At 49.3% G+C, this 140,948-nt stretch overlaps 5 protein-coding genes and 1 pseudogene across 7 annotated transcripts in view; 3 read left to right on the top strand and 3 right to left on the bottom strand.

The window, feature by feature from the left end:
- Window positions 1–5,676: 5,676 nt before the first annotated feature.
- Window positions 5,677–27,393, bottom strand: SLC22A8 (solute carrier family 22 member 8). Its single transcript, XM_036258576.1, has 11 exons — window positions 27,368–27,393; window positions 26,335–26,691; window positions 12,460–12,563; window positions 11,752–11,906; window positions 11,091–11,259; window positions 8,960–9,083; window positions 8,647–8,762; window positions 7,588–7,802; window positions 6,565–6,673; window positions 6,239–6,442; window positions 5,677–6,150 (listed from the first exon to the last, which is right to left on the bottom strand). The coding sequence occupies exons 2-11, from the start codon at window positions 26,665–26,667 to the stop codon at window positions 6,051–6,053; spliced, it is 1,629 nt and encodes a 542-aa protein (XP_036114469.1). The 5' UTR covers window positions 26,668–26,691; window positions 27,368–27,393; the 3' UTR covers window positions 5,677–6,050.
- Window positions 27,394–31,680: 4,287 nt separating this feature from the next.
- On the top strand, window positions 31,681–50,748 carry LOC118628740 (annotated as a pseudogene).
- An 8,470-nt stretch (window positions 50,749–59,218) lies between these two features.
- Window positions 59,219–77,717, top strand: LOC118628945 (solute carrier family 22 member 9-like). Its single transcript, XM_036260016.1, has 10 exons — window positions 59,219–59,620; window positions 60,148–60,251; window positions 65,270–65,424; window positions 65,527–65,695; window positions 66,436–66,559; window positions 73,006–73,121; window positions 73,776–73,990; window positions 76,055–76,163; window positions 76,610–76,813; window positions 77,657–77,717. Exons 1-10 carry the CDS (start codon window positions 59,219–59,221, stop codon window positions 77,715–77,717), a joined length of 1,659 nt encoding a protein of 552 aa, XP_036115909.1.
- An 11,345-nt stretch (window positions 77,718–89,062) lies between these two features.
- Window positions 89,063–102,929, bottom strand: PLAAT5 (phospholipase A and acyltransferase 5). Its single transcript, XM_036259671.1, has 7 exons — window positions 102,908–102,929; window positions 102,204–102,503; window positions 101,436–101,526; window positions 99,848–99,956; window positions 93,533–93,641; window positions 91,265–91,527; window positions 89,063–89,164 (listed from the first exon to the last, which is right to left on the bottom strand). The coding sequence occupies exons 1-7, from the start codon at window positions 102,927–102,929 to the stop codon at window positions 89,063–89,065; spliced, it is 996 nt and encodes a 331-aa protein (XP_036115564.1).
- A 7,432-nt stretch (window positions 102,930–110,361) lies between these two features.
- On the top strand, window positions 110,362–120,185 carry LGALS12 (galectin 12). Of its 3 annotated transcripts, none has more exons than XM_036258925.1 (9): window positions 110,362–110,631; window positions 112,272–112,360; window positions 112,457–112,670; window positions 113,453–113,572; window positions 114,129–114,167; window positions 114,785–114,811; window positions 115,385–115,473; window positions 118,996–119,146; window positions 119,568–120,185. In XM_036258925.1, the coding sequence occupies exons 1-9, from the start codon at window positions 110,563–110,565 to the stop codon at window positions 119,712–119,714; spliced, it is 945 nt and encodes a 314-aa protein (XP_036114818.1). In that variant the 5' UTR covers window positions 110,362–110,562; the 3' UTR covers window positions 119,715–120,185. The 3 variants fall into 3 exon arrangements, with proteins under 3 accessions (XP_036114818.1, XP_036114821.1, XP_036114819.1); XM_036258928.1 differs by having other exon boundaries at window positions 110,362–110,492; XM_036258926.1 differs by lacking the exon at window positions 114,785–114,811.
- Window positions 120,186–131,390: 11,205 nt separating this feature from the next.
- The window catches only part of LOC118628153, a 12,687-nt gene continuing 3,129 nt past the window's right edge, over window positions 131,391–140,948 (bottom strand). The window contains exons 3-8 of the mRNA XM_036258924.1: window positions 139,306–139,556; window positions 138,586–138,694; window positions 136,602–136,852; window positions 134,405–134,513; window positions 133,312–133,568; window positions 131,391–131,869 (exon numbers count right to left, since the gene is read on the bottom strand). Coding sequence (XP_036114817.1) covers window positions 131,633–131,869; window positions 133,312–133,568; window positions 134,405–134,513; window positions 136,602–136,852; window positions 138,586–138,694; window positions 139,306–139,556 — 1,214 coding nt within the window. The 3' untranslated portion in view covers window positions 131,391–131,632. The remainder of the gene's footprint in view (window positions 131,870–133,311; window positions 133,569–134,404; window positions 134,514–136,601; window positions 136,853–138,585; window positions 138,695–139,305; window positions 139,557–140,948) is intronic.

Here is a 140,948-nt window from a genome sequence, read left to right on the forward strand (position 1 = left end):
ATTTGCATGGGATATAAAACATGGACTCTGGAGTCAGCCTAATTGGATCCAAGTCCGCATTTTGCATTCACTGGCTGCGTAGCTGGGCCCGTTGCTGAGCCCCTCTGCACGCCAGTGTTCTCATTTGCAAGGTGGAGAGAAGAGTCGCGCTGGTCTCTTGTGTTGCTGGAGGGTTAAATGAGCTAATGCAGGGAAAGATCTTAAAGAAGCCCTGCTCTGTAGCTCAGGGATTCTGAGCTGTACTTATTAGTTATTTCTGGTAAAAAAGTAAAAGACTTTCATATTGGTTTTAGAGAGAAAATATGCCCATGCCCCATCTTATCGTAAGAACAGTGATTCTCCACTGAGGGTGATTTTGCCCCCCACCCCCCGGGGCATGTGGCAGTGTCTGGAGACATTTTTGGTTGTCACTGGCTTCTAGTGGGTAGAGTCCAGGGATGCTGCTGAACGTCCTACGATGAAAGGGACGGCCCCACACAACCAAGAATTGTCTGGGCCCAAAATGTCAATAGTAAGATTGAGAAATGCGGACTTAAAAGATGTCTTGGACTTATTTCACATAGTGATCAATCTCCTACCTGCTTGGCCAAGGGTATTCCAGTGATACTAACTCCTACCATAACAGATCTAAGCTTGCCCAGGCTCTCGTTCGAGTGGGAAGACTGTTTGCGAGGTGAAGACAAGGAGTCCTCCGCGTTTTGCTGAAGTGAAGTAGAACAGTCCGGGCTCCGAAGAGCCGTCGCTCTCTCCCTGCCCAGGCCTACCCTGGAGGGGCCAGATAGGGACCCCGCCTTCCTGTGTCCAGTCCAACATTCTTCTCCAGCATGTTCTGTCTCCATTGTTGGGCTGGGGGCTCCCATTTGTCCTGTAGGGCGTATTTCCACTTCCGGCCTCTGGCTGTCTCTTTCTGCGATCTGGTTCCTATTGACTGGCTCTCCACCCCTCTTCTTCAGATGTGTTGGCAAATGTCTGAACGTGACGGATGCTTAGGTTCCATAGTTTTACAGGAGGTACCCCAGACCCTGTACAAGTTAGTGGATGCAGAGGGCCATGAAGGGAAGAAGAGCTTCTCAGTTCTTCTGGGCACACCTCTCTGTCTTGTTGTTGAGAAGCAGCAGTTTGATCTCCAACTTCTCTCGTGAGGAGTCGAGACGCCCTGACATCGCTGTGCAGCTTCCACAAACTACGCTTCTGTGCATTAAGTGGGGAGGTGTTTATTGTCTATCAGGGCCCTGGGATACATGAGGTCTTAGACCTATTCTGTCTAACTTCAAAACCAGTCTCTGAACTGCTGTTCTAGAGGTATGGACTGGCCTGCGAAAGCGGTCTTAGAGGTCATCCAGTCTCCTATGTCCAGAAGAGAAGAGGGGGGCCCAGGGAGAGACGCGACTCGGTGCAGCCTCCCTCCTTCCGCCAGTGTTGGTTCTGGGCTGGGACCCAGTGGGTGTTCAGATGCCTGACAACTTCTCCAGGCCAAGGTATATAAATAAGAGCCTTGTGGCCTGGGGATGTGAGAACAGCTGGACAAACAGATTGGGGGTTCTGGGGCCAGTCTCCTGCCAGAACTTGGTGCCCTCGCAGGGGACTGGGCAGTGGGGAAGATGGGTCCCTCCAGGAACCTCCCTCTCTGAGCCTGTGCCCAGCCCTGCCTTGGAGAAGAGCTCCCCTAACTAGTTCCTGACCCACTTCCAGCCAACTTGAGTCTGGAAAAAGCTCAATTGGAGACTCAAGGGACTGCATTGTGTTAGGCTCCTGGGATCAGTTGGTTAGCAAGGGGAGTCCCCATGAGCCTTCCAGCTCATGGAGGGCTTCTAGATGGAAATGGTCACATGGCAAATGATTTGCAGAGCCAGGGACTATCCTCTAGGGACAAAGGGATCACATCTGGGGACTTCCAGTTGGCCAACAGCCACAGAACCACATGCCATCAGAGATGAATGCCACCACACAGGTGAAGAGTTCTCATTGGGCAGGTGAGGAGATGGAGGCTCAGAGCAGACAAGGCGTTTGTCCATGATCACACAGCAAGCAATTCTAGAACTCAATTCCATTGCTCTCTCCATCACACGAACAGCTATCACCTGTCCCAGATATTCTGAGACATCTGGATTTGGTATAATGTATTCTATGAAATAAATGGGATTTAAGGAATGTGGCTACGTGTGATTTTAATTTTTATTATTTTGTGACACCATTCAAATAAATAATTTACAGCTCAAAGAAAACGCTCCTACCCCATGCCCTGAGTGACTCTGAGCGCCTGCCAGGCCCAAAGCAACACTCTGAGCAAGGAGCCAGAGTGTGAGCTTTATGCCTATGGCCTGGCTACCCTGGCTGATGGATGGCCCCGAGGCTAAAAGTTCATCCAATGACTGCCGTTGGCCACTGCGGCCAGGAACCAATGAGGTGGCTCAGTATGAGGGCTCTGCCCGAGAGGTGCTGCGTATTAAAAGGTAATTCACAGAGCCATCTGGAGGCCCAGCTCAGGGCCAGAGAGGAAGGAGTAGGGGAGGCAGGAGGAAGCTGAGCTGGAGAGAGGGTGGAATCCGAAACGGGGCTTTGGGGGCAGTGAGAGGAATGGGTCCCGGGAAGGGTCGGTACATCCTGACGAGCACTCGGTTCACCAGGCGTCCTGATCGTGCGACTGGGAAGTATTTTGTTGGGCGTCTTTCTTTCCCTTCGTGGGTGTCTGCAAGAAACACCCCGAGACAGCACAGGGATGCTCGTGGCCAGGCATCCTGGGAGCCACCTTGAATTCTGGACGGCTGAAAGGTGGAGGCAGAATGAGGTGGCCAGTGTTCCTTACGAGCCCATTCTTCTCCCGCAGGTGGAGACCGGGGCAAGCCAAGGGGAGGCCTTGGTGGCCCCACTGTCAGCTGACCCTAAGCCAAGGGCATGGGGGTGGGCTGGGGAGAAGTCAGTGCTGGGCGTGGGTGAAGGGCGGGGCTAGGAGAAGGCTGGCGCAGTCCAGGGACTGAGAGGAGTGGAATGGAGCTGGGTTCAGGGTGCAAGGTCGGCGTGTTAAAGCAGCTGGGGGCCTGGTCGCGACAGGCCTTGTCACAGACCTTAAACTTGATCCCATTGGGAAGCCACAGCAAGGTTGAAGCAAGGGTGTAGTATGATCCCTTTCATGATCGGTAAGCTCTCTCTCAAATATTTAAATATAGATTTGAGAATAATTAGCTCTGTGGCCCATAATCCATGCCCTGGAGTATGTCTGAGTTGTACAATACGGCAGCCACTGGCCACTACTGAATGCTTGAGTTGAGCTAGTTGGAAAGAGATACGCCACAATGGTAAAAACACAGCGGAGTTTGAAGATTTAGTATGAATTAAAGGCTACAAAACATCTCACTGATAACTTTTATATTGATTACATATAAAAAGGTAATATATGGCCTTGGAAGGAGTGGCCCAGTGGTTAGAGATCGGCCCACACACTGAAGTGTCATGCGTTTGATTCCCAGTCAAAGGCTCGTATCTGGGTTGCAGGTTCCATCCCTGGCCCTGGTTGGGGTGCATGTGGGAGGCAACCAACTGAGGTGTCTCTCTCTCCCCACCTCCCACTCTCTCTCAAAAGAAAGAAATAAGAAATGGTAACATATGGATCTACTGGGTTAAATACAATGTATTGTTATTACTCTATCTAATATACTATTATTAAAATTAATTTCACTTTTAAAGAAGTAGCTACTAGGAATTTCTAACGGACATAGACGGCTTGTGTTACATCTCCACCGGACGTGCTGGGAGGCCGTGAGAGGAAAAGCGGCTTCAGGGGACCAGGAGGAAGAGCACCTGCTTTAGGAATTGTTTGGTTATGGGAACGGAAATCCTCGAGTCTAACTTAAACAGAAAGGGAACCCTATTTGGAGAACTCAGGGCTATTTACTAGAACCTAGGGTCAGAAAGTGTATTCAGGGCTGATCCGGATCTGGGACCTGGAACCATCAAGAATCAGTGCAAGGGGAAAACATTTTTTTGTTTCTTTGTTTTTTTTTTGGTACGTGCCCTAGCAGGAACCGAACCCGGGACTCTCTGGTCCTCAGGCTGACGCTCCAACCGCTGAGCCAAACCGGCCAGGGCAGTGTAGACGGTCTTACCACGTCGCCCCCTGCTCTCCTTCCCCTGTGCACCTGCTCCATCCTCTGCTCGGCTTGCGTCTGGACCAGCCCACGCTCGTGCTAGCACGCCTGCCCAGGACCAGACCAGCACATGGACTAGACCTTCACACTCAAATCCCAGCCCAGGACCGAGCGTGTGATTGTCGAGATTTGGATCAGCAGTGGCCTCTGGGCCTGTCGGTCATGACCCGAGGGGTAGGGTCCTGTAACTGTTTAGTTAGTAGGTTCTGGGGTGGTAGACCCTTGAGGAAACCCCAAGGGAGATGGAGAAGGAGCAGTCAGATTGCAAGCACGCGACCTCTCAGAAGCCCAGGAAGGAGGGCGAGGCCAACAGAACCCCATCTGCTGAGAGTCCGAGTAGGACAAGGGACATAAAATGAACTGTGGGCGAGAGGGGCAAGGCGTGTCCCTGGTGTTTCAGGGAGGCGTGGGAGCCAGAGTGCAGCACCGAGATGTTCGAGGTTAGAAAGTGCAGGCAGACCCCTCCTCTCCAGAGCTTGTCAGTGAACAAGGGAAAGACAGTGTAGGCTCTGGACGGAGAGACGGCATCCAGGGAGGGCTTGTTTGCTGCTTTGGTTTTTGCTGAGATAGGAGAGGCTTGAGCTTAACTGGTGATAGGAGGAACCCGGAGGGCGGGGTGGGCGGACCCGAGGGGGAAAGCGGATAGCTGCTGGTGGGAGAGGCTGGGTGCAGGGTCCCCATGCGAGGACTGGACGTACAAGGGCACTAGGGAAACATGGCAGCAGACATCAAAGGCAGTCAGCTTTGGCTGACATTTTCTCAGTTAAACAGAAGACAAAGCTGTCTGGTGGGCATGGGGCTGGGACGTGGCTCAGAGACTTGGGGCAAGCAGGGCAGGAGGTTGGGATTGGAGGAGCCGTTCTGTCTGCAGCCACTCCGGGTTTGTCCCATCGTCTGCTCACCCGCACTCTGGGGCATGCAGACGCACACGTGACATTCCCTAGCCCAGGACTCGCTACCAACTGCACTGTGTCCCGGCCAAATTCGTATGTGGAAGCCCTAACTTCCAATGCTATGGTAATAGGAGATGGGGCCTTTGGGAGAGAATTAGGGTTACATGAGGTCATGAGGGTGGGGCCATCAGGATGAGGTGCCCTTATGGAAGAGACACCAGAAAACTTGTCTCCTCTCTCCCTCCTCCTTGTGAGGATACACTTAGAAGGGGGCTAACTGCAAGCCAGGAAGAGAGCCCTAACCAGGACCTGACTGCCAGCACCTTGGTTTTGGACTTCCCCGCTTCCAGAACTGTGAGCAAGAAGTGTTTGTGGTTTGTGTGACCCAGTCTGTGGCATGTTGTTATAACAGATCGAGCAGACTAATATGTAAGGTTTGGTGTGTACATACCTCATGCAGGTGTAAATCCACATCAGCCCAGCTTGCATGTACCTGCGTGCCCACACTTTCTTGTACGTCAAGTACAGATAATGGATGCACAGCTCACATGTCCATGCAGTGGCCAGCCCACCTCCTTCCCCCTTCCTGAGCAGCATGAATTTTCCATTGGTGTTTATTGAAACCTCCTATTAAAGGAAGGGGTGGAGGGCAAAACAGGGAGGGAGGCTGTCTTCGTTAGGATTGAGCCGAGGGTCCAGGACTTCAGGGGAAGGGAGCTGGAACAACAGGGACAGTACTGTGGGGAAGGCTGGACCGAAGACTGGCAGGGCCTGGGTTGCAGAGAGAACGAGGCAAGGGGTATGGGAAGGCTGGTGGTGGAATCTTTGAACTGGTCAGGGCTGGGCTGGGAGATGTGATGGTGGTGGAGATACTTTCACCGAGATCTCAGAAGACTTGTTCTAAGAGCATGGACTTGCCCTGGCTCCCCCAAGATGCCCGTGGAGCCCAGAGGCAGGCAGAGACCTGGCTGGGATTCGTCTCTGGAGGCAGGGAAAGGGAGGTCTGCTGCCTTCAGCTGGGGCCGGGGTCTGGTCCACAAGTCTGCAGAGGGATCCTCTGGGAGTCTTTTTCTGCTTCTGGCTCCTGCTTCGGCTCCTTTGCCCTTGGAGACCTAGGGGAAGAAAGCTCAGAAAGAGCCCGGGGCCGAGACCTGCTTCCCCAAGGAGGAAAAGCGATGAGGCCAGAGGCAGAGGACTGACCATTTTTCCAAGTCTTCGATAGTCTCTGGCAACGGTTGATTGAGGGTCTCAGGCAGGAAGAAGGAAGCACTGCTTCCCAGGAGGGCGATGGTTCCGAAAATGAGATTGGGGATGAAGGGACGCACGTCCCCCGTGATCTTCACCAGTGGGGCCATCATGCTTCCCGCTCGAGTCAACACGTTAGCCATGCCCATGCCTGTTTGCCTGGGAGAGTTCAGAGCAGGGATTGGCAACCTGTGTGCGGGGTTCTTAAAGGACAGCTCAGGGACCCCTGTGCATGGGGCAGGAGGATGCACAATCCCACCTGACCCAGGCCCAGCACCTACCGGATGACTGTGGGGTATAGCTCACTCGTGTAGAGGTAGAGGCAGCTGAAGGAGCCGGACAGGCATCCCTTCCCAAACACAGCCAGTACTATCCTCAGGGTCTGCGAGTCTGCAGAGGGAAGAACACACGGTGAGCTTAGGAGGACCTGAGTGTTCTACCTCCTCAGCAGAACTTGTCTGTCTTTTCACTTTGGCTGCCAGGAAGCTCAGATCCAAACTTAAAACCAAGGCCGGCTGGTGTGGCTCAGTGGTTGAGCATCGACCCATGCACCAAGAGGTCTCCGGTTTGATTCCCAGTCAGGGCACATGTCCAGGTTGTGGGCCAAATCCCCAGTTGGGGGGATGCAGGAGGTGGCCAATTGATGTTCTCTCTCTCTCTCCCTCCGCCTTCTTCTCTCTCTAAAATCAATAAAGAAATTAAAAACCAAACCAAACCAAGCAATAGTTACTCTGCTATTCCTAGGGCTTTGCAGGTTTGGGTCCTGCTGTATGTGTGTTGTTCCCTGCCTCTGACTCCCTGTTCTCATTTATATTTTGTTGTATATGTTCTTGTCCTAAAATATCTCCAGTTCCTTTGGAAGAATCTAGGTGCATCCACACAGAAACATCCATACACAATGAAAGTGGCTTTTCCAAGGTCACGGTGGAGTAGGTGGCGGGTCTCCCATGAGCCCTGGGCTCCAGTGTGCCTCCCTCCCTGCTTGTTTTCTCCAGCAATGCCACCCAGGCCATGCCCAACCCTTGAGAAATTCGGCACTGTCCAGACAGCCACACTTTCCAGAGTCAAATCTAGACAGGACCTTTGATGTTATCTAGTCCAATTGGGTTATTTTCTGCATGAGAGATGTGAGCCCCCGAGAGCACAGAGACCTACTCAAGGTAACAGTGAATTCGAGACAGTCAGCAGAACCGGAGTCCCCGGCGCGGCGCTCCCCAGCCCGTGGCCACCTGTGAAGTCCAGACACACCGGCCTGCACGGCTCAGCCCGCTGCAGAGTGCTCTGGGGCAGTTCCGGCTTCTCACCTGAGGGCACTAAGATGAGAGCCAGGATGGACCCCCCTGCCAGGAGTAGGATGGTGACCTCGGTCGTGTGCCGGCCCAGATAGCTCATGGAGAGGAAGGTGATGAACTTGGCTGGGATGTCAATCCCGCCAAAGATGATCTGGAGGAGGTAGAGGTTGACTCCAAACTCTTCCACACCCATAGCCAAACTGTAGTAGGAGAAACCGGTGGCAAACCTGAAGGGCAGGGAGGGATCGATGAGCACCTGCTGCAGGCTGGGGCCGTTCCCCACACGGGCCATCGGGTCACCAGGATGACGAATAGTTTCATTTTTGTCCCAACTGCAACGGATTGGTAGGGGCTGCTTGAATGCCATTTTGAGGTCTCTGCAACCGTGCGTGAGCTCAGTGAGAAAGTGCCTGGATCGATTGCTTATGTCTAACACGGGCACGGTCCAGGATGTGGTGGCAAAGATGCCGCAGAATTGACTCCAGAGAATTATCAGGGCTGGAGGACTTTCGGAGACCGAGGGAGGCACTACGTGGTCTCTCTTGGTTGGGACATAGTTTACCATCCAGAGTGGGGGAGGCGCCCCCTCCCTTCCAGAAGTGTGGGGTCGCCTTTGAAGAGCTCCTGGACAAATTGAGTCTTGTTTAGGGGTGGCCAGGATGAGAAGACCTCGGAGCCAGGTCGCAGGGAGGGCTCTGAAGGAGCCGTGGGGTGTCAGACGAAAGAGAAGACTCGGGAAACAGTTCTGTCCTCAAGCCTGCAGCCCTGAGGCTGGCCTCACTGGTGGGTGTCCGAGGGCAGGGGCAGACAGGGGGCAGGGAGGTACAGCATGGGCTGGCGAAGGGGTTTGGAGCATTTGCCCTGTGGGTGGAGGCTGTGACCCCCGAGGAAAGCAGAGGCTGATGCCCGGACCTGGCTGGGGCTGGGCTGGGCTGGGCAGCCCAGGGGAGGGGTCTCCTGACCTAGGAGCCCTAGGCTTTGCTCACCTGAAAGGTGAACCTGCTGGAGGCCTTGCTCGGCACCCTGCCTGGCAGGGGTCTAGGGCATGGGCAGGGAAGGGTGGTGGGTTACCAGGCCAGGGAAACGCAGAAGGTCACACGGCGCAGGAAGGGGGTCCGGAACAGGTCGGCTGCGCTGTACTTGGCCTTGGCCAAGGAGGTCTCCTTCTGCAGGTTGAGTTGAAGCTCCTTGGGGCAGAAGGAGGGGAGGGGTGCCATTAGCGAGCAGCTGGCAGGCAGCAGGGGAGGAGGAACAGTGCAGGCCTGGGGTCTCGACAGGAGCTTGCTTGGAGCGTCAGACGGGAGGTGGGCTTGCGAGCAGGGGAAGAGAGGCAAGAGCAGGGCCCCGTGTGCTGCCCCAGACTACAGTCCTCCTCGGCCCCTACCTCCAGGCTGAGTTTTTCTCCCTCCTCCTTCTTGCCGTTGAAGGCAGCCACCCACTGGAGGATCTTCAGGGCTTTCAGAGACTTTCCAGACAGGGCCATCCAGCGTATGGACTCTGGTATCCACCTGTGGGCTAGGATCAAATCACAGGGGCTCCCCCATGCCAGAGCCCCCCAAGAGGCTGGAGGACGATGCAGAGCAAGGGTCAAGGGGTAGGAGGAGGCCGTACTGCAGATTTCATGGAATTTAAACTTGGTCAAGCTTTGCCCCTGGGCTGCCTGCAGCCAGCAAATCCCAGCGTTCCCTTCTTCCCCTTCCAGAAGAGCTTTCCTCTGCCCCTACGCGAGCTGCTTGTTGTCGTTGGGTGTGTTCCTCAGCTAGGAGCCTCGGGCCCCAGGCCAGGCCAGCTGGAAGGTTCTGGTGTCCACCTCCCCAGCTTTCCCTGGGCTGCATTCCAGGTCCTGGGTGAAGGGGCAGCTTGGAAAGGCGGCTAAGCTTAGGGCTGTGGTCTCGGAAGTGGGTTTGAGGACCCTTAGATTCTCCCTGCAAAGACCAGCTCTGCTGGGGGGAGTGTGAGTGTAGGGGGTGCAAGGACAGCATGGGGTCTTGGGATGAGCAAGTGGGCAGTCAGCCCCACCCTCCCGCCCTCTGGGCTGTACTTTTGGGGTTGGTTCCCCCTGAGCAGTCCCTGAGGGCCACTAGGCATGGGGAGAGAGGAATGATGTTTGGGAAAGTCTGATCTGAGTTGAAATCCACTCCAGCTGCAGCCCCCTAAGGCGCCCAGGACCTGTCTCCAGCAAGGCCCTTGGGGGCGTGGACACTCGTCACCTGGCCTCAGACCCCTGGGCTCTGCTGATAGTGGTGGCTTCCAGGCCCGTTGCTACCCCTCTCCTGGCCTGAGAGTTTTCTCAGCCCGCTCTCCAGGAACCTCAGTGACTTCCTCCCAGTCACCGCAGCCCGGGGCTGAACTCCACCCTCCTCTCCCGGAGAATAATGCCAACCACAGCTCCCAAGGAGTGAGCCTTCCTGTGGCCAGGCACGTGTGGCTCTGGGTGAGGCTTAGCTCACGTCACACAGCAAAGGGGGCCCGGCTCTCGACTGTACCCTGTTGATCCCGCCATTGTTTCAACTCTTTGCTCATCCTCTGCTTCCGTTCCAGGCTGTGGACATTTCCTGGCTCCGCCCTGCACCCTGACAACCTCCCTCACCCCAAGACTGCCCATCCACCCCCTCTAGAGGCTTCCATTTCTCATTTCCAAATGGAGGTCCCATCCCCGTTCTGTATCGTTTTGTCACCTTCGGGATGGCTTCACTGCTCCGAGCCTCGGTTTCCTCATCTGTGACCCAGGAACAACCATGCCCCTTCGTGCAGAGGTGCCGTGCGATCGGAGGCCGCGCAGGGCGATGCCCAGAGCAGGCTCTTCACATGCTAAGTGCTCAGCGAAGCGCTGCTCCGAGATGTGTTTCTTTTCCCCAGTTCGTTTATTATTTCCTGTTCATCGGCTCCAACTGCCTTCTGGAGACTTGTTTCCCGTGTTCAATGTGTCCCCAGATTTGACTTGTTAAGAATGAGCCCTTGACCTGTTTGGGGTCCCTGACCCGGGCGCCTCGTTCTCCCAGGTTCTCGGGCTCTGAGCTTTCCTCTCCGTCCCACCTCAGCCCCAGAGGTCCCCAAGCTCTGTGGGTTTCTCCTTCAAAATCCCTCTCAGACTTGTCCCCTGGATCCATCTACCTACACAGTTGTCTCCCCCTGTCTCTTGCCCTTGCTCCTCGAGCCTGGGTTTCTGTGTTGTTACTTCCCAGACGGAAGCTTGGCCGGGCCCCTCGGCACCATGGACGCTTTCAGAGGCCGGTCTCTGGTGCTCCCCGTGGGGCTGAGGCCTCCTGGCTTTCTGTGTCCTCCACGACCTGGCCCCGTCCTGTCCTTCTCAACTCACCCCTTCTGCTGCAGGTAGAGACACCTGCTCCCTCCTGCACCGCGCCTCAGTGCAGGTAACTCCTCTTCCCTGGAGCACCCTTCCTCACTGGGACAGGGAAGGCCTGGGACAGAGGTGGCCAGCCTGACAGGCATGGGCTTCCCCTGTTTGGCCCTGGTGGGCCTACAGAGGGGCGTGAGGGGAGAGGGCTACATACCAGGACAACAGGAAGAAGGCGAAGAAGGGAACAGACACGGTAAACTGTAGCCAGCGCCACTGGGGGATGGCGTAGGCCAGACCGGTCAGAATGAACTGGCCAAAGGTGTAGAAGTAGCCGATCCAGATCGTCATGATGGCCCGCAGCCGGGTGGACACCCACTCGACAACTGCAGGAGGAGCCCAAGGACGAGATTAGAGTCTTTCTGGGCCCTGGGCACCTCCCTGTGAAGGGGCACCAGCTCCTGTCCCCCACTGGCTACTTGATCTGACTCTGATCCTAAGAGTTCATTGACCCCATTTTACAGATGCTGTGACTGAGGTTCGAGAAGGTAGGACTCAGACGGACTCCCAAGCCCATGCTCTTGACTGCCTCTCCAGTGGTAAGTGACTGCCCTTGTTTTGCCTCAATTTCCTCATCTGTATAATGGGAATAATAGCATCACCTACTTCTGTGGGTGGACTGAATGAGGTCAGGTGCCTGGCAGAGTGTCAGGGTAAATGCTCAGTATTGACAGCTGCTGCTATTATACGTGTTGTCATGTTCAGAGGGGGCTTCTGAGGGCCTTGGAGGGGCAGCACCTGGCTTTACCGAGCCAGGCCCAGGCCCCCTTCTCTCCGCTCAGGCCGAGGCTCCCCTGCCCCCTTCCCCTGCGGCTCACTCAGGATCATGGTGCTCAGGGTAACACCTGCCAAGCTGATGCCACACAGGAAGCGCGAGACCATGTAGACGGGTAACGTGGGGCTGAAGGCCGCGCCAGAGCCGCTGGCCGCCAGCAGCAGGTAGCTGCAGGACAGGATGGGCTTTCGGCCAAACCTGCAGCTCAAAGGAGAGGAGGGGCCGGGTTAGCCACTGCGAGCCAGCTGAGGGGAGTGACTGAGCAGGCCTGGAGCAAAGGGTTGCACCTCCTGCGTCCCAGAGTGCTGGGCGGGCACGTAACTTCCTCCCCAGACAGAGCCCTGCTTGTAATTGCTTTTATAAAAACAAGTTTGCAGTGAGAGGTGTTAGTTAATGAGTGATCTTCTCCACCTCCAGCTTTGCTGCCTGAGCAGGGGTCAAAGAGTCAACCCATCTCGAAGCAGTCCACCTACCCCACCCTGACTGCCACGCAGCCTCTGCGTGATGTCCTCAAACCTGGCAGCTTCCCCACTGGGTCTGGGGAGGCTGGAAGACTCAAGTCACAAGGACTTTGGGTCCAAGAGAAGGCTGTGGCCCAGAGAAGGATTGGGACTTGCCCAAGGCTGCACAGCAAGGACCACCCCTCCTACCTCCCCCTGCTCTTTGCCTCTTTGGGGGTTCATGGATGGAGCGGAGAGGCAGAGTCATTGTCATGGGTTGTGCCCCCGCTGAGGAGGCCCCAGTGTCTCACCTGTCAGACAGGCTTCCCAGGACGATGCCCCCGACCAGTGTGCCCGCCATGAACACAGACTGGGCCATCTCCTTCAGCTTCTTAGAGTCGCACACCATGTCCCACTGTGCAAGAGAAAGGGAGCACAGCGGGGCTCAGTGCAGCCCCAGCCATGCTCAGCCTGCACCCCCAACTGCGCGTTCACTCTCCAGCGCCCCCACCTGACTGCTCTGAGCCTGGCCCCCCGCCTCTCAGCATTTTCCCTTTCAGCCTGGACCCCGGCTCCTTAGGTTCGCCTGTGGCTCTTTGGGTCCCTGACCTATTGTAATGACAACATCCCTCCAGCATGTGTGGCCTGTCATAGGACTTACAAAGTCTGCTCAGCTGTCACACCCAGGTGTGCCCTCAGCCCCTCCGAGCCTGCCTGCGTCCCTGTGGCTCCCCGCTTGTCACCTCATAGGTCCAAGGTCAGTTCCTTGGTTGTACCCTCGAACTCACACCCTCTTTCAATACTGAGCACATGGGGACCTTCCTCCATTGATGCCACCTCGTTCCATCCCACATCCTCACTCTCTCACTGGCTCCTGACCCCTCCTCACCAGCCTGTGCTCGAACCTCTCTGTCTTAAACCTCTCTTCCCTCCACGTTCGCTCCATTCCTCCCTCCCCTTTAAGGCCAAAGCTCGTGCATGGGGCGCTACCCTGCCAGCACCCCATCCTCACCTCCCGCTTCTTCCTCAGTTCTGCCTCTGCCGCTCCCCCGGAACTGTGTGGCCCAAAGCCACCGACGGTGTCTTTCCCACCAAATCAGGGGGACCATCTGTGTCCTGACCTGACATGGCCTCTGCCGACCTCTCCCTCCACGGCTTCCTTTGTTTCTACCCCGTAAGTTTCCCCAGGCCCCTCTCGCATCTTCCTCTCTTGTTATCCACTTCCCCCGGGAAATGCCATCGGCTCCTGTGGTTTCAATGACTACTTCCTCTGGTCCGCAGGCCGAGGCTCCAACCGCTGAGCCAAACCGGCCAGGGCCCAATGACTACTTTCTGATGAAGACTCCAAATCCGTATCTTCAGCCCAAGCTTTCTTCTGGCCTGGAGACCAGGAGATTCGGCTGCCTGCCTGAGATCTCCGCGCGGGTGCTGGGTGCCCGCGGGTGTCTCGCGGTCAGCTCGCCACCCTCCTGCCCGCGGGTGTCGGTCTCAGTGCCTGGTGACCCTCTTTCGGGCCTTCCTCACCCACGTCACTATCACTCAGCCCTCGTTTCTGACGTTTTCATAGTTCTGGAATCTGGATTCTTCCATTTCCACGTCTCCTACCTCAGTGCCGGTCTCCCGATCTCGCACTTGGATGAAGAGCGACAGCTGATACTTATCGGGGGTTCAGGTGCGCCAGGCACCTTGCAGGCCTATGTGCTTTCAATCTGCACCACGGCCTTATGCTGTTGCTCTGTCACCCCCAATCCCCAGACGAGGAAGCAGACCGTCTCCCCACAGGTCTCCCAGCCTTCGAGCTCAGTGTCTCCTGTCCGTCCTTTCCCTGATCATCTCAGGGATGTCCTAAAACACCTCTCAGCTCAGGCTCCTGTCTTGCCTCAAGTGCTCACTGGCTTCCTTCTGGCCCTTTGGGTAAAGAGACAGTGCTATTTACACAGATGTATCAAGGCCTCATGCCCTGGCCCCTGCCCACCTATCTGGTCTAATCTCCTGCTAATCCCCGTCGTGCACCCTTTGTCCATTACGTGTGCAATGAAGTGGAGAGTCTGTTTCACTAGAAATGCCTCACAAGAATGTTTGGAAGTGAAACAGCGTGGGGGAAGAGCCACACTTTCCTCTGCTGGCAGTAAGGAGAACGGAGACATGTGGATGAGACTCCGGTCCTCCAGCTGTCCCAGAATGGCCCAGCACGGCCAGCGACCCACTGGGCTCTCCTGGCTGGAAAGGGAGCCTACATGCTGTGCACATGGGATGGGGCAGGGAGCAGGGCGAAGGAGGCAGGGAGGGGTGTGTCTGGAGAGACTTCTGGTACTTGGTGGCACGCTGCTGTGTAAGGCATGCTTTGTCCCTTCCTGCTGGTGGAATGGTGACAACGAGAGCAGCTCTGGAAGCTCTGTGTTGAAGATGACAGCTGCCATCACTCGGGGTCCTTGAATGACCTTATGGAGCAGAGTTGCCCATCGGCCTGAATAGCTCACCTTAGAACTACTGCATGAGAAAGAGAAACACTTCTAGTTCCCTTAAGCCACTGAATCATTGCTTTGTCATAGCAGTCTCACCTCTCCTGATACATGCCACGAGATGGAAATTTGCAAATGGGAATTTGATTCCCGTCCCCGCAGCCTCCATGCTATTTAGTGCTTTAGGAAATGAGTCTGTTTGGATGGTGGGAGGGTCAATGTTTGGAGTAGTTTAAGGCGGCTGCCCTGCCCCACTGTCAGAGACTGGATCTGCTGGGCCCTGGTTTCTGTCATGGCGCTGGTGATGAGTGGACTTGAGAGCACCTGTCGCAAGCCAATTTCTTCCACAACATTGGAAAGTCATGGTTGGACGTTGAGTCCCTTTAAAACATGCCACAATCCTTACAAGTCTCTGCAGAGTCTGCTCCCAACTTTATCCTCAATACCTCTGCTCTCACTTCTCCTGTCTCCCCACATATTCCACTCCAGGTACAGCTTGCTCCTTCAGTGCCTTTAAACCTTTGCTCGGACGTTCTCTGTCCAGTGAGAACTTCCTCGACCACCGTATTTAAAATGATAGCCCCCCAGGTATACCTCTCTACCCGACTTTATTTTCTCTCTCGTGCTTACACCATGCATTACATTTTACATAGTTTTCTATTTGTGTGTGTGTCTCTGCCAAGAATGCTATCTCGATGAGGTGAGACTTTCAGTCTGTCTTGTTCACTATGTTACTTCTATTGCCCAGAACCTAGCAGCCCCTCAGTGAATACTTGTGGAATCGAATGAGTGAACATTCCTCAGCAAGAACGGCGGGATGGAGAGCCTTAGAGATGTAGGGGTGTGCTGATGTCTAAATGAGAGGTCATAGGGTGCCCTCCAAGTGTTCTGTGGAGGGCTGTGTCCCTTCACCAGGAAGCGCGTGTCAGGGTGGAGAGGGTCTAGGCTGTGCGTATCAAATCATCCACATGTTAGCAAGAAGAACGAAAACGCTCTCAACCAGACTGAAAAAAATCCTCTGGAAAATTTCTACTGGGAATGGTAAATGGCGTTTTAAAGCTCAGAAAGAGGAGTACTTTGTGGTTAAATATTAAAACAGTCTTGGCCTTAATTGCACGCTGAGTTGCTTTGAGAGATTTCACGGTGAGTGGAACCCATCAGAACTGATGGTAACAACACGGCTACGGCCGCCCTGCAGGTCAACACACGTCCCCGGGGCTCCTGGGATGTGCAGTTGGGTTGGAGTGTGTCTCCCCAAAAGATGGGCTGAAGTCCTAACTCCCAGTACCTCAGAATGTGACCTTATTTGAAAATAGGGCTGTTGCAGATGAAATTAGTTAAGACGAGGTCATACTGGGGTCAGTACGGACCCTTCGTCTAATCTGACTGGTGTTCTTGTAAGAAGAGAAGAGGTAGACGCAGGGATAACACCACATGACAATGGAGGCAGAGGCCGGAGTGATGTAGCTGTAAGCCAAGGATGCCAAGGACCACAACAACTGCCAGAGATGGGAGAGGGAAGAAAGGATTCTTCCCAGAGCCTTGTGAGAGCGCGTGCCTACACCTTGGGTTTGGACTTCTGGTCCGCAGAACTGTGAGACAAGCTGTTTCTTCTTTGTTATGGGAACCCGAGGAGATGAATATACTGTGTGATTCCTGTCTGTGTGAAGTACCTGCTGGCGTGGTAGGTGGTGATGGGAAGGGATGGAGAACAGAAGCGCATGGCTACAAAGTAACTCGATTCAGAGAGAACTGGAGAGATCTTAAGGGCCTCCTTGAATGTTGGGGGTAGGGAAAGACACTTAGAGAGATTTGGGCCATGCTTTCTGTGTGGTTAGCTGTGCAAAACTCTTAAGAAGGCCCTGGTAACAAAATGTATAGCTGAAGGCTCAATAGTCTTCAAGGGGCTGATGGTGTGATGTATGTTTCCTTCGACTCCATGCGTAGGTGGGGTCACACGGGGTCTGTGGTTTTCATCAGGTTACACTAGTGATTCTAGGAAAGCATCACATGATTATGTGTCTCTCTGCTGTTGCGCTTGTCATCACTTCCTTATTCTAGTAATGTTGCCTAAACTCATGTCAAGACTATCTCTTCTGAGTGCCAGGAATACCTTTTCTGAGTGCCGGGCACAAGCAGCCGGTCAGTAAATGTTTGTGAGATGGATATGTGGCTGGGAAACACGCCCGGGAGCTCGCCGTGGTTCCTCATTCCTCCTTCCATGGTCAGCATCTTCGTCTTACGTCCAAAAGGACACATATTCCTGAGCATTCCAGCTGCTTATTTACTTGTGTCTCCGTCTGGTATTAGGTAACCTCACTGCAGGCAGAGACGGCTCCTTGACTCTCTCACTAAGAGCTAACAGAATAGTTGGTACATGGTCAACGTTAATGTTTGTTCAATGAATAATTAATAGGTAAACAGGGCTGGGGTTACTATTCATATTTTACAAAGGAGGCCCCGAGAGGGAAAAATAACTTGCTGGTTGGAGACAACTTCTGGCATTGCCTGGGCTGACTCCTTCCTCTTCAACTTTTGGCAACTCTGCAAAGAATTCTTGGCCTTCTTTTTTTCTTTTCTGGAGTGTCTACTGAGCCCCTAGGAAGCTGGTTCTGGAAGGGAAGGAGAGGAAGCCCCTGCCATACCTCCGTGAGTGAGCTGCTACGCCAGGAAGGCGGTGGGGGAGAAAGGCTTTACGATGCTCAGGAGCGAGCTTTGCCAATGATGCTGTAATACCTGAATAAAGTAGGTATGATTATTATCTGCATTTTACAGACAAAGAAACTGAGGCTCAGAGAGCAAATGACTTGCCTGAGTGTAGCTCGGTTCATTTCAAGGCAGACTCAAAGTCAGGTCTGCTGGACCCCCAACACATGCTCTGGACCATCGCTTCCCAGTGCCTCCCTTGTGCATAGCTCTGAGCTCCGGGCTGCAGGAGGGAGGGCTCAGGACATGAGAGCTGCCACTCTGAGCCACTGTAAGGCATGTAGCCCAGGAAGGGCCGGAATCGTGGTTGAGGAGGCAGCCAGGTGGGCTGGACTGATACCAGGTCCAGAGGGTGAGGAACAGGCTCAGGAGCTGGAGCAGCAGCAAGATCAGAGGCCAGGAGGCCCTTCAGAGGGAAAGCAGAAGGCAGGCCATCAAAGGCCAGGGTGAGCCACTTGTGATCAAGACCGTGATGAGCGGGACGGGGCCTTGCCGTGCGTGTGTGTGCGTGTGTGTGTGTGTGTGTGTCGGGGGGCTCTGCCAGGGGACTCACATACGGTCATACTGCCCAGGTGAAGGACAAAAGAAACAACCTTCTCTGACCTTTTAGAGCCAGGTCAGACCTTGGGGAATATTGCTGTAGTTCCTGCCGACTCTCAGACCCCTGATGGCGCCTGTGCTGGGGCACAAGGGCCAGAGGGTACGCCTGGTACCTGGGGAGAGTCAAAGGCGTGGATCTCCAGCTATGCCACTTGGGAGCGGTGTGTGCCTGGGCTAGTTACTTAACCTCTCTGTGACTCAGTCTCCTTGTCTGTGCTCTGGGGGCAATACTAGCATTTGCTTCCCAGGATTGTCAGTTACATAAGGAACCCAAAGCACCCGGCACTGAACCGGGCGAACAAGCGGCACCACACAGCAGTGGTTTTGTGATTATTGCCACGTGCCCTGTAAGGCCGGAGCCCTCAGGGACCTGTGATGCGGGAGAAAGGGCATGGCGTCGGGAGTCAGGGTTCCCGTCCCTCCGCCTATGAAAGTTTGACTTCACCATCACAGCTGAGAGATCACCTCCTGGATCTGAGCCTGGCGTGAAGTGGGGACTGTGTTCTCAGAGCCGACTCGGGGCCCAGGAGAGAGGCGCAGAGCAGCGGCCGAGGGCTCTGCACCCAGTAGGTGCTCACTGAGCAAGTGCCTGACCTTGGAGGGCCCAGAGGACAGGCCAGGCGCCTCCTGCCTACATGACTGGGGCTAAGTGACGGCAATGACTGAGGGTCAGGTTGGGCCAGAAACACGGCTGAGGGGGGCTCCTCCGTCCTTACCTAGGAATCAGGTGGGAGACGACGGTGGGAGGTGATGGGAGGAGGACCCGGGGCAGGGTTGAGGGGAGCAGGAGGGGCGTGCAGCTGGGGCAGAGCTGGACACAAGAGATGGACAGATGGTCTGGGAGTCGGGCAGCCTGGGGATGTAGAGGTGGGATAGAGAGAGGCCAGATACTCAGCAGGGGAGCCTCCCCAGGGTGCAGACCTGCTCCCCGGAGGGTCCACTGGGCAGGCTCTCTGCTTATCCAGCAGCTGACTTGGAGCCTCCAGGGACCTGTGCGGGAGGACAGGATTCCTGTGTCCCGGGAGAGAGGACAGGAAGGCTCCAGGCCCAGAGAGGAATTGCAGGGAATTCAGAGGGATGGGCTGGCTCACACAAGGTCAGACCCAGGCCTCCGAAGGCCACAAGGTTGGGTTTCAGGATGCCCAGACCCGACTGGGTTCAGTAGCTGGGAGCTGTGGGCCATGGCTCCTCTCCAGGGAGTCCAGAGCCCACAGGCAATCCAGCTAAGACTGGGCAGTTGGCTGGCAAAGGCGTAAAGTGACGCATGATAGGGTACAAGACCTGCAGCCTCTGCTCTTGGCCGTGCTCCTGTGCCCGGGAGGGTAAGCTGCTTTGGAACAGTCAGCACTGGTCACATGTCCCCTGCCGGGCTGAGGGGGCATGGCCTTCATTCACAATCCATGTTCCCCACACTCTCCAGACTTAAAAGAAAGTCTTTTGTTTCCTCTTAATGTCTCAGTAAAGCTCTTTCTGAAAAATTCCAACTTCGTCTCTGCTGACCCCAGAGAAAGGAATGCGTGGTCACCTTTGCCAGGAAAGCTCGGGGAACCAGGACCGCCGGGCACTGCTCACTCAAACCACCAGCACAGCCTCACCCCCTCGCCCTCACTGTCCCCTTCGACAGATGCGGGGACTGAGCGGGGAGGGGAGGTGATCACCAGGTGGCCGGCTCTGGGGCTGGAGCAGGGACCTGCGCCCAGGCCTGTGGTTTCCAGGAAAGGGCAGAGGGCCGCAGAGCGAGGCAGAGCCCTGGGGCCTGGGAACAGCTGTGACAGCTCCTAAGTAGGGCCCCCCTCTCTTCTGGTGTGGACTACTGCACCCCCAGTTCTAGGCCACCCCTATAAACAGCAGCAGCAGCAGCAGCAGTGCCCACGCACACCGCTGAATGCCCGGTGTGCCCAGCCCCGCGCCACCGCTGTCCTTGCGTGTTTTCCTTTAACACATGCTGGCTCCCTACTCAATTCAACCAATGAGAACACTGAGACTTCTGGGGCTGTGACACAGTTGTGGCTCACAACTCCACCCTGTCCACTGGAGGACAGCCCTTGTCCCTACTACCGAGGGCGCCAGGACGGAGGGGTTGGCAGACGCCGTCTTCCTCCTTACCGCCTTCCGCACCTGGGCCGGCACATCTGGCCGGGCCCTGCCTCCTCCCTAGAGACCCACCCCCAGGTGAGGCCAGCCACTGCTCGGCCTCTGCCACATTGGGGACCGGAACCCCACACCATCCCAGTCCAGGCAGATGGAGCACGGATTTGCCACAGACTGAGCCACAGACGAAAACATCAGAGGGGTGTGTCCTTGCTGGGCTGGTACCAGCGCCTGGCTGGGTCCTGCCACTGCCACTTCCCTGGCTGGGCAGGGACCCCTCCTATGGGCTTTCCCAGCTGAGAGTCCTCCGGGAGCCAGGCCTGACCCAGACCCAACCTGAGCATGGCACAGGACCCTGAGACCTGGTGAACCCCTGCGTTTCCTGGGATGCAGATTCATGTGGCCCCAGCTGCTGGCATGGATGGGAACTGAACCCTGATCTGCAACCTCTGCTCTTGGCCAGACTCTCTGGAGCCCAAGGTGCATCCTGGAGGGAAGCTGCTTCTCAGCATCTTTCCTGCTGGGCTCTGAGGCGGGTATGGCCTCAGTGTTAAATGAGCACTTACTGTGCACCTAGCCCAGGGATGATAAAGATGGGTGGAGGAGACACTTTCTCTGTCCTGCAGGAGTCCATGCTAGTGGGAGAGGCATATTCAAGAGCAACAACCTCCTTGGGCTAAAGGTGCACAGCCAGTGTCAGGGTGCACAGCCAGTGTCAGGGTGCCAGGCAGTGTCAGGGTGCACAGGCAGTGTCAGGGTACACAGCCAGTGTCAGGGTGCACAGCCAGTGTCAGGGTGCCAGGCAGTGTCAGGGTGCCAGGCAGTGTCAGGGTGCACAGGCAGTGTCAGGGTGCCAGGCTGTGTCAGGGTGCCTAGGCAGTGTCAGGGTGCCAGGCAGTGTCAGGGTGCCTAGGCAGTGTCAGGGTGCCTAGGCTGTGTCAGGGTACATAGGCAGTGTCAGGGTGCACCGGCAGTGTCGGGGTGCACCGGCAGTGTCGGGGTGCCAGGCAGTGTCGGGGTGCACAGGGTTAGGGTTAGGGTGCCAGGCAGTGTCAGGGTGCCAGGCAGTGTCAGGGTGCACGGGCAGTGTCAGGGTGCCAGGCAGTGTCAGGGTGCCTAGGCTGTGTCAGGGTACATAGGCAGTGTCAGGGTGCACCGGCAGTGTCGGGGTGCACCGGCAGTGTCGGGGTGCCAGGCAGTGTTGGGGTGCCAGGCAGTGTCGGGGTGCACAGGGTTAGGGTTAGGGTGCCAGGCAGTGTCAGGGTGCCAGGCAGTGTCAGGGTGCACGGGCAGTGTCAGGGTGCACAGGCAGTCTCAGGTAACACAGCCAGTCTCAGGGTGCACGGGCAGTCTCAGGGTGCACGGGCAGTGTCAGGGTGCCAGGCAGTGTCAGGGTGCCTAGGCTGTGTCAGGGTACATAGGCAGTGTCAGGGTGCACCGGCAGTGTCGGGGTGCACCGGCAGTGTCGGGGTGCCAGGCAGTGTTGGGGTGCCAGGCAGTGTCGGGGTGCACAGGGTTAGGGTTAGGGTGCCAGGCAGTGTCAGGGTGCACGGGCAGTGTCAGGGTGCACAGGCAGTCTCAGGTAACACAGCCAGTCTCAGGGTGCACGGGCAGTCTCAGGGTGCCAGGCAGTGTCAGGGTGCCAGGCAGTGTCAGGGTGCACCGGCAGTGTCGGGGTGCACCGGCAGTGTCGGGGTGCCCCGGCAGTGTCGGGGTGCCAGGCAGTGTCGGGGTGCCAGGCAGTGTCGGGGTGCACAGGGTTAGGGTTAGGGTGCCAGGCAGTGTCAGGGTGCCAGGCAGTGTCAGGGTACACAGCCAGTCTCAGGGTGCCAGGCAGTCTCAGGGTTCCAGGCAGTGTCAGGGTGCCAGGCAGTGTCAGGGTGCACTGGCAGTGTCGGGGTGCCAGGCAGTGTCGGGGTGCACAGGCAGTGTCGGGGTGCCCAGGCAGTGTCAGGGTGCACAAGCAGCGTCAGGGTGCACAGCCTGTCTCAGGGTACACAGGCAGTCTCAGGGTGCCAGGCAGTCTCAGGGTGCACAGGCAGTCTCAGGGTGCCAGGCAGTCTCAGGGTGCACGGGCAGTCTCAGGGTGCCAGCCAGTCTCAGGGTGCCAGCCAGTCTCAGGGTGCACAGGCAGTCTCAGGGTGCACAGGCAGTCTCAGGGTACACAGCCAGTCTCAGGGTGCACAGGCAGTCTCAGGGTGCACAGGCAGTCTCAGGGTACACAGCCAGTCTCAGGGTGCCAGGCAGTGTCAGGGTGCCAGGCAGTGTCAGGGTGCCAGGCAGTGTCGGGGTGCACAGGCAGTCTCAGGGTATACAGGCAGTCTCAGGGTACACAGCCAGTCTCAGGGTGCACGGGCAGTCTCAGGGTACACAGGCAGTCTCAGGGTGCACAGCCAGTCTCAGGGTGCACGGGCAGTCTCAGGGTACACAGCCAGTCTCAGGGTACACAGCCAGTCTCAGGGTGCACAGGCAGTCTCAGGGTGCACAGCCAGTCTCAGGGTGCACGGGCAGTCTCAGGGTACACGGGCAGTCTCAGGGTACACAGCCAGTCTCAGGGTGCACGGGCAGTCTCAGGGTACACAGGCAGTCTCAGGGTACACAGCCAGTCTCAGGGTGCCAGGCAGTCTCAGGGTGCCAGGCAGTGTCAGGGTGCACAGGCAGTGTCAGGGTGCCAGGCAGTGTCAGGGTGCACAGGCAGTCTCAGGGTACACAGGCAGTCTCAGGGTACACAGCCAGTCTCAGGGTGCACGGGCAGTCTCAGGGTACACAGGCAGTCTCAGGGTACACAGCCAGTCTCAGGGTGCCAGGCAGTCTCAGGGTGCCAGGCAGTGTCAGGGTGCACAGGCAGGCTCAGGGTACACAGCCAGTCTCAGGGTGCACAGCCAGTCTCAAGGTGCACAGCCAGTCTCAGGGTGCACGGGCAGTCTCAGGGTGCCAGGCAGTGTCAGGGTGCCAGGCAGTGTCAGGGTGCACGGGCAGTGTCAGGGTGCACGGGCAGTCTCAGGGTGCAGGGGCAATCTCAGGGTGCACAGCCAGTCTCAGGGTGCACAGGCAGTGTCAGGGTGCACAGGCAGTCTCAGGGTGCCAGGCAGTCTCAGGGTGCACAGGCAGTCTCAGGGTGCCAGGCAGTCTCAGGGTGCACAGGCAGTGTCAGGGTGCACAGGCAGTCTCAGGGTGCACAGGCAGTCTCAGGGTGCCAGCCAGTCTCACGATTGAGGGAGGGTCTGGGTTATGCAGGAGGAGGGGTGGGGGTGGGGCACCTCTGGAACCTCACTGCCTGGGTTTCACTCCCATCTCCACAGTGTAGGAAACGTGGTGCCTTGGCCAGTGACCTGTCCCTCAGTTTCCTCATAACGCCAGGGCCACGCAGGCGCCGGCCTTAGAAGTTGCTGTGAGGATTCAATGAATTAATGTGTGCCAAGTTCTTAGGTCAATCAGCCTGGGGCGAGCACAGGGGGGATTGATTGGTGGCAAAGATTATTGTTTGTTGTTTTTTAAGCAATTAAGCAATTGCTTACATTTTTGTTCCTTTAGTTAGGTTCTGTGTTTTTGGGGGACATGGATGGTGGCCTTTATTCCTCTCTGTCTTCCCAGGGACCCAATGTACAACTGATCACCCAAACATTTGGAAACTCATTTAAAGGTAGTGAGGCATCTTTGACTCCTCCCCTGCTCCTCGCCCCCCGAAATCCATTCAGTTCCCAAGTCCCACAGATTCTACCTCCCTAACCTCTCCGGTCCCTATTCCCGCTGCTTTGTCCACCTGTCATCTTTGTCCCGGAGCCCCGTGGCACCCTGCTAATGTCTCCCTGCTGCTGGACTGAAACTCTCCACCCTGAAGTCAGAGAGACCGTCCTTCTGCGGTGATCTGACAGCGCCACTCTCCCGCTTAACACCCTTCAGTGATCCCTGTCACCTTGGGACAGAGGCCACAACTTCCCCTTAGCACATAAGCCAGGCCCTCCCGCTGTCCTCTCCAGCCCCCTGTCCAGAGGCCTCCGTACCCCACCGCAGCTCCGCCAGCCTCCCTCGGCCTCTTGCAGTCCTGCCTCTGTGGCCATGCACTGGGCTCCACACCCATTGCCTCCTTTGCCGCCTCCGCCTGCGGCCCCCCCAGCCCCCCCCAGCGCAGGTGGTGCTGACCCTCCGCCTGCGGCCCCCCCCCAGCGCAGGTGGTGCTGACCCTCCGCCTGCGGGCCCCCCCCCCCCCCAGCGCAGGTGGTGCTGACGCCAGTAGGCCCTCCTGGTCCCCCTCCAGGTTTCCAAGATGCCCCTCCTCTGGGCTGCAGAGCACTTCGAGTTTATAAAGCTCATATCCATTCACTCCACAAATATTAACTTCTGAGGGCTTTGCTGCGGGGGATACAGCAAAGCAACGGAGAGTCCCTGCCCCAGGAAGCCTGCCTGTCCTGCTCTACTGGCGGGATGCTGGAGGGCGGGCCTGCCTCCGGTGGAGGTGAGCTCCTGGGTTCTCTGACTCCGCCTTCAGCACCACGCACGGAGCCCTCAGTAAACGTGTGTTGGATACCGGGTGCCTTTCAGGCACTATCTTGGTGCTGGGAAGCACCAGTGCAGACGACAGGGAGGAAATACAATCTGGGGGAAGTGAGAGTGAGTGGATTTATGGTTAGGGGCACAGGCCAGCTGGTGTGACCTTGCACAGCTCCTTACCCTCTCTGTGCTTCAGCTTCCCCATCTGAAAAATGGGCTGATGATACTAAGTACCTCACAGTGCTGTCAGGAAGGCTGAAGTGTTACTATTTGTCCAACACTTAGAACAATGCCTGAGTGCTTTTAAAAAAAATTCTTACCCGAGGATATTTTTCCATTTATCTTCGGATAGAGTGGAGGGAGAGAGAAAGAGAAACATGGATGTGAGAGAGACATATCGATTGGTTGCCTCCTGCACGACCCCAACCAGGGCTGGGGATGAACCGCAACTGAGGTATGTGCCCTTGACCAGAATCAAACCCGAGACTCTTTGGTTGGCAGGTCGACGCTCTAACTACTGAGCCAAACTGGTCAGGGCAGTAAGTGCTTTACATATTAATATTCATTAAACAAATGAAAAGCAATGATAGACTCTGAGCCCAGGGAATCCTGGATTCAGATCCTGCCTCTGCCAGGTCCTAACCATGTGTAATCCTGGGAAAGTCGTGGAACCAGACTGAGCCTGAGTTTCCTTGTTTGTGAGCTGGAGATACTAATAATACTTCTTTTGCTGAGATGCCATCTTCTGAGATTCTAGGAGCCCACACACATAACATGCCCAGCACAGGACTGGCACTGGGTAAAGACTTTGAAACACAGCTCTTCAAATGAAGCAAACGCAAGATCCTGCCCTTGAGGAATTCATGGTCCCCTAGGGAGATCGAAAACATCCACCTGTGTTCACTGCTCAGGTGCTGCCTCCTCCAGGAAGTCGCCTAGCATGCCATGGCTCCTCCCTCTTTGAACTGCCAGAGACACTTGTGCCCTGTGCCTCTAGCAGGCTTTAATTTAAATTCCAACTCCTGAAACCGACTGACTGTGTGGCATTGGACCGTCCCTTCCCTTCTCTGAGTCTTAGTTTTTTTGATCTGTGAGAGGAGATAAATCACCTTCAGTAGAATATCACCGTGGGAATCAAATTGAGAGACCATGTCTGCAAAGCCCCAAAATGTGCCTGACAGTTTGTAGACCCTCCCTAAATGCCAACCCCCGGCCAGTTCACTGAGCCTGATCCCACTCCCCAGAGGGCTGGCGAAGGGTCAGTGACGAACGAAGGCAGGGATGAGTCCGGGTGAAGCCAGGAGTGCCTGCTCAGACACTCCTGGGTCTGCTCAGACATGTGTTCGCCCTTTACTCTGTCCACTCCCTCCTCCGCTCACCTCCCACTTTGGGGTCGTTGCACAAACAAGACCGAAGTTCCCTTCTTTCCCTCCCTCCTCCTTTCAGGGCTGCTCCTCCTGCCCCCACACCGGCCCAGGGGTGGACCAGAGTCTGAGGCTACCGCCCAAGGACATTTCTTCGTGGGGTACTTTCAGAAGTCGGCGTGACCCCCACTGGGCTGTGGATCCCGTGGGAGCAAGGACCGCGCAGTTTTGCGGCCCCAGGGCTTAGCCCTGTGCCTGTCATAGAACCACAGATCGGGCTGCTTGCTGGAGAATGCTTGCACTCGGAGTCGGGGAAACCGAGCCCCTTGGTTGGTATGCATCCACACCAGCCCCTTCCTGTCTGCCGCCCAGCTCCTGTCCCCTGTCCCCGTGCCCTCTCCCCAGGGCCCGCTCCCCTGTCCCTGAGCACTGCAGGGTGAGGCCTGCTCTAAGTGGCGGCAGAGGGGCATACCTCAGTCACAATGGAGTCGCTGGTGCTGATGTAGACCCAGCCATCCAGGCATGGCTCGGTGGCCCCCCGGGTGGCGTTGGGCAGGCTGGTGTTGGGTGGATGTACAAAACGCAGGCACGTCTCAGGCTTCCCATTGGAGCCGGTGGGGAGCATCCAGGGCCCTGCGGAGGCGTTGGGGGGTGGGCGGCAGTGGTGGGCGGGGGTGGCGGCTGTGAAGATCTGCAGCAGGTTGTGGCTGGCCATGCTGAGGATCGGGAGGCCTAGCAGGACCACGATGAGCCACTGGAAGGGGCCCTTGCTGTTCACGCTGTCCACGAGCTTGGAGAAGGTCATGGCGCCGAGCAAGGAAAGCCAGAGCTGCGGGCAAGGCACCAGGCAGGGAGAGGGGTGTGTGTGAGGTGTGGGCACGTGGACGGGTGTGGGAGTGCAAGTGGGAGGGCGTGCCCAGAAGGGCGTGAGTGCAGGTGTGTGCCTGGATGTGACAGTGGGAAGGACGGGCCCTCAGCTCTGTGTATCCACAGACTCACGAGTGGCTGCATGAGGATGTGCCCAGTTGCATGTAGAGACGTGGAGTCACAGGTGTGTGTCCACAGGGGGTCTACAGGGATGTGTATATTTAGGCTGGAGCTTCAGGGTACAGCTGTGTGAGCTTGGGCGTGTGGTTGTGTGTGTACGTGTGTGGATTTGGGGGTGCGGCTGTGTGTGTGCTCAGCCAGGCCAGTCACATGTGCTGTATGCATGGGGAGTGCAGGTCACACAGCTGGGACCAGAGGGTGGGTGGGGGTGGGTTAGGTCCCTGGTTGCTCCCAGCAGACATACAGGGTTACCTTAGCTTGCCTATTGGGAGAGGCCTCCCCAAGCCCAGAGCCTCCTAGCTGTTGGCTGTCCCCTGGGGTTAGCTCACTGTACTGAGGTAGCAGAAAGGGCCCAGGCAGGTCCCAGAGGACAGGCGCAGTGAGGAAGCAGGGCCTAGCCTTGGGAGTTTCCCAGGGATTCCTGGGGGCCAGGCCTGGAGGCCTCTGTCCCTCCTCACCTGGTGGCTGGGCCTGGCTCCCTCCGGTGGGCTGGTGGTCAGAGTGGCTGGAGCCCTTGCTCTGTCCTAGGGTCCAGCGGCTGTTCGAGTTGGACGGCTCAGCTCCAATAGCTGAGCTGGAGCCTGCCCCAGGGGGCTTATATAAGGCATAAGCTGTTTCCTGAGCTAATGTTTGACTTTCTTTTGAGGATTAAGGCCCCCAGTGGGGAGAGTCATGGACCTGTCAAGCCTCGCTTTCCTCAAACGGCTGCCTCAGCAAAGGCTGGGCTGAGGTGTGGATGGGCCTCGCTGGGATGCTGGCTGCTCCCTGGTCCAGGTGGGCTCACCTAGGAAGGGGGAGCCTGGGAGGGGGACTGACTAGGTCCTGTGGGCAGGGCCCAGCGTCATCTCTGAGCTGATGTTCTAAGGACTCAGAGCTGAGCCCTGGCCGGTTTGGCTCAGTGGTTACAGCGTCGGCCTGCAGACCAAAGAGTTGTGGGTTCAATTCCAGTCAAGGGCACGCACCTCGGTTGAGGTTTGGTCCTCAGCCCTGGTCAGGGTCGTGAGGGAGGCGCCAACTGATGTGTCTCTCTGACACATTGATGTTTTTTCTCTCTCTGTGTCCCTCACACTATCTGAAAATGAATGGAAAAATATCCTCGGGTGAGGATTTAAAAAAAATATATATATGTAAGAACTTAGAGCTGAGACTAGCCAGAGAAAGGTGCTGCTGCCGGTGAGCGGACCACAGTCTCAGGGCACTGACTTCCCCTGCCTGGGGCTCTGGACAAGGTGTCTGGTGACTGGTCGGGCATGTCCAGGAAAGAATTGTCACTTGCACCTGTCCCCAAGGGCTCAGGGCTGTCATCCCCTGGGCCCCTGGGGCAGTCAGGGTTCCCCTGTCTGAGTCTCAGACCCAACAGACTCAGACCAACACCTGCCCTCCGGCCCACTGTCAATGGCCCCTCCTCTGACCGACTGCTTCCCTTTGGGAATAAATCTCAGACTCTGTTGTTTTGCTTTCCCCCCTCTGAATGTTATTTTAATTATATAATAACATGCTTCATGCATAAACTATGGGAAACACAAACAAGCTAAACCAAAAAACAGGAAACAAAACTCCAGTCTCACTCAGAGCTAGCTCGGGGAGTGTTCCGATGTATGTTCTTCCAGCCCTTCCCATGTCACAGACTGCGGTCTGAGCCCCGTGCTCCAGCAACAAACATGAGGCTCGTTGGACCTCACGGCAGCCCCGTTACTAGTCTACCATGATAAATTAGGAATGAGGCACAGAGAGGTTCAGTGAGTGGCCCGCAGTCCCCCAGCCAGGGAGGGACAGAGTGGCTGCAGGGCAGCCCTCCGCTCACTCCTGTGCGGTGAACTCAACATTCTCTACACAGTCTGGGGGCCCTGCCCTGTCTCCCCCTCAGCGGTCACCCGGCCTGGCCTTCAACAGCCCTGCCTGACACTGGCTCACCTCTGGCTTCTACCCCCAGCAACCCCTGGGAGCTGCCCCACGCACCTGCTCTGGGGTGAGGGAGGGCCCACCTACGGACTCCCTTCTTGGTTAGGGAGGGGCTTCTCCTTCTCCTGGTCCTTGGTCCTCTTCTCCACCCAGACAGCATTCAGCTCTTGGGGTTCCAGCTGGGTTCCTCCCCGCCAAAGCCTCCTCCCACTTCCCCTCACCCCATCCCTGGGCAGGGTCAGCTGGTCACCCAGGTCCAGCCCCTTCTCTGGCTCCCTACCTGCACCCAGCAGTGATTGATGTTCTCAGAATGGCCCTAGGCAGGGTGAGATCCGGAATCATCACAGGAAGATTAAATTATACTTGAGGCAGCCACGGGGTTGTTTTAGGAAGGTTTTCGACTGTGAGGCTGGCAGGAAGCTGGGCCATTGCCCTGAGCCCCCCGTCCGGGCGTTCACCCTCTGTGAGGTTTTCTGCTTCCTAACTGGGCCTAGGTCGTCCGTCTGTCCCTGTGCTAGAGGAATGTGGTTTGAAAGAACCTGGTCGCTTCCCACTGAGGCTGCGGACGTGAGCCAGACAGATGTCCAAACCCCCAACTTAGGGGCAGCCCCCCACCCCCATGGAGGTGCTTGGACTCATGATGTCTGAACTGAGTCATTCTGTCAACCTGGCCCATGGGGACAGTGTCCATGCACCTGTTGTATGACCTTGGGCAAATCACCTCCTCTGGGTCTCTTGTTTCTCTTCATTAGTTAAGGAACTTAAAGAAAAAACCCACCAGAAATCTTATATTCAAACAATATATTGGGTTCATAAGATCAACATATAAAACAGTTATCAGAGGAGGTGGTCTGGCTAAAGTGGGGGAGGGGTGCAGAGAACGTGGCCCCGAAGACCCCCAGCTCCTCTTCCCTTTGTTGTGTTCCTCCCCAGGCCCTCCCTGCTGCGGCATCTCCATGATATTAGAGGATCCATCACCTCCTCCATGCTGCGAGCTCAAACTCAGTATGGTGAAATTAACTTTCTCAAGAAATGATGCATTTGGGAAATCTTATGTGCTAAATGCATTTTTTAGATTTATCTTTATCATTGAAAGTATTACATATATCCCTCCCCCTTCCCCCCCACCGACCCTCTCCTCGGGCTCCTGCCGCGCCCCCTGCCTTCACCACACGATTTCTGTGTCCACTGATTAAGCATGTATTCATATAAGTTCTTTGGCAATGGATTTTTTCTCTCTCCCTCCCTCCTTTTCTTCTGCCACCTTCCTTTCTTTCTTCCTTTCCCTTTTGTCTAAACTCTTCCAGAGTTTTCTTTAAGCTGAACTGGGTTCAGTCATTTCTCGTCTAGGTCCCAGCACAGATATGTGTTTTGAGCTGAAGGGCCCAAGGAGTCATTCAGTCCAATATCCCCATTTTACATACAAAGAGACTGGAGTCCAGTGAGGGAAGGAACACAGATCTGACCCCCGGCTTCCTTTGCACCTGCACACGGTGCCATCTTTCTAAACCTTAAATTCACCGAGGGGCTGTGACAAATGAAGCCGGGACATCTTATTCCCTAGGAGCAGTGGGGGGTCTGAATGTTCTGGCCAATTACAGGGACCACACTGAACTTTCTGTGGGCCATTCACCCTCCTACCCACTCATCTGTCCGTCCGTCCATCCATCCATCCATCCATCCATCCATCCATTCATCCAATGAATCTCACGCCTCGTATGTACGAGGACCCACGCTCAGAGCTATGGTGCCCGCCCTACCTTTGGTCTCATCAGAGTAGACAGCAGCCCACAGACAGTTACAGCACAAAGGAGACTGACCTCAGTGCCGCAGGAGAGACCCACGCGGTTCTGGACAAGACTCCAACAACAGAGCCCCCGAGCCAGGGCAGGGTGCTGAAATTCTGAATACAGTATATAAAGCTTTGAACACAGTGTCAAGCACAAAGTACGTAATTTGAGGGTCAACCCTGAGGGAACAGGCCTCAGGAAGGCTGAGCTGTCCCAGAAGAAAAGGAAGAGACGGCTGCTGGGAGGAGGGAGGACAGGAGGGGTCCGTCCGGCTCCTGGGTCAGAGGCTAGAAAAGCTTTGAGGAGGATGGGTGGGCTCTTGAGGCTGCCCTTGGGCGCGGGGAGTATGTCCAGGCCCAGCCAATCACCGCCGAACCCATCATGTTGCCGGATAGGTTGACCTCAGGTGTCAGACCAAGTGGAAAAGGAACACAAGGACCGTTCTGGGACCCAGGACGACTGAGGGACTGCGCTCTAGCAACTGGGGCCCCGCAGCCCCCGGAATGACGCTCCCACGCAGCTCTGAAGGGCTGGTAGGGAGAGTCGCCCCCTGCTGGTGCACATCAGGAACTGGATCTCTTTGTTGGTGTCCACCCACCACCTGAGTCAGCGCAGCCAACGCATTTCCGTGATGGGGACCCCGCACACTGGACAACCGTCAGCAGTGCAGTCTGACTCTCCTCGCTGCAGGCTGATGGGACAGATGCCACTGTCCTCATGTCCCCGGCATGGCTTTCTGCTCATCAAATGTCTTAGACCAGGGTTCGCCGACTCAAATGTTCACGGGGCAGGTGATGTGAAAGAGTGGGGTGCGCTAGGTGTGGGCAACAGAGAGTGGTCCGGTCGGCGGAGCAACGCGGGGCGCATGTCCAGTCTGCAGGGGGCAGCGGCAGCTCAGCACCAGCTGGTGTTGCCATGGGGATATGCAGGCTCGGGGTTGCCAGATCTTCAGATATTTTAAAAATAGCGTGAAATCTGGACTCTGTAAAATTTCCTAGTTGTGTAGGCGACCCCTCCTCCCACCTTCTGGAATCCCTTTGTCTTTTCTGCTTCTCCCTGCTCTGGGAGCCGCGAACGCCATGAAGCGTTTCCTTGTAGACGAAGGCAGGACTGCTTGGGCTCGATCCCGCCCTGCCTCCTTGCTGGACCTCAGGACTGGTGAGCAGGGACTTCAGGAGTTTGTTCACCCGGCAAACCTTTACCCAGCACCTGCTGTGGGCTGGGCCTTGCGCAGAAGGTGTTGAGGATGGGAGGAGATGAAGACACAGAGCATTGCTTGGGGGGTTCACCCACCTTCAAGGGAGAGTGGAAGGGGCGCATTCATGGAGCTGGGTCCACGTGTCAGGCGCTCTTAGGACACGGTCCCAGGTGCTTCCCCATTGAGTCACGTCAGCCACGTGGTTCCCTCTGCCTCCATCCATGGTGGGGTGGACAGATTTGGACCATGTTGAGCTCTTTCTCTTTTGGCATCTTTACGTTCACTATTCCTAAGGCCAGCTCCTTCTCCGGTCCTCAGATGTCACCTCCTCAGAGAAGTCTTCCGGGATCAGGCGAGTCAGGGTGGCTCCATCCCCCTCCACTCTAGTAAGGCCTTCTCTACCCAGCTTTGTGTCCTTCGCAGCGCTTGTCACTGTCTGACACTGTGGCCTTGCTCATTGTCTATCACCCCTGCTCCGAATGTCACAGTCGCTGCTGCTGGACCTGTTTCCTCACTTGCAAAACGGGCACCATGATAATGGTCCTAACCTTATGAACTGTGAGGAGGGCAGGTGCATGTCGCCCTCTGAGGTGGTAAGCCCAAGCCCTGTCATGGGGTATGGTGTCCCTGGGTCCTGGCTGGGAGCTGGGAGTCCATCTCGCAGCCCCCCTCCCCCACTGAGCAGTGCGTGCATTCTGCTTGCCTTGTTCCCTGCCCACGGCCTCGCGCAGGCCTGCTTTGCAGTTGGGCTCCCTCCACTTGGCAGAAGAGCGGAGTGAAAAAGATGGGCTGAGCCTCTGGGAGCAGACGGTGCAGGAAGAAGAAGCCACAGATTCGGGGCGGGGGAGGGAGATGCTCACAGCCTGAGGAATCTCAGTTCACCTGCCCTCTCCTGGTCCTTGGCCTTCAGGTCTCCTTCCTGGGGAGGGACATGGGCCGATGAATGTTTGTCATGATGCAGGCAAGGGCGCGTGCATGTAGAGAACTTGGCTGTGCGGACCACTTTGATGGCAAAGGTGCCAGCAACCAGATACACAGCTGCTTGGACAGGAGAGTGAGCCTAGGGGTGGGGGTGGGAGAACAGGCAGGTGGTCTCCAGTCAGGAGCATTTGTATCCACAGAACCCACAGGGTGCAGAAGCAGAGACGGCTGTCCGTCCGGGGTGGGGGGCATTGGTGGCCCCCCGCAGGGCTCTGAGCTTGGCTTAGTTTCATCAGTACTGTTGATGAAAGTTGATCATGTTTGCAAAGGACCTCGAGCTGGGATGCAGAGCATCTCTGTAGGAGGACAGAATCAGAATCCAAAGTAACAGGAGGGTCCAATGCTGAGCCTGCCATTTCCTAGGTATGTGACTTCAGAAGAATCACAGCAACTTTTTGAACCTTGGTTTTTCAATTTGTAAAATGGGGCAATGCCACCCACACTGCAATGCCACGAGGGTTAATGAGACAACCTCCAGGCGGCACCCATCACCGTGCCTGGCACATAGCAGGCCCCCCGTAACTGGTGGCCTCTGCTGTGATTAATGACAATGTGAGCTACTTAAGGACAGGGGACTTGTCTTTCAGTGCTGTATCCCCAGTGCCTGGTATAGCGTGGGCACCAAACAAATGTTTGCCAGATGAATGAACATGATGAAATTTGACAGGGATAAATGTCAGTTCCTGGACTCGGATCCAAAGACCCAGCTGCACATGGATGCAGCGGGGGGAGAAATGGCTTAGCAACAAACAGCATATGCGAGAAAAGTCGAGGTATTTAAGCTGGGAGAAATTTTGGTTGACATAAGGTGACTGCCAGAATCAGCCAGGACAAACTGGGGTGGCATTATTAGAGGCCCAGTGCTCAGAATAGGAAGGCCATGGTGGTCCGACCAGCCTCAAGAGCCACACACCATTCTGCATTGCCCCTGTGGAGAGGCCAGCCAACAGGATGAAGTGGGATATGAGGCCTAAAGGCCACATGTCCTGCCCTGGCCAGTGTGGCTTAGTTGGTTGAATAATGTCCCATGCACCCAGGGTTGCTGGTTCAATTCCCAGTCAGGGCACATACCCAGGTTGCTGGCTTGATCCCTAGTAGGGGGCATGCAGAAGGCAGGTGATTGCTCTTTCTCTCTCATCGATGTTTCTCTCTCTCTTCCCCTCTCCCTTCCTCTCTCTCAAATCAACAAAAACATATTTAAAAAAAAAAAAAAAAAAAAAAGACTACAGGTCTTGAGGTATGGTTGAAGACAGCCTGGAGAAGAGACATTCCCAAGGACCACTTGGTGGCATTCAGATCTTGCTTCTTCCACTTGCTCTGGACAGTCAGTAAACAGTTTCAAGCCTCAGTTTTCTCATCTATAAAATGGCAAGCCACAGCCTAGAGGTCATTCGGCTGCTGGAGAAGGTCAGGAAGGGGAGCCCGAGCCTCCCTGGACTCAGTCCCTGTGCCTGCCCCACTGAGCTCCCCAGTACCAGGTTTTTTACACTGGAGGGCAGCGGGAGGGGAGGCTGGAGGTGGCAGGTGTCTATTTGTGGGGGTTGGGCCAGGATTACAGGGGGGCCTCTCCCACCCTGACCTCCCCACTTTTTTCCATTTGGGGCTGACCCTATAATCTGGTTGCTCTCTCCACAGCCAGCTTCCCTCTCATCTGCGAGTTTTGGGTGTAGATTGTGTGTGCAAAAGGCAAAGCTCCAGGTTCCTCTTCCTTCCACAAACCGTCCTGTGCCTGCGGCCTTTCTGCCTGGGGTTCCCTGGGTGCCCTCTGGTGGCCACAGCGGGGCACTGCACTGAGTTCTGTGGAAGGTCGTGGAGTAGAGCCTACCAGAATTGGGTTGGAATCAGAGAGCTTGGTAAAAATTCTGGACCTCCATTGATACATGACTGGATAAACACAGTGTGAGACACACACATTAGAATATTATTCAGCCTCCAAAAGAAGTGAAATTCTGGTACATGCTACAACATGGATGAGTGTCAAAAACATTCTTCTAAGTGAAATAAGCCAGACACAAAACAACAAATATTGCATGGTTGCATTTACAAGAGGTACAGTATCTAGAATAGGAGAATTCATATAGAGAAAGTAGACTAGAGGCTATGGGAGGCTGGGGGGAGGAATGCTCAACGAGTACAAAGTTTCTGTTTGTGAATGAACTTAATACCACTGAATTGTACACTTAAAATGGTTAAAATATTAAATTATATGTTATGCATATTTTACCACAATAAAAATATATACACCCCTCCCCCCAATTCTGGACCTGCATCTTAAACTCTGCATGACCTTAGGTCACTTAACTTCTCTGAGCCTCAGTTTCTTCATCTGTAAAGTGGGGAGCAATAATTACCACCACCCTGGTCCAAGCCACCATCCTCCCTCGCTGCAGGATGGCACCCAGCCTCCTCCATGGTTTCTGGGCTTCACTCGGGCCCTTCCTGGCCAAGTCTTTTTCAATTAAGCAGCCAGAGTATCTAAAACTCTGATCAAGTTACTCTCCTGCTTAGCATTCTCCCCAAACTCCTCCCCTTGGCTAACAAGACCTGGCCAGGACGGCCTGTTCTCCTTGGGTACTTTCTGTCCCTTCTTCTCCCCAAGCTACCGCTGCTCTCCTGTCTGCCTCCAGGCTTTTGGCTGCTGGTTATTCTTCCTTGGACAGGGTATTCTTGATTGTCTTGTATTGCTGACTTCTTTTTGTTCAGGTCTCAGCTCAAATGTCACTTTTTTTTCCCCCAGAGGACTCCACTCCTTACCACCCACTCCAGTGTTGCCTTGCTTCCTGGTCTACTTTTATCACCTCCATCTGTTTTATTTTCTTTCTTCACAGCTGCCTTCTTTATCGGAAATGGTTTTATCTTCTTCTTCTTTTTTTAAAAATTAATTAATTTATTTTTTTGTTACAGATGTTTCTCCTTTTTTACCCCATTGGCACCCCCCTCCCCACCCCACCCCTGCCCTCTCCCCAGCTTTGTTGTCCATGTCCATTGGCCATGCATACATGCATATAAGTTCTGTGGTTTATCTCTTCCCACTCCCCCACCCCCTCTTCTGAGGGATGTCAGTCTGTGCCCTACTTCCATGTTTCTGGGTCTACCGTATTCCTCAGACTGTTAAGTTCATTAGGTTTTATCTTCTTTATGTAACTGGTTGACTCAACTGGCTGGATGCGAGCAGTACATAGTTTAATTTTTCTCCCAGCATCATCCTAACACGCTCCGTCTCCTCTCTTCCCCTTTCTTGAATATGTCAGTTAAGGATAGCCTTACTGATTTCTTTCAGGTAATAGATCGATTTCAACTTTAGGCATGAAAAAGCCTGATTGTTTTAGGAGAGTACACTGAAGGATTTAGGACTGAAGTGTCATGATGCCTGAAGCTTGCTTTCAGATGGTTCAGCCCAACCGTGCACACACACACACACACACACACACACACACAGAACACAACGTCAACAGATATTGAACCTGCGCGGTGAGTATATGGGTGTTTATTGTACTATTCTTTCAACTTGTCTGTGTGTTTGAAAATTCTTATAAAAAGTTGGCCAGAAAAAAACAACTGTTTTTGCCAAGTTGAAAAGTAAGCCTGGTCCTATCTGAATAAAAAAATATTTACCGTCCATCCAATGTAAGCTTGTCCTATTTGAGCTGACCTGGTCTTCTGCAGGGGGGGCGGCAGCAGGTGTGTGTCCTCTCCCACTGCTAGCAGCTGCTTTCTGCCCCCTCCGGGGTCAGAGGGGGGGAGGGATGAAAGGGAACGGGTAGGGCTCCCGGCCTCTGCTGTGCTCATGCATGGGGGTGTGCTGGCAGGGGCGCCCCTCCAGGAACCCTGCCGCACCGTTCCCTACACACTGGGTTGCCCCGAGTGTCAGCAGCTGAGCCAGCGCTCGGGGCAGGGTGGTGGGGGTGGGGACCAGGTGCCAGCGTGTTTCTGAGTCCCCATCCCTGGGCTTGAGGAATGACTTTTTTGAGTGTGTGAATACCCACCCCTCTTCCTCCTGGGCTGAATATGCTCTAGGAAGAAATCCTCACTGGGAAGCCACTTAATTTCTCAGCCTCTTTCATATAGACTGGTGATGGGCTAAGGGCAGAGGGCTTGCTTTTGTTTCCTCACAGTAAGTCCAGCAGAAGCCACTGTGCCTCTGGCTCTGGGGCCATAGCAGAGAGCCCCGAGGACAGGACAGGCCCCTCCCCCTCTATTTACTTGTTACAGACTCTACAGAAGCCAGCTTGGACCAGGGGACTGTTACTATTATGGTTTATCAGTTGAGGGTGAAGCCAGACAGTGTCCAGGGCTCTGGTAGGGCAGGGGCTGGACACATGAATCAAGAGCTCACAGCAGAGAAGCCAGGTGGGCCCAGACCCCTGGTCCTGCCCCAGGCTCTGCCTCACCCCTGCTTCCCCCACCCCTGCAGAACCAGCCAGACACAGCCCTGACCTTTGCTGGGTTGAGTCAGCTCAACTTGGAAAGGAAAATGGTCGAGAAAGCAGAGGTTAAGCTGAGAGCAGACGAGAGCAGGTGTGCATGGTATTTGTGCACTCGTGTGCCTGTATGTGCATGTGTGTGCCTGTGTGTCCACATGTGTTACCCTTGCATGCGTGTGGTGGCTAGCTCACAGGGCCCGTGTTGGGGCGGGCAAAGTATGAATTTGAGGGGTCAGGGGTAACAAGTGTTTGCTTCGGTATGTAAAGGCAAATACAAATTAAAAAATAAGACAAAAGTCCAATTCTCTCGTTAAAAAAAGGGAAGAGCCTTCTCCCTCCCTTTGCTTAGAGCATTCCGTTTAGAAACCTCAGAACTGTACGTTCTGCCTCTTTGAAGTGCACGGAAATTTTTTTCAAAAGCTAAGGCGGCCTCCTGCTGGTTTCCAGCGCAGAAACGTTTGCTCAGGAACCTGGAAGCCGGCTCTGAAACGGACGTTCGGGGCCAGCGCCCCGTCTCCCGCTCTCGGTGGCTGGTGCCGGGCTCGGGCTGCAGGCCTGCCTGCTGTCAGATGGAGGCAGTTGTCCTCCGCAGACAGGCAAACACAGGTGGCCGGCCGGAGCGTGGCCCTGGAGCCGGCCGCCGTCCTGCTGGAGGACCAGCGACCCCCAGACAGCAGCGTGTGACGGGCGGCCGGCGGCCTGGTGACGGCCGCTGCGCGCTCCTGCCTCCTCCGCAGCCTGCAGCCTGCTGGCCGAACTTGTTCGCAATAAAGCTTGTCTTTTCCTCCTGCTTTTGCGGAGAGGCTTTCTGGGTTGGCAGGAGGTTTTGTGTCTGATTTGTTTTCCCAGCAGGGCCCTGGGCGCACTCGGGAGTTTTTTGTGAGCATCCTTTCCCGAGAAAGAGTTGGCCCGTCTCCCAGGGGGCCTGCGTCCCCTGGACCACCGTGGCCTCCTTGGGCCAGCCACCTGGAGGCAGCCTCCAGAAGAAGGGGGTGAGGGGCTCACCGCCCAGGGAAAGAGGGCCCATTTTGAGGGTTCACAGGGTCTGCTCACCCTCGGTGGGGTTCGGGCCCAGCAGCCCGCGGGCATCCGGATCCACGCCGGGATGGCGCGACAGCGACGCCTTGTGGCCGCGAGAGGGGACAGCGGCGGGACTGCTGCTGCTCTCCCTGCTCCGAAGAAGCCAGACTGACAGTAAGTATCTGGGGGAAAAGAAAAATAAGGCGACTGAGGGCTTGATCAAGCGACTGGACAAAAACAGGAGCTATCATCTAACATTTCATGGACACCAGCGGGCATCCCTCATCCCCACTTCATGCCTGGATCCCCACCTGCGTCAGGGTTGGGATGGGGAGGGTCGTGGGTTTGGCATCAAGGTGTCTGTTTCCCACATTACTTGGTAGTAAAGACGTTGACTGTTTAGTGGCATGCCTTGCACGCTGTGTCAGAATGTGCTTGAAACAAAATGGCAGCGTCAGGGCATCGCTGGGTCAGACGCTCCCTGGGGAAGCAGGCCCTCCAGGATGTCATTTCTGCTGTTTTCTGTGTCATGTTCCAGGGAGTGAGCACCTTCCACAAAGAAGTGCCCCCTGATTGTGCAATGTGGTGGACCCTGCAGACACAGGCAAGTGAGGGCTGGACCCATCCAAGGGAGAGGGTCGTCCGATGTGTTCAAAGGGACCAGCTCTGGAGGGCAGGTGTAACTGGACAGGGATGGTGGGTACATGGGTGATTCCTTGTGTACCAGTTCCTGTCCCACGTTCCCACTGCCCTACTACGTGTCCCAGAATTGCCTCCTACATAAACCTTTGTCTCAGGATCAATATGCTTATGGGGAAATCCAGACTAGGATACAGACATTGGTAATTGTGGCGGAGAGAATAATGAATGTCCCCCCAGTGGTGTCCACATCCTAATCCCCGAAATCTGTGAATGTGTTACTTTACATGGCAAAAGTAATTTTGCCAAGCTTGAGATGGGGAGATTATCCTGGGTGATCTGGGTGGGCCCCAGATAATCACAAGCATTGTTTAACAGGGAGGCGGTGAGTCAGAGAAGATGTGATGATGGAAGCCGAGGCCAGAGTGCTGCCTTCGCTGGAAGGGGGTGTGAACCCTGAGAAGAAACGTATCTGCCAAGAAGGACTCCTTGCAGTTAACTGGGCCCAAATAAGCAGAGTGTGGTGGCCACTGCTCACAGAGGCCTCTCATGCATTCTGCGTTTCAGGATAAAGCCACGGGCTGATTTGTCAACCTCTCTGCACTGTGCGTCAACACCCTGACGGCTCCTGTGAATCAACCATTGGAAGGAGTTTCTGGTTTCATCTTCCCACCAACGGACTGAACACCTGCCCCATCCAATCAGGGCTGCACCATAATATCCTCTTTGGCATTTATATCAGTACTGTTCTATAACAACTAATCAGAACACATAATTCTGACCAATCGGGACTGCACAATTTGAGCCAATCAGAACTGTACAAATTTGGGTGCCTCATCTGCATAAAACTGGACCAATCGGGAACCTAGGCAGAAACTTTTTCTATAAAAGGCAGCATCCCCTTCGTCTTAATGGAGCACATTTTCAGTTTCCACTGGAGGCTGTTTTCTCTGTTTGCAAACTTGTCACCTGAATAAAGTGTCATCAAGCCAAATAGCCCTGTGGGCAACTGGAGCTGAATCTCTCTGGGGAGCTGGGGAAGACAATGGAGCACATTGAAGGGCAATTTCACAAGAACTCCAGTCAGCCACGGGTGGAGGGCTGTTGTGTGGCCACAGGAGGTGTTTAATGGGGCTGCTACATGTGGCATTCATTCCACCTGGACCCTTTTTGTCCTCAGGTGTGGGACAAGGGCCTCAAAACTGGAGTAGTATTTCCTTCAGCAAGTGTTCTTGTCACAAAATACCGAGCTGTTGACTGGGGCTGGGAGGAGGGGATGTCCTTGGGATTCCTGGGGGGGCTTATTCCAAGGCACCTCTAAAGGTGCTGGGAGTCCCTCCACAGGTGGAGCGAGCTGGCGCATCTCACGGCACCCCGGGCCAGAGACCATGTAGCTCAACGGGCAGCTTCCACAGCAGAGGAGCTGATCCTGGAAGAAGGCCTCTTCCCTGGCTTTGGTCACTCGTGGATGGAGAATCAGCTCAGTGTCAGGCGGGATCCAGCTACTCTAGTCACTTAGTTCCTTAAACTGGGATTTTGTTACGAAAACAAGAGAATATATTGATAAAGATGGAACCCCTGGTCTGAAATGAGAACTGTATATAAATCTTTCTTCCTGTCATATATATTTGAGGTTAGGTGCATATATATTTAGAGTTATTATTTTTTCTTGGTGACTTGACCCTTTCATCATTATCATAATCTCTCTCTCTCTCTTTATTTTTGGTAATATTCCTTTTCTTGATGTCTGTGTTGTCTGATATTATCACGAGAAAGTCAGAGTGTTTCTGTTTAGTGTACACATGGTGTATTTTTAAAAATTCTTTGACTTTTAAATTATTTGTGTCATTATAGTTAATGTGTATCTTCTTTTAAACATTTTGAGTTTATTCAGTCTGACAATCTGCCTTTTAATGGGATTGTTTAGTCCATTTGCATTTAATGTAATTTTTAATTTGGATTTACCACCATCTTGTTCTCATCATCCTGTTTGTTCTTTTTTTTTTTTTTTAACTCCTTTCACGGCCTGAATTTGGATTAATCAAATATTTCTGAGTATTTTATCTATTGTGTTGATTTTTCAACTACTATTCACTTTTATCTTTTTAACTTCTTTTTATTGTGACACCATTACAGATAACTCCGTTCCCCCCTCTCCCTGGCCACCTCCACTCAGCCGCACCCCCTTTCCCTCTGGCCTCTCCCACACTGTTGTCTGTGTCTGTGGGTTATGCTTATATTAACTATTCCCTTTAAAAAGAATAGTTGTTGCTCTAGAGATTACAGTTTGCATTCTTAATTTATAATAGTTCACCTTGAATTACTTCATGTAGAATGTATGAAACTTTCACCAAAATATTGTCATTTATCTTTATCTGTATTTCTGCTGTCACTGTTATTTATTTTACATTTATATATATAATAAATGCTATAATGAACATTATTGTTTTTGCTTTAAAAGTCAGTTGCTTTTCTTTTCTTTTTTTTTTATCCTCACCCGAGGACATTTTTCCATTTTTTGTACAGATAGAGTGGGAGGGAGAGAGAGGAAGGGACAGAGAGAGAGAAACATCGATGTGAAGGGACACATCGAGTGGCTGCCACCCGCACGACCAACCAGGGCCGGGGACAAACTGCAACCGAAGTACGTGCCCTTAGCGGGAACCGAACCCGGGTCTCTCTGGACGGCAGGCCGACGCTCTAACTGCTGAGCCAAACCGGCCAGGGCAAAAGTCAGTTGCTTTTCAAATACATTAGTAAATGAGAAAAACATCTTTTGCTTTCATTTACATACAGGGTGGGGCAATAGTAGGTTTATAGTTGTGAGTATATGAAACAGTTTATTTTTGTATTATTATTCATTAATTATTGTATTATTTTCCATACAAACAACTGTAAACCTACTTCTACCCCCCCCCCCCCCATGTATTTACCATTTCTGTCACTCTCTAGACTTTCTGTGTAGCATTTTCCCCTTCACCCCAAAGGATTTCTTTAACATTTCTGTAGTGCATGTTTGATGGCAACCAGTTTCATCTCAGCTTTTGTCATTTTTTTTTTAAATCAGAAAGATCTATATTTTATTTCTCCATCTGCCATTGACTAGCTATACACTCTTAGGCAAGTCACTTAACCTCACTGAGCCTCAGTTTCCTAATCTGTGCACTGGAAGTAATGACACCTAATTCACAAGGTTGGCATGGGAATGAAGAGAAACAATGCATATGACTAAGCACCGATGCTCCACAAATGACCATTTCCCTCTTTTAAGTTAACCAGGGTCAGGTAGCTTTTATTAATTGGAAAGCATCTTTATTTCTCCTTCATTGAAAAAGTATTTATTTAATTGAGATATAATTAACATATAACATAACATTAGTTTCAAGTGTACAAAATAATGATTCAATATTTGTATATATTGTGAAATTATCACAATAATAAGTCTAGTTAAAATCCATTATCACACATAGTTACAATTTTTTTCTTGACATAGGAAGTTTTACAAAACATTTTATTTATTGATTTTTAGAGAGAGGGAGAGATGTGTTGTTCCATTTATTTATGCATTCACTGGTTGATTCTTGTATGTGCCATGACCAGGTATCATACCCACAACCTTGGCATATTGGAATGATACTCTAACCAACTGAGCTTCCTGGCCAGAGCCTGTGATAAGAACTTTTAAAATTTACTCTCTTAGTAATGTTCAAATATATAATACAGTATTATTAACTATAATCTCCATGTTGTACATTACAAACCATGACTTAATTATTTTATAACTGGAAGTTTGTAATTTTGACCACCTTCACCCCTTAAACCACCCCCTAACCCCTGCCTCTGGCAACCACAAATCTATTATTGGTGTCTCTGAGTTTGGTTCTTATTTATTTTTATTTTATTTTATTTTATTTTTTAATTCTTTATTGCTGAATGTAGAATGTATTACAGATGTTCCACATTTTCCCCCCATTGATGCCCTCTTCCCCACTCCTGCTCCCCTCCCACCTTTTCTCACACTATTGTCTGTGTCCATTGGTTATGCATATAAGTTCTTTGGTTTATTTCTTCCCACCCCCAACCGCTTTCCCTTTGAGGTTTGTCAGTCTAGCAATGAATTTGTACTTCTTAATCCCTTCACCTTTTTCACCCATTCCCCAAATCCCCCTCCCATCTGACAACCAACAAAATATTCTCTGTATCTATGAGAATGTTTCTGTTCTACCTGTTCATTTTGTTTGTAGATTCCATTGTTGATAGATATGTATTCATTGCCATTTTGTTTGTTCATATATTTTATCTTTTTCTTCAAAAAGACCCTTCATCATATAATAACGGTTTGGTGGTGATGAACTCCTTTAATTTTTTCTTGTCTGGAAAAGTCTTTATATGTCCATCGATTCTAAATGACAGCTTTGCAGGATAGAGTAATCTTGGTTGTAGGTTCTTGCTTTTCATCACTCTGAATATTTCTTGCCACTCCCTTCTGGCCTGCAAAGTTTCTTTTGAGAAATCAGCTGACAGCCTTATGGGAACTCCCTTGTAGGTAACTAGCTACCTTTCTCTTGCTGCTTTTAAGATTCTCTCTTTGTCTTGAACCTTTTGCATTTTGATGATGATGTGTCTTGGTGTGGGCCTCTTGGGGTTCATCTTGTTTGGGACTCTCTGTGCTTCCTGGACTTGTATGTGTGTTTCCTTCACCAAGTTAGGGAAGTTTTCTGCCATTATTGTTTCAAACAGGCTTTCAATTTCTTGTTCCCGCTCTTCTCCTTCTGGCACCCCCAAGATGCGAATGTTGGCACGCTTAAAGTTGTCCCAGAGGCTCCTTACATTATCCTCATTATTTTGGATTCTTTTTTCTTTTTGCTGTTCTGATTGGGCGTTTTTTGCTTCCTTGGATTCCAAATTGATGGTTTGCTTCTTGGATTTACGTACTCTACTATTGAATCTGTGTAAATTATTCTTTATTTCAGTTAATGCCTCCTTCATTTCTGACTGTGCATCCATCATTTCTGACTGGTCCTTTTTTATGCTCTTGAGGCCCTCACTAAGTTCACTGAGGTTCTCACTAAGTTAATTGAGCATTCTTATAAGCAGTATTTGGAACTCAGCATCTGTTAGGTTGCTTATTTCCATTTCGCTTAGTTCTTTTCTTGGGGTTTTGTTCTGTTCTTTCATTTGGGACCTGTTTCTTTGTCTCCTCATTTTGGCTGCCTCTCTGTGTTTGTTTCTGTGTATTACTTAACGAGCGGTATGGGGCTAGCTGAGACCAGATGCTGCTTGTTTGAAAGAATTTAGGAAAACCTGAAGCAGGATCCAAGATAGGCCAATCCTATGGTTAAGCAACTGGCAAAGCTTGGGTGGGCCTGAAAGTTGGGTGGGGAGGGGCGGGGCCTCAGGGAACCACCAGGGCGGGGCTACAGTGTGAGCCAGGTTGCTGGAGTCCCAGATATGGTGGCTGTCTGCCGCCCCAGGGAAGGGCTCACCAGAGGAACAAAGGCCTCTGACAGCACGTCTGTCCAGGAGAAAGCCCCCTCTCCAGCCCTCGCTCCAGGGCCAAACAGCTCAGTTCTTCCCTGTGTGTCTCTGGTGCCCCTGGAGCTGCCTCCCCTCCAAGCTTAGAGGGAGTGAGTCCGATAAGTCCGTGCGCGGGCCCTTTAAGGAGCTGCCTGGGGCTCCAGCCCCTTCAGCTTCCCTGAGCCTCAGTTCCCGCTGGTTTTTCCAGGCAGAAGTTATGGGGATTCTCTTCCTGGCACTGGAACCCTGAGCAGGGCGCCTGGTGTGGGACGGGGACCCCTCAGTCCTCAGGAAGGACCTTCCCAGCCGCGGGAGCCTCCTGATTTTTATCCGCCACACGTGGGTGTGGGCCCAGCCTGTCCCCTCCGCCCTCCTACCAGTCTGGATGTGGCTGCTGCTTTAATTCCGTAGTTGTAGGACTTTCCTTCAGCTTGATTCTAGGGGGTTTTGAATGGTGGTTGTTCTGTAGTTTAGTTGTAACTTTGATGTGGTTGTGGGAGAACACGGTACCGCGGTTACCTACCCGCCATCTTGACCCTCGGTTCTTCTTCATTTTTGAAGAATACTTGTGCAGAATACAGATATAGAAATCTAGGTTGACAGTTTTTTTTTCTTTCTTTCAGCCAATGTCTTTTCAGCCAATTGTCTTCTGGCTTGCATTGTTTCTAATGAGAAATCAGCCACCATTTGTATTGTTTTCATTTTTGTAATATTTTTTCCTCTGTTTTTATTTAATATTCTCTTTGTCTTCACACCCCTCCCTGAACAGTTTGACTCTTACGTGCATAAATTTGTTTTTGTTTTTGTTTATTCTGCTTGAGTTTTGTTGAACTTCTTGGATATGTGAGCTATTGTTTTCTTCAAATTAGGGGAAAAAAGCTCGTTATTACTTTAATTTTTTTTTGTTTTTTGTTTTTTTTTTTTGCTTTAAATGTTTTCTTTCTGGGAAACCATTTCATGGTTGAATATTATATATAAATGTAATTATATACATTAAATTTTCTTTATCCATTCATCCATTAATGGACACTTTGGTTGTTTTCATGTCTGGGCTATTTGTGAAAAATGTTGCAATAAACTTGGGAGTGCAGATGTCTCTTAGATATAGTGATTTCATTATCTTTGGATATATACTCAGAAGTGGGATTGCTGGATTATACGGTAATTCTGTCTTTAATTTTTGAGGAACCCACATATTGTTCACCATAGTGGCTGTACCAGTTTCTACTTCCACCAATAATGCAACACACTGGTAACTAAGAAAACACACATGTGTCCCTCCAGAATAATAATATTCCTTCCTGCCATTTTATGAATAACCATCAACTAGATGCTTCTAATAATCATTTCCATACATATCATTTTCCCAGCTTTATTGCCATATAATTGCCATATAACGTGTAAGTTTAAGATGCCCAATGTGATGATTCAATGCACACATATATTGGGAAATGTTTACCACAACGAGGTCAGTTAACTTATTCTTCACCTCACATAATTACTATTGTGTTATTGTTATGATGAGAACATTAAAGTTCTACCCTCATAGCAACTTTCAAATATATAATGCAGTATTGTGAACTATCGACACCATGTGTACCTTAATCCTGATCTAATGGACCCATTGTCATTAAAAATGGAAAAAGTGAGACCTTGTGATCTCAGTCTACACCTCAGAAAGCTGATTCAAGTATTGACATTTTTTTAAAATAAAATATTTTCATGAGTTATTGTTGTTATAATTATAATGACTGTTAATTACTTTGCCTTTGCAGAGATGCAAGGAGGGAAAAGAGAAAAGGGCCTGGGCCTTTCAGTGAGACATATCTGAGTCCGAATCCAGTTTCTAACTGGTCCTTGGAAAGCAACTTAATTAAATAATAACTTAACTAAATTATGAGTCTCAGCTTTTGCCCTTTGTGCTACCTCTCTGATACAATCGATGTCAGGTTAAATGATACAATATGCTTCAGATGCCTCAATAGAACTGATACATTACAAGAGTTCAGTGAAAGTTATTTCAGTTTCTTTTATTTTATTTTTAATCTTTATTATTGTATTACAGATATTCCCTCTTTTCTCCTTCATTGATCCCCTCCTCCCTGCTCCCATCCCCCTCTGCGTTCCCTGCACTGTTGTCTGTGTCCATTGGTTATGCATATATGCATGACGTTCTTTGGTTTATCACTTCCCATCCCCCCCAAACGTATTGAAATTTACATTCTATAATACATCATCTGTATATTGTATTGTGTGTTCACCATTCAAAGTCTTGTCTTCTTCCTTCACTATTCCCCCCCTTTACCCTCTTCCTCCCCCTATTCCCTTCTCCCTCTGGTAATCATCATACTGTTGTCTGTGTCTATAGGTTTTTTCCCTTTGCTTAATCCTTTCACCTTTTTCACCCAGTCCTTCAACTCGCCTCTCCTCTGACAGCTGTCAGTCTGTTTTCTGTATCTATGAATCTGTTTCTACTTTGTTAGTTAATTTTGCTCATTAGATTTCACATATGAATGAAATCATATGGTACTTGTCTTTCTCTGGCTGGCTTATTTCATTTAGCAAAATGCTCTCCAGCTCTCTCCATGCTGACGAATGGACTTTCGCTTTGACCTGTCCAGGGCATTCCTTGGTTCCTTCTAAACCCTTCCGATATTGCAAAGGATGGAGTGAGTATTCAAACACAGGTTTGTTTAGTGGAGGAAGAGGCGGTATACTGAACTTGCGAGAAGCTTCCCTTAGGGGAAGGCTGCCCTGGAGAACCGAGGCCCCTAGCAAACCTTGACGAGACGAGTAACAAACGTTCTGCTCTAATTCTTGAACATGCACCCCTCTCCAGAAATCAGTGCCACCCAGGGCACAGAACTAGGAATCACTAGGCATAGGAAAATATAAAAAGGTAGTGAAGACACCCCACTCTCCAAATGCTCCTAGGAAGCAAAGGTTTTAATTGTACTTGACTTAGTCCTGCTTCTCACCAACATTTCCTTCAATTGTTTTTCAAGGTCCTGGGTTTTTTGTTTCTCCCCCTTTCTTGTAAGCTCATTCTCATGTCTCTATGCCAGCTTCTCGAAATATTGGAGGGCCCCAAGATTCTTCTTTTTTCTCTTTATACTCACCTCCTAGGGGATCTCATCCAGTTCCACATTAACTATTGATTCAATGGTTAACTATACACCTACATTTCCAGGCTTCATTAACATCTCCACTTGGATGTTATAGTAGGCAGCCCCGATAATGACCTCCACGATCTCACCTCCAGTGGTCACACCCTTAGGAAGTCCCTTCTCTCTTAGGGGCTGGGGGCTGGCCCTGTGAACTGGCTTCTGATAAAGAGAACACGGCAGAAATGATGGGCTATCCAGTTTTGGATTAGGTTTTGCAGACTCTGGCTGTTGTCTTGAAGTCTCTCTGTCTCGCTGTTGCACACCTCGTTCGGGGGAGACTGTCATGCCTTGCTGTCCTGTACAGCACCTTTCAGCCGATGCACTTGCTGTGTTTCTTTCATGCACCACCTTGATGTGGGGACCGGGGACTACTTTCAGGGAACTCTTTTCAGATGATTAATAGAATCACGCTTTAAATACCGTGGCCATGAAAAATCCTTTAGAGACACTTTCCTCAGGAGACTGTGGACCAGGCTTCCTCCCAAGGGGCCCTGACCACTGCTGTGCAGGAAGGAGCTCGGATACAACAATCAGGACAGAGGATGTGCCAGACTTTCTAAGATGTTCTCCTTGATTTGAAATGTCACCTTCAGTTCCAGACTTCTATTTTTTCTTTTATAAAAAATCTATTTGAAAAATGTTGTAAACTACCAGTAAATGGGAAAAAAAAAAAAAAGATCACTGATCATCCGGTTGCCAAATGATGACCAAAAAACTAGTAATCAGGTACCTGAAGACTGTGTCTGCTCCCTGGAGAACCAAACGAAACCCGGGCCACCGTTCTCACCACAGTGGAATTTCTACACTGTCAATCACCAGGCCTCTTCACCAAAAATCCTTGCTTTTATTGGTTGGTAAAATATATATATAACAATTTTTCAGTTCTGACTGTTTTTCAGTGTATAGTTCAGTGACATGAACTACATTCACATGTTGTACAATCACTGACATTATTGATTTCCAAAACTCTTTCATCACTCCAAACAGAGACTCTGGACCCATTAAGCAATAACGCTCCATTCCCCCATCCCCATCCCCCACCCCAGGTAACTGCTATCTACCTTCACTCTGTGAGTTTGCTTATTCCGGGTATTTCATGTAAGTGGAATAATATGGTATTTGTCCTTTTGTGTCTGGCTTTTGTCACTTTGAATAATGTTTTTAAGGTTCATTAATGTTGCAGCATACATCAGAATTTCATTCTTTTTTATGGATGAATAACCTCACATTGTGTGTATATCACATTTAGTTTATCCATTTACCTGTTGATGGCTACTTGGGTTGTTTCTCCTTTTTTTTTTTTTTTTTTTTTTTTTTTGCTATTGTGAATAGTGCTACTATGAACTTTTGTGTTCAATATTCTGTTTGAGTCCCTGTTTTCAATTACTTTGGGTATAGAACTGGGAGTAGAATTTCTGGGATGTATGGGAATTCTATATTTAACATTTTGAGTAACTGCCAAAGTATTTTCCAAAGTAGCTGCACCATTTTATATTCCTACCAGCATTGTGCAAGGATTACAGTTTCTCTACAACCTTACCAATCATTTCTCTCTCTCTCATTTCATTAAAGCCAACTCAGGGGTAAAAGGGGGAGCTCTTTCTTTTTTTTTATTCCCCGCACCACTGTAGGTAGTAGAAAAATCGCAGAGGGACCTGTGTGACACCCCGCCACGGAATACCAGGTTCTGTGCGCTGGGTGATGAACAAGAACAGACACTGCCCGGTCTTTCTCCTCATGGGGCAAAGGAGGAAGAATGTGACTGTATAACCAATGATATTCATTCATAACAGATGCTCTTCCTGAAATTTCTCCTGTCTCTTTCCCACATCCCTCAGGCTATCCATTCTATGCTTCTGGACCTTGTGGAAGACGTTTTGCAGACGAAAGCAGAGGAAGCCTGGGAGACTGGCTGACTTTGGATTCCAAAACCAAATTCCATAAGGTCACCAGAAGGTCTGTGAAAGGGGTAATGAGAGAAAGGGGTTTGTGGAAAGAAGCTGAGCGTTTGGGAAGGGGTGGAAGTGGGGTAGGGTCTGTGGGGACTGGGAGAGTACAGACTCAGTCATGATCCTGGTAGCACCCCAGGGAAGCAGCAGCCCCCTCACTGAGGGGCCGCATGGGGAGCTAGTGATCAGAATGGACACCCTGGGTCCCAGTATTTCACTGTGGCCGCAGAGGAAAGAGTCGCAGTGTGAGCACACGCAGGTCCAATGCAGTGGACCATCTCTTTGAACAGAGCACTGATAACCAGTGGCAGCCCTCATTCCCCCACCTTGACTCTTTGACACTGCGATGCCCATGGAATCGAGACAGTTCTGGTGTGAAGGGTTCATGGAAATAATCCCCCCAAACTTACTGACTTGAAATTGCGAGTGCCTAGCACTATGACTTGAAGCTTAGCATGTTCAATAACCAGTTGAATCAATGAAAGGTTGCTGTAAAGCTCTTGATAATGATGCTACACTGTGTTTGTCTACAGTATGTTTTATTCTATGCTTCTACTATCAATGCATGAGTTTTCATCTTATTACACACCCCCCAAAACTGAGATTTAACATTAAAAATTTTTTTGATCTTTTAGAAAATGAAGGTTGATAGTTCCTTTTACTGTGTATGTCTCTGACTTCTAGTGCATTTGTATAGATTTCCATACATTTATCAGGAATGTGAAGTTTGTCCTGAAATTCTGTTTTTACCTTTGCTAATTTTTCTGTGAAAATATTACGCCCAGCGCTCCCCGCATCTATAAAGGGAAGGCGGGCTGCGCACTCTGCAGGCTCCCTCTGGCTCTCTGCGTCCACTTCCGTCGGCTCTTAGTCCTTGGCCAGACCTCGGCCGCCACGGTGGTGAAGCAGGTCCGCGGCAGGTCTGCTCTCCGGGGCCTTGAACCGGGCGGGAGATCAGCTTGTAGGCGTTGACTTCTCCGCCACGTGGTGTGGGCCTTGCAGAACGATCAAGCCTTCCTTCGTTCCCGGTCTGAAAGGTATTCCAACGTGGTGCTCCTTGAAGGTGTGACGACTGTCAGGATGTTGCTGCAGAGTGTGCGTGCCAACCTTCCAGCTTCTTAAAAAAGGACAGAAGGTGGGTGAATTGTCTGCAGCTAATAAGGAAAAACTTGAAGCTACCATCAATGAATTAGTTTAATTATGTTTTCTGAAAACACAACCAGCCATTGGTTCTTGTAATTTTTTTTATTTACAGAAAAAGAAGATCAAGTATAGAGACTACATACTCAACTACCATCTGATTATAAATGACAATAAAATATTAATTCTACCCTTTTAAAAAAAATAAAAATAAAATATTTATCCTGGCCTGGCCGGTTTGGCTCAGTGGTTAGATCGTCGGCCTGTGGTCCAGAGAGACCTGGGTTTGGTTCCCGCTAAGGGCATGTACCTCGGTTGCAGTTTGTCCCCGGCCCCAATTGGGGTCGTGTGGGTGGCAACCAATGGATGTGTCTCTCTCACATGGATGTTTCTCTCTCTCTTTTCCTTTCTCTCTCCCTCTAGCTCTATCTGAAGATAAATGCAAAAATGTCCTCAGGTGAGGATTAAAAAAAAAAATTTTGAAAAAAAAAAAATTTATCCATGTTGATTTAATAAAGATTTATAAGACCTTTACATGTTTAAATATGTATGTACATTTTGAAAATAGTTTATCTATTATCACCATTAACATTTTGACAATGTCTTTATAATATTTTGGTAAATTTTTTATTTTGAAATTATTATTAGAGACCTCAATTTGAAAACAAAATATAAAGGGAGGTCCCATGTGCCCATCACTTTTCCTTACCCTATGTTAGTATCTTTTATAACTATACCACGTGACCAACACACTGAAGCGGCACAATCCACAGAGCTTATTCAGGTTTCAACAGGTGTGTGTGTGTGTGTGTGTGTGTGTGTGTATTATACGAGGTTACATATGTGTATGGTTGTGTAAATACCACCAGAAAACAAAATCTCCCAACAAAGGAAAGTCCTGGAGCTGAGGGTTTCGCGGATGAATTCTACGGAATATTGAAAAAACTTGCACTAATTCTTCTCAAACTTTAAAAAAAAAAGGTTGAAGAGGAGGGAACACATTCTAGCTCAAATGATATGAAAATAGTTTTTGACAAGGGGGCCAAGACCATTCAATAAGGAAAAGATAGTCTTTCCAACAACTGGCACATGCAAAAGAATGAAGTTGGACCCTTATCTAAAACCATATACAAAAGTTAACTCAATCGATCAAGAATCTAAATGTAAGACCTAAAATGATAGAACTCTTAGAAGAAAACACACCACAAGGGCTTCTCAACCTTGGTTCGGCGATCATTCATTGAGTATGATACCAGAGGCACAGTAACAAAATAAAAAAACTGTCAGAGTGGATACTATAAATGTCTTTTAAATGTTTATCAAAAGACACGATTTATACAGTAAAAAGGCCACCTGGAGAATGGGAGAAAATGTTTGCAAATCATATATCTGATCAGGGATCAATATCTAGACTATATGGAGAACTTTTTTGTATGATTTTATTTCTATGAAATGTTCGGAGTAGGCAAATTCACAGAAATAGAGCCTAGTTTAGTGATTGCAAAGCACATTAGGAATACGCATTAAAGGTGGGTTCTATATAGAAAACTGCCCCCCCCCAACTTATCTTCAGATAGAGTAAGAGAAAGGAAGAGAGGATGAGAGAGGGAGAGAGAGAAACATCAACGTGAGAGAGACACATTGATGGGTTGTCTCCCACATGACCTGACCAGGGCTGGGGATCTAACCACATGGAGGTACGTGCCCTTGACCAGAATTGAACCCGTGACTCTTTGGTCCACGGGCAGACACTCTACTGCTGAGCCAAACTGGCAGGGCTATATAGAGAACTTTTAAAGCTCAACAACAGAATAACCCAAACAACACAACTCAAAATGGGTAAATAAACAGATATTTCTCCGAAGAAGATACATGAGTGGCCCATAAGCACGTGGAAAGATGTTTTGTATCACTGATCAGCAGGGAAGTGCAAAGCAAAGCTACGAGATACCGCCTCACACCCACAGGGTGACTACTCTGACAACACCAGAAAGAACAAGCGTTGACGAGAACACGGAGAGGTTGGAGCCCGTGCGCGTTGTCGGTGGGAATGTAAAATGGTGCAGCCTCTGTGGGAAACAGAATTGTGGCTCCTCAAAGATAAAATATCGAATGATCACACAATCCACAATTCCGCTTCTTCTGCTCTGTGTATTCGTTTCAGGTGTACAGCAGAGTGGTTAGACGGTCGTGGACCTTGCAATGTGTTCCCCTGGTGTTTCCAGTACCACCTGGCACCGTACATAGTCATTAGAATATTAATAGTGCTTGAAGCTCAGCCCGGGGAGAGAATCACTTGTCACTGCTGAGTATCCTGGTCCCCAGATGAGGTGGCGCTTCATCTGCAGTCAACGTTTCCCTTTTCCCACGTACCAAGTCATTCTACACGTGACCCTGGAAGATTTATTTTCTTTCTCTGTCACCCAGACAGCCGTAGGTGGGTACTGAGGTGAGGTACAGTGGTGGCGGGTGACAGGGGCTCTGAGCCACCTGACTGTGCAGCTTGACTGTCCCTGCGTGTTCTTTATCCCTGACCTCCGACTTCCATCTGAGGATGGGTGGCCGCTGGGCTCATCTGACTACATGACTTGGTGGGACTGACAGGACTCAGCTAATGATTTTTAACTTCTTATTTTAAATTATTTTATTGATTTTTAAAGAGGAGGGGGAGAGAAACATCCTTTGGTTGTTTCACTTATTTACATATTCGTTGGTTGATTCTTATATGTGCCCTGGGGATCGAACCTGCAACCCTGGCATATTGGGATGACGCTCTAACCAACTGAGCTACTCTGCCAAGGCCTATCTTTTTTTAAAAATAAACTTTATTTTATTTATGTTTTGGTATGTGCTACTAGCGGGAACCGAACCCTGGACTGTCTAGTCCGCAGGCCAACGCTCTAACTGCTGAGCCAAACCGGCCAGGGCAGCCAAGACCTATCTTAACTTCTGACTTCATGGCAACTTGGTGTCAGGCCTCTTTCCTAACGTGGAGGTCTGTGAAGTGATTCTCCCATGAAGTTTTTATAATTATTATTTATTTATCCTCACCCGAGGGCATTTTTCCATTTTTTTGTTCAGATAGAGTGGGAGGGAGAGAGAGGAAGAGAGAGAGAGAGAGAGAGAGAGAGAGAGAGAGAAAGAGAAACATCGACATGAAAGGAACACATTGAGTGGTTGCCACCCGCACGACCAACCAGGGCTGGGGACAAACTGCAACCGAGGTACATGCCCTTAGCGGGAACCGAACCCGGGTCTCTCTGAACCTCAGGCCGATGCTCTAACCGCCGAGCCAAACTGGCCAGGGCTCCCATGAAGTTTTTTGTTTTTTTTTTATCCTCACCCGAGGACATTTTTCCATTTTTTGTTCAGGTAGAGTGGGAGGGAGAGAGAGGAAGAGAGAGAGAGAGAAACATCGACGTGAAGGGACACATCGAGTGGCTGCCACCCACACGACCAACCAGGGCCGGGGACAAACTGCAACTGAGGTACGTGCTCTTAGCAGGAACCGAACCCGGGTCTGTCTGGACCGCAGGCCGATGCTCTAACCGCTGAGCCAAACCGGCCAGGGCTCCCATGAAGTTTTATAACAAATATCACATCATATCTTCCACTCATAGATGTGGTGGTTTTTAGGTTAGAATACGCATGTTATAAGTACATCTTACCATAAAAACTATACTCAAAGAAACTTCAGTTGCGAACCCATTCATTTACACTCAACAATAAAGATAAAAAAAGTGAAATGAGGTGGAGGGATAAACCTTTGACTAAGGTATAAGGTAGAGGAGAAAAAGATAATTCCACATAGAGACTGAAGTCTTTTGTAAATACTGTAGCCGGTAAATGGTGAGCAAGAAAGAAAATAATTATAATCAAAACATTCTGTTCAACAAATTATTTCCTTTTCAAAAATATAATGGTTGCTAAAAGGTGAGTGTTGTCGTCAGTATGGAAAATTGAGGCCACTGTTGAAAATGAAACCTCGTCCCGTAAATGCAGCCGAACAGAATATAATCTTTCATTCACAAATTACTATTGTCAAAGGAATAAAAAAAAACAACAGAAAATAACTTTGAATGAATAACATAATTTCATTCTTAGCTATGTGGTATGATCTGTTCTGACCACCCAGAATTTTTCTAGTTTTCCTTGCACAGAATGCTATTTATTCTGGACGATTTCTTAAAAATAAGCATTGTAAATCCTACAAACTGGTGTTACACATCAATTTCTAAGGTACTGAGATTTTTTTTCTTAGTCATTTATTAAGTGTCTTTAAATTATATATGTGCACATGGAGAAACTGGATTGTTTCTGTCTATAAGACTACTTCCATATAAATGCCATTAAAGCATTTGACAGTTTATCTGTACGGGATATTCTTAGAGGTAATAATGAATAATATTACAAATTCATGAACTATGCACTTGACTTATCAAGTACATACAGAACAGATGTTAACCATCTGTAAAAAGCTAGTTTATAAACATTATTTGTTTTTTGGTAGAAACATTTGGTCTAAGTACTGTAGTGCCAACTAAGGTCAGATTTATTTCAATACCACTGAACAATCAATTGCATTGACTTTATTTTTAAAAATTTTGTTTTTCTTTCTATTGATTTTTAGAGAGAGAGGAAGGGAGAGGGAGAGAGAGATAGAAACATCGAAGAGAGAGAACATCGACTGGCCGCCTCCTGCACCCCCACTGGGATCAGGCCCACAGCCCAGGCATGTGCCCCGACCTGGAATCGAACCAGCGACCTCTTTGTGCATGAGTCCACCTTCAACCACTGAGCCACACAGGCCGGGCCAATTGCATTGACTTTAAACAAACTGGAAAATTACCAAATCTACCATATGTTTTATTGAACATAATACATGACAGCTGTCAACTCTGAAGTTCACGTGGGCTAGTTCTTCACAGTGCTTCCGGAACGCAGCCTACAAAGTGACCTGCAAAGCGCAGGGAAGATGTCGTTTGTGTCTTCACACAAAGACAAACAACTATGCAAACTGGAAAACAACTATTCTGAGATGTGTTGAAGAACTGAGGTCAAGGGCACCCGCTGCCCCTAAAGCTGGAGGCTCCGTCCGGTGCAGGAAGGAGAGGAAGAATGTCAGGTCCTGTGACGGGAGAATACCAGCATCTCCGTGGAGACTAGTTTGAGATTTAAAAGTTCTGGGAGAGCGAGGCTCCCACACATTCAGGGAGCCCCACCTGGTTCTCACTACAAAGATCAAAGAAAAAGGACTTCTTCCTTCAACAGGAAGAGAAGCAAAGGAAATACTTTGAAAGGTATCCAGAGCCGGAATATTTGCTCCTGGCCCTGTTCTCTGTAAGGAAGGTCAGACCTCAAGAGAAGCTACATTGCCATTGTCTTCACTGACGCGGAGAAAGGCAACTCGTCAACTCCAGTCACCTCTAGATTTCCTGTGTCTCTGTCTAAAGGTCACAGTGCAGGGACTCTGGCCCACCACAAAGAAAAACATGTTTAAATTATTCATAATATTATAGAACGTTTTCCCTTTCCAGGGCCCAACCACCACATCCGTAGGGCTCTGGGACAATAACGGTAAATTACAAGGGAGGGAGCTGCAAGACCCAGATTCCATAGAAGGAATTTCTGCAGATCCAAGGACAAGAAGGGAGAAATAAAAAGCACACTGGATGAAGCGGAAGCCTCTGACACACACAGATAAACGTTGAACTCCACACCAAAGGCCTCGTTACCTCAATGTGATCACCCAGTGCTGCAGGGAGAAAGCAAACATCACGCAGACTCGGACAAATCCTGGAATTTGGAATGATCAGGCCAGGAATTTAAAATACTGTGACTACGAGTAATATGCGAAAGGCCCAAATGGGGGCCGTGGACAACGTGCTGCAACAGAAAGAAACATAAGCGGAGCGTTGGAAACTCTAAGAAGGAACCAAATGGAAATGCTAGAAATCAAAAACTCTGTAATGGAAATGAAGGCCTCTGATGGGCTCAGAAGTAGATTAAACACGGCTAAGAAAAGAATGCTTGAAGATATATGTGAATCGAAAGCTCCCACACTGAAATACAAAGAGGACATAGAGTGAAGCAATGTGACAGAGTATTCCCGAACTGTGAGACAATGGCGAAGGTGTAGTATGCACGTAATGGGATTGCTGGAAGGATGGGAAGGAGACAGGAGTAGTGGAAATATTTGAAGTAATGATGGCCGAGCATTTCCCCCAATTAAGGACCGACACTAAATTCCAAATCAGTGGAAAGGCCCTAAAGAGATTTCTTTCTTTTAAGAACAGAAAAATGCATACAGGCAGAAATTGCATCATAGGTTGCCAGAGTTTGGATGGGGGTTATTGGGTTTGAATATTAATAGCAATGATGTTTCTTCTTTAGGTGATGGAAATGGTCTAAAATGAGATCATTATTGTAGTTTCAAAGTTTTCCCAGGTATTAGGCTTAGTAGACAAAGACTCCAAAGCAGTTATTAAATATGTTGCAAAAACATGTTTGAGAACCAAAGAAAGGCGTGATCACCATGACTTGTCAGATAGAACATGCCAATGAAGAGACAGATGTTATAAAAGGACCCACTGGAAAATCTGTGACTTGGAAAGCACAATAGTGAAGTGACAAATCCACTAAGTGTCTCAACGGTATATCTGAAGTGGCAGAAACAAGAGTGAATGCAAAGCATCAGAGGTGAAGAAACGTGAAGATCAGGAAGAAAAACAAGCAAACAATGGACCATTCTCCAAGAAAGCATAGCAACCCTTAATGTGCATGCACCAAACAACAGAGCATCAAAATACGCGGGGTAAAAACTAATAGAACTGCAGAGAAATAGGTGAATCCATTATTATGGTGCAGATTTCAATACCCTTCTATCAGAAATGGAGGCAGAGAATCAGTACGATGGTACTCAGCAGCACCATCAACCAACTGTGTCATGGACGTTCATAGACTACTTCATTCAACAATAGCAGAATACGCGTTCTTCTCAAGTTCATGCAGAACATTCGCCGAAATATTCTGGGCCATATAACACACCTTAACAAATTTCTTTCTTTTTTTTTTTTTTTAAATCCTCACCCGAGGATATTTTTCCATTTATCTTCAGTCAGAGCAGGAGAGAGAGAGAGAAAGAGAAACATTGATGTCAGAGAGACACATCGACTGGCTGCCTCTTGCATGACTCTGACCAGGGCAGGGATTGAATTACAACTGACTGAAATTGAATCTGCGTCTCTTTGGTCTAGGGGCCGACGCTCTAACCACTGAGCAAAACTGGCCAGGGCCACCTTAACAAATTTAAAAAATAGGTATTGTACAATGCATACTCTCACACAACAATGGAATTTCACTAGAAATCAACAAGAAAAACATAGCTGGAATATCCTTAAATACTTGGAGATTAAACAGCACACTACTAAATAACACGTGGGTCAGAGAAGAACTCTCAAGAATAATTTAAAATATCTGGAAATACATGAAAATGAAAATACAACCTACGAAAATTTGTGGGATGTTGTGTAATCAGTGTTTGAGGGAAATTTATAGCCCTGAATGCATATCTTAGGAAAAAAGAAAGCTCTAAAACCATTAATCTAAGCTTTCATTTTAAGAAACTATAAAAAGAGCGAACTAAATAAAAACAAGCTGAAGAGTCCTGGCTGGTGTGGCTCAGAGGTTAGAGTGTCAGAGGTTACTGTGTACTGAAGGTGTCGTGGTTTGATTCCTTGCCCAGGTCGAGGTTTGTGTAGGAGGCAGCCAATATGTGTCTCTCTCACGTCAATGTCTCTCTCGCTCTTCCTCTCTCCCTCCCTCCTTTCCACTCTCTAAAAAAGTCAGTGGAAAAAAATGTCCTTGGGTGAGGATTAACAAAAGAACAAAACAAACAAACAAACGAAACCTTGTTAGGAGTTATCACTTGGCTTAGCCTTCTACCCTCCATCACTACCCACTCTGCCCCCTTTTGAATAACTTATTTTCAAAGTGAATTCATAGTTTGATTTGACTTGAAGCAGAATGTCACTTACCCAAAGGGAAGGATTGTACTATATTTCACTTATTTTAATGTAATTCAGGATTGTTTTCATTAACTCTTTTCATCAAAATTCGAGCAAAGCACTCACTTTTAGTATTTTTCATAGAAAAAAATTTTAAAAATCTCACTTTGGAGTCTCGTTCCATGGCACATGAAAAGGTCTGCTAACCATGTTTTGGTTTGTTTTATTTATCTACAGATGTGGGGATCAGAGTCCAGTGCTATGCTGGGGCACTGCTGATGAAATCAATTTTCAACAAGTAAACCTTGAAACAGTGTTTCTTGTCAACTGCTGGTACTATCTCAGCTAAATATTTCTCTTTAACTTTCAGGAAAACGGCAACCTGCCTGATCCTCAAACCACTTGGAGAAAGTTTCCATGGCCCAGCTGTTGGGGTGAGGCGGGGCCCACCGAGGAGCAAGTGTGACCAGGATCAGCACACAGAACGTGACCTGGTGAAGGGAAACCCCTTTTCTCTCTGAACTTTTCTAATTGTGGTCATTCTGTCTCTGCTCGGGGCCCACCTGTTCACCCTCGATGGCCTTTTATAAGCTCCTGGATGAAGCTGGGGTACTGGGCAGATTCCAGATTCTTCAGATGGTTTTCCTTTGTCTCTCCTGCTTCATGGTGTGCCCTCATATTCTAATAGAGAACTTCACTGCAGCCGTCCCTGGCCACCGCTGCTGGGTGCATATCCTTGACAATGACACTGTCTCTGCTAACGGCACTGGGATCCTCAGGCAAGACGCCCTCCTGAGAGTCTCCATCCCGCTGGACTCAGACCTGAGGCCAGAGAAATGCCGCCGCTTCCTCCGCCCCCAGTGGCAGCTCCTTCACCTGAATGGGACCTTGTCTAACACAAGCGAGCCAGACACGGAGCCCTGTGTGGATGGCTGGGTGTATGACCGCAGCTCCTTCTCCTCCACTATCGTGACAAAGGTAAGAAGCCCTATTTATCTCTTGTGGGTATGTGGTCTGGGATTTTAGGGATGACACAAGTGATGGACCTTAGCCGCCATGTAGGTGCTCATTCCTCATTCCTTCAGCAAATATTAATTACTTGTTTTAAATGCCAGAAACATCTGGGAAGTTGACAAAACCCTCCAAACACAGACTGTACCCCAGAACAGCCGTATGAGAAGGTCTGTGGTGAAATTCTGGCATTGGTTCATTTAAAACTTCTCAAATGATTGCAGTCTGCTGCCAAGATTGAGAGCTACTAAGTAGAAAATAAAACAAGGCATTAATACAGCCAGTAGGTTTAGAGGAGGCTTCCTAGTGGAAGTCATGTTTAAGCTGAGACCTGAATAATAAAGGTCAGATGATGCCAAAAATAAAAGCTGGAGAGGAGGAAGGGTTCTAATCAAAAGAAATGCATAAGTCACGTGAGCTGTTTCAATCAGGTCTCTACTGAGGGGTTATAACCTGCTCTGAAGCTCTGCTGTGATGGTTTCCTTCCCTTCCAGTGGGACCTGGTATGTGAATCTCAGTCACTGAAATCAGTAGTCAAATTCTCATTCATGGTTGGAATGCTGCTGGGAGGTATCATCTATGGCCATTTATCAGACAGGTGAGTGTTCCTGGATCACAGGTCTCTTCACTGCGGGGTCTTTTCACGGACACCGAATCATTCTTCCATTAGGAAACACTTATCACAAATTACACTGTTCTGGGGCTTTGTAGGCCCCCAGGGATCTAGGAACACAAGTGAAGAATTACAGTTAGTGTGGCGAGTGCTATTTTTTCTGCCGTGAGTGCTGTGCGCAGGATACAGAAACAACACCTCCGTGAGACAGGGTGGCATTTCAGGACAGGGTTTAGAGAAGAGACGCCACAACATGTGGTTTAGAGAGATGAGAAAGAGATACTTGCGGGAACAGAGAGGAAGAGGAATCACAGCATGAGGTTCAGCCTATTGGAAGACATAGGTATGTAAAACAATTTTGCAGGCAATGTTCAGACCCTCCTGGACCCTGGGAGCTGAATGTGTATGGATTTCCAGAGCATAGACATTATGTCCTTGTCTCTTAAGTGTGATGGATAGACATTCCTATTAAACTCATGGTGTACATACAGCAATTTGTCGTGGTGGTGGATAAAAAATTATTCTAGTAACCTCGATTTTTGTTTTTGAAAAAAACCCACAACTTTTAAAGGTAAATTTTTCAACCATGTAAGGTAATTAATCTAATGGCAACTTCTGTCACCATTTGTGGTGTTGGAAGTTGCAGTATCCTGGGCCTATTTCAGTACTGTTTCTGAATTAGATAGCCAACTATTGCCACCACTCAAGCATGTCTCCTTTGAAGGCTATGGAGAATGAAGGCACCCCTACCATCTACCAGCATAATGTCTTCTGTTATTTCAGCTGAAAACTATGAACTCTGAATGTATGACAGTAAATGTAATTTAAGTGTTCAGAATCACCAAAGAGGCCCACATCAAGACACATTTTAATTAAAATGGCAAAGGTAAAGATAAAGAGAGAATCTTAAGAGCAGTAAAAGAAAGACTGTTAGTTACTTACAAGGGAGTTCCCATAAGGCTATTAGCTGATTTCTCAACAGAAACATTTCAGGCCAGAGGGACTAGCATGAAATATTCAAAGTGATGAAAAACAAGGACCTATAACCAAAACTATTCTATCCAGCAAGGCTATCATTTGAAATTGAAGGAGAAATAAAGAGCTTCCCAAACACACACACACACACACACACACAAAATAATGTTAAGGGGTCTTCTTTAAGAAGAAAAAAAGAAAGAGAGAGAGAGAGAGAGAGAGAGAGAGGGAGAGGGAGGGAGGAACATAGGTATAAAGAATAAAATTGCAATAAATAAGTACCTATCAATAATTACTTTAAATGTAAATGGATTAAATGCTCTAATCAAAAGACATAGGGTAGCTGAATGAATAAAGACACTACAAAGAAAGAAAATTATAGGCCATCATTCCTGATGGACATTGATGCTAAAATTATCAACAAAATATCAGCAAACGAAATTTAGCAATACATTAAAAAGATCATAAACTGCCCTGGCTGGTTTGGCTCAGTGGTTAGGGCGTCTGCTGTCAGCCTGTGGACCAGAAAGTCCTGGGTTCAATTTCTGCTAAGGGCATGTACCTTGGTTGTGGTTCGTCGCTGGCCCCAGTTGGGGTCGTGCAGGTGGCAACCAATCGATGTGTCTCTCTCACATCGATGTTTCTCTCTCTCCCTTCCTCTCTATCTGAAGGTAAATGCAAAAATGTCCTCGGGTGAGGATTAAAGAAAAAAATCATACACCATGATCAAGTGGGGTTTATTCCAGGGATGCAATGTTGGTACAATATCAGCAAATCAGGTGAGTGATAGAAACACTCACCTGTCTGATAAATGGCCATAGATACACCACATAAACAAAATGGAAGGATAAAAATCATATGATTATAGCAACAGATGGAGAAAAAACATTTGATAAAATCCACCACCCGTTTATGATAAAAACTCTCAGCAAAGGGAAGAGAAGGAACATATCTCAACATAATAAGGGCCATATATGACAAACCCACAGCCAACATCATACTCAATGGGCAAAAACTAAAAGCATGTCCCTTAAGATCAAGAACAAGATAGGGATGTCTGCTTTCACTACTCTTATTTAACATATTACTGGCAGTCCTAGCCATAGCAATCAGATAAAGAGAAGAAATATAAGGCATCCAAATTGGAAAGGAGGAAATAGAATTGTGATTATTTGCAGATTACATGATACTGCATATAGAAAACTCTAAAGACTTCACCAAAAACTACTAGAACCGATAAATAAATTCAATAAAGTAGCAGAATAAAAAATTAATATTCAGAAATCAATGGCATTTTTATACACCAGTAATGAACTATCAGTAAGAGTAACCATGAAAAGCAATCTCAGTTACAACTGCATCAAGAAAAAATACCGAGGAATAAAATTAACCAAGGAAATAAAAGACCTGTATTTGGTACAGTATAAGAAATCGAAGAAGATACAAATAAGTGGAAACATATACCATTTCATGGATAGGAAGAATTAACATAATTAAAATGTTCATGCTACCCAAAGCAATCTATAGATTCAATGCAATTCCTATAAAGATACCAGGGGCATATTTCACAGAACTAGAACAAATATTCCACAAATTTATGTGGAACCACAAAAGACCCTGAATAGCCTGAGCAATCTTGAGAAAGAACAAAGTTGGTTATATCACATTACCTGATATCAAACTATACTACAAAGCCATAGTGATTAAAACAGTATGGTTTCCCCCCTCTACATATGTATTCATGATAAAGTTCAAATTATAAATTAGGCAAAGTAAGAAATGAGCAATAATTAATAAAAAAGAATAATTATAATAAAATACTGTAGCAAAAGTTCTGTGGATGTAGTATTATTAAGTAAAATCAGGGTTATTTGAATACAAGCGTTATGATACCATGACAGTTGAATTGATAATTGACTACTGATTAAAGGGTGTATACAGTATGGATCCACTAGACAATGGGATGATTCATGTCCTGAGAGGAATGAGTAGGACGGTGAGAGATTTTGTCATGTAACTCAGAACATTGTGCAATTTAAAGCTTATGAATTATTTATTTCTGTAATTTTCATCTACTATTGACATTTTTTTCTATTACAGTTTACATTCAATATTATTTTGTATCAGTTTCAGGTGTACAGCATAGTGTTTAGACAATCATAAACTTTATGAAGTGTTCCCCCTGATATTTCCAGTACCCACCTGGCACCGTACATAGCTATTATAATATTGTTGACTATATTTCTTATGCTATACTTTGTATCCCCATGACTATTTTGTAACTACCAATCTGTACTTCCCAGGCCCTTCACCTTTCTCACCCAGTCCCTCAACTGCTCTCCGCTCTGGCAACCATCATTCTGTTCTCTGTATCTGTGAGTCTTTTTCTGTTTTGTTTGTTTGTTTATGTTGTTCTTTAGATTCCACATGTAAGTGAAATCATATGATATTTGTCTTTCTCTGATTGACTTATTTCACTTAGCATAATACCCTCCAGGTCTATCCACGCTGTTACAAATGGTAAGATTTTGTTTTAAGGCTGAGTAATATTCCATTGTATATATGTACCACCACTTTTTATCCACTTGTCTATTGATGGGCACTTGGCTATTGTAAATAATGCTGCAATGAACATAAGGGTGTATATATTCTTTTGAATTAGTGTCTTGGATTTCTTCAGATATATACCCAAAAGTAAATCACAGGGTCATAAGGCAGTTGTTCCATTTTGAATTTTTTGAGGTAACTCCATACTGTTTTCCACAGTGGCTGCACCAATCTGCATTCCCACCAACAGTGCACGAGGGTCCCCTTTTCTCCACATCCTCGCCAATACTTGTTTGTTGATTTATTGATGATAACCATTCTGACAAGTGTGAGGTGATATGTCATTAAGGTTTTAATATGAATTTCTCTGATGATTAGTGATATTGAGCATCTTTTCTTATGTCTATTGGCCATCTGTATGTCCTCTTTGGAAAAGTGTATATTCAGGTCTTTTGCCCATTTTTAAATTGGATTGTTAGTTTTTTTCAATGTGTCGAATTGTAAGAGTGCTTTATACATTTTGGATATTAACCCCTTATCAGATGTATCACCAACGAATATGTACTCCTTTTCAGTAGGTTGTCTTTTCATTTTGTTGATAATTTCCTTTGCTGCAAAAAAACTTTTTTAGTTTGATGTAGTCTCATTTGTTTATTTTTTCTTTTGTTCCCCTCACCCAAGAAGATATATCGGAAAAAATATACTATGAGAAATGTCCAAGATTTTACTGCCTATGTTTTCTTCTAGGAGATTTATGGTTTCAAGTCTTACATTTAAGTCTTTGATTTATTTTGAGTTTATTCTTGTATATGGTGTATGATGGTGGTCTAGTTTCATTTTTTTTTTTTTACATATATTTGTTCATTTTCCCCAATACCATTTATTGAATAGACTGTCTTTACCTCATTGTAATTTCTTGCCTCCCTTGTCAAATATCAATTGACCATATAGGCATGGGTTTATTTTTGAGCTCTCTATTCTGTTCCACTGACCTATATGTCTGTTTTCATGCCAGTACCATGCTTTTTTTATTTTTATTACTATGGCCTTGTAGTATAGTTTGATATCAGGTAGCCTGGTTCCTCCAACTTGGTTCTTCTTTCTCAAAATTGCTGTGGCTACCCATTTAATATATTTGGACTGTGGGTGACCACTGGTAATTGAAACCATGCAAAGGAAAACCACATATAAAAGGGGACTCTGTATTGCAGGCTGTCTTATATGGTTTTAATTGACCTCAAAGTTCTACTGGTAACAGACTGGAGAAGTTTTGTTATACTCAGTGTCTCTTTACAAACGAGAGGGTTGCTTCTGAGAAGATCTGTTGTTGATTCTTGATGGTTTCAAGTACAAAGTTTCACTTATAGAAACATCCCCTAAATTTCAAAGTATGCCTTCTTTTTGATAGTTTTTTTTTTTTTTTTTTTTTTTTTACAACAGGTTGTTATTGTTCACACACCTAACTTGTCTCCGTGTCTCAGGTTTGGGAGGAGGTTAGTTCTCAAGTGGTGTTTGCTGGCGCTCACCGTTGCTGGGACCTGCACCGCCTTTGCTCCCAGACTCCTTGTTTACTGCGCACTGCGCCTCCTGGCCGGCTTTTCCGCCATGGGCATCCTGATAAACAGTACTCTGCTTAGTAAGTAACAACTCTGGATCTTTGACACTTTTCAAGCCCTACTTTTGACTCTGAAATTCCAACTTTGTTTGAAGTCAAAATCCCATCTGTGTTTTCTTTCAGTTATAGAATGGACAGTGCCCCGGTACCAAGCCGCGGGAATGATAGTGACCATCTGTGCCGCTTGTGTGGGGCAGATAAGTCTGGGAGGACTTGCTTTTGTCATTCAAGACTGGCACATCCTTCAGCTGGTGTATTCTGTACCGTTTTTGGTCTTATTTCTTTCCTCAAGGTATTAGCTCTCTTTCTTCCTTTGTCTGAAGGATCCTGGGATGTAGGCTCATGAATAAGAACGCAGAATTCTGTTAGGTCCTTAGTCAACACGGTGCTCTACTAATCTGTGCCTTATGTACAATTCAAGAGGCAGAACAGGTAGGGTTGCCAGATAATATCAAGGAGACTCAATTAAATTTGAATTTCAGATAAACTTTTTTTTTTTTTTTTTGGTATAACATCCCACACATTGCATGGTGCACAGTTACCCTAAAAATTATTTGTTTATATATAATTTCTATTTATCTGAGAGGACTTTAGTTTTATTTACTAACCTGAAAAAATACAGGGTGTCTCATTAAAGTAAAATTTCAAATAAATAACAAATGCTTTTTAGCGTATGTTCAAAATATTGCATGGGACAGAGTTACACTTAAGTATTACTCATGTTCACAGTTTAACTGAAATCAAATTTAACTAGGCACACTATTTTTATTTGCTAAGCTGATAATAATCCCTTGGATAGGAGGAGGCCAATATGACTCCTACTCTACATTCCCAGCTGTGAAGGTGTATTGCATGGAGAGGTCATCCTCAGAGTTTCCTAGTTATGGTACAGGAGAACTTAAGTTCCTATTTCCTGGTATACAAAACAGGAGGTAGCTATTAGAGGGGAGGGGAGAGGCATTTCAGGACAAAGAATATATGAAAAATGGGCAAAGGAGATTTGGTTGCAGCTCTGTCTTCTTCTTTGAGCAGGTGGTTGGCAGAGTCTGCTCGGTGGCTGATTATCACCAACAAACCAGAGGAGGGCTTAAAGGAACTTAGAAAAGCCGCCCACATAAATGGAAAAAAGAATGCTGGAGATACCCTAACCATGGAGGTGAGCAGGAGAGGGAGTTGGTTATGGGATACAGGGAAGACTTGTGACCTGACTTAAACTCTGGATGGTGTCCATACAATGATAAAAGGGCGGGGATACCCATCATTTTGCTTTATTTTCCTGGTTCTCAATGACTATCAACATTATTTGGATTAACATTGAGGGCAAATATGCTGCTGATGAAAGAATTGGACACAGATATTTTACTCAACAGAGGCAGATATCACATAGTATTTATAAATATAATGATTGTGTAGATTTCACTTAGCAAAAGGTCCTCAAGCTTGATCTATGTTTCAGCAAAGAGAAAGATTTCCTTTTTTATGAATGAGTAATATCCTATTGTATCTATATACCATATTTTCTTTTTCCATTGATGGGAATTTAGGTTGGTTCTTCTATGGTTTGGCTTTTGTGAATAGTTCTACAATGAACATGTGTATACAAATATCTCTTCAAGATCTTGTTTACAATTCTTCTGGATATACACCCAGAAGAAAGATTATGGGATCATACGATAGTTATAATTTTAATTTTTTGAGAAACCTCCATACTGTCCCCATAGTGGCTATACCATTTCAGATTCTCACCAACAGTGTACAGGGTATCATGTTCTCCATGTCCTCACCAACACTTATTATCTTTTTAAAAATAACAGCAATCCTGGTGTAAAGTGATAACTCATTGTGGTTTTGGTTTGTATTTCCATAATGATTACTGATGGTGGGCACTTTTTCATGTACCTGTTTGCAATTTGCGTATCGTCTTTGGAGAAATGTCTGTTCAGTTCGTATGCCCATTTTTAAATTGAGGTATTTGGCTTTTTTTGCTCTTCAGTTGTAGGAGTTCCCTATATATTTTTGACATTAATCCTTTATCACATACCTAGTTTGTAAATATTTTCTCCCATTTTACAGCTTCTTTTTCATTTTAATTGTTTCCTAGCTGTGCAGAAGATTTTTTAGTTGATGTAGTCCCACATGTCTAGTTTTGCTTGTTGCTTGTGCATTTGGCGTCATATCTGAGAAATCATTGCCAAGACCAATATCAAGAAGTTTTCTCCTATGTTTTCTTCAGAAATTTCATAGTCTTAGGTCCTACATTTTAGTCTTGAACCCATTTTGTATTGATTTTTGTGTATAGTATAAGATAAATTTTCAATTTTGTTACTTTGCCTGTGGATATCCAATTTTCCCAACATCATTTATTGACAGCTCTATTCTATCTCTGTCATAAATTCTTGACACTGTCAGAGATAAATTGACTGTATATGCGTGGGTTTATTGCTGGGTTATCTATTCTGTTTCATTTGTCTATCTGTTTTTATGTCAGTACCATATTCTTGGCTTCTGTAGCTTTCTAATATATTTTGAAATCAGAACATATGATGCCTCCAGCATTTTTTATGCTAAAAAAATGCTTTGACTCTTAAGGGTCTTCTGTGTAGGACCCTTAATTTCCATTTAATTTTAAGATTGTTTTTTCTATTTCTGTATAGAATGCCATTGGGATTTTGATGCGAATTATATTGACTCTGTAGATCACTTTGGATAGTATGAATATTTTCACCATATTAAGTATTTCAATTCATGAACATGGGATGTCTTTTCTTTTTTGTGTGTCTGCTCTAATTCCTTCAATGTTTATAGTTTCCAGTATACAAATGTTTCACCTCCTTGGTTAAGTTTATTCCTAAGTATGTTATTATAAATGAGATTATTTTCTTAATTTAATTTTCAGGTAGTTTGTTCTGGTGTATAAAAATGCAACAGATTTTGATATGTTGATTTTGTATCCTGTACTTGATTACAGTCATTTATTAGTTATAAGAATTTTTGGAGTGGTCTTTAGGCTTTTCTACATAGAAGATCATCTTGTTTGCAAAAAGTGATCATTTTACTTCTTTCTTTCCGATTTGGGTGCCTTTCGTTAATTTTTTCTTACCTAATTGCTCTGGCTAGAACTTCCAGTCCTATGTTGAATTGAAGTGGTGTCCTTGTCTAGTTTTAGATGTTAGAGGAAAAGATGTTGAGATGATGTTGGCTGTGGGCTTTTCATACATGGCATTTATAGTAAGTTTCTTTGATACCCAACTTGTTGAGAGTTTTTATCATGGAAGTGTGTTGAATTTTGTCAAATAATTTTTCTGATGTATTGAGATGATCATGTGATTTTTAGCCTTCATTCGTTAATGGGGTGTATCAGATTTATTGATTTGCTTATGTTGAACCATCCTTACATCCCAGAAATAAATCCCACTGATGTATGTTCCTTTTAATATGCTGTTGAATTTGGTTTGCTAAATCTTATTCGAGATTTTTCCCATCTATGTTCTTTTCTTATGGTGTCTTTGTCTGACTTTGGTATCAGGGTCATACTGTCCTCATAAAATGAGTTTGGAAGTGTTCCCTTTTCTATTTTTTGCAAGAGTTTGAGAAGGATTGGTTAATTCTTCTTTAAATGTTTCTTTTTTTTTTTTAATTGCTTTTTAGAGAGAGAGAAAGGGAGAGAGAAAGAAAAACATTAATGCGAGAATGAAACTTCAATTAACTGCTCCTGCGTGCCCCTCACAGGGGATTGAGCCTGCAACCTGGGCATGTGCCCTGTACTTTCAGTACACTAGATGACACCCAACCAAGTGAGCCAGGGCATAATTCTTCTTTATTATTATTATTATTATTATTATTATTATTATTATTTTGCATGTCACTAAAATTTTATTTTGGACAATGAAATTTTCACTTTATAAAATATTATTCTTTTGTTAATTTTTCCCACTATTAAACATTTTAATTTTATTTATTTATTTATTTTGAATAGTTTATTTTATTTTATTTTATTTTTAAAATTAATTTATTTTTGCATAATTCTTCTTTAAATGTTTGGTGTAATTTCCCTGTGAAGCCATCTGGTATTAGGCTTTTCTTTCTGTGATTTTAAAAATTACTGTTTCAACCTCCTAATTAGTTATTGGTTCAGGATTTCTATTTCTTCTTGATTCAGTCTTGGTAAATTGTATGTTTCTAGGAACTTATTTATTACTTCTAGGTTGTCTACTTTGTTGGCACATAATTGTTCATTATAGTCCCTTATGATCTTTTTTATTTATGTGACATCAGTTATAATGTCTCATCTTTCATTTCTGATTTTATTTATTTGAGTTTTGTCTTCTTTTTTCTTGGTTAATCTAGCTAAGAGTTTGTCAATTTTGTTCATCTTTTCAAAAACCAACTCTTTCATGAATTTTTTTGTACTTCAGTTCATTTCTTTCTGCTCTAATTTTTATTGTTTCCTTCCTTATGCTAACTTCAGGCTTGGTTTGTGCTTCTTTTTCTAGTTCCTTAGGGTACAAAGTAATGTTATTTATTTGAGATTTTTTTTGGTAGGTGTTTATTACTATAAATAGCCCTCTTAGTACTGCTTTGGCTGTGTCACATAATTTAGGTATGTTTTATTTTAATTTTCATTTGTCTTGAGATATTTTCTGTTTTTCCCTTTTGAATTCTTCTTTTACCCAAATAGTTATTCAAGAGTGTTTTGTTTAATTTTTGAGTCCATTTCCTTTTGTTATTGATCTAGTTTTATTCCATTGTGGTTGGAAAAAATACTTGGAATGATTTCAAACTTCTTAGATGTCTTAATAATTGTTTTGTGACCCAGTATGGGATCTATCCTGGAGAATGTTCTGTGTGAGCTGTAGAAAATGTATATCCTGTTGCTATGGGATGGAATGTTCTGCATATGTCTGTTTTGTCCATTTGGTTTATAGTGTTGTCAAAGCCTTCTGTTTTCTTATATATTTTCTATCTCAATGATCTACCCATTATTGAAAGTAGGATATTGAAGTTTCCTGATATTACTGTATTGCTGTCTATTTTTCCCTTCAGATTTGTGAATGTTTATTTTATGTATTTTGGTGCTCTCTTCTTGGGTGCATATATGTTTATAACTGTTATATCTTTCTGTTAGATTGATCCCTTTATCATAATATAATGACTTCTTTGTCTCTTGTGACAGTTTTTGACTGAAGTCTATTTTATCTGATATAAGTTTGATTACATCTGCTCTATTTTTGTTAGCATTTGCATGGAATGTCCTTTTCCATTCCTTTCCTTAAAGTCTACTGTGTCCTTAAATCTAAAGTGAATCTCTTGTAAATAGCATGTAGTTGGATCTTGTTCTTTTTAAAAAAATATATTTTTATTGAATTTTAGAGTGAGAGGAAGGGAGAGGGAGAGAGAGATAGAAACATCAATGAGAGAGAAACATCAATCAGCTGCCTCCTGCACACTCCTTACTGGGGATTGAGCCCACAATCTGGGCATGTGCCCTGACTGGGAATAGAACCAGGCCCTCTCAGTCCATGGGACCGATGCTCAATCCACTGAGCTACACAGGCTGGGCTAAAATAGGTTTTGTGTTTTTTTAAAACTGATTTTTTAGAGGGAGAGGAAGGGAGAGAGATAGAAACATTGATGTGAGAGAGGAACATTGATTGGCTGCCTCTGGCTGCTTCCTGCATACCCCCTACTGGGGATTGAACCCCCAACCCAGGCATGTGCTCTGACCAGGAATCGAACCAGGACCTCTCAGTCCATGGGACAATGCTCAATCCACTGAACCACAGTGGCTGGGCAGATCTTGTTCTTTTTATGCATTCCTTTTGATGGATGAGTTTAATCCATTTACATTTGAAGTAATTACTGATAAGTCAGTACTTACTATTGACAAATTATTGTTCTATTTTGTATTTCTTTTGTTTTTCTCTCCTATTGCTGTCTTCCTTTGTGATTCTGTTTAGCACTCCTATAAGGCAGGCATAGTGGTGACAAGTTTCTTCGGGTTTTGTCTGGGAAAGTCTTTATCTCCTTAATTTTTAAAGGACATTTTTGCTGAATATACTATTTTTTTTTCTTTATTTTTATTGTTGACACTTTATAGATGTCCTGTTTTCTTCCCCTTTACTCCCCTCCACCTGGCCTCTTCCTTCTGGCCATCATCACACTGTTTGAATATGCTATCTTTCTTTTAATCCTCGCCTGAGGATATTGTTCCATTGATTTTTAGATAGAGTTGAAGGGTGGCAGGGAGGAAGGGGTAGAGAGAGAGAGAAACATCAATGTGAGAGACACACATCAATTGGTTGCCTCCCACATGACCCAACCAGGGTTGGGGATTGAACCTGCAACCTAGGTATGTGCCTTTGACCAGGAATAGAACCCTTCAGTCCATGGGCTGATGTTCTAACTGCTGAACCAAACTGGCCAGAGATGAATATGCTATTTTTTAAACAAATCCTCACCCGAGGCAATTTTTCTATTTATTTTTTAGATAGAGTGGGAGAGAGAGAGAGAGAGAGAGAGAGAGAGAGAGAGAGAGAGACTGATATGAGAGAGACACATTGGTTGGTTGCCTCCCTCATGACCCCAACGGGGGGCGGGGATTGAACCTACAACCCAAGTACATGCCCTTGACTGGGATCGAACCGGTGACTCTTTGGTCTGCGGGCTGATGCTCTAACCGCTGAGCCAAACCAGCCAGGGCTGCAAGGACATTCTTGGTCGTGTAGGTCTTCAGTTAAGGTGGCCCTTTATGTGCCTGAATTCCTTTCCTTGTGGAATTTTTCCATTGGATGTCCTGGTGATGTTTCATCTGTAGACGAGAATTAAGTCAATATTATTTTAATAAGAAATCAGTAAATCCGCATCTGACGTGTGCTGGGTGTAATCCGTGTGCACGTTTGGGACGTCCTGTGTGGCCTCGGTAATGCTCGTGAGGAGGCGCTATTATTTTCTCCACCTTCTCTTATTCCCGATTCTTCTACTTATTCTTATTCTTCTCCTTAATGACAAGGACATTGAAGTTTAGAAATATTGTGCTACCTTTCTCAAGGTATATACCTAGCACGTTACTCCAGGGCATAGCCAGCTCTGGGGACAAGTCATTCTGCACCGAGGTCGCCCCAGATTTCATCGTCAGCTTCACTTTCAGGCCTTTCCGTCAGGGAGGCCCCGCATGTCAGGGTTCCCGCAGAGAGACTGAGCAGAACCCCAAATAAAGACTCTCCGAAATGCTCTTTTTTTCTGAGACAAACAGTTTTTCTGCAAAGGAGAGCCAGCTGGGACCCTCGTTTGGATCCCAGGCCTTTCACGCCCCTCTGGCATTACCGGGGCTTTGGACCATGAGCCAAGGCGCTCCGCACCCTCTTCCCTTCCTGACCCTTTCGGATGCCTTGCAGCCCTCCTGAATTGTGTCCTGTGGTTACATCACGTCCTGGCGGGTTCCTTAGCTCCCAAGTTCACCATTTTTATGTCTGTCAACGTGTCCTCGACAGCTGTGTTATCCAGTAGACAGAAAGGGAAGCGGTCTGGCTTGTCCTCTCTTGGGGGATGACGATACCTGCTGTGTTGTGACAACTGAACGGTGTGCTGTTGTTGTTGCTGAAGGTTTTGAGGTCCGCCATGCGGGAGGAGCTGGACGCAGCACAGACCAGACCTCCGGTGTCTGATTTGTTCCGCACGCCCAAAATGCGTAAAAGGATCTGTCTCCTGGCCTTTGTGAGGTAGGTTTCGCAGCGAGTGCGAGGGGTCTGTTAATCTCAGAGGGTATAACATGCCATGGGAACAGTTTGAGGGAAAACAGGAGGAAGCCAGAGGGCGAATGGCTGTGTTTAGAGACAGTAAAGGGTTATAACAAGACCGACACGGCACAAATTGTACAATGAGTGTTGTTTATGACATCGCCCTACCAGGCTCATCTCTGCAAACTGAAGCCGAGAACCTCAACCACGGTACAGATTTTGATTTTCAGTTTTTTACTTGTTTGTTTCTATTGCAATTGAGGTAAAACTACAAACAGTAAAGTGCACAGGCCATACAGCTCCATGAATATTGGCACATGAAACTCTGCAGCTATCCCCCAGATTGGGAGTCAGAAGAAACTCTAAAACCTTAGGAGGCCCCATTGCATATCCTCAAGAACAACACTCCCCACTTCTCGAAACACTTACTAACAATGAGGACCTCCATCATCATACAATATTTTATGGCAGTTTCAACACCATTACCATGCAAAGATGTATTCTACGAAACTGACCATGCCTTCATTCTTTATCACCGACTACTGGCTGCTTGGCTGACGACATTCATTACCAACATTTGCACGACATCGGTTCTGAACCTGATGACATCGATCTTTCTTCTTTTGCTCGCCACAGATTTGCAAACTTCATACCCTTTTACGGCCTGAGTCTCCACCTCCAGTACCTGGGGAGCAATGTCTACCTGTCCCAGGTTCTCTTTGGCGCAGTCACCCTCCCAGGCAATTACTTTGCGCTGTTGACACTGAACCACCTGGGCCGGAGAATAAGCCAGATGCTTTTCCTGCTCCTGGTGGGGAGCTCCATTCTGGCCATCACGTTCGTGCCTCGAGGTAAGAAAGCAGCATAGGTGGAAGGAAGGAATGTCTTCCCCCTTCCTCGAGGAATGCACTCACACCTGTCTGAGGTCAGATGGAGAGGGAGGATGTGGTTCCAATGATTTCCCAACACCAGTCTTAGGATTTAGGACAGATTCCACCATTATGTGGTTGGGAAAGCGGCAAAGGTCAGTAGAAGTCAATTTAGATGTAAGTTTGTCTTCATCGTATCTGAGAGGGACCTGGCGACTGGTGTCATTTATTCCTGACCATTTCTTTGGCCAATCAGACTGGGATGCCCATTATATAGAATTATGTCTTGTGTGCCGACACAATACTTTCATTTACTCTGTCTGGGCTCTTTCTGATCACTACAGCTTCGGTTCCAATCCACTCCCTGATTTCTTTTTTTTTAAGAAAAAAATTTTTTAATCCTTACCCGAGGATATTTTCCCATTTATTTTCAGATAGAGTAGGAGGGAGAAAGAGAGAGGGAGAGAGAGAGAAACATCAATGTGAGAGAGACACATTGACTGGTTGCCTCCTGCACAACCCCAACCAGGGCCAAGGATGAACCTCAACCGAGTTACATGCCCTTGGCTGGAACTGAACCTAGAATTCTTTGGTCCGCGGGCCAATTCTCTAATCCCTGAGCCAAATCGGCCAAAGCTAATTTCTTTTAAAAAAACTTTTTTAGCCCGGCTGGTGTGGCTTGATGGTTGAGCGTCGTTCCATGCATCAAGAGGTCATTGGTTCAATTCCCGGTCAGGGCACATGCCCAGGTTGTGGGCTAAATCCCTGGTGGGGAGCATGCAGGAGGTGGCCGATCGATGTTCTCTCTCATCGATGTTTCTCTCTCTCCTTCTCCCTTTCTCTCTCTCTAAAATCAATAAAGAAAAAAAATCTTTAAAAAAAATATGTTTTTATTGATTTTGTAGAGAGAGAGGAAGGGAGGGAGGGAGAGATAGAAACACAATGTGAGAGAGAAACATCGATCGGCTGCCTCCTGCTCGCCCCATACTTGGAATTGAGCCGGAAACCGGGGTATGCGCCCTGACCGGGAATCGAACCAGGACCCCTCAGTCCATGGGACGATGCTCAATCCACTGAGCCTCACTGGCTGGGCCACTCCTTGATTTCTATATATCCACTTGTGTGTCTTGTATTAGGTCACCATAACTGCAATGCTGGAAGTCTTCTTAGCTTCAGGGAATAAAAAACTCTTGTCTTCAAATAGAGAAGTATACAACAGGAACGAGGCATTAAGCAGTCACAGCCTTTCTGAGAATCAGTGTCACTAAATTAAATGACCAGCTGTAACAAAGAGGGGCACCCAGGTGGCCCCCATGCTTCACTAACTCCCAGTGCAGTGATGTGTTTTCTAGGATCCCCGGCTGGTGGGCTTCACTCATCTTGAATGTCAGCAACGATGCAGCTGCCATACAGTAGAGCCCACCCAGTGTGGTAATGAGAGATTTTTTTTTTTTTTAAATTGGGTAGAAGCTAACTCTAAAATGTATTTTCAGAGGTTTCCAAAGTCTATTATTCCCCCCCCAGAACAGGTCTATATTCTTGCATCTTCAACTATTATTCTAGATCAAGCTACTTTCCAGCTCTACCCACCAACATGAATCCCAGTGTTTCACTACTCTCTATTCCAATACTGTCGACTCTCCATGCCAATATTGCATATGCACCCAGGTTTTAACTGATGAGTCTTACATCCCTCAGCAATTGCTCATATGACAGTCCTGCGTTATCCGTGAAAGGCAGAGGAGACTCTGGACAGGATAAATGCAAGCAAACTCTGTCTGGTCCCAAGTTTCGCTCTTCATCTTTGGCACATTTCTGACGTGTAGGGAGGGAGAGGTGATGCCAGAACTCCGCTTTCTTGTTCGTGATGTAAGCTGTTATGTGCAGATTAGTTCTCTTTCTCAGCTATTAGTCACTGTATGCGCTGCCTCTGTGTACTTCCTCTACAACACGTTTAACACGTGCAAACCTCTTTCCGCTAATGATTTGGGAGCTGGTGACGCCATCAGCTCAGATTTCCTGAGTCTCGCTGGTCTTCCTCTCCAGATATGCAGACTCCGCGTGTGGTTTTGTCAACGTTGGGAGTGGGATTTTCTTCTGCGGCAATTATGGGCTCTCTTGCCCACGGAAATGAGCTGATCCCCACCATAATCAGGTACACAATCTCATGGAAGCTCTATCAGGGTGAAAACAGACCTTTCCCAGCAAATCAACATTTATAGTGGGAAGTAAACTAAGACTGATTAGTTATCAGAACAAGCAATGATAGCAACAATTTATAGGCCAAGTTTACTTGCAGGTGACTTTTGCCAGGCCCTGAGTGAAGTCCTTTAATGTGTCACCTACATATCCTACTGAACCACAGAAGGGTATATGCTACGGGTCTGGCTATTTTTTAAATAATGAAAATGTCTTAATGCACTTGTGTACTGGAAAAAATTGCAAGCAAATAAGAGCTTATGTGAGATGTAGGATATTGTCAACCTTCATGTATCTAAACACTGCTGGGCTGTCTCCCATGATCGAAGCAAAATAATAAATCACAAACTACACGTGCGGATTTTTACCAGATTATTTTTGCATTGTCGTTTGTACTCCAAGGGCAACGGCTTCAGGAATCGTTGGAATGGTTGGCAGTGTCGGGGCAGCGCTGGCTCCCCTCTTGATGATCCTAACGGTGTACTCTCCCCACCTGCCCTGGATCATCTATGCGATCTCGTCCTTCATCCCCAGCTTTGTCGTCTTCCTCCTTCCTGAAACCAGGAATCAACCTCTGCCTGACTCCATCCAGGATGTGGAAAAGGAGTGAGTGCCCCCCCCCCCTTAGGGAGCTAACTGTGTGCTATAGGTCTGCGACAAGGAAGGCCAAGCATACTTGAGACCACTGCCCTCCAGGCGGGTTTAGATCAGGACAGTGTCCACAGGTTTGGCCTTTGGTTTGGCTACAACCTCGTCCTCCCTATAGTGACTTCAGACTCCCCCAAGGCTCCTACGTCTCACAGACCGGCTCTGCCCAGCCTGTACCAGTAGGTTTAGTGGTGAAGGTGCCCTAGTGTGACACACACTCCCTGAAGGTGTTTCACAAACATGCACAGGTCCAAACACCATATTCTCATCCTCAGACCCTGGCAGCCCTTGGACCCGAGAGTGTAGTAAGCTCCTTGGGGCTGCTGGTCCCTGGCGGTCTGTGGACACCCTGGTCACTGAAGAATCCGAGGGAGGTCAGGGAGAGGACCAAAGCCCCTCCCACAGATGACAGCATCCCACAGGAAGGAGTCTGCCTTTGACATTCACACCATCTGGCTGCCACTGGGGGTGGAAGTGTTGAGCAGAGGAAGGACAGGGGTAAATATTGGTGTTGTAGATGATTAAGATTTGGAAAGGATTTTATGTCAACTTTCGCATACTTTCCTTGCCTTTTGCAAATCTCTTTGGCCAATGCCAAGGTGAGAAACAGTGAGGGCTCAAAGTATTGGCGCTGCTTTCCCAGACTCTGCCCTGGGGACTTGGTCTGTTTCCTCGATAAAATTGACTCAGATCCTCAGGGTGGGGTCAAGGATTAGCTTGCTCTAAAAGATACACAACAGACATGTTTTTTTTTTTTTTAATTTTTGTGTTTGTTTGCTGTTTTCATTGTATTTGTTCCAGGAGAAAAGACTCAAGAGAAGCAGAACAGGAAGAGCCCTTCGTAAAAGTGACGCAGTTCTGAGGAATTTCAGGGGCTGACTGCTGACCCAAAAGCAAGACTGAGGGGAGGGCGTGGGGTCCCGCCGAGGTCGCGGCAGACTTTGGGAAATACGTAAACAACGATCTACAATGAAAAAGACGAATCCCACGTACAAATGCATCCCTAAATGACGATGTATAAAACACCCAGGATTAAGCATAAGAAGTTTGGGGCAAGTCATGGTATCTTTAAAGAAATCATCATAAAGTATGTGGATAAATATCCATCCCTAGCATGTTTCTGGGTGGAAGATAGAATAATATTAAAAACATTGATTGTGCTCCAGTTAATTAGTAGAGTGGTTGATGGAGTATTAATTACAGTGAAAAACCTCATGTTTTTGGAAGAATTTGAAAAACACAGATTTGTCTAGAAAATAATAATGAAGTGATTCACCACAGGAGGATCATGGAGTGGGGGGCTGGCTGGCATTTAGAGGAGCAGATGCCAGACCTGATTGTAGCATCAGTGGTCAAAACAGTAATAGCAGATGGATTTACACGTCAGAGCAAGTCCGGAAGCAGACCTTGGTAGACGTATTATTTAATATGTCATTTTGGTATCTTAAGTCACTGGGCAAATGAAAGGATTATGCAACAAATAGCACAAATACATATTTAAACATAAATGACTAGTAACATGACCTCGTACTAGAAACCCCCAATTATTCTACTTTAATAAAAACTGGAAAAAATAAACCATAATTTTCACTAGAAAACTTTGCTATAAAAATCTTGGGATAGCCCTGGCTGGTTTGGCCAGTTTGGCTCAGCGGTTGGAGCGTTGGCCTGCGGACCAGAGAGTCCCGGGTTCGGTTCCCGCTAAGGGCATGTACCTCGGTTGCAGTTTGTCCCTGGCCCCGGTTGGGGTCGTGTGGATGGCAACCAATCAATGTGTCTCTCTCACATTGATGTTTCTCTCTCTCTCTTCCCCCCTCTCTTCCTCTTGCTTTATCTGAAGATAAATGCAAAAATGTCCTCGGGTGAGGATAAAAAAAAATCTTGGGATAAATAAATGTTTTGAATGGTAAAGCAAATGCCAGATAGAGACAGGTGACTTGAATAATATTTATTTAAAGCTGCTGTTGGGCAAACCTGTGACACATTATAGGAGAAAACTAGAAAAATATTCACCAAAATGATAAAAACAGTTAACTTTTAGTGGTGGACTTTTAAGTGGTTGATACTTTCTTCTTTGTTCCTGTACTCAAAGTTTAAATAAGGATTATGTACAATATTTTGGTAAACTTTTGCATACTTTCCTTGCCTTTGGCAGATCCCTTTGGCCAATGCCATGGTGTGCAAAAGTGACGGTTGAAACTGTTGGAGATGTCAACCAGGAAAGAGCACACGACAACGTAAACAGTATTCAAATTGTACTTCTAGAATGTAGTGTTCTCATGAATGTCTACCTGGTTTGAGCTCTACCTCAGTGTAACTGACTAAAGCCTGACATACACTCGTTGCACAGGGTCCTCACCCACAAAATGACAGTTTCTCATTCCCTGCGTGACTTCGAGGGCTGCAGGACCCCACAGGGGTTCCTTGGCCTGTGGGGTGAGAGCTATCGCGGTGGGAAAGGCCTGTGGAAACCAGAGGACAGTACGGACTCCCTCCTAAGACAGGAGGTCAGAAACAGGGTTCCCAGTGGGCAGCAGAGGGCGTGCCAACCCCAGAGACCTGGAGCACCCGGGGTAGTGGTTTCCATCCTGTCTCCCTTTAGCTCTTTGCAGGGCCTGACTTTACTCCACTGGAGTCTGTCCCTGGGAATAACGGAGGGGCCGTGGAGGATACCTGTAGACTGCCACAAGCAGAACCAAGCAGTAGACCCAGTCGGAGCTTCCTGCCCACGGGGACCGTACCCCTGCCGAGAGCAAGGTTCTTCGGGACCTTCAGAGCGCCTCGAAGGCATCTTCCAGAGCACGGCATCGAACCCCCAGAGGAGCCGAGGACAAGGAAACAATGTGGCTTCCAGTATAGCCTGAAGTAGCATCTCAAGTTGAAGGGCACAGAGACACATGCTCTGCACGGCAGGTGTCGGCAGTTCAGCGGCGAGCCCTGGGTGGGGCCCTCGGCGCGGGTTTAGGGAGGGCAGTGAAGGACGCTCCAGCAAGGCTGAGGGGCCAGCGGTAACTTTATGGAAGTAAGTGGAAAGTGGAAAAATCCAAGCACCGATAGTAAGCAAAAATGGAACAAGGGTCTCAGAAAACTGTTGCTGAGGAAAAGACGGAAACCATCGGGCATTCCTGAAAACTAGAAATCTTTTTTGCTTCCATTAAGTGATCCTTTGGCTTAAGCCAGAAGACTGTGTTTAATGCAAAGAGAGCAAAGATAAAGAACATCATTTAAAATAATATATGGACTGCTAGAATTATATCATTAAAAGTATCTAAAAGACCAGGGGGATTTAGCAGTGTTATATGTTAAATTTTTTATGTGGCACAATGTCATATTTTAAAGTAATAACTGGTATGTTTTATGATTGTTCCGGCCCCAAATACACACACACACACACACACACACACACACACACACAATAACACACTTCTCTTTAATTTCTTCACTGATGTGCCCAGAGAGACCCAGCTTACACTTGTATTGGCATCATTATTCGGTGTCCCCTTTCACTACCAAAAGTGCATCAGTCTTTAGCCACAGCAATCTTGAAAAAGAAGAACAAAGTTGGAGGGATCACATTATCAGATTTCAAGTTATACTACAAAGCCACTGTAATCAAAACAGCCTGGACTGGCACAAGAACAGGCATGTAGACCAGTGGAACAGAACAGAGAACCCGGAAATGGACCCAAGGCAATATGCTCAATTAATATTTGACAAAGGTGCCAAGAGCATACAGTGGAGTAAAGACAGCCTCTTTAATAAATGGTGTTGGGAAAATTGGACAGCTACATGCACATAAATGAAACTGGACCATCAACTTACACCATACATAAGAACAAACTCAAAATGGATAAAAGACTTAAATGTGACTCATGAATCCATAAAAATCCTAGAAGAAAATGTAGGCAACAAAATTTCAGACATCATATGCAGAATTTTCACTGATACATCACCTAAGGCAACAGAAACAAAGAAAATGAACACATGGGACTACATCAAACTCAAAAGCTTCTGCACAGCAAAAGATACAATCATCAAAATGGAAAGGCAGCCAACTGTATGGGAGAGCATAATTGCCAATGATATATCAGATAAGGGGTTACTTTCCAATATATAGAGAGTGCTCATACAACTCAACTAAAGGAAGACAAAGAACCCAATTTAAAAATGGGCAGAGGAACTAAATAGACACCTCTCCAAACAGAACATACAAATGAGTAAAGACATATGAAGAAATGCTCAACATCACTAATCATCAGAGAGATGCAAATTAAAACAACAATGAGGTATCACCTCACACCTGTCAGAATGGTCGCCATCAACAAATCATCAAACAACAAGTGTTGGTGAGGGTGTGGAGAAAAGGGTACTCTAATACACTGCTGGTGGGAATGCAGACTGGTGCAGCCACTATGGAAAACAATATGGTGTTACCTCAAAAAATTAAAAATTGAACTTCCATTTGACCCAGTGATCCCACTTCTAGGAATAATCCTAAGAAGCCTGAAACACCAATCAGAAAGAATATATGTACCCCCATGTTCATAGCAGCACTATTTACAATAGCTAAGATGTGGAAACAGCTCAAAAGTCCATCAGTGGATGAATGGATAAAAAAGCTTTGGTACATATACACAATGGAGTACTATGCAGCTGTAAAAAAGAAAGATCTCTTATCCTTTGAGACTACATGGAGGGACCTGGAAAGTATTATCCTAGGCAAAACAAGCCAAACAGAGAAAGACAAATATCATATGATCTCACTTATTTGTGGACTATAATGAACATAACAGTCTGAGGAATGGGGTAGTCCCAGAGTCGTGAAAGTGGGGTACAGACTGACAATCCCCAGAAGAAGGGGTGGTGGGTGAGAGATAAACTACAGAACTCATATGCATATATGCATGAACAATGGACATGGACAACAAAGCTGGGGACAGGGTGGAGAGGAAGGGAGAGCAGGGAATTAGTGGGGGAAAAGGGAGAAATATCTGTAACAAAAATTAATTAATTTTTTTAAAAAAGTGCGTCAGTCTTGTTTTCATGATCATCCTACCTAAGGGCTTTTTTTCAGATCAAGCAGACATGAGTCATCATGTCATAGGAGGGAAACTGTCAAGGGGAAGCAAGCACACTTTTTACTTTCATTTAAATATCTTTGTCCAAGTGTAAAAAAGATTTAGGAAGACATCTGATGTAGCTAGTCCTGTCTTCCATGCCAACCCTGCAACCCCGAGACGAGCTGAGGACCTGAGCCGGGGAAGGAGGATCAGAAACAAGAACGTTGATGTTGCTGAAGAACTGTGGGCACGTGTGTGCCCATCATCAAAACTGGAGAGTAGGAGCTCTCCCACTCAGTAGGAAACCAAGGGTCGAAGGAGGTGCATTTACATAGAGAACTTGAAAACAGTAATAAAACTTACAAGCCAGTCTCCGTTTTGTTATCACCATGCACCAGCAATTTTTAAATAAGTGATAAAATCCTCCTACCCATCCCCTAAAAAATATTTTGGGGGGCTATGTTCTAAACAATTGATGTGACTATGGTTAAGGTTTAATAACATGTCTGTAGGCTTTGAATGGGCACGTTTTGGTTACTTATCATGTAATAAATACTGTACTGTCTATTGGAGAGCGTCCAGTTCTACAGTTGGTCCCAGGCATCTGTGGACCCAGCTCGACACATTTGTTTCAAGAGGAAGTTTATAAGGATTCAAAATCAGACCAGCTCACTTCGGACTGGCCTGTCTGTGGGACAAAATATTCCTGCCCTCAAGTGATGTATTCAAAATAAACAATGAAAGCATAGCGATTGGACAGATAAAGAACCTGAACTTCAATATGTCAATTATGTCATTTTATGTGGTCACTTGGAGTTCTTCCCATGTTTCAAATTTAAAACAGTAAAACGGCCCTGGCCATTTTTGCTCAGCGGTTAGACCGTCAGCCTACGGTCCAGAGAGACCCGGGTTCGGTTCCCGCTAAGGGCACGTACCTCAGTTGCAGTTTGTCCCCGGCCCTGGTCGGTTGTGCGGGTGGCAGCCACTCGATGTGTCCCTTTCACGTCAATGTTTCTCTCTCTCTCTCTCCTCCCTGCCACTCTACCTGAACAAAAAAATAGAAAACTATCCTTGGGTGCGGATAAAAAAATAAAATAAAACAGTAAAACAGAATGCAAACTGTGACAGGTAGAGGGAAGGGGGTGGGGGGGGCAGGAAGAAGTAAATCAAAGAACTTACATGCCTATATGCACAACCAGTGGACACGACAGTAGTGCTGTGAAGGTGGGGGGGGGGGTGCGGGAGAGGGAAGGAGGGAAGAGGGTGTCAATGGGAGAGAAAAGGAGGGACATAAAGATAAATTTAAAAAATTTTGTTTGGTGAGTGAACATTTCATTTTATTTTATTTTATTTATTTATTTTTTCATCCTCACCCAAGGACATTTTTCCATTTTTTGTTCAGGTAGAGTGGGAGGGAGAGAGAAAAACAGAGAGAGAGAGAGAAACATCGATGTGAAAGGAACACATCGAGTAGCTGCCACCCGCACAACCGACCAGGGCCGGGGACAAACTGCAACCGAGGTACGCGCCCTTAGAGGGAACCGAACCCGGGTCTCTCTGGACCGCAGGCCAACGCTCTAACTGCTGAGCCAAACCGGCCAGGGCAACATTTCATTTTATATATGAAATACTTGACTAAATTTGGATAGTATTTTTAAATTGAAATTTATAAGTTTTAAGTGTTTAACTTTTAAAACTAAAGAAAAATTAAGAAAACAAAATGTTATGTCAGTGGTACTTAGTAGTTGCCTAGATTGTATCTTTTGCAGATACTGCTTTTCTTTCTTTAAAAAAATTTATTTACTAGACCTTTAGTTATATAAAATATTTTTATATCAGGCTATAAACAAAGGATCAAAATTCAAACGGTAAGGTAAAATAAAAACTACTAAGTAAACAGTTGTGCTTTGTAATATTTGTTTTATTTTATTCTATTATTTTTCTTTCTTTATTTTTTAATCCTCACCCGAGGATATTTTTCCATTTTTGTTCAGATAGAGGAGGAGGGAGGGAGAGAGAAACATCGACGTAAGAGAGACACATTGACTGGTTGCCTCCTGCACGACCCCGAACAGGGCCAGGGACCGAACCACAACCGAGGCCTGTATCCTTGACTGGAATTGAACCTGTGACTCGTTGGTCCGCCGGCCGACGCTCTAACTGCTGAGCCAAACTGGCCAGGGCTGTATATAAAGTTTAAATAAAAAATTTCCACCTTTTCTTCTGGCTATTATTATTATTTGTTTTACTTCATGCTTATTATCGAAAATAACTTTGACATATAGGGGGTGAAAGGCTTAAAATATGACCTATTTCAAGTGACAAATATGCTATGTTTGTGCCCCCTAAAATTGGGGACCTGAGAGTGGGAGGAACCTGTGAGCCACTCCATCGGAAACTTTCACCAGTTGCCAGCACTCTGGATGCTCCTCGGCCGCCAAGGTGAGGGGCACCAGGACAGAGGTGGCTAAGCGCCCGGAAGGGCATGCTGGCACACCCAGCCCCTCGAGGCCTCGGATGGGTCAGAACAGCTGAAGCTGAGACTTGACGTCCTGAAGGAGCTTCAGGGCCTTGGGGAGGGTGCACCCTACTGGGAAGTGATGGAACCACACCTTCGGGAAATAACAGAACCATGGGTTCTCTGCAAGATGCCAGAAGAGACCACGACAGTCACAGACCACGACAGGATGCGTTCGTTGGGGGCAGATACCAGCACAGGACGGACGGGAGGGGTCGACCAGACTCCAGTCCTCTCCTGTGTCACTTGCATTCCATCCTTGGACTCAGAGAACAAGTGGTACAAAGAGGTGGTAATATTTTTTTCTCAGTTACATTTTTGCACAACCTAGTTTCTTGGCTTCAAAGAAAATCCCAAAGTAACTTTTACACTGGTGAGTAAAACCCAAATACCTCAAAAAGGAAAATCGCTTCCTTGTTTTCCGACAAGACTGCATCGAAGTCTTACATGGAGGACAGGAAGAGCTGGGGCCTCTCTCCTGCCAGTGTCTCCGCCAGAGGCTGAATTTTTACCCCTGAATCCCCAGACGCTAACACAGAAAATGGGAGGTGTGGTGGGGACCGCTAGGGTCAGCCCGCATGTGGGGTGTCCCCCCCACTGTCTTCAGGACAGAGGCTAGGAGTGTTGATGGCTGACAGCTCCCAACTGAGCCCCTCTGTGGGCGGGCCACCCCCTTGCCTTTGGCAGCCTGCAGTCCCCGACAGCAAACTGAGAGCTGTGAGGGACCGTCCCTCTTGTCCCGGTGCAGGTTCGGTCCCTGGCCCTGTTCGGGGTCGTGCAGGAGGCAACCAGTCAATGTGTCTCTCTCCCTCACTCCTCCTCTATCTGTGGGGACACCCCAGCTCCAGAGCTCGCTGTGGGACTGCACTCCAGTTCCGCTTCCCCCACTTCCCTCAGCAAACCTGCTGCCCAAAAACCTCCATCTCAGAGTCTGTGTCCCGGGAGCCTGAGTGGCAACAGTAGATCCTCTAACAAAACCACGAACCCGCCCTGGCCGGTTTGGCTCAGCGGTTAGAGCATCGGCCTGCGGTCCGAAGAGACCCGGGTTCGGTTCCCGTTAAGGGCACGTACTTTGGTTGCAGTTTGTCCCCGGCCCTGGTTGGTTGTGCGGGTGGCAGCCACTCGATGTGTCCCTTTCACGTCGATGTTTCTCTCTCTCTCTCTCCCTCTCTCTCCCTCCCACTCTATCTGTACAAAAATTGGAAAAATGTCCTCGGGTGAGGATAAAAAAAAAACCCACGAACCCCAGACACGCACTTCTCCCGAAGCAGCCTATGGGGGCATATCTGCTAACAAGTGTTACCCAGGCGTCTCGTGCCACAGGAGGCGTCTCCAAGGAACCTCGGCCCCGGCCTAGACAGCAGGATCAGCTTTGTGCGTGAGCCTGTGAGGGGTCCTGCTGGAAGAAAGGAGCAGGGACCAAAGCTTGTAGGGTGTAAGGTGGTCGCTGGCCGTCTGTCCCGGCTCCGTGCTGCCTCCTGCACAAAACCACAGGTTCTAACTGGGGCGTCGCCCGTTCCGAGGCTGCTGTCCGGAAGCCCGAGTCCAGCTGCTCTCTTTCTAGTCCAGAATGCGGCAGTCGCTTCAGCCAGCAGACTCCTCCCTGCGCTGAAGCTACTCGGTTGTTTTCCGGCGCTGGCGACGGAGAGTCCGAGCACAGACCGGGGAGTAACGCGGCGGTTTTCAACCACTGTCTTCTCACGGCGCAATAAACTACTTGCTAAAATGCTGCGGGACCAGAAAGAGCACCGTTCCAGAGCGAGGAGACTTCAAGAAGTCTCTGACAGGGCCCGGGCTGGTGTGCTCAGTGGTTAGAGTCTCAGCGCGGGTTTACCAGTGAAGGGCATGTACTTGGGTTGCAGGTTTGATCCCCCCACCCTGCCAGGGTATGTGGGGGAGGCAACCAATCAATGTGTCTCTCTCACCTCAATGTTTCTCTCTCTCTGCCTCTCTACCTCCCTTCCACTCTCGGAAAAAAAATCAATGGAAAAAAATACCCTTGGGTGAGGATTAAAAAAAAAAGCAGTCTCTGACAGATCTTTTCCCTGTGTTTGGAGAGTGACAAGTCAATCACATCGTATGTGCTTCTTTCCACACTTTTCCTAATACCATCTGTCTGCCACAGTCCTGCTGTGCAAAGCCTGGGAGCATGCTCTTGATGCACAAGGCCGGGCCTCCCCAGCCCACCTTCCCCAGCCCAGCCTTGCAGAGTAAGTCGCCAGGGCGATGAAGGCAGCCTGGCCAGTGACCTGTGAGGAGCTCTGAGAGGCTGTTCTCCCGCTGCCCAAACTGTCCCTACCATTACACACCTGGGTGCCTTACGTCCCTCTTCCCCTAGCATCCCTGGGATCACTATAAAGCCAACGCCGGGCCTTCTGTCCATTAAGGAACATGGCACGTTCAGGTTCTCTGACTTTCCCTGTGACACGCCAAGTGAACCAATACCACCGCTGCCCCCACTCGCCTGTTCGCACCAAGGAAAAAGGAATAAAGGCTGGGAAATAAGCACTCAAACAAGAGGCCAGCATTTAACAACTCAGAAACGTTTGCTTTCAGATGATTTGCCCTTAATATCCGCCCCTCCCCCCCCAGCAGTGAGGATGTGCTTCTATCAACAAGACTGAAGAGGCTCGCCCGGTGGTCCCACTGGGCGTGTTACCCTGGAGCGCAGACGCTGCTGCAGGCTTTTGGCAGCAGGCGAGGCAAGCGGCGTGCATCCTGCTCAGGCTTCACCCCCAGCTCCGGAGCAGGAGGCCGCCGCCTGCCCCATGTCCACGGCGCCTCCTGCCCTCCCAGCCCGCTCAGGCCTTCTCACCACCACCCCTGACCCCTGCTTGTGGGCACTTAGTAGACACTCAAAAATGTCTGTTGGCCCTGGCCGGTTTTGCTCAGTGGTTACAGCGTTGACTCATGGACCAAAGAGTCGCGGGTTCAATTGCAGTCAAGGGCATGTACCTCGGTTGCGGTTCGGTCCCTGGCCCTGGTTGAGGTCGTGCGGGAGGCAGCCAATCGATGTCCTCTCTCATATTGATGTTTCTCTCTCTCTCCCTCTCTCACTCTATCTGAAGATAAATGGAAAAATATCCTTGGGTAAGGATTTATTTATTTTATTTTATTTTATCCTCATTTGTGGACATTTTTCCATTTTTTGTACAGACAGAGTGGGAGGGAGAGAGAAGAAGAGAGAGAGAGGGAAACATCGATGTGAAAGGGACACATCGAGTGGCTGCCACCCGCACGACCAACCAGGGCCGGGGACAAACTGCAACCGAGGCACGTGCCCTTAGCCGGAACCGAACCCAGGTCTCTCCGGACCGCAGGCCGACGCTCTAACCGCTGAGCCAAACCGGCCAGGGCTCGGGTAAGGATTAAAAAAAAAAGGCTGTTGGATGAATGAGTGAACATCAGCCCTGATATGCGCCTGAGGGTCTCTGTCCGAACCAGAAAGAAGCCAGAGAAGTATCTTTCTGTCCTAAACCTAAGTAAGACATGGACGAGTCCTTTGTTCAGAAGTTACCAAACACTCCCTGGAAGGTGGGGGGTGGGGGTGTTGTTTGTTAAACAGATAACATCCAGTTTGACTGATTAATAATTTGTATGGTCTGTGACTTCGAAGTCATCTTCAGATCAAAAGGTTCACTAATACAAGACCGAGTTAGTTCAAAGCTAAAAGGAAGACACTTTATAAAATATAAATTCTTGGTGCTTGGTTCTGCTTCAAAGGAAGTCTCACCCTGGACTGTGTAATGAGTAAAGAGACTGAAGGGAGAAGTATGGGGAACTCGACTGATTCTGGACGGTGGGGAGGAGATGCTTGTGGGAACCACAGGCAACGTTTCATCCTGGTCAGGAGTCACCGAAACGAGGGTGTGCCCCGCCTCCCAGCACCGGGACTGAGCACACAGAGAGGCCGCTGGCTGGGGAAGGGCGGATGGAAGACCATCGAGAACGCACACCCAGACTCCAGTGTCAGATCCAGGAGGGCCGGGCAAGGCGGACTCCTAACAAAAGAACGGAGGGAAAGAAATCGAGGAGCCTCACTGCGGATTTATTTTCTCCAAATGGGAGAAAGTCTCTGGGGAGATCCTAACAGATTTTATGGGTTCCATCTGCTCTCGTCCACATTCTTCCCGTTCCCCCGCTTTCTCGAGTAGCTCCAGCTCCCAACGGGCACTGACGATCCCCAATCAGAGTGTACGTCTTCCATCATGCCAACATTCTTCCAAACACCAAAAGCACCCCTTCCTTCCCCTCATTCACACAGCGGAAAGTCCATCGGTTAAATTACTGGGAACATTCCAGCAGAGGTTTCCAGGATGTATTAGGTGGTATCCAAGCATCACCGACTATGTTCAGCCTAAGAAACAAGTAGGACCCCTCTTTCTGCAAAGAGAGCAGAATGAAATGCCAGCCCTTTACCCCATGCCTCACAGTTGCAGAATAAACATTAGATTCTTCCTACCCTAAGAGTTCACCGACCTAATCACATATGTCAGATGTATTTCTAAAGGGGTAATTGGGTACATTTCAGATTCTTTCAGAAGCTCACACTCTTCTCACATGGGGCCACTGAACAAGGAAGACAAGGGGAGGGACGTTCTCCTCGCTGTCACTAGCTCCTCCTTGTCCTCAGCCCCTCTCGGCGGTCACTGCTTTGGGCCGCACGCTCTCCATGACAGCTGAGATCACCGCTCCGGCAGCCTTGGCTCCTTGCATCAGGGCGTGCTCCACCTGCCGGCAGATCAGTTCACGGGCACTCAGAGAGGACCCTGGGCTTGCGCCCTGCCCTGCCCCGGCCTTGCCAGTCCCTTCCAGGAACTGGCCTGCCCGGGGGCTTTTCCTACGGCAGGAAGCAACCTGTGCTCTGTATTTGCAAAGGTCCTAAAGCTGCGAGAGACCTGGAGAAGCCGGGATGGCTCGGGAAGGACATCTGAGGCAGGCGCGCTCCCTTCCCCCGGTGTGGGGCCACTGGGCTCCCGGACCCTTCCTTCCTCAAAGCCTTCAGCCTCGGGTCTGCCTCCACTCTGGGGCTCAGAGGCAAAGGATCTCAGAGTAGCACTGCCCCTGAGGCCCTCACTTTACATGTATGTACGCCGAGAGCCAAGGAGGGAACTCACTTGGACAGCGTCACACAGGGAATTAGTGTCCAAGGTAGATCGGGGCCCAGGCTTCTGAGGAAGGAAGGCCTCCTATAGTCCCTTGACCCTTGGGGTCTTTTTTTCTTTTTCTTTTCTTTTCTTTTTTTAATCCTCACCCGAGGACGTTTGCATTTATATTCAGATAGAGCGGGAGGGAGAGAGGGTGGAAGAGAGAGAGAGAAACATCGATGTGAGAGAGACACATCGACTGGCTGCCACCCACAGGACCCCAGCCGGGGCTGGGGACAAACTGCAACCAAGGTACATGCCCTTACCGGGAACCGAACCCGGGACTCTCTGGTCCGCAGGCCGAGGCTCTAACCGCTGAGCCAAACTGGCCAGGGCAGGGGTCTTCTTTTCATGTGCAAATGCTCATGGGATGGGAGCACCCTCACACCAGCGCCCCCAAGGCCCCAGCGCTGCGGAAGGCCTCCCGGGAGGGCAATACCAGCTGGGAGAGGACGGGCACAACAGAGGACGACGTTGCGGAAAGCGAGAGACGGGAGAGAGAGCGTGAGGCCCCCTGCGGTCGCTGCGGGATGGCAAAGCACAGGAGAGAGGCCAATGCTGGGATTTGCCCGGTGTGTTAAGAAAACATAGGAAATGTGGAAAAGAACATAGAAAAACAACGTGCCACATTTAATCCTTGATGTAAAAACAATCTATCACAAAGGTGATGGTACTTCCTCTGCTCACTAGGGACCAAACAGTAACAAGAGCAGCCCACACTGCCGCAGGGACCTGGGTTTCCTCAGCTCATGTGCATTGCACTGTGCTCACCGCGTCACCGCGCTCGAGTATGGGGGCGGCACAAACCCTGATGCAGTCAGTGGTGCCAGGCAGGTGATGTGGGTGAAGCTAGTAGGTGGCACACCTACCCCCCACCCATCTAAAGAGGGAGCCATGACTGGGTCCCACAGCGTGTCAGCAAGAAGGAACAGGGGCCCAACGGCCTGATCAGTTGGTTGTTTAGAGAGGATGGGAAACCATATCTTTTTATATAAAATGCATATATATGTGTGTGTGTGTGTGGATATTTTTTTTAAATCCTCACCCGAGGATATTTTTACATTAATCTTCCGATAGAGCTGGAGGGAGAGAGAGAAAGAGAGAGAAACATCAATGTGAGACACATCGATTGGGTGTTACCCACACAACCCCAGCCAGGGCCGGGGACCGAACTGCAACCGAGGTATGTGCCCTTGGCCAGAACCGAACCTGGTACTCTTTGGTCTGTGGGCAACATTCTTACCACTGAGCCACCCTGGCCAGGGCTAAAATGCCTATATTTTAAAATGTTGGCAAGTAATTAAAAAATTCCTAGTCATCCAAGCAAAACATGTATGTGGGCCAGATGTGGCCCACAGGCCTGCAGTTACGATTTGCGCAATCAAGTATCTACCTCGGTTTATCCTTGTTTTGTACAGGAGGGGACAGTCTCAGAGGTGACATGACTTGACCAAGGAGACCAGGCCAGCTGATGGCCACGCCAGGCTCCTCCTGTGGCCCTACTGTGCAGCTCGGAGCCTTTTCTACTACACGGGTTCACAGAGCGGAAAAGAACCGCGAAGTCCTGTGGAAACAGAAGGCCCCCTGCCGGTGCAACAGGTAACTGAAAACACTGATCTCCGTGCAGGGCCGGCGAGACGAGCCGACGGCTCGGGGCAGCCGGCATCCACCAGCGCGGCCCTACCTGCTGGCTCCTGGGCACGCCGTATCTGAGGTCGTTGACGAAGTGCTCGCAGTTCCCTTCAATCAGGCTGTACTGCACGATCTTGTTGATCATGTTTTTCGTGCGCTGGACGATCTTGTCCGCGGGCAGGGGCAGGTACGTCCCGTCCAGCTTGTTGTTGATCTTCCAGGAGCAGCCGTGCAGCACGTCCTCCAGCCGACTGTACTTTACCACCGCCCGGTTGCTGAAGATGGAGGTGATGCTGAAGGCCTCGAACTCGTCACCTGGAGGCCAAAGGCAAGCCAGCGCTGGAGAGCCGCCAGGGACAGCAGGGGCAGGGCCCGGGCTCGCCCTCAGAGGCTGGGTAAGCTGCTGTTCTCCGGGGCCTCAGTTTCCCCATCTATAAGCCGCCTGGCAGAGGATGGGGAGTTGGAGTAAATGAGCTGCAAAGGGCCCTGGCCGGTTTGGTTCAGCGGTTAGAGCGTCGGCCTGCGGTCTGGAGAGACCCGGGTTCAGTTCCCGCTAAGGGCACGTACTTCGGTTGCAGTTTGTCCCTGGCCCTGGTTGGTCGTGCGGGTGGCGGCCACTCAATGTGTCCCTTCATGTCGATGTTTCTCTCTCTCTCTTTCTCTCTCCCTCCCACTCTATCTGTACAAAAAATGGAAAAATGTCCTCGGGTGAGGAGAAAAAAAAATGAGCTGCAAAGGGCCAGGTTCCCCAAGAAGCCTCCTCCTTGCACTGCACTCCCCTCCAACCCCCGTGGTTGGCTCTTTCTCATAAAACTCTCCAAGTACCTTATGGTGTGGCCCCAGGCAGCGGCGCTCTGTGTCATAAGAACCAGACTTCAGGAGTCTTCACAAATGCGTGCCAAGCACCTAACGGGTAAGTGTCGGCTCCTGGGTGAGGGGTTAACACGTGGGCCGTGACCCGTCTCCTTTGGGAGCCACCACAGGGGCGCAGGTGAGGCCAGGCAGACAGGGCTCTGGGAGGGACCCACTCCAACCCGCTTCCACCCAGAGCCAGCCCGCCTCGCTCTCTGCTCGGATATCGGGGTTTTCAGCCAGGGCTTATTTGAAAACAGGGTTCCACAGCTTTGAAAAAAGAAGCACTTGAAAGCTGCTGCATTGTGGTATCCAGTCCTCAGAGGAGACAGAGGCTCAGAGAAGGCCGGGAAGCTGCCCAAGGTGGGTGGATTTAAAACCAGGCCCCTCTTCCTGCGGATGTGTGCGCCCTCCCCTTCCGTAAGCTGTCGGAGGGCAAGCGACACCGACCCTGGCCCTTTTCTCTGGTGGAAGTCATTTTTAGACAAAGATCTGACGGGGAGGGTGTGGACATAACTGACAACAACCTCCTTGGTGGCACAAGGGGGAGGCTCCTGGGCAGGAGCGAGGGAGGTGAAGCAGTGTGTACCTTCGTCCGTCTCTGCGTGGCTCCCAGAGCGGAAGCGGGGAAGGTGTGAGTGGACGGGCGGGAGAGGGCTGCTGCGGGAGGGCCTCAGCCAGGCGAGCGTCGGGCCGATGGAGGCAGGCAGCACACCGGGGTGAAAGCCGTGACCAAGGCCACAGACCTTTGGTGCCAATGACCTTCCGTAATTTAACCTCGAACGGTCAGTATGAGCACAGGACACAAATCCGAAAGGCATCCAAGAATCTGCCGTGGAACCCTCTCCCCCCCCTTCTCCCGGCCCTCCCAGGTCCCACCTCCTGAGGTGACCACTGTGACCAGGGGCTCTGGACGGCCAGTTTTAAGTGGCTGCCCATTCTCTGCTGTAACCTTCTATTACCGCCACCCTCTCCTCGTCAAACCTCCACTGAAATGTAACCACCACCGTCTAGCCTCAGCCTTGTGCTAACGCTGCCTGGAGAGACGGAGCGTGGGCGCAGCCTGGGGCAGGTAGGGAAGGACCAGGGGACAGGAGGGTGGAGCTGCCCAAGGTGACCCGGAAGCCGGGAGCAGCACAGAGGACAACATGAAACAGTGACAGAGCGCCTAAGCACCCCTCCCGGGGGACCCTCAGGAATACGAGGAAGAGTGTGGAACTGTTGTCAACACAGACAGAGGCTTATGGTCCTAAACCTGCCATCGAAAAGAAAGGGAGCCTGGGGACACTCACTTGCATGTCCTTTAGGGCTGGACAGGCAGAGCGGTTTGGGGGACAGTGAATTTAGGGCTATCCTGCTTCGGGGCGTTTTATTGTTAAGTGAGAGAGCAGCTGAGGGACATGAGAGTTAACTTCTTTTTGCTTTGCTAACGTAAATATCAGCGTTTCAGGCGCGTATCCGCTCTTACACGGGGGAGCCAGATGGACCACACGGTCGTCTTCCACGTAGATGGCCCAGTGCTCGTAGCCAATTCGAAAAATCTCAATCAGGTCTCCAGGTCTCGGCCTTGGTCTGCCCTACGATGAAAAAATAAACAATAATAATAAAGATGACGCACATGTCCAAGGAACTCTGGAGACCTGCTCAGCGGAAAGACGCTGCACTTCGTCATTGTTCAGACAGCGCGGTGGAGAAAGTTCTCCTCCCACACAGGGGAGAGCCCCGCCCCGCCCCCGCTGCCGCTCTCTGTTAGAGGCAATGAGGCTAGCTGTGCCCGTGTCCTGTGTCCTGCGCCCTCCACACATGCTGTGTGATGAGTGACGCCTTTCTCCTTGAAATTGAGCACCAGGTTAAGCTTTCTCAATAGAGGGCGCTGGAGGGACACTGCAAGAGGAAGGGGGCTCTCCTGGCTTGGAGTGAGGTGGACCATGGTCAGTAGTGGGTGGGAGGGCACTTCGCAGCTTTGGCCTGATGATAACCTTTCCGGGGCCCATCTCGACGGAGAAAGCAGTGCCCCCAGCCTCCTGATTCCCTCTGCAGGTCCCCTGCATGGCCCTCCGTGGCCCAGAGGGCACCCCGCGCTGCACGTCACACCACCAGTTGCTGAAAGCCCGCTCGCCACCCACTTTCCAGAGGGCTGCACTTGCCCAGCCGCAGGAGACCGGCTCCAGCCTGGCCAAACCCACTCCCCTGCTCCCCAGTGGGTGGCCATCTCTCTCCCACTACCCCCGAACCCCTTCCTCCTGGTCCTCAGCCCTGGGAGACCATATCAAGTTCCCTTGTGTCCTAATAATTCTTTACATTAAACTTCCCCTGTTTAACCGACTGCATGGTTTCTATCTCCAGACTGCACCCAGACTGGGGGAGAGAGCCTGTTCACCTAGGAGACGCTGCGTGTGTGCACAACATGGTACTGTGCGCTTAAACATTTAAGAGAGTAGGTACATCTCATGTTAAGTACTCTTATCACACACACACACACACACACACACACACACACACACACAATCAAAAAAGAAAAGAACTCAGAGCTTTTGCCACTGTGAACCCAAACTTAAAAAAAGAGCTCATATCCCATATCCCTCCTACTCCAGTAAGGTGCTCAATACCATGAAAACGCAATCTAAGTTCTGGTTCCCAGACTCCTCATCCCTCCCAAACCGTCTCTCAGTTCATCCAGGCGTGGTGCTGGAAGAAGCCCCACTCACGGACTGCCCCTGGAGAAGAAGGATGATGGGAAGTCAGAGCCAGGCAGAGAGACATGATCCACCCACTCACCCACCCAGCCATCGACTTGACAAGCACCTTGTTGCTTCCCCCAAGTTTGTGACAATTTTCCATTGGTCTGGTTTCCTCGGGGCCGTCTCTCTCCTCCCAGACCCCAGCTTTACGTCCCTGGCTGAGGACCACCATTTGCAGGGCAAGAAGTCACAGAAGTAAAAGGGGCTTTTCACCTGTTTCTTTGAACACTTTTCTGAGATACAATTGACATACCATAAAATTCACACATTTTAGGTATACAGTTCAATGACTTTTAGTAAATTGACAGTTTGGGCAAGCTACACCGCAGGCCAATTTTAGAACATGTCCATTATCCCCAAAAAGCTCTCTCAACCCCATTTGTAGTCAGATCCGGGCAACCTTGTACCCACTTAACAGTCACTTACCTTTCTTTCCCTACCCTTTCCCCCTGGCCCCAGGCAACCACTGATTTACTTTCTGTCTCTATAGATTTGCCTTTTCTAGGCAGTTCATATAAATGAAATAATATATTATGTGGACTCTGTGTCTGGCTTCTTTCACTTAGCATATATATATATTTTTTTTTATCCTCACCCGAGGACATTTTTCCATTTTTTGCTCAGGTAGAGTGGGAGGGAGAGAGAGGAACAGAGAGAGAGAGAGAGAAACATCGATGTGAAAGGGACACATCGAGTGGCTGCCACCCGCACAACCGACCAGGGCTGGGGACAAACTGCAACCGAGGTACGTGCCCTTAGCGGGAACCGAACCCGGGTCTCTCAGGACCACAGGCCGACGCTCTAATCGCTGAGCCAAACCGGCCAGGGCACTTAGCAGATATTTTTGAGGTTCACCCATGTTGTAGTGTGGATCAGTGCTCCCCTTGTGTGGTGGATACACCACCTTTCGTTTAAACAACTTTGTTCTTTTTCAATATTATTTTGGCTAAAGGAAATTATAGGAGATTTATTTTTTATTTCTTAAATTATTTTTTTCCCTTTATTGATTTTGAGAGAGAGAGGAAGCGAGAGGGAGAGAGAGAGAGAGAAACATCGATGAGAGAGAACATCAACTGGCCACCTCCTGCATGCCCCCCACTGGGGATTTGGCCCACAACCTGGGCATGTGCCCTGACTGGGAATTGAACTGGTGACCTCTTGATGCATGGGTCGACGCTCAACCACTGAGCCATACCGGCCGGGAAAAGGAGATTTAAATACATGAAAAGACATTCCACATTCATGGATTGGAAAATTAACATTAAGGTGTCAATTCACCAAATAAATCTATAAATTAAACACAATCCCCCTTGAAATACCAGTAGGCATTTTTTTGGAGATAAATTGACAAGGTTATCCTAAAATTTCTATGGAAAGGCAGAGGCCTTTCTGGCATGAGCTAGACAGGAAACGGGAAGAGAGGAACTGGAGACCAATATCTTTCAAGATATTGGCTGTGAAAGGGAGGAGAGGCGTCAGGTGGGAATGAATAGGAATAAGGGGTGAAGAGGGAACCTTTTCAAGATGTTTTTTAAAAACCCCAACAAACTAGTAAAAAAAGGTGGGGATACTTTTTTTCTTTTTCTTTAATTAATTAATTAATTAATTAATTAATTTTTGTTACAGATGTTTCTCCTTTTTCCCTCATTGATACTCCCCCCCCCCGCCCTGTCCCCAGCTTGTTGTCCATGTCCATTGTTCATGCATACATGCATATAAGTTCTGTGGTTTCTCTCCCCCCCCCACTGGGGATTGTCAGTCTGTACCCCACTTCCACGTCTCTGGGACTACCCCATTCCTCACTGTTAGGTTCATTATATTCCACAAATAAGTGAGATCATGTGATATTTGTCTGTCTCTGCTTGGCTTGTTTCACTTAGGATAATACTTTCCAGGTCCCTCCATGTTGTCTCAAAGGATAAGAGATCTTTCTTTCTTACAGCTGCATAGTATTCCATTGTGTATATGTACCAAAGCTTTTTTATCCATTCGTCCACTGATGGACATTTGAGCTGTTTCCAGATCTTAGCTATTGTAAATAGTGCTGCTATGAACATGGGGGTACATATATTCTTTCTGATTGGTGTTTCAGGCTTCTTAGGATATATTCCTAGAAGTGGGATCACTGGGTCAAAGGGAAACCCCCCAACAAACTAGTTTTTTAAAAAATTTTTATTTAAATTTTTAATTTTTTGAGGTAACACCATATTGTTTTCCATAGTGGCTGCACCAGTCTGCATTCCCACCAGCAGTGTACTAGAGTCCCCTTTTCTCCACACCCTCGCCAACACTTGTTTGATGATTTGTTGATGGCGACCATTCTGACAGGTGTGAGGTGATACCTCATTGTTGGTTTCATTTGCATCTCTCTGATGATTAGTGATGTTGAGCATTTCTTCATATGTCTCTTGGCCATTTGTATGTCCTGTTTAGAGAGGTGTGTATTTAGTTCCTCTGCCCATTTTTTAATTGTGTTGTCTTCCTTTTGTTAAGTTGTATGAGCACTCTATGTATATTGGAAATTAACCCCTTATGTGATGTATCATTGGCAATTATGCTCTCCCATACAGTGGGCAGCCTTTCCATTTTGATGATTGTATCTTTTGCTGTGCAGAAGCTTTTGAGTTTGATGTAGTCCCATGTGTTCATTTTCTCCTTTGTTTCTGTTGCCTTAGGTGATGTATCAGTGAAAATTCTGCGTATGATGTCTGAAATTTTGTTGCCTACATTTTCTTCTAGGATTTTTATGGATTCATGAGTCACTTTTAAGTCTTTTATCCATTTTGAGTTTGTTCTTATGTATGGTGTAAGTTGATGGTCTAGTTTCATTTATTTGCATGTAGCTGTCCAATTTTCCCAGCACCATTTATTAAAGAGGCTGTCTTTACTCCACTGTATGCTCTTACCACCTTTGTCAAATATTAATTGAGCACATTGTCTTGGGTCCATTTCTGGGTTTTCTATTCTGTTCCTTTGATCTATCTGCCTGTTCTTGTGCCAGGACCAGGCTGTTTTGATTACACTGGCTTTGTGGTATAACCTGAAATCTGGTAATGTGATCCCTCCAACTTTGTTCTTCTTTTTCAAGATTGCTGTGGCTATTTGGGGTCTTTGTGGGGATACTTTCTTAATCTGATAAAAGGCACCTACCAAAAACCTAGAGCTTATGTCATACTAAATGGTAAAGACTGAAAGTTTCTTTTCTAAGTTAAGAAAATAGACAAAGATATCTGCACCTATCACTTCTTTAAGCATTGTACTGAAGATTCTAGGTAGTGCAATTTAAGACAAAAGTATATGAAGGTGGGGGGCAGGATAGGGAGGAGGGTGTCTGGGGGGGAAAAGGAGAAGCATCTGTAACAAAAATAAATAAATAAATTTTTTGAAAAATACATAAAGCCATCCAGATTGAAAATAAAAAAGCAAAATGATCTTTATTTGCAGATGGCATAACTATCTATGTAAAAAGTCTGATAGAATCTACCAAAAGATTACTAAGTCAGATTCGCAAGGTTGAAGGATACAAGGTGAATATTAATAAATCAACTGTATTTTCAATAACTAGCAACAAACAATCAGAAACTGAATTTTTAAAATTTCAAATGTTCAAAATTGAAGTTTTGTACTTGGGTTAGGCGATGATTTCTTAGATACAACAATAAAAGTGCAATTCATAAAAGAAAAGCTGATAAATTGGACTTCATCAAAATTAAAACTTTTTGTTCTCCAAAAAGATATCAAGAGAATGAAAACACAAACCACAGACTGAGAGAAAATATTGCAAAGCATTTATCTGAGGAAGTACTATACACAGAATTTCTGAAGAACTCTCAAACATAAAACCAAGAGAAAAAATGAGCAAAAGATTTGCATACTTCACCAAAAAAGATACATATGGATGGCAAATAAATACACGAAAAGATGTTCAACATGGTTACTCATGAGGAAAATGCAAATGAAAACCACAATGAGATACCTACACATCTATTAATACAGCTAAAGTTAGAAGACTGACCACATCAAATGCTGATGAGGATGTGGAGGAACTGGAACTCTCACACACTGCTGGTGGGAATGTAAAATAGTACAATGGCTTTGGAAAAGAGTAAGTTAAACATACATCTATCACATGATCTAGCCATTATATTCCTAGGTATTCACCCAAGAGAAAACAAGCATATACAAAGCCTTGTACACAAATGTTCATAACAGCTTTATCTGTACTAGCCAAATGCTGGAAACAACCCAATGGACAAATACATGAATATCCATACAATGGAATATTGCTCAATAATAAAAAGGAATGGACTATTGATAAGGTGTAATTATGAGGATTATAACTCAAAATAATTATGTAAAATCATGTGAAAGGAGACAGACCAAAAAAAGGGGGGGGGGCATATGATATGATTCCACTTCTATAAATCTCTTAAAAATGCAAACTAAGCCCTGGCCAGTTTGGCTCAGTGGTTGGAACGTTGGCCTGTGGACCAGAGAGACCCGGGTTTGGTTCCCGCTAAGGGCATGTACCTCAGTTACAGCTTGTCCCCGGCCCTGGTTGGGGTTGTGTGGGTGGCAACCAGTCGATGTTTCTCTCTCTCTCTTCCTCCCTCCCACTCTATCTGAAGATAACTGCAAAATGTCCTGGGTGAGGATAAAAAAAAAAAAGCAAACTAATCTATAGTGACAGAAAAATCAGTTGTTGCCTGGGGATGGGGACAGGATGGGAAGAGGGGGAGGATTTACAAAGGGGAATAGTTTTGGTTGTGGTGATGACTTCACGGATATATACATAAGTCAAAGAAACATATGCAACGGTATATTCTAAATATGCGCAGCTAATTGTATGCCGATTGTAGGAATGTCAGTTATACCTCAATAAAGCTCAATAAACAGCTCAATAAGGCTGTTAAAAAAAAAAAAAAGGCATAACCAATATCCCAAATCAGTATACAGGTCAACCTGCCACTTAGTCTAAAGAAAATAAAATACAGTATGTGTAGAAGTCACAAGGACTGTCTAAGAATTCTTGTGATACCCACCTCAGCTGCTTGCTTTGCTAACTTGCCTGCACTCTCAGACTTCAGGGATGAATCCAACTCTGCTCTCTTCTGGTTGGGGGTGGTCTCCAAGTTAACTACCAGCTTCTCCCTAAATGAATTTTGTGACCAAATAGTTAACAAATAACGTGACTTCACAATTATTGGAAATTCTGTATTACTTCACGTTTGTGATTTTTAAGATAGCTTTGCGTTTTAAGATTCTAGGAAACATTTCCCCTGAAGCTTCCTTCTGTGTCACCATTAACTGTCGTACAAAATAATTGCTGTTCAATGCTTTCTAGACAATTGTTTTAAAATGCCAATGATAGCAACGCGTACCTTTAGGAGTTTTTTAATTGGCTAGTAATATTTTTTAAATGTTTATCAAAGTGATACTTGCATATAGCCTTTTAAAAAAATGGTAGCCCTGGCCGGTTTGGCTCAGCGGTTAGAGCGTCCGCCTGCGGTCTGGAGAGACCCGGGTTCGGTTCCCGCTAAGGGCATGTACCTCGGTTGCAGTTTGTCCCCGGCCCTGGTTGGTCGTGCGGGTGGCGGCCACTCAATGTGTCCCTTCACGTCGATGTTTCTCTCTCCCTCTCTTTCTCTCTCCTTCCCACTCTGTCTGTACAAAAAATGGAAAAATGTCCTCGGATGAGGATTAAAAAAAAAAATGGTAAAAGTACATAATGGATTATAATGAAATGCAAGAGTCCTCTGCTCCCTCCCTTGTCCCTTGCAGTCCTTGAAGTCCTGAGCTGTTTCTTCCAATAATTAGCTCCATATTTCTGAGAAATCTTTTTGAGCCACAACACTGTAACTGCAAGGAACGTGACAGAAATCATTATATTTTGTCACTTGAAACAAAATTTTGTAGAAGAGAACTGAACCCAAGAGCAAGAATATACTTTTTGGGTAGTACAGTGACACATATTGGAGCCAAAAAGACTTGGGTTTGAAACCTGACTCTGATGCATGTCCATCCTGGGTGCAGTAAATTAATCTGTCTGAAATCAGTTTGATTACTTACAAAATAGAGATGGTGATATTGGTCTCGCAGAGTTGTCAAGAGGGTTCAGTGAGAAAGCATATGTAGATATCTGACACATTACCAATCCCAAAAGGGCATTTTCTTTATCTTTCTCCAGCTTTAACTCTTCTCTAAAGTATAGTGTATGGGGGTGGGGGGAGGCTGTCATTTTCCATACAGGTGTCTGGAAACTTTCTGCCCAAGAATTTTAAAAAGAAGCAAACCGTGTTTTTAATGAAAGTGAATTGAGGAACTAGGTTACATCATTCATTAGTTACCGACTGGCTATACTGTAAGAGTCCTTCAAAGTAATTCTGTTCTCAGGGTACTGGAGAAGGCTTTGTGGCTAGAAATCACAGCAAGAAACACCTCCTGCCAGCAAGTCCCAGGCCTGGTCACAACCGGTTGTTAGGACCATACCTGCCTTCTGTTTACTAACTAGTGTAGGCTGGTTTGCACAGAAACCACATCAAGGTTTGTTTTAACAGAACTGGCAGCAAAACTCGTTCTTCAAAGGTTCTGCCACCCACAGACCCAGTCCTTCCATGCAAAGAACCTTACCCCTGCTGGAGGCTTCTGTCCTGTTCTAACGGGCCCTGCGTTGGCTGCTTGGGTGCGAGTTGGACCAACATTTGAGATCCCATGGGTTCTTCTATTTCAAGAAAGAAAGAAAAAGGCTATTTAAACCACATTGCCTTTCATGGGGGGTTAAACCCATGGAAGAAGGATTCAGGGGATCATCTTGACAGTGAAGGTGGGCTCCAAGCTCTAGTCTAAAACCTGACAGGTTGGCTAGCCTTCCATCAATTTTTGAAGGAATGAAGGGGATTGTAGGACTAGAAGCTGGAGAGGGCTCAGTTCCTTGGGAAGGAGCGACTTTGGAATTCCAGGGGACAGAATCTGGGAGAGGATGAAGTTAGAGGTGTCTCTTTTCCAGATTGCAGAAAATTTAGGGATAAACCTGAGGACAGTAGCTTCTGGGGATCTTACAGCCATTCTTAACTCTACCTACCAGGGGGCTGCCACCTCTGAAATACGTGAGTCCCAGCATGCCTGCCTCACTTTGATTAGATTAATAATCAACGATCATTCCGAAATATTCACTTGTTCTGGTTAACAGGCATGCCACACAACCAGCAAACGTCTACAGGGAGGAGTATTGAAGACAAACATGGTGACTTTTCTGGGGGTCCGACGGCTGGAGGACCTGGACAATCTGCAGGGTCCCAGGCGCGGCGGCTCAGTGGGGAGGACCCCCATTCCTGCGGGGCCCTGACTGAGACACGACTGAACGTCCAGGCGCAGGCTGACTGTCATCTCGTCCCATACCTGCTGTTCTCGAGGCCGGTTTGGGGCGGGACCTGGGGAACCTAAAGGGACGGGGCCAACACTTCTTCCCGACAGCGGGGCTCAGGCCCATCCCGCAGCTGCCGTCCGGTGGGTCCCCGGACCTCGCAAGCAGCGCCGCGCCAGGCCAGTTTCCAGTGGGCGTGGCCCCAGGTCCCCGGAGCCGCGGGGTTGGCTGCGCGGGGGCAGCGAGCGCGGGGCGCGCACAACGGTCCGGGCGCGCGGGCGGGGCCAACGGCGCGGGCGCGCTGAGCGCGTCCCCGAACAGAGGGAGCGAGCCGGCTTCCAGAGGAAAGACAGGCAAACGGGGGACGGGGGGCGGGGGGCAAGGAGGGGGGGGAAGGTCACGCAAAACAATTTGCGTAAAGGCTCGGAGGTGGCATCTGGGTGTGGCTGGAGAAGCTGAAGGGCGCGGAGGAGACAGAGGAGCAACATATGGAGAGAGCAGCTGAGGCCGGATTAGGAGGGCCTGGGAGGCTCACTCTGAGTTAAAATCTTGAGGGATTCAGTTTTGTATTTTTTTCACATATATATTTTATTGCATAATTTTAATTTTAATTATATATACCATGTAACATATACAAAAAATACACGAAGTACATGTAGTTGTAAAACATGATGATAAACTCTCTACCCATGAATACACTGTCGCAGGTGGTAACGGGGTGGTACCTAGCTCCTCCTACCTGTGCCCTTCCTGGGTCCCATCTTCCCGCTTCCCCCCAGAGGTCACCTCTCTCCTGCGTTTTGTCTATCATGCCCTTGCTTTTTAAATTTTTTTTCCCCCTTTTCCATCCCTTCTCTGCATACCTAATACATTGTTTCATTTTGCTTATTTGAAGTTTTATAAAAATGGTATCGTGCTCAATGCTATCTTCTGCAAGTTGTTTCTTTCAAAGTTATTCCCGTAATACCTACACTTTGCCGTCTAGATCTGAAATTCATCTCTCCTGCTGGAAAAAGTTCTATTATGCGAATATACCACCATTTACTGATCCAGTGATAAAGCCATTTGGTTGTTTTCTAATTTAAAATCAGAATGTTGAAAACAACCCAAACCGTGTCCTGGAGTATGCCTGCAAGAGATTTTTTGGGGTCCATAGGATGTATGGATATCTTGAGAGTTCCGCCTCCTTATTCTTCCTCAGGAGTTTCTTGTCTATTCCTGGCCTTGGCCCTTCCACAAATATTTCAGAATTAGCTTGTCAACGTTGCTCAAAGGACTCTGTTGGCATTTTGATTGAAATTACATTGAATCCATAAATCAATTTGGCAATCTTGACATCTTTACAAAATTGAACCTTCCAATCTATTACATGCTATATCTCTCTATTTGTTAGGTCTTTTTAAATGAAGTTTCATAATCTTCATAAAGATCTAATTTTAGGTATATTACATTTTCCCCTCTGCTCATTTGGAAGTTTACACTCTATTCTTTCATTTATTGACCTTGAAATTTTAACATGCTGAAAGTCTAAAAGTAATATCCTAAGCAACCCCTCTGAAATAATGCAAAGGCCTTAGAACACTTCTACTCCAATCTTCTCCTTTTAAAAAAGTTCTGCCCTTTTTTAAAATCCAGAGTTCACATTATTATTATTATTATTACCATTATTATACTATGCAGACATTTGTTTAGATTGCCTGTATGTCTGTCACTACCTTTGCTTATTCCTTTTTGCATCGCAAACCTTCCCTCTGAAGTCATGTTTCTCCTTCCTAAAATATAGCCCTGAGGTCCTATTGTCCTATAGGGAACATCTACTAACTCCTGGCTGTCAGGGTGCTCAGATGAGGACCTCAGATGTTCCTGTGGCGTCATGTGAAGGAGCTGAGCCTGGCTGGACTGGAGGGCTGGGGGAGGAAGGACTCCTACTTCTGGAAGGACCCAAAGGGAGACCCAGGGGCCTCTCTGAAAGGGTCCTTGGCGGCAGAGTGCCGGAGTAGCAGAACTTTGCCTGCACACTATCTCTACCAAGACCACAGAAGCAAAGTCCCCTGCCCTGGGACTGGACCCGCACTAGCCCGAGGGAGTCTATGATGGCCCCATGGCTTGCCTAGGGTCTGTCAACGCCTCCCTGCCCCAGTCCCCGTCCATTCCAGAGCACTACGAGGAGGGTGCCCGAAGGAGCAAACTGTGCTGCTCCACTGCCAGGCCCGGGAGCCTTGCATCTGTCCCCGGAGCTCCAGGGTTTGAGAACGGAAGCTGCACACTGCTTCCGGTGCGGTTTGGGGCTTGGGGTTTTTTGTTTGTTTGTTTGGGGTGTTTTTTTGTTGTTGTTTACTTCTTATTATTGACATTTTCACACACAAATAAAAGTAGAGGAAGCAGAATAATGGATTCTCATTTACCTTTCACCAGCTTTTCCAATGATTAACACAGGGCCAGTCTTATTTCATCTATATCCTCCCCCTACTTCCTCTGCACTCGGTTATTTTGAAGCACATGCTAGGTTCTAGATCATTCCATCTATAAATACTTCAGTACATATCTCTAAAAAATAAAGAATCTTTCAAAAATAAAAATGGCCACAATACTGTTAGCACATTTAAAAACATGTCAGTAGTTCCATAATGTCATCAAATAATCCATCGATGTTCACATCTCCCTGATTGCGTATATAATTTTTAACTGTTTGCTTGAAACAAAATCCAAATAAAGTCCGTAAGTTATGATCACCTAATGTGTCTCTTAATTTCTTTTCATTAAAGCAGGAGGTGGCAAACTGCAGCCCACGAACTAGTCCACCCCGTCTGCTTCTGTGTGGTCTGAGAGCTGAGACTGGTTTTATACATTGTTAAATGGCTTTAAAAACAAAAGAAGAATACCTGTGTGATGTGAAAAATATACGAAATTCGACTTTCAGTGTCCATGCAGTTTTATTTGAACATAACCACGCCCTGCATTTACATATTGTCTGTGGCAACTTTCCCACTACAAGGACAGACTTGACTACTTGTTGTGACATCTGAGAATTTACGGCCTTCAAAGACCAAAATACTGATTACCTGGCCCTTTATGGAGAACGCTGGCCAATCTCTGCCATATAGGTTTGTCCCCCCAGATTTTCTTTCTCCCTTGTCATTTTTGGATTGAAGAAACTGGGCATTGTTCCTGTAAAGTGTCCCGCGTAAAGTCTGCATTTTGCTGCTGCTGTGCCCTGTGCTCCTATAAACTGATAGTTGAGTCTATAGACTCAAACAAATTCAGATTTGATGACTTTTTTTCAAGAGGATTTCATTAGCGGTGATGGGTTCTTTCATCAGGCAGTAAATACATTTGCTTCTCTTTCTTTTTAGGATGTTAACAAACGGCGATGACCAGTGCTGAACTGCATGGCTGCAGGAACCAAACGTGACCGGACAGCGAAAGGAAAAGCCAGAGATGTTACAAGGTCTGCACCCCAGCGGAGCAGAGAGAGTCAACAGATGGAGTCACTAGCAGTGGATGGAAAAAACTCAAGCTGCTTTGCGTTTGGAGTTGAGGTTCCACAATAAACCATGATTCATGGGTGAGGAAAAAAGTTTGGCCGTGAATGGGGTTCAAAACAGTGACCCCCAGCCCTGGCCGGTTTGGCTCAGCGGTTAGAGCGTTGGCCTGTGGTCCAGAGAGACCCAGGTTTGGTTCCCGCTAAGGGCATGTACCTCAGTTGCAGTTTGTCCCCGGCCCTGGTTGGGTCGTGCGGGTGGCAGCCACTCGATGTGTCCCTTTCACATCGATGTTTCTCTCTCTTTCTCTTCCTCTCTCTCCTTCCCGCTCTGTCTGAGCAAAAAATGAAAAAAATGTCCTCAGGTGAGGATAAAAAACAAAACAAAAAAAACAATAAAAAACAGTGACCCCCAGATGTGCCACTTTGACATGTGGATTATTTTGAGCTGAAGACAACTAATGCTCTGCTAGCCCAAGAGAAGCTTGTAGCTCTCCCTTAAAGAATTTAAATTTGAGCCCTTACCCATAATAAGAGTTATCACCAGAAATAACTTTTTGTGACCTACCTATAGGTGAAGGCAAACTTCTAATGACTGAAACTCTGCTCTTTTTATTGTCCTGCAATGACCTTCCTTCCCCCTGAAGCCCCAAGGTGCCTGATCTCATCCTTAGCCCAGAATGCCCATGTATGTGGAGTTCCCATACAGACATGTGTAATTAAATTTGGTTATTTTCTCTTATTAACCTGTCTCATGTTGATTTAATTATTAGACCAACCAGATGAGCCTAGAAGGGTAGAAACAAAATTTCTTCTTCCCCACAGTCAGATATATGTCAAAGTAATGAGAAATGTTGCATTAGCCTATGAAGTTATGGGTGATGCTTGTTCTTGTCCCCGCTTTACAATATTTCTGTCCAAATGGTTCCATCTCTTTGGGAAAAAAAGATAAGTGCAAAGTAGCTGGCATTGTCCTATTTGCCCCCACCCCTACCCCCAAAGGGTGTATCCTCTCTCTTCAATTAGACTGTAAGCTCCTTGAGAGCAAGACCGATGGCTGCTCCTGCCCCTTTGATGACCGCAGTTCCCAGTTGTAAAAAATGGCTGGAGCCACAAAAACTCGCTTACAAGGAAGAACAGCACCAAAACGAATTGGAACTGTTTTCTCCAGAATGTTTTAACATGCTTCCAAACAACAGCACCTTCATTCCTTCAGCAGATACTGATGGAACATCCCGGGTCCAGGCCCCATCCTGACTGCTTCCTGCACCCCTCGCTCCTCCAAAGTGGGCTTGAATGGAATGAGCCACCTTGCCGCCCCCCAGGTCGTACCTCCAGCTTCCCTGTCTTTGTTGGTGCCATCAGAATCTTCCCAATCATTGGTCCAGGAAGCTGGAGTCACTTCGTTGGAGCCCCCTCCCCTGGCCTCCCTTACCCAGCCAGCCGGCCAGCCGTCAGGTTCTGCCGGTTCTTCTTGCCTTGTGTTTCTCCTACTATCCCACCCTCTGTTCCAGGACGCCGCAAAACTGGTCCCTCGAGAGAGAGAGTCCACGAGAGTCTCCAGTGACGTAGAAGGGATTCAGATAGGAAAAAAGGCAGAGAGGCAAACCGAAGTAGGTTAAGCTGTGCAGTCATCCCTCACGAGGCCATTCCAGATCAGGGACTGCGAAAGAGGATGCTGGGCCAAAGCAGGGGAGACTGGGGCACCTTGTTTTTCCCAGGCGATTAATTGGTAATTGACAGATAGAGGTAAAATCTATAATCACTTATAATCTGGGCCCGGTTAGAAAAGTATGTGACTAGTTAATGCTTGGCCCACAATTCCACATCTGCTGGGGAGAGCCAGAGACGGAGGCAGAGACTGGACAGGAGCCATAAACCATCACTTTTTACAGTCATTCATGCTTTTATTTATTTATTTTTTTGTTTTGTTAATTTTCACCCAAAGATATTTTTCCATTGATTTTTTTTTTTTTTTTTAGATAGAGTGGAAGGGAGGGAGAAAGAGAGAGAGAGACATCAATGTGAGAGAGCTACATTGAGTGGTTGCTTCCCTCATGATCCTGACCAGGGCTGGGGATCAAACCTGCAACCCAGCTATGTGTCCTTGACCACGAATTGAACCTGTGACACTTAAGTCGGTGGCCGAAGCTTTAACCGCCGAGTCAAACCGGCCAGGGCAACAGTCATTCACTCTTCAACTGCATGTTGAGCACTTGCTCTCTGTCAGGCACTCGCTCAGCTCTGAGGGTGTAAGAATAAATCTGCCCTCATGGAACTTATATTCGGGGAGTAGGGGTGACGGGGAGACAAACTTAAACAAGACTTCAATGTGCCCCGAGAGTTATGTAAGTGTGTGACAGGAAGCATAGGGAGGGGCACTGGAGCAGGGGAGCCGGCGGGGAAGAGGAAGCCCCTGCAGAGTCAGGGTCTTTGCCAGCCCTGCCCCGGGCCTCTCCCCGCAGCTCCCCCTCACTCTGGCTCAGGAAGGAGGATTTGCCTTCCCTCAACCCCGACAGACCAACAGACACTAAGGCCTCTCTTATTCTGGGCCTCTTTTTTTTCTTTTCTTTTTCTTTATTGATTTTAGAGAGACAGGATGGGAAAGGGAGAGAGAGAGAGAGATAGAAATATTCAGGAGAGAGAACATCGATAGGCTGCCTCCTGCAGGCCCCCCACTGGGGATCAGGCCAACAACCTGGGCATCTGCCCTAACGGAATCGAACCGGCGACCTCGTGGTGCATGGGTCAATGCTCAACCAGTGAGCCATGCTGGCTGGGATGGACCCTCTTATATCCAACAAGCTCTAGGGGTGCTTTAAGCCCAACCAAGTCCCTCCACGCTGCCAAAAACCGGAGTCGGCTGAAAGGAGAAATGAGATGTGCTATCCTTCCTTCCTCTGCCTCCCGCACTGCAGGCTGCTGCCGCCCCGCACGCCTGGCTGCGGCAATAGCCTTGGGTTTCAGAAAGGGAACAACTGTAGCTACTCCTCTGGGAGCTGAATTGCAGCCCCCTCAGAATCATATGCTGAAGTCCTAATCCCCAGCACCTAGAATGTGACTGTATTTGGAGATAAGGACTTTAAACAGGTAATGAGTTCAGATGGGTGGGTCCTAGTCCGATGTGACTGGTCTCCTTATAAGAAGGGGTTAAGACACAAACACACAGACCAAGGGGTAACCATCTGCAATCCAAGGAGAGAGGCCTCAGAAAAACCGTACCCTGCCAACACCTTGACCTTGGGCTGTCAGTCTCCAGAACCCTGAGAAGTTAAGTCTCCACTGTTTTAGAGCCCAGTCTAACAGCCAAACAAACTAACACACCCTCCGTTTTTGATGCACAGACAAGAACTGAGGCGGGGATGGGACGGAGGGAGGGGGGTGCATTTGCCTCGGGGTTGGGAGGCTGGGAGTCAGTCCCAGGTCTGACTCCCAGGGTGGGGCTCCAGGTCCCTGCCCAGCTGGATTTTCCACCTTTGGTGCTCCCCCCGCTTCTGCTCTATATATAGATTTTTCTACCTGAACACACCTCTGATGGAATTTCCCCACAAAAAGCACCTGCAGCAGCCACGCTCCACCCACCCAGAAAGATCTGAACACACTTCTTGGCTCTGTACCCCCAGCCCTGCCAGTGAGGACGAAAGTCGGTGCTTCTGAAGCATGAACGTGAATCAGAATCGCCTGGACCGTGCGTTGCATGTGGATTCCTGGGCCCCGCATCCCCGGAGGTCCCTCCTCAGTAGGTCTGGGTTGGGGACCCAACATTTGAGTTTCTAACAAACGTGTAGGTGATGCTGATGCTGCCCTTGAGTAGCAGCTGAGAAGCCTTGCCCCCTCCCCCTCCCCCAGGCACTAGTCCCTCCTTCAAAGCAGCCGCTTGCTCTTCCCTGGTACCCCCTGCACTCGAGCCTTTGCCAGCCTGGTCCTGCCATGAATTCCCTGCTGCCAAGTCTGACACTGGTCAGATCCCGGGACCTCCCAACTCAGGATAAAGTTGAATGGTTGTGGTGCTTTTTAAAGGGAAAGGCTGGTTGGAATTTAAATCATAACTGGACTGCCTCTATCTAAAGGATCACGGGGGGAGGGGGGCTGATAAAAATGCAGATATCTGGGTCCACCCCAGATACAGACCTCCCAGGGAAACACTCTGCTGTGGCCGCCCTGTCTATATGCAGACGAATAGAGGGAGGACCAGAGAGGGGAAGGGACTTGTCCCAGGGCACACAGCATGTCAGGGCAGAGGCTGAACAGCCCCCTCTGTGCCACGCTGCCTTTTCCAAGCCCAGGGGCTCTCCTCTCCTCCTGCCCTTTGGCACCTCAGCCCACCCCGCTTCCTTGTGAGTGCGGCTGGCCCTGGCATTTCCAGCCGAGGCTGAAATGGAGCCCCAGGGAACTCTATAACTTACAACATTGAGAAGAGTGGGGAAAAGGGCGAGGGAACGAGGGAGACATGAAAACCTCCTTTGGGGAGTGTACGGAAGGGGAGGAGAAGTTGACAGGCCAGTGAAAGGTGTCCAGGAAGCGGGGGCGGGGCCCCCATCCCGCCCGTGACTGGGAGAGGGCAGCCCTCAGCTCCCTGGGAGCCAGCCTCTCCCGCCTCCCTCCCTGGCGACAGTGAGCCCGTGCTTCAGACCCAGAGGGCCGGCTAGTCAGTTGATTGGTTAGTTGGTGTTAGTGCACGTTTTCTACCCCTGGACACGGATTTCTGCGAACAGCCCCAGTCCAACCAGTAGGGCCAGAGCTGGGGTGCGGCACCAGGGGCGGATCCTGCCCTCCCAGGCCGGCTCCAAGCAGCACTGGGGCTAATGCTGGAAAAGCTGCCCGAGGCTCTTAGCTGGGAAAGGTGAGTGCCCAGTGGGGGCAGGGCTCCTGGGATCAGGATCAGCTGCTCAAGTTGGAGGCGCCTCACCCCCATGTCACCCGGAGAGAAACTGGACCCGCTCCCTGACACCTTCATCCTGCAGCCACCCGCCTTCCACCCGGTGAGCAGCTACTCAGCTCTGGAGCCTCCCAGGGCTCAGGGCATCTCTCTTCCAGCTGGGGCCAGACTCCCAGACGGGGGGGATGGAAAGACCCTCAGTCTTGGGCCCAGCTTCCCCAGCATCTGCCCAGGAGCTTAGCAATGTGCTGGCCAGCTAATTCCCTCCCGCTCGGGTGTGAATGACTGTTGAGCCCCCAGTGCTGTGCCCACTGCAGGATGGGTGACTGGGAGGCTCTGGGGGAAGGGGACAGTATCACGGGGGGACACTGAGCACCTGGGAAGGGCAGTCTCATCTCCAGCCTGGCAGGGAGTCAGGTGGGAACTTCCAACTCAGGGATGGGGTGCAGGTTTCCTCACCTCCTCCTCCTGCTCAGCGCCCACGCCGATTTTCTGCAGCCTGGCCATGCTTTACAGAAGGCTAAGCTCCCTGCGGACTCCACCCTCCCACCGAGGAGCGCTAAGGACCACTTTCTCTTTACTTGGCCCTCTGCATCAGCTCAGTTAATTACAGACCAAGCCTGGAGCCTGGGGCGGGGGGGGGGGGGGGGGGGGGGGAGGGGGGGGAGGGTACTGAAGAGCCGAGCCCAGCTGAGCTGGGGGTGCTCGGGCCACCTCCCGCACCTCCCCAGGTGCCTGGGTAATGCAGTGAAGCGGCTGCCCAGGTTACAACCCACCCTTGCTTTTCAGGCTACAAGCTCCCACCTGGAGGGCAGAGCCCTTGGGTCTCAACTCTTTCTAGGCGATTGGGCTTCTGAGCTGCCGGGAGCTGGAGAGCACCACGTGAGGCTGCTCTGTGACGCTGCCCTGTGTTTACCTGCTGCACGTTCACATTCGTTCTGCAGACACCTGTTCAGAGCCCACACTGAGCCAGGCTGGGCACTGAGCCTATAGAAGGGAGAGACAGGGCTTCAGCTTTGTGCCTCCCAGGGCAGCCAGCCAGCCACACGTCTCCCTGTAAGCCAGACGCCAAGGGCCAAGCTGGCCATACGAGCACAGTGTTCTGGAGACAGGGAGGGGAGAGTAATTCAGGCACCAACGTGTGTGGTGCTTGAGAAGGTGTCAGAGCAGATGTCAGGAGCCTCGAGAGTCAAGTTGGATTTCCCAGGGTGCAGGGAGAGCAGCGGAGACAGCCGCAGCGAAGGCAGGGCTCTGCAAAAGCGTGTGTTGCAGAAGAATCCCAGGCAGCTTCCAGGCGGGGCCGTTGTCAGGAATCTCTCCAGGCGCCCACGTCAGGGTCCACTCTCAGGTCCCAACTCGTCCGTCCTTCTGCTTCCCAGTTCCCCGGCTCTGGCCAGTAGACGGTCCTCAGGAAGCCCCGCTAGCTGACCTCTGGAGGCCAGGGAGGTGTCCGGTGGTCAGTGAGCCTCGCTGCGGACACTCTGTGCCCTGGGAGCTGGGGAGAGGGGCTGGAGGCAGAGCTGGACTTGGCCTCCCCAGGGCCATGTGGCTTTGAGGTGAAAACCCAGGAAAGGGGAGCAGGGGGAAGACCACATTTCACAGCAAAGTGATTTTTCCCCACAGGACATCTGTTTGGGGCGGGAGGATCGAGTCTTTGTGTTCTCCTTCCCTCCCCACCCCTCCGATTTAGGGTCCCTTGGCCTTGTCTCTAACCACGGGAGGATGGTCTCTCCCCTTGTTCAGGTGGTTCCTTACATCACAACGATTTTTGGTGGCTTACGCGCAGGCAAGATGGTCATGCTGCAGGGAGTGGTCCCCCTGGATGCACGCAGGTGAGGGGAGCTCCGCGGGGTGCTGAGCTCGGCCCCAGAGGCACGGAGCGGGGGTCCCTGGCAGGAAGCGCCCTCCAGAGCCTCACCTCCCGCCAGGTTCCAGGTGGACTTCCAGTGCGGCTGCAGCCTGCATCCCCGGCCGGATATCGCCATCCACTTCAACCCCCGCTTCCACACCGCCAAGCCCCACGTCATCTGCAACACCCTGCACCTGGGGCGCTGGCAAGCTGAGGCGCGGTGGCCCCGCCTGGCGCTGCAGAGAGGAGCCAGCTTCCTCATCCTCTTTCTCTTCGGAAACGAGGAGATGAAGGTGAGCGGATGGGCATCGGGTGTCTAGAGGGTGTGTCCTTCCACCCCTCCTTCCTTCTGCTGAGTCCCCTGCGTCTCTGTGGTAAAGGGAATGGGGAGGGGTCAAGTACCCAGAGGACCGAGGAGCTGCCAAGCCCTTTTCCAAGCTGCCCTGGGCCCAAGGGGCCCGATACACGTGACAGCAAGACAACTGTGGCGCCTGGCGCTGGGAGGGTACCCAGAGCGCCTGCCATATGCCCGATACTGTTCCAAGTCCCTAAATATCAGCTCATGGAATCCTCCCAGCAACCATGAGGAAGGTACTTTCGTTCTCCCAGCGCAGGGAGCAGGGGACAGGGAGACAGAACTTGACCTCAGGGCTCCCACCGCCGACGTGGACGCTGCCAGATAGCCGATGGGGTCTCAGACTGCTCCTGGGGAGGTAGCTGGTGGAGCCAGCGGTGGAGGGAGAGACCATGGCATAGGGATCCACGCAGCCCCTGGGCCTCAGTCTCCTCGCCTGTGGGCGGGCTGCTGGCAGGTCAGCGGAGAAGGAGCTGAGGGACCGCGTGGGCAAGCGCCGTGTCAGGGGCAGAGAGGGGTGTTGGAAGGCGCCTGGGTCCCACAGCCAGCTCTGCCCCCTTGGGAAGGCCACGCAGGCTCCCCAAGCCTCGGGCCCCTTGTCTGCAAAACGCACCTGCTTCCTAGAGGTGGATGAAGGTAAATGAAGACGTTTCCAGGTAAGTGCACTCACCGCTGCCTGGCATGGACCCAGTGAGCTGAGGCAGCCCTGCGTGTCTCCAGGTGAGTGTGAACGGACAGCACTTCCTGCAGTACCGCTACCGGCTGCCGCTGTCCCGCGTGGACACCCTGGGCATATTCGGTGACATCTTGGTGAAGGCCGTTGGATTCCTGAACATCAATGTAAGTTCCCTCAGGGCCAGGGCCTCAGCAGCAGTGGCCTCTGACTTCCTCTGACACCTGGACAGCCCAGGACCCCCTCCTGCCCCAGAGGAGCCCCAGGTTATGGCCGAGGTGGAGGGTTTTCGTCGAAGTGTCAGAGAGGAGAGGAAGAGAAGGGGCCTACAGAAGGGGCCTGAGAACCTCGGACAGAAGTCCATCCAGGCGCGTGGGGTCTGGTCAACACCGAGGAGCAATGGCCAGGAGGCGAGTCACCTGGAGACTGGGAGGCGCGGGGCCCAGACACGGCAGCTGGCTGTGTCACTGCCACCGAGGAGCTCAGGAAGAATGCAGATTCGGGGGGCCCGCCTCGGAGATTCTGCTTCGGTGCGTCTAGACGGGGCCTAGGAATCAGCATGTACAAGTGCCACTGACAGGCCTGTGCGGAGAGGACGGCCTCTCAGGGCCAAGGCGACCCCTGCCAGCGTCCGGGCCCAGGCAGGCAGGCCAGGGCCGAATAATGGCCCTCGGGGCCTGTAGCAGACCTGGAACCCACTGATACTTTTCTCTTTCCAAACAGCCATTTTCGGAGGGTGGCAGCGAGTATCCAGTTGGACACGTGAGTCTCTTGGGGGCAAGGAGGGCCCTTGTCTCACACACACAAGCTGAGCCCCCGATTCTTCCTCCCAGCCTGACCTGCCCCTCACCCGCTAGGCTGCTGCTCCCCCTGCACAGGCCCGGCTGCCCTTTCCCTCACTGCACGGTTGCCAGGGATACGGCCAGCTCTGCCTTGGTCCCTGGGGAGCCTGGACTGCCCCTCCCAGCTGGTCTCCAGGGCCAGCTTGGGCAGATGAATGGGGGTGGGGTTGGGGCACGGCTGTCCTGAAGACGGTCACATCCGAAGATTCCTTTAGACTGGAGCTTTCAATTTCCAGAGCAAGCCCGCGAGGTGGCTGGGTTGACCTGCAGGGCAGGGGGGGGAGATGAGGCGCAGGTATTTGTCCAAGGCCACAAGGTGAGTGAGTGACAGACCCTCTGTCCAGCTCTTCCTCATTTTCCAGAGCTGGTGTCCATCTGAATTCAGGAGGGTCCACTGGGGCTCCAATCATTCACCTGTATTGTCTCTGAGAGAGACAAACCCCAAAGAGGCCCACTTTTTAATAGCGGTGCCAAGAGGTTCCCTTTCACTGGGCAGACGCTGGATGACCTCCACGTCCCCTCTTCTTTCCTCGACAGCCTTTCCTGCTGAAAAGCCCCAGGCTGGTGAGTGACCTCCTTCCTCATCCTGGTGGCGGTGTCGCCCCCACCTTCCCCATCAGTTAGGAGGGCACCCCCGCCGGGTGGGAAATGCCCTCAGCATCAGGGTTTCTCTCCTTCACAGAAAAGTGCAGACCATGGCAGCCTGGCAGCTTCGGGCTGAAGCTCCCGCTCCATTTGACCCTGTCTTCCTCTATTCTGCACACAATTATGTGATACTTTTCGGTGCCAGGCTCCGTGCCAGGCTCCAGGGAGAGGAACAAACCCCTCCCAGGCCTCCAGCTCACAGGTCGGTGGGGAGGCAGACCAGTTCTGGGTGCAGGATGGGGACATACATATTGCTCACAGCACAGAGGGGCGCCGAGCTCAGCCTGGAAAGACCAGGGAAAGCGGAGTACAGGAGACTGGGCCTGCAGTAGATGTCTAATAAATGAGCAGAGGGGAGCCCCTCAGCCCGGCTTCAGGCCTAGAGACAGAGACTTACCTGCTCCAGGGCCCCCCACCCTCAGCTGCTCCTGGAGGTGGTAGCCCCCCCTGAGCTGTGAGTCACCTTCTCAGTCATCTCCCATGTTCCTTCAGGAGGTGCCCTGCTCATGCCCCCTTCCCCGGGGTCTCTGGCCCGGACAAGTCATCGTGCTGCGTGGGCTGGTCTTGCAAGAGCCCAAGGAGTAAGTATGCAGATGGGGGGGGGGGGCATCCCTGCACCAGGCAAGAGATTTATATGCATTGCCCCTTTAGTCTCCGAGGCCACCCTTTAATCCCCATTTTACAGATGAGAAGACAGAGGAGCGGAGAGAAGTAAACTGTTCAGGGTCACAGAGCTTGCAGAAGGCGGGCGGGGATTGGGGCCAGGGTTCAGCCTGCCTTCTTGGCCCCAGCAGTCTCAGTCTGGGAGTATCTTCCATGCCTGTAAATCTGGTCAGGTCAACAGCCTCTCATCCCAGCTCTATTCTGGGCCTCAGGAAAGGCCCTTGAAAGGTGAGGGCTGAGGTCCAGAGAGAAAATGTGACCTCCAATAGTGACACAGTGCATGGTTTAGGAAACACAGCTAAGCTGCCCGGGGGGGGGGGGGGGGGGGGGGGGGGAGACACACCTGGTGCTGGAAGTGGGGACTTGGAGAGACACAATAACCAAGTAGATGTTGCCTAGCTCCTCCGCCAGGGGGCGCTCCTGCTCCATTTCCCACACCTGCCTGCTCAAAGCCAGTTAGACAAGGGTCTTACCTTTCTTTGTTTCTTTTTCCGTTTGTTCCTCCCTTCCTCCCTTTCTCCCTCCCTCCTCCCTCCCTCCCTCCTTCCTCTTCCTTTTCCTGGAATTGCATAGCATTTCCCGACTTTTCTGGGCCACATTGCCTGCTTGAGTTTGACTTCTGCTGAGGACACGTAACTGCCTATGCAGGTTCAAGGCATTACTTGTCCTTTCTGTGCCTCGGTTTCTTTGTCTGTTAAAGGGGGTGATAGTGGTGCTGACTTCAGGGGCGGGTAAGTGCTTATCATTTACGAAGCATGAGTTCCACAAATGTGTTGGTATCAGATTCCTCTCAGTGTGTGTGTGTGGGGGGGTCAGGTGAGTACCCTCTCCCTCCGCTTTGTTACTGTTTGAAGGCACTGACTCCCCAAACCCTTGCCCTGCATGCTCCTGGATTCTGAGGCAGGCACAACCCTGGACAGCATGGACCGCCAAAGCCAGACACGCTGGGTTGGATTCCTGATTTTGTCTCTTCTAAACGGTCATCTTGGGCAAGTCACTACACCTCTGACTCAGGAGTCCTGATTTTCCCCGTCAGTGACAAAAAAAAAGGAGAAACATAATCCCCACCCTAAAGGGAAAAGGAGGTGGTGCCCAGTGATGAAGAACACCTTCCACCATGCAACATAAACTTGGGGACATGAGACCAGGTTCATATTCTAGCTCAGTCACGTGGCTATTAGGGACACGGCAAGTACTTTAACTGCTCTTTCGCAAGGCCCGCGAGTTTGTGTGCCCCCAGAGGCCTGACAGGGCGCATAAACAGTGAGGCACCATGTTGGGAAGCTGGTGAATTGGAAAAAGTATTTCCATTGACCAACTCATGACAGATCTGATTATTTTTAAAGAGAAGCTGGAAGCCACCTTTTACATAAACTCTCAGTTGAACAGGGTATTTTTTTTTTAATCCTCACCGAAGAATATTTTTCCATTTATCTTCAGATAGAGTGGGAGGAAGGGAGGGAAAGAGAGAGAGAGAGAAACATCGATTGGTGGCTTCCCACATGACCCCGACCAGGGCTGGGGACCAAACTGCAACTGAGATACATGCCTTTGATCGGGCTCAAACCCCCAACTCTTTGGTCCATGGGCTGATACTCTAACTACTGAGCCAAACCAGCCAGGGCAAGTATTCTTTTTAAAAAAAATTATTATTCTTTTTATTGATTTTAGAGAGAGAGAAACGGAGAGGGAGAGAGGGACAGACACATCGAGGAGAGAGAACATCAACTGGCCGCCTCCTGCACGCCCCTCCCTGGGGACCGGGCCCACAACCTGGGCATGTGCCCTGACCGGGAATCGAACCGGCGACCTCTTGGTGCATGGGTCGACGCTCAGCCACTGAGCCACACTGGCCAGGCAAATAGGGTGTGATTTTAAAGTTGGAGAATAGCGTGGACCAGCCAGAACACTTCTACAGGCCAATTTGGCTGTGGGCCACCCACATCGAGACTTAGCACCGTGGTCGCAATAGACGCTGCTGCTGCTGCTGTCGCCGAGGCTATCAGAACGCAATTTGGCTCGAACCGGACAAAAGGGGCGAGAATGTGAGGGGGTGGGATTTGTTGCCACAAAAAAATCTGTCCTTCATCTCTAACCCCCTCCCTGCAAGCACTGAGGATGTGGGGTTCAGCCACAGCCTCAGAGCGCTTCAACAACGCTTCCCTGGGCATCTGGGGGAGTCCTGGGCAGGGCTGGGGCGGGGCGACACGGAGGCCCCCAAGAGTTCTCAGGCCAATGGGAAGACAAAGCCTTCTCTGGGGAGGGGCCTGGGACGGTTTGGGGCTGCGCCTGGCCTTCCAAGCTTCTGGCCCAGCGCTGAGCTCTTGCCATGCCCTTCCCAAAGCTGGGAGTCATGGAGCAGATGGGCAGGAGGGTCCGAGAGGCGTGCCAGGGCAGGCCTTCTCTGGGCTGCCACCTGAACCAAGTCTCCTCTCTACTCTCAACTGCTCCCTGCCAAGGGCCCAGTCAACAGCTTCAGGGCTGTTGTTTCACAGAAGGTGACTTTGGAGGCTCCCAGACATGAAACAGAATCTGGCTGCCCTGTTGGAGAGGCAGGTGCCAGGCAGCAGAAAGACACCCCCAAACCTGGTCCCGACTCCTGGTTCACATCCCCGCCACAATTACTAGCAACAGAGCGAGTCCTGGAACTTCTTGTCCTGCCTAGTTACCCGGGCTGCTAAGCCTCAGGCACGGGGTTTTGATGAGGAGTCCGGAAAAGCAAACCGTTGCATCTATAAAACACCTGCCGCGTGCCAGGTACTCGCTAAAGTTCACGTACATTATCCCCTTTGTTCCTCTCAATGGCCCCGAGAGCTACGTCATTGTATTATAAAGTTATTTTATAGCATTATTTTTAAACAATAGGGGTCGTTGGAGTGCTACTACAGCAGCTGCTGTTCTGAATGGGTTAACTCTAATTCTCATCACAAACCCACAGGCGGGCACAGTGCTGTTGCTATTCCCATGTTACAGGTCGGGAAACTGAGGCACGAAGACCCCGACGTGCCCAGGGTCACTAGACTAGAAAGGAGCAGAGCCAGGGTTGAACCCAGGCAGCCTCGCGCTAACCCTTAAGCTGTCTGCAAAACACTGAAGACAACACCTGGCACGTGAACTCAGTAAACGTCAGCTTTCACTAATACCACAACCACCCCCAGTTTGAGGAGGGGAGACTGAGGCTCAGGCGGGGTCATTTGCTCCCCCTCGGCCCTGCAGCCAGTGAGTGGCAACATGGGGACTCGGTCCCAGGCTGGGGCTCCATCAGGGATTTCCACTCTAAGCTGTCAAGTGTTCAAGAGCCGGTTTCTGGGGGCAGAATCTGCCTAATCTTCCAGCTGCCTCCCCTCCCCTCCGGGCCCAGCAGCCGCAGCCCAGGGGAGTCGGGCAGCCACGACCTGGGGCTCTGGAAGCTGAGCCCCTTCTTCGGCCCCTTCCCACAGCTTCACACTGAGCCTGCTGGACGAGACCGCTCGTGTTCCTGTGACGCTCAGGGCTTCCTTCGCAGACAGAACGCTGGCTTGGGTCTCACCGTGGGGACAGAGGAAGCTGATCTCGGCCCCCTTTTTATTCTACCCCCAGCGATTCTTCGAGGTGGGTCAGAGCCAAGCATTCCCATCTGGGACACTGAGGGTGGGGGGTCCTGGGGGAACCTCCAAGCCAGGGCTCTCAACCCTCTGGAGATCCCGTGCCCAGAAACCCAGGTCTGACCAGTCGGGCGGGCCCCGGCACCAGCGTTACTAAAAAGCCCCCTGGTGGCTCCAGTGTGCAGCCAGGGCTCAGGACCTCTCCTCCAAGGGAAGCAACCCTTGTTACAGACGGTGAAACTGAGGCCCAGAGCGGAGAAGAGCCTTGTGGGAGGACTGGTGACCAGCTGGGCCCTAGTCCTGTTCTGTTGCGGCGCCGGGTGCCCCATGGGCCCAGTATGAGGGCAGAAGGGGCTCGCTGGGCGGGGCAGCGGGCAGAGCAGAGGGTCCATCAGGAAGCCTGCAGGCCTCACGCCCTCCTTTGCCAGGTCCTGCTCCTGTGCCACGAGGGGGGGCTAAAGCTGGCCCTCAATGGGCAGGGCCTGGGGGCCACCAGCCTGGGCCAGCAGGCCCTGGAGCGGCTGCGGGAGCTTCGGATCAGCGGCACCGTCCAGCTGTACTGTGTGCACTACTGAGGAGGACCCGCAGAGGAGGGCCAGCCCGCACCCAGGGCCCACGGCCTGCCCCTCCTAAGGAGTCCACCTGTCACCACCGTGCCAGGCCTGGCTCATCTGCAGCCATGCGCCTGAGTCCGCAGGGGCTCCGGGCCCGCAGCAGGAGGAAGGCGCAGGGTGTGACGGCCCCTCCAGCTCCGGCGCCCGCTCCTCTAGGAGCCCAGGACTGGCCTCCGTCTTCCTCAGGGCCTGGACAAGGAGGCAGGTTGTGTACCTGCCTCAAAATCCTGGCTTCAAGAAGTCAGGTGTTTATGTCATTCTCATCTAACTGTACTGGAGGAAACAGTCCCGGTCAGGAGGGCAGCTCTGTGCCCCGTGGACCTCAGGGTCGTCCTTGGCATCACCCCCCGCCCCAGGCCATCAGCGTTGTCCGTGTGGCTCTGCTTCCCGGCACCTTCCCACACATTTCATTTTGTAAGAACCGGTGACTTGAGGACGAGGCATGGCAGACTTGTCAGATGTCACAGAGCTGGTCCGTGGGGTGCCAGCGTCAGAAGCTCTTCTGTCCCCTGGTCAGTGCGCGCTCAGGGTTCTCCAGGATGGCCCTGTGCGTGCGGTTCCCACCAACCCGGGTTCGACTCCTGGCAGCTGGACGGGCTTCGATGCTGTGCGTGTGGGCCAATGCAGCCAGCTCAGACGGAAAGGTGTGGGAAATGACGTCAGCCTAGCAGGGTGGTTGTGAGAATGTATGAGTTGAAATTGCTTAAAACGCCCCATACAGAGTTGGAACTCAATAGATGGCGGCTGTTACTGGTATTGTGAGCCATGACATGTCGGCCCCAGTGATGTTGCCAAGACCTCCTCCCCAACACAAGCAGAACCTTAGAAAATAGGGCACCGCACCGAAGGTGTCTCACCAGTGGGGACAGTGCCACAGATCAGGGACAACGTGCTCACCCGTGCTCACGGTCCACTCCCCCCGTTCGGCAATCTTCGCAGAACTGATGCCCTCGTCCGCAGGCCGGGGTCTGGATCTGGGGGCTGTGGACCAGGTTGCTTAAGAACTTCCCTGGGAATCCAAGGCAGACCGTCTCTCCCCTCCGGAGGGGTCGGTGCAGTACAGGAAGAGGAGGGAGGGCCAGGCTGCTCCGTGGGCCTGTCACTCATCACTGCCAGCGTTCCTGCTCCCCTGCTGTGAGCCACACCCCATGCCTCCTGCTCTACCCATCTGACCACTCAGGAGAGCGGTTCTGGGCTCCCTCCTCTGGGCCAGGCCCCGCGCTGGTGTGTGCTATGTTCTCTCCTTTCACCCCTCTGTGGTTCTGTCTCCTGAGCCGCAGGGAGGTCGAGCAGCGCATCCAAGGTCTCGGCTGAGGAGCGGTAGAGCCAGGATTTAGAACCACACTCTGAGGGCCCTGCTTTGTCTGTGGAGCCAGGCTGACACTGTGTGGCCCTTTCGCAAACAAGTTCCATTTGGGACACACGAGACAGAGAGGGCTTACCAAAGGGGGAAAAAAAAAAAGCACAACTCAATTAATGTACAACAAATTCAGTCTGACAGAAAATAAAGATCCAGTCTTTTATTCCCAAAGAATGTAAGGTGCCCGCAGGAAAGAACACATTACAATTCAGCGCGCACGCATTCATGCTTCTAAACTCAAGGGCTGATGTCGGAACAGAAAACCCTTCCCTACTTGTCGGGCCCAGATGGACCCCATCTCATCGCCCATGTAGACGGCCCACTGCTCACAGCCATGCTGAAAACACCAACCCGGTCTCCAGGAAGGGCGTTTGGCCTGCCTGCATCAGGACAATTGGAGGCACATGAACTCGAGCCCTCCACCCCTCTGAGAGTGGCTTCTTTGGGGGAAGGGGCAATGCTGCAGCTTCATCACCTCTTGGGAAACCAGAGATGCTAGCACTTGTCACGTGACGACACCAGTGTCATTCTTGCAGAGCCCCGTTTGGAGGCTGGAGCCAGGGGAAAACACCCCACCCACAAGACATGGGAAAGGGGGAACGCGTCTGCTTGCACATGCAGCATCTTCCCAGCGTCTAAGCACCAGGTCCACTCAGAGCAACACTGGGAAGGGTCTTGCGCCCCTTCCCTGAGTGCAGACTGACCCTCGAGCCAGCACCCAGATGCCTCATAGCTGATGCTGGGAGAGACACAGATTGAAGGGATCTTACAGGGACCAGGGTCTTGTGGGGTCCCACAGCTATCAGCAGTGGGGTGGACACCTGCTATCAGCTCTCAGTCTCCACAAGAATGTGAGGAGGAGGCATGGTTGCCCCTTGTTCAGGTGCAGGAGCCACGTTCTGAGACGGTGACAATGCTGGGTCTTTTTTCGTTTTCTTTATTGATGTGAGAGAGACAGGAAGGGAGAGGGACAGAGAGACAGAAACAACGAGGAGAGAGAACATCAACTGGCCACCTCCTGCACGCCCCCCACTGGGGATCGGGCCCGCAACCTGGGCAGTGCCCTGACCGGGAATCGAACCGGCGAGCTCCTGGTGCATGGGTCGATGCTCAGCCACTGAGCCACACCGTCCAGGCAATGCTGGGTCTTTCTCTGCCCAAATCTCTCACTAGTCGCCCCATGGCCCTGCTTTCCCCTCTTCTGCACCCCGTTCCTCGTTGTCACTGTTTCAGCCCAGGTGCAAGAATGAACACTTCAGTTCCTCTTCCCTCTATGTTCCTGACCTGAGGAATGACACCCCTTTCCAACTCCTCATTGCAGGTTTCCCAATCCCCAAACAGGGCCTCCTAAGTCATGCCCCTCCCTCACACCCTCCTTTCCTCCACACCGTCACCCTACCCTTACCACCTGCATCCAACCACAAAGTCAAAGCTAACTCTGGAAGTGTCTTCTGAATTCACTTCCTCGTCCAGCCCCCCGCCTAAGTGGCCCGCACAGTTTCCTGACCAGCCCGCTGCCTCCTGTCCTCACCGTGATGCGGTGGCAGCTCAGACACTCCCAGAGCTCCTAGGAGGGGCTGGTGCTGCCCAGTGAAGAGCAGGGCTTTCTTCGCCTTCTGGCTCATTTTCCCTGCCTTCCTGTGGGTTGCCTGACACAAAAATTTCTATTGGATTTACATATAGCGTTTTAAAAGCATCTGTGTAGGATTTTCAGTCGTTGCTGTAGGTATTGCATTATGCAAATAAACAGTATGATGCACCGCTCTCAGCATTTTCCCAGTTTGAGCATTAAAATCTTACCTCTACATCCCATCAGCAGTCCAATTTTAATATAATTGTTTCAAATATTTCCCCTATATAACCCCAGTTCAGTTTGTTCATTAAATTCTTCATATGAGGGAAACCAGATGGTGCTTCTCTGTCCCTGACTGGCTTATTTCACTTAGCATAATATTTTCCAGGACCATCCATGCTGCCGCAAAGGGGGAAATAGTCTCCTTTTTTATGGCAGGGTAGTATACCACCACAGCTTTTTCATCCCAGCCAATATTTTCAAAATATCTTTTCAGCCCTCACTCATTTCTTCAGAAGACCTTTGCTGACACCATGCCCGTTGGGAGATGAGGTTGGGCCACCTCTTTTATCAGCAGGTGGGGGTGGAATTTAGGCTCTTCACTCTGTCTCCATTGATTCCCCCTGGGGCAGCAGGGGACCGCATTTCCACCAGGAAGTCCAGGCTGCCCACCAGGGCTCTGCGGACAGCGTCCCAGGAGACAAGGTTCTCGTTTCTATCAGGATTAGGGTGATAGTCGAGTTACTCCACACAGCCTTTGCTGGCGGAGAAGACCCGGACACACAGTCTTGTGTGGTGGTTCACTGGGGGAGGGAAAGTAAGGTCATCATCATAGAGTTCGTTCTTAGTATGTTGCCCCCTTCCTGGTCCTTTGCAAAGAGAGACGAGGCTTCCCTGGGGCTCCGTTGGTCCGAGTCTGCTTGTGTGTCAGTGGCCGGTTCTGCAGAGCCCAGTCTGGAATCTATGACAAGGAGACAGCCAGGGACCCCACCACCATGTTGTTCCTCCAAGCCCCGGGCCCCCGGCTTCCCTTTCACCTCTCTCCACCTTCAAAGCCTTTCAGAGTCTACTTGTGGTGCTTTTATATGCCACACCCAAGGTCGTTAGTCGTGTTTAGCAGAGGAATGGGTAGAAGCGTATCTATGCCATAATGTCCAGATCCAGAAGTTACTGACTTCACGATTTTTGTTCACCAAAGGACACAAGGAAAAAGTAAATGGGAGAATTTCTTGTAGCATCTGAAACAAACAGGAAGCTGATAGTTTGAATAGTCATTGAATGATTTCAAATGAACCAAAAAGAGACAGAATCCCCAAATGAGAAAGAAATCTAAACGTGTAAGGAGGCAATTTGTGTGGGGCCTCCTGACCCGGGTGCCAGCAGAGAGCAGCCGTCTCCTGTTCCCAGGTGGCCAGCAGAGGGCAGCAGTCTCCTGACCCGGGTGCCAGCAGAGGGCAGCAGTCTCCTGTTCCCAGGTGGCCAGCAGAGGGCAGCCGTCTCCTGTTCCCAGGTGGCCAGCAGAGGGCAGCAGTCTCCTGTTCCCAGGTGGCCAGCAGAGGGCAGCAGTCTCCTGTTCCCAGGTGGCCAGCAGTCAGCAGCTGAGCCAGCAGCACAGTGACAACATATGTGAGCCCCACAGTGCCTGGTGTCTTGACTGACGTCCCCAACACTGACCTCGCTACTCCTTCACTTCCCCCTGGGAGTCCCCGAGCACCTTTCTCATAGCGCCTACCCCCCGGTAGCGGGCACTGAGGGGACGGACGTCTGGGACAGAGAGCTTAGCAGAGTGGACACAGCCACCCAGAAATTAATATCGGGGACTCTAGAGACCACATGAACAGAGGGAAAGAGAAAGGTCATGTGATCATCTCAGGAGACTAGAAAATACATTCAGTGTCATAAAAAAAAATCATTCCTGATTTTAAAGTAGATCTGGCATACAGACAAGGAAGAGATCCTGCTGCTAGTTATAAAGAGGACATTCAAAAACTTAGAGCAAATATACCCAATAGTAAAATATGGAAAGGACAACATAAACATGAGGATGTTTTAATTCCAAAAGATATGCATAATAACTATTAGATCAAATGTTAGAGTTTAGTGAGATCGTTGTGCACAAGACCAGGTTTTATAAATTAATAACATTCATGATGTGCATTAAAAAGGTAATAGGAAATTGGATCAATTTAAGATAAAAAATAGACGCACCTCAAAATAAATCTGTTAAAATCTGTGTAGAGGAAACTTAGAAACCACGGAGGATATTAAATAAATAATAAATATTTTATGAGGATTGGTCATTGAATCACGAATTAACTCATAAACACACAGCAATCTCAAGAAAAATTTCAACACCTTTGTATTAAACACACTAGTGAAAGAGAAAGGACCTTGAATAGTCATGAGATTTTGAAGGGCGTGAAGCTGGAGGGTGACATGTATCTCGAATGTGTGTCTATCCCATTCGCTAAATCTGGCATCAGCATGGTAATGGCGCAGAGACAGGCAATGGATTACAGGAAAAGAGAGCCCACGAACAAACCTACGTGTATTTGGAAATGGTATATGACAGCCACGGCTTTGCTAATCGCTAAGACGTCAGCGGTTAGAGATATAGGCTTCCTGTTTCCGGTGTGAAAGAATGACAGGGACCGCTTTTCCCTTTTGGCTTCTTTTAAAAGTGTTTTTTAAAATTTTAAATTACACTTGACATACGATATTATATTACTTTCAACTGTACAACCTGGTGATTGGACATTTATATAACTTATGAAGTGACTACCCCAATAGGTCTAGAACCCATCTGATACCACAGAGTTATTATATTATTGACTATATTCCCTTCACTGTACTTTATATCCTCATGACTGTGTTTGTAACTGGCTACTTGTACTTCTTAACTGCTTCCCCCTTTTCACCCATCCCCCAACCGCTTCCCCTTCGGGCAACCATCAAAATGTTCATTGTATCTCTCAGTTTTTGTTTTGTGTGTTCATTTATTTTGTTTTTTAGATTCCACATATTAGTGAAATTATATGGCATTTTTGTTTCTTTGTCTGACTTATTTCACTCAGCCTAATACTCTCTAGGTTCACCCATGTTGTCACAAATGGCAGGATTTCATTCTTTTTTATGGCTGAGTAATACTTCATTGTATATGTGTACCACTTCACCTTTATCCATTCATCTACTGATACCATTCTGGTTTAAACAACTAAAAAACTGGACAAAACATGTGAAACGATGGATTTAGATGTTGGATAACAACCAGCATAGGACAGGGATCCCTGAGAAAGAGAGCAAATCAGGTGAGCTTTCCTGTGGACCCAGCCTGCAACCTGGAGGGAGGTTCCAAGCCGGAGTGTAAAGAGATCAGATCCAGCCCAGCTGGTGTGACTCAGTGGATTGAGTGTCTACCCATCAAAAAGAGGTCACTGGTACCATTCCCGGTCTGCGTTCTCTGTTCTGTTCCACTGGTCTATATGCCTGTTCTTATGCCAGTACCAGACTGTTTTGATTCCAATGGCTTTTTGTAGTATAACCTGATATCTGGTATTGTGATCCCTCCTACTTTGTCCTTCTTTTTCAAGATTGCTGTGGCTATTCAGGGACTTTGTTGGTTCCATATAAACTTTTGGAGTTTTTGTTCTAGCCGTGTGAAATATGCTGTTGGCATTTTAATGGGGATTGCACTAAATCTATAGATTGCTTTGGGGAGTATGGATATTTTAATGATGTTAATTCTTCTAATCCATGAACAAGGTATATGCTTCCATTCATTTTATATCTTGCTCTATTTCTTTTGTCAATGTCCTGCAGTTTTCTGTTCACAGGTCCTTTACTTCATTGATTAAGTTTATTCCTGGGTATCTTAATTTTTTTTGTGAAATGGTAAATGGGATTTTTTTTTTTAAGTTTCTCTTTCTATGTGTTCATTATTGGTGTATAAAAAATGCCAATGATTTCTGGATGTTGAGTTTGTATCCTGCTACATTTCCAAATTCATTTATTAAATGTGGTAGATTTTTGATGGAGTCTTTATGGGTTTCTATGCATATCATATCATCTACAAACAATGACATTTCACTTCTTCCTTTCCAATGACATTTCACTTCTTCTTTTCCAATTTGGATCCCTTTTATTTTTTCTTCTTGTCTGATTGCTGTGGCTAAGACTTCCAGTACTATGTTAAATGAGAGTGGTGAAAGTGGACATCCCTGTCTTGTTCCTGTTCTTAAGGGAAATGCTTTTAGTTTTTGCCCATTGAGTATGATGTTGACTGTAGGTTTTTCCTATATGGCCTTTATTATGTTGTGATATGATTCCTCTATTCCCTGATTGCTGACAGTTTTTATCAGAAATGAATGCTAGATTCTGTCGAATGTTTTTTCAGCATCTATTGATATGATCACATGATTTTTATCTTTCATTTTCTTTATGTGGTGTATCACATTTATCGATTTATGAGTATTGTATCAGCCTTGCCTCCCTGGGATAGATCCCACTTGATCACGGTGTATAATTTTTACTATATTGTTGGATTTGATTTGCTAAGAGTTTGTTGAGGATTTTAGCATCTATGTCCGTCACGGATATTGGCCTGTGATTTTCTTTCTTTATAGTGTCTTTACCTGTTTGGGAATTAGGATGATGCTGGCCTCATAAAAAGAGCTTGGAAGTCTTCCTTCCTCTTGAATTTTTTGGAGCAGTTTCAGGAGAATAGCTTATAGTTCTTCTCTGAGTGTTCCATAGAAGTGCCCTGAGCAGCCGTCGGACCAGGGCTTTTATTTGCTGGGACTTTATTGATTACTTCTTCCATGTCTTTAATTGTTATCAGTCTGTGTAGGTTTTCTGACTCTTCCCCAATGACTTTTGGAATAGTCTATGGTTCTAAGAATTTGTTCATTTTGCCTAGATTATCGAATTTGTATTTTCTTACAATCTTTTGTATTTCTGTGGTGTTCGTTGTTACTTCGCCTTTTTCATTTTTGATTATTAATTTGGGTTCTCTCTCTTTGTTTCTTGGTGAGTCTGGCTAAAGGTTGATCAATCTTGTTTATCATTTCAAAGAACTAACTCTTGATGTCATTGATCTTTAGTGTTGTTTTTTTATTCTGTATGTTATTTATTTCTTCTCTGATTTTTATTATTTCCTTCCTTCTACTAAGCCTGGGTTTTGCTTTTTGTTTGCTTTGCAGGTCTCTAAGTTGTAGGGTTAGAAAGTCAGTTATGAATTTTTCTTATTTTGAGTTAGGCCTGTAGTGCTAGGAAGTTCCCTCTCAGGACTGCTTTTGCTGCATCCCATAGATTTTGTGTTGTTTTGTGTTCATTTTCATTGGTTTCCAGAACGTTTTTTATTCCTTTATTGATCTCATTGGTAACCCTGTAGGGTTAGAAAGTCAGTTATGAATTTTTCTTGTTTTGAGTTAGGCCTGTAGTGCTATGAAGTTCCCTCTCAGGACTGCTTTTGCTGCATCCTATAGGTTTTGTGTTGTTTTGTGTTCATTTTCATTGGTTTCCAGAACGTTTTTGATTCCTTTCTTGATCTCATTGGTAACCCATTCATTGCTTAATAACATGCTATTTAGCCTCCATGTGTTTGAATGTTTTTGAGTGTTTTTATTGTCATTGATTTCTAGTTTCATGCCATTGTGATGTGAGAAGATGCTTGATGTGATTTTAATCTTCTTGAATTTGTAGAGAGTTCCTTTGTGCCCTCACATGGGGTCTGTCTTCGAGAATGTCCCGTGTGCACTTGAGAAGAAAGTATATCCTGCAGCTTTGGGGTGAAATGTTCTGTAGTTTTCAAATAAGTCCAATTGATCTATTGATCTAGTTCGTTATTTAAGGACTCTGTTTCCTTGATCGTTTTTTGTCTAGAAGATCTATCCAGTGGTGTCAGTGGGGTGTTAAAGTTCCCCACTTTGCTTGCTATTGATCTCTCCCTTGAAGATTTCCAGAAGGTTTAAAATATATTTTGGTGCTCCTATGTTTGGTGCATATACGTTTACCATGTTATATCCTCTCATTGGATTGATGCTTTTTATATTATGTAGTGACCTTCCTAGTCTCTTATACGCCCTCATTTCAAAGTCCTTCTTATCAGATTCAAGTATTGCTACATAAGCTTTGATTCCATTTCCATTGTCTGGAACCATTTTTTTCCATTCTTCCACTTTCATCCTGTGTCAGTCCTTTGTTGTGAGGTGTGTCACAACCAGAATGGAAATGAATTTCATACAAAACAGGAAAACAGCAGAAAAAGTAATTAACCTAATCATGGACTAGGTCTTCAGGCACAGGGAGTCTCCTCACTGCGTCCGCACTGTCTGCGGTGGGCCCCGTGTGGGAGGACATGTGGGTGTCTGCGAGCTGTGTCTGCCTGAGCTGGGCAAGAAGCTGCAGTGTGGGCTGATGAGGGGACCGGGGACTTGGGAAGTGAGTGAGCCGAGTTGCGGGCCTGTTCCCCTCAGCTGCTGCTGGAGTTTGCTGCCTTCCCAGCCCCAGTCTGTTCTCCCTCCTCCTTCCTCCAAGGCATGTGTCCTGCCTGAGGAGCACATGGGAACTCAGCACTCTGACTCCAACAGGCCGCACCTGGCAGCCCTGCTGTCCGGACTCTCACATGCCCCAGAAGGCAGGTGGAGCCCCTGGTGTGCAGATGGAAAAAAACAGCTGGTCTCAGCTATTCCCGGAAAGGGGACGATTCTGGGAAAGTGCCCTGCACATTCCAGAGCCCATTGCTTCTGCACCACTGCTCCCGGGGAAGGGCTTTATTGCGGCCAAACAGAGTTATGCTCTGATAGCTGGGGAACCACCGTCCCACCCAGACAGGCCCGCTTGCCGCCCCCCTGCCTCTGGGCACAGTGCCCAGACCTCACCTGACTTAGACATTTCCTTTCTAGTGAGTGCTCCCTATACCCCCCAGAGCGAGACCACCTTGGGCCGGCCCTGCCCTGGCCCACAGAGAAGAGGCGCTGGGCGGGGTCCTGGCCCTGGTCACTCTCCTGTTCTCCTCCGTGCAGTTTCCTGCTCCTCAGTCCAGCCCCTCACAGGATTCTGGAGATGCAGGGGTGGGGTCCCAGCAAACAGGATCCTCCCTATAGAGCTCAAAGCCCAGAGGGGTGCAGACAGACACGAGGACCTGTAGCAGAGTGTCATCTGTGTGGGGATAGTTGGACGTCCTGGGGAGCCTGTAGACCCAGAGATGGCAGCTGAGCCAAACCTGCCAGGACTTATTTTACGCTGTTAAGGTAGCCATCCTCCCACTGAGCATGTGCTGCCCCCTTGCTGACAGGTGGTGGGCTCCCGGGGAAGCACTTAGCGCTGCAAGATGACTGCGGGGCATCAAGGAGTCTACCCCGGGACGCCTCCAGCGGGTAGCGACGATGCAGACTCACCACTTGCACATAGAAATGGCTGAGTTTTGCAGTTTCTCATGGGACACATTTATGTTTTACAGCCAGAGCTCTGGGAGGAGTTTTTCATCTTCTTTCCCATTTTACTAAGGGGTATGTCTTGTAGGGATTCAGCGTAATGTGGAGATCTCCTTCCCGTTCGCTAGCCCTCCTGTTCGACGCGGATAGTCCCGTGTGCACAGGGGCATCACAGTTCCAGGTGAACCTTTGGGTCTGCGTCTACACTCACACCCCGGATGGGCACCCTCCCTGGTCCACAAGAATCGGCTCAAGTTACTACCTCAACTTAAATGTCATCTTCTTCCTGACAGTCGGGTGTATCCTTTTGTCTTACAGTCGGTGGCGTATTTCCTAGGCCTCCTGAGTGTTCTCAGTGGTGCTGCCTTTACACGTAGACACTAAAGCGGATGCTAGGCCGCCGGCGGTGACGGAAGAGTCACAAGGCCCTAGTGCGACCAAGGAGAACGTGGGGAGCGGAGAGCTCCGACCTAGTCGCAGAGCAGACAGTCTGCACGGGAGAGACCCCGGGTTTCTGTCCAGGGGAAGGACCGACACATCGTTAGGTGTCCCGGGAACAAATGGTCCCGGGACAGCCAAGGTGTCAGGGAAGTGCGTCATACAGGTAAAGAGAAGGTCCTGTGCCGTGTGTGGCCACGTGATGTTGGGGCCTGGGCCGCAGGTCAGCAGCCATGTCCGAGCACAGCCTTGTGTGAGGTGAGCTGAGCCCAGTGACGTGGTGGCCGATCGGGGTCATTACAGGGACATGCATTCGCGACTCTGAAAGTACGTGAACAGATTTGTGACTGTGATTGGAGCACAGTCACCCTACATCACGGCAGCACTCTGTGATCCCTTCCCCCTGGTGTCCCTCAGCTTCCCCTACATTCTTATTAGCTCCTGCTGGGAGTTGTGTGCTGTGGGCATTGGAAATCCAGACTTTCATATGTTTGGGATGGGCAGCAAAGTGGAAAGTGTCACCGGTCCGTCTGGGCCAGAGGAGTGGTGGCCATGGACATGACTGAGGATGAGTCCCCAGGGGCCACCCTCTGGGGAAGGTAGTTGGTGGCAGAGGCAGCATCTGGCAGCCTGGAAGGATGGGGTCTCCCCGCTCTGACCACACCTGAGGCATGCAGGACCACAGTCGGGATTGATATGAACTGCAAGGAGGTGGAAGATGTCCTTGTGGCAGGGATGCTGGACTCACTCACCACATGCTGGCGTTGGCCAGAGGGTTTTCAGTCCCTTGCCCACTGGGGAGGGAAATAAAGCCAGGCAGAGGGCAAGTGCGTGAAGCAAATTTATTGAGCGTCTGCTGTTGGCCGAGGATCGTGCTATGACATTTTACATCATCTCAACAAAATAGCGAAGCGCTGATCATCACCCTGTTACACGGGAAGAGGCTGAAGCTGGCATTTCAAGAGCCTTTTTCAAAATTAGGCAGCTCGAAGTGCCGGCAGGTGCTCAGCTGTAGAGGCTTCCTTTCCAAAGATTCTTGAGTCTGCACGAGTCGTAGAAATATTTGACAGAGGGGTCAGTGGATTCCTTCATCTAGTTCTTCAAGAAGCCACGTCTTGTTATAATTGGTCCTTCCAAAGTCCAGGGGGAGAGAATCACACACAGAGCTGGAGAGCTGGTCCGCGCAGCAGCCTCTTACTGAGAGATCTTCGAGGCTTCGGAAGCTCTTGTTACATCTGGTGAGTGTTACTCCAATAGCAGATACTGACACACTACTCACACTTGCAAGTATCCCATCAACTACATTTTTACTCTGAAAGGTAGAACAGTGCATTGTTTAGAGTTAAAGGAAGTCCAAGTCCCTGTCCCTCCCTCTCCAGGCATATACACCTCTGTCCTCCCCAGAGACCCTCCGGGAAGAAGAGGACCGGAGCAGCTTTCCCTGCAGGCCCCTGGGGACAAGGTGATCCTATCTGGATCCTGGCTCGTCCAGACTCTCCCGACTCCCACTGGACTCTTCAGGATCTGCCTTCAGAGCTGAGCTCAGAGGCAAAGGATTGCGTGTAGTTAGAGCCCCCGAGACCCTCCCTCACAGGTCCTCTATCCACCCTTCATCTGCACATGAGGAAACTGGTCCAGAGAGGGCAAGTGTCCTGTCCAAAACCCGCCGAGGCAGGGAAGCTGGTTTGGGGTTTGAGCTCAGGTTTCCTCCGTGTACACACAGCTCAGCTGTCAGACGGGATGCAGACAGCTGCGGGTTCACAGGGCTGGAAGAGGGGCTGCTGTGGGCTAGGGGCAGGGGAGCCCCGGGCACCCTCGTGGCGGAGGACAACGTGCCCTCGGGCAGCTGGGGGCACAGAATGGAGGCTGCTAAGCCTGGGACACCGTGCAACTCCTCTGAGCCTCGGCTCCTCTCCTGTGCCGAGGGACAGGAAGTTCTTGCCCTGGTCGCCCGCAGGCTTGTGGGAGGACCCGCTGCCAGCACCTAGGCTCGCGCGTGCGCGGACTCGCGGCTGTCCCAGCGCGTCCCGGTCATGGAGGCGCACAGCCGGCTGGGAAGCGCCGCACAGAGGCGCGGGCCCATTTCCGGAGGAGAAAACCACGTGTCGTGAGTACAGTGGCCTTAGGGCAGTCCCCTGGCGAGTCCCTGGCGGGGCCTGGCATGCGGGGCAGCGGCCTGCCTGGAGGCTTGAGGGACCCGTTGTTTATTTATTTTATTCTATTCTATTTTATTTTATTTCATTTTTTAATGCTCACACAAAGACGTTTTTCCATTATTTTGTTCAGATAGATTGGGAGGGAGAGAGCGGGATAGAAAGAGAGAAACAGCGATGTGAGAGAGACACAAGGACGGTTGCCTCCCGCGTGACCAAGAGCAGGGCGGGGACGAACGGCCACCGAGGTACATGCCCTTGACCGGAATCGAACATGGGACTCATCAGTCCACAGGCCGATGCTCCAACCGCACAGCCAAACGGCCAGGGTGGCATTGTTGACCCTTTGGAAAGACTTTGCCCACTGACGAGTGCGCCTATAGAGCAGAAAGCCTGGGGTTCAGGGGGCACAACACTGGTGTCGGACTCAGAGCGAGGGGTTCACGTTGTGCAGTTGCCCTGGGCTCTGAGACCCTGAGCAAGTTCAGCGTCGGTCCCTGGGTGTCAGGAGGTGTCAGGAGGGCTCCGCTGACCGTACGAACAGCGGCCCCTCGTGTCCGGGAACCAGAACTGCAGGAGGAATCACCCCTGGGGCGCTCACCTGTGCACTACAGGGCAGGCCATTTCTCAGTTCAGTGACAAAGTGCTCGCAGTTGGAGGACACAAGGTCGTACTTCCAGGTTTCACCCACTGTCATCTTTGCCAAACGGACAATGTCAGGCACAGGCCGGGGTCTGTACTTGTGGTCCAAGTAGTTGCTGACACAGTACCTGTCATTCCCAGCCACTTCTTTCAGAGGCTCACATTTTACAGTGGTTTGTTTGCAATTGTTGGCAGAGCCAGACACGTGGTACCCATCTGGAATCACAGACAGACACCGTAAGGGCCGCCGTGCTCAGCAGCGCAAGGTTGAAAAAGGAGGGAAAAAGACAGGACAGCGTTCTGCTGTGACCTGACGGTCACTGTCCTTCCTCCTTTGCTCATCCCTCCTGTGAGAGGTTACATTTCGTGAGAGTGCAACTGTTTGATCTATCACTTTGTAACTTAAACACTTAACCTCCTTACACATGTTCCCCTAGCAACCAGTGGGGACTCTGTCGGAACTTGGCATGGCTGCCCGGGTGCTCCTCTGATGTGCTTTCATGTGTTTGGCAAATGCCTGACTGTTAGGCATTCCGGTTATTTAAACTTGTCCTTGACTATACCCAGTAACATCATGAAAATACTGCCGATCATGCATCTTAAGGCATGGCTCTAACTCAGACAGGTGTTGGAGTTTTTGAGTATGTACCGGGAGGAGTCAGGCCCCATCAGACCCCATCGCAACCCCTCCCAGGTGAAAACGTCGTCCCCATTTCCCAGGACTGATCTTGGGCCAGTGAACTCGAGTAACACACCCAAGGGACAGAAGTTGTGGAGCAAACAATTGAAACAACTGCAAGGCCCAGCAGTTTCTACTCTGTGGCTCCGGGGCACTGTCCTGCTTCCTCCCACCGGCACAGTCCTTCCTGCACACTTAGGAGAGAGTCACCACACACTGTCACCTGGTGGAGTCCACACTCCATTACTTACTGAACTAGCACCTGACATGATATAAATCAAAAGGAAACAGATGTTAATTAGCTCAGCAATGGGTTCTCTTAAGTTCCCTACTCAACATAAAGTGGGTGTTTAGACAAATAATTCATCTTTACCTGGAGCCGTCACATGGACTACACTACCGTCTCCAACGTAGATGGCCCAGTGCTTAAATCGACCTCGAGAAATTGCAATCAGGTCGCCAGGTATTGGGACTTCTCTTGACTACAACAGAAAAAGCAGGGAGAGTGTAAAGTGTCCCAGCAGCAGAGCCTGGCTGGGGAGCTGTGGACGGCTCGCTGCCACACGGCACCTAGTGGGCACCCAGGGAGAAGAGCCGGGGCTGCCAGGTCCCCATCTCTGCTGTCATCTCTGAGAAGCCTGTTGGGGACAGGAAGGCCAGGCAGCCAAGACAAAGGTTGGGGTAACCCTGTCTCTCTGCTTCTGCTAATCTCAAGGGCCCTAGCACATTTGTCCCGCCCCCTGGTGGGGTAGTAACTTTGCGTTTTACCTTCTCTTCTGATACTTGGACATCCTGAGTCTTAGTGAAGGCTCAGAGACATTCCTCCCAGGGGGAGCCAGTTCCTGGTGACAGCTACCAACTGGGCCATAAGCATACTTTTCAAATGCAAATGAACCAACCCAGAGCCCAGAGCCCAACTGCCTCCTTCAAGAGGCTGTCACACCCAGGCCACTGCCCAGGGGCCCTAATCCCCACACTGGGCCCTGTGCCTGGAGGCTGCAGAGAGTATGCCCACAGGCCGGTCCTCAGCCTGCCTACCCGCCTCAGTCATTCTCTTGCCCACTTTTCTCCCCACGTTCTCGGCCTCCTACCAGCCCAGCGCTTCCTCATGTGGCCCTCGTGGCCCTCGTCTTGGGAACTGTGAGTCACAAGCTGGGGATTCCATTGCGAACTTCTCCTGGTCTGTGGTCCTTACTGAGCTTCCACTAGTCTGTCAACGAGGCATGTGTTCAAGGAGGTTGTCCATAGTGTCGCTGAGTGGCCTCAGATTCTGTCCCCCCCCTCTGGGCACTCGTTCCTGTGAGACGCAGACTGGAGCCTCCTTAGGTACTGCGGGCAGCCGGGCCAAGCATCCGACCCGGTGGTGACCACACATCCAGCAGTGGACATCTCCTCACACACACCGAACAGCACCTCGGTCTCACAGGGTGGGCCGACCCCCACTCGGGGTGTGGGCGCTGGGACTGCGGAGGCGAAGGGACTCCCCCAGATCGCTCAGCCAGTCAGCAGCTCGCTCTTCCCACTCCCACCCCAGACCCTGTGCTGGCGGCTCTTCTCCTGATTCACACGCCCCCCGGGACTGCGTGTTCCACCCACAGTCCATTCCAGCCCCATGGTTGAAGCCTGTTTCTGTCCCCCTCCTCTGGGGTCACTCAGCCCAGGTCGCTCAATCAGAGGCCAGGAGTCATCCTTCCCTCCTTCTCTCCCTCAGCCCCCATCCAGGTACCAGCTGCCTCCTTCCACCTGTGTCCACTTCCCTCGCTCTCACTGGGGTCAGACATACTGTCCCTCACCGCTGGGTCCCTCCCCAACCACTCCTTACCCATCCCTATCACCGGGGCACCTTCAAAGGGAACATCAGGCAGTGACCTACCTGGAGCCTCAGAAAGCTGTGCTCTCCAACTAGGGTGCTCTTGGTCCTGCTCTTAACCTCATTCATCTTTACCCTCCACTCTCTTCACCCTCCTCGCTCTGAACCCTCCTCCCTCTCCACCCTCATCCCTCTCCACCCCCGTCCCTCTCCACCCTCGTCTCTCTCCACCCTCATCCCTCTAACCCTCATCCTCTGATCCTTTGGAAGGTTTTCCAGACTGAAAGTGCTCCTCAAGGATGTGATACGCCTGGGTTCACCCTCATCTCCTGTTGGATGAGTTGGAGAAGGTACCGGCTCGCTGTGTGCTAGGGCCACGTGTGCACACCCGCTTGTTGTCGGGACTTCATGAGCTTAGAGCGTTAAATGCCTGACATTCAGTTTTGCGGTGAGAATGAATGCCATAGCATTACGGTAATAATTCATCATGTGGCATTACTATGAGAATAATGCTGGGTGTTACTATGAGAGAGAATGCTATACTACTGCGGTGAGAATGAATGCAGTAGCATTACTGTGAGAATTAATACGGAGGCACTACTATGAGAATGGATGCTTTCGCACTACTCTGTGTGTTAATGCTATAATATTAATACAAGAAATACCATGCAGGCTACACTGGGGCTTGTCCAAAAGCCCACGTTATGCCCACTCTCGGGAGAACTGAGAGGGAGGAGGGTCACGGTACGTGGGGCCTTACCAGCTCACGACGGAGCCAGCCATATCTCAGATCGGTGACGAACTTCTCGCTGTTTTCCTTACGAACTGTGTATGTCCTCTGAAGACCAATTATGCTCTCGGCAGAATGGATGATCTCAGGCACAGGCCGGGGTCTGTACTTGTAGTCCAAGTGGTTATTGACCTTGTAGGAGCAGCCCAAAGCCACCTTCTCTAGGGGCTGTTTTGTTACCGTAGCATTGCCACTCAGAAACATGGACAGGTGCCATTCGCCTGGGAATCAAAGAGACAGGTCGTGGGCTGAGGAAGTAGTGAGACAGAAGGCTAGAGAGGTGACAAAAAGACAAACCCTGCCGGACATGAAGATTTGGGAAATAATTCCCTGAAAGAATTAGAGAAACCACATAATTTGTTCTGTTTGCGAACAAGGTGTCATACATTCCTTTACATGCGGTAAATGTCATGGTTGTCAATGGCTGGGTCACAAGACAGTGTCACGGTATGGTGGTATACGCATGTCCATGGGAAATGTGACCCCTTTTCCTGAGCATTTGCGTTGATCAAGGGCTCAGCCGTGATAACAGGCAGGGTAGGAATATACTGAGATCCCTGTCCTTCTTCACACTCTGGTGTTTCAGGAACAGATGCAGTTTTCTTGGCACCGAGCTTAGCGGCTCTATGGGCTGCTTTTCACATATTGTCTAATTTAATTCTCTTTCTGCCCTTCAAGAAAAATATCATCTCCATTTTCCACCAAACTGGATGCAGAGAGACATTCACAGACCCCTCTGTGCTGGGAAAGCTCCCAGGACCAGGACTCGGAACTGCCTCCCCAGGCTCCAAGGCCGAGCTCCTCCCACGTGTGGAGTCAGGCTCAGGGTCCCGCGGCTAAGTGTCTGCACGCCGTGACCTGGCACGTGCTGGGCACAGGGAGGGGCCACGGGAGAGCCCTCAGCTGCTTCAGCCCCAATTCCATTGCTGCAGTGAGTGCAGGGAGGATTTTCCCAGGGGAAGCGTAACTAATGAGCACACTGAAAGCCCATATTTTTGTCTCTAATCTCAAGGACGAAGAGGCCCAGGAATCCAGCCTCTCAGGTAAAGCTGTCCACACCTAGGCAGTTAGATGTAAAAAGGACCACAGGTCCTCAGCGTCATGCTATCTCTTACAAGGGCTCTAGGCATCATCTGAATTCAAGGGGTTTGATTTACTTTTTACAGTAAATGTCCACCTTCTCACAACACACTCAGGATAAATGATAACTTGTGAAAACACCTAAGAGGCAAATGTGGTATTCTGACGTGGAGGACAATTCTTTTTTCCTGATGCAAACAGAGCCTCAAAGGCTAAGTCGCCATCACGCTGTGGGACAGGAGCCAGGTGGCATCTGACGTGGCAGGTTATCCCAGCCTCCTGGCAGATGCTTTCATTGAAGATTCACGGACATCAGTTACGTTCCTGCTCCTGTTTCCCCGCGTTGTCATTCTCTGGCTTCTGTCATATTTACGTTTTAAATGAACGACTAACAGGAGCGTGCTCTGCATTTTCAGGGAATTTCCTTTGGATGGGCCCTTGTGAAAACTGCTTCTGCTAAGGAGTACCTATTACAAATACCAAGACACCCAGTGTGTGAGGTCACAGATGTTCGAGAAACACAGCACACAGATCCCTTCCTGGTTGCGAGCCAGACTGTGAGCTCTGGATAACCTGGGCTGCTTGAACTCACGTCATCAGAGTCCGGAGGAACAGAGTCAACCACCCTGGAGCTGGAGAATCCAAGGGCTGACGCAGCCCAGCTGCCCCGCAGGAGGCGATGAGCCTCCCCTGCTCTGTCGCGACCTATCGGACCCCCGTGGGTACTGTGGATGGATTTGGATGGACTCTGAGCAAGCTCTGTGCTGGGACAATGTGTCTCCCTCCTCAGGTCCACTTGGTGGGCTTCAAATTCCATTGCTCTCATGATCTCATTAACAAATATTTTGAAAATTAGCCTTTGGACGATCCTTACCTGGAGGACTCAGATGGATCACAAAACCTTCGCCCACATAGATGGCCCAGTCCTTATAGAACATGTGGGGAATCTCAATCATGTCTCCAGGCATGGGTTCTCGAACACACTGCAAGAGAAGAACCGGAGCCCTGGAGGTGCTGTGCTTGGGAAGGAAAGACCACTGGGTTTGAATCCTGCTTCTGACTTACTAGCTGTGTGTTTGGGACAACAAACCAGGAAGAGGAGGAGTTGAGGGGGTTGCAGCTGTGCCCAGATCTCACATCACAGTGTCCGTGAGCTCCTACGTAGGCTCAGAGACTGTGAGCATCACCTGCCCGAGTGATCTCTCGGGTCTTTGGGGACCTGCCATGGTCGGGGGTTGGCCCAGGCTTTCCCTGACTACACACAGGGGCATCAGGGGATGCCTTTAGGGTGGATCTGAGAGACAAAGAATCCAAAAGGGGCAGAGGGGGCCAGAGCCCTGAGGGCCTCCAACCATCTCCTCTTTTGCACATGGGTCAGTGAGTCCCAGAAAGGAAGTGACTTGTCCAAAGACTCTGAGTGGATGAGGAGTGGACCTGAGATGTACTCTAATATGTCGGACTCCCAGCCAGCAGTACTCTGAGATCTCAGTTTTACATCATTCAGGCTACTTTTCATTCTGGGTTCACAGCCTTGTCCCCTCCATACCGAGCGACCCTGCAGAAGGGAGAGGGCCCACCCCAGAAAGGGTCTTACCTGCCGGCTGTGAGCCGGGCCATATCTCAGACCGGTGACAAAGAGCTCATGGCTACTTCTCTGAAAACAGTACTCCATCTCCTTGCCAATCAGCTCCTCCGCAGATCTGATCATCTCCTTCACAGGCTGTGGTTTGTACAGGTGGTCCAAGTGGTTGTTGACCTGATAGGGGCAGCCCCCCGCCACTTCTGCCAGGAGCTCCCTTTTCACCTCCCCTTTCCAGGGGGAGAGGCCAGCCCCACGGCTCTCATCTGAAACCAGAGACATTAGTCAGGGGCTGCAGGGAGGGGAGGTGAAGAGACAAGTCACAGGACAGGAAGGAAGAACAAACGGGTTCTGAGCTCTGGTGTCTGTCCCTCCAAGGAGATTGGAGGACTCACAGATTTGGCTCTTTCCACCTGACGAGCTGTGGACGCTCTGTAAGGACAATGATGTTGTGATGCTCAGGGGCTGCCTGTTCCACGGTGTGAATGGGCATCATCCGGTGGACCAATGCCTAGGACTAACACTGAGGCCGTGCAAATGCTCAGCCATTGTAAACAACGGCAGTGATCCTGTTTGTTATGTTCATCCTGGGGCTCTGTGCATTCCAGAAAGAGAGCAGGGTGGTTTAGTCTCCAATGCGTTTCAGACACTACTGTACAACTTTTCATACGTTATCTCACTAATTCTTCTTTATAATTTCATGCTACATATTATCATCTCCAGTTTTCACTGACATTAGACCCTGAAACAACATTACACTTTTCTGGCACAGTCCCGGCCACGTGGAGACTCCACACACGAGCCTGCAGCGGAGGGAGCCCTACCCCCTGTGTGCGAGCCCAGGCTCATCCCGAGAGGGAGATGACGGAGCACACACTCATGCAGCGCTCACTTTCTGTCCGGGCTGGAGGCTGATGTTGGCACTGGAGGCCGTGCCTTCAGCAGCACTGTGGCGCCCTCAGACAGACAGGACCCGGGCCTCACAGCCATGCGTTCTGTCCCAGCCCCCTCAGTGCCGTCCGCATGAGGGGGTTTCATTTCCTCTTTGCCATCACGTCAGACACTTTCACAGCTCTGTCAAGGTGGACGATGGCCATGGAGACCTGGTCGGATACAATAGGTTACTCTGATCGTGATGACCGTTTGTGTCCAGTGAGAACGCGGACTCTGGTGTCCACGGTTACGGAGCGATGGCTCTGCAGGACACGGGCCTCTGTGCATCCCCGTCCACAGTCTCCTGCAGCACTTTGCTCACTGAGGATGCTCACCCTGGGTCCTGCCTCTCCTTCCCCCTGCGGAGTCACCCTGCTTGTTCTGTGCCCACGAGTCAAACACAGCATCCTGGGAGCTCATGTGCGCTGTGGGAGAACTTCCTTTGTGACGTGTGACCTGGCAGAGCTGCTTCTGACGAGGGGTAGTGAGTAAGACTCTCGGGACACCTTGTGCTGTGACATCATGTGAGCACACAGGACACAGCCCAGGGAAACATTCGGTGAACCGCAGACGTTCAGAGACGCTGCTGGTTTAAGTGAAATGAGACTCTGTGTGCCCAGGTACAGTGCGTGGAGCTGGAGAGCTCCGAATGGGGACGCAGCCCGGCCTCACTGGGGGTCACGGACCTCCCTCCCTGCTGCGTCACGACCTGTGGGACCGATGGG

Source organism: Molossus molossus, unplaced genomic scaffold, assembly GCF_014108415.1.
Source record: "Molossus molossus isolate mMolMol1 unplaced genomic scaffold, mMolMol1.p scaffold_m16_p_13, whole genome shotgun sequence".
In the NCBI taxonomy this organism is placed as follows: domain Eukaryota; kingdom Metazoa; phylum Chordata; class Mammalia; order Chiroptera; family Molossidae; genus Molossus; species Molossus molossus.

Coding starts and splice junctions, on each gene's coding strand:
- SLC22A8 (XM_036258576.1), bottom strand. CDS start 26,667: ATGACCTTCTCCAAGCTCGTGGACAGCGTGAACAGCAAGGGCCCCTTC. Junction 12,564..26,334: donor GCGACTCCATTGTGACTGAG/GTATGCCCCTCT, acceptor TCTCTTGCACAG/TGGGACATGGTGTGCGACTC. Junction 11,907..12,459: donor CTGGGAAGCCTGTCTGACAG/GTGAGACACTGG, acceptor TTTGAGCTGCAG/GTTTGGCCGAAAGCCCATCC.
- LOC118628945 (XM_036260016.1), top strand. CDS start 59,219: ATGGCCTTTTATAAGCTCCTGGATGAAGCTGGGGTACTGGGCAGATTC. Junction 65,425..65,526: donor GATAAACAGTACTCTGCTTA/GTAAGTAACAAC, acceptor GTTTTCTTTCAG/TTATAGAATGGACAGTGCCC. Junction 76,164..76,609: donor CTGATCCCCACCATAATCAG/GTACACAATCTC, acceptor TTGTACTCCAAG/GGCAACGGCTTCAGGAATCG.
- PLAAT5 (XM_036259671.1), bottom strand. CDS start 102,929: ATGGGACCCAGGAAGGGCACAG. Junction 93,642..99,847: donor TAGCAAAGCAAGCAGCTGAG/GTGGGTATCACA, acceptor TTTTCATCGTAG/GGCAGACCAAGGCCGAGACC. Junction 91,528..93,532: donor GGTCCATCTGGCTCCCCCGT/GTAAGAGCGGAT, acceptor TTTGGCCTCCAG/GTGACGAGTTCGAGGCCTTC.
- LGALS12 (XM_036258925.1), top strand. CDS start 110,563: ATGTCACCCGGAGAGAAACTGGACCCGCTCCCTGACACCTTCATCCTG. Junction 113,573..114,128: donor TTGGATTCCTGAACATCAAT/GTAAGTTCCCTC, acceptor CTTTCCAAACAG/CCATTTTCGGAGGGTGGCAG. Junction 119,147..119,567: donor ACCCCCAGCGATTCTTCGAG/GTGGGTCAGAGC, acceptor CTCCTTTGCCAG/GTCCTGCTCCTGTGCCACGA.